Below are 104,389 nucleotides of genomic sequence, written 5' to 3'. Positions count from 1 at the left end.
ACACTGGCCGTATTGCTGCTCGGAGTAATGACATTTGCCTAAGTCATTTTAGAAACATTTTAAAAAGTAGGCGAAGCCAAACATCTTTGGATAGATATTTTACCAAGTGACCTCTATCCAGTGAAAGTGCTGGTGGAAGTGAAGGAAAGAAAGCAAAAAGCAGTAAATAAAAAATTAAAAAAAAATATATATATATATATAAAACAGAAAAGATAAAAAAATTAGTGTTAAGTTATTTTTAAGTTATTGTTACATTATGTTATGTAAGTTAAGTTTTAGTATTATTTCCCTTCTCCCTCTCCTCCACCGTCGTCTATCCTCAAAGGTAAAGTGCAAATAAAACTACATTTTTTTTAATCAATTATTATTCTATTATTGTTATTTATACATTTACAACTACAAAACTAATTTTTCAGTGTTTTCCTTACTATAGTTATTATTTTTTTTTTTTCAATGTACTACTTAACTTTAATTTGAGTGTGTTTTTTGTGTTGTAACGGATTATTTGGTTTTAAATGTAATCATATGGGGAAAAATGATTCCCCTTACAACATTCTCATGATATGATCTCAGTTTCGGAATGGATTAATTTTGTATCCTGAGGTACTAGTGTATGTTTAAATCGCTCTGGAGACTGGACAGAGTAGCATTGTCATGTCTTCTGTTTAAGAGGAAAATTTGAAGAATTTGTTGTTAAGTTCCATCGAGTCGTCGTCGACTCCTGGTGACTTCATGGACAAGTCTTCTCCATCTTGATCTTTTCCTTGTTGTTTCTCGTAGCTCCTCCAGCTTCATTTCTGTGACTTTTTCTATTTCTTCTATCCATCTTATCCGTTGCCTTCCCCTCTTCCTTCTACCTTCCACTTTTCCCAGCATAATAGTCTTCTCTAGGGAAACTTCTTTACGCATCACATGTCCAAAGTAGGTCAATTTTTGTTTTAAGATTCTTGACTCTAAGGAGAAGCTTGGCTTAATTTTTTCTAAAATTGAGATATTTGTTTTCTTTTCTGTCCATGGANTACGTCACTCTTGTTTAAGTTAGACTTGGGAATTTTTTTGTTCAACAATAAATGTGAATTCTTCTTCATGGAAAAATAAGACATCCCCTGAAAATAAGACCTAGGGCATCTTTGAGAGCAAAAATTAATATAAGACACTGTCTTATTTTCAGGGAAACAGGGTAGTTGCAGGCAGGCAATCCACCAGGCTGACAATTATCTATTCATAGGTTCATAAGAATTGACAAGTCTTTAACTGTGGTATACTCCTCACTGTTTAAAACCCTGATGTACAGTTGAACTTGGTTATAACAACATTCAAGGGATCATCTTATTTATGTCATAGTCAGATTTCATTGTATCTGAGGTAAATATGTAAAAATGTAGTAATGATAACTGTATGCATTAATACAATGACACTTTATTACACTACACATTACACATCTATTGCTTTTAATTCTTAAAAAATCAGTAATTTTGAGTCTGGCATTTTCCAATATACAGTAGTACCTCAGGATACGAACGCTCCAGCATACAAAATTTTCAGGATATGACATGAAATTCGAACATATTTTTGCTCCACGATACGAACAAAAACTCATCATACGGCATTACATTAGTTCGCAGTGCCAAATTTTATTCACTTCTGATCATTGGCCTCAGTCTGCGTGCTTGCTTCTTCATGAAGGCTTTCGCTCAATAAAGGAAATCTTGAGATATTATCAGAAAGTGACTGATTTTATTGAAAAGAAACATCCCGAAAAGATTCACATTGGCTGTATTGGTGCTCGGAGTAATGACATTTGCCTAAGTCATTTTAGAAACATTTTAAAAAGTAGGCAAAGCCAAACCTCTTTGGATTGATATTTTACCAAGCGACCTCTATCCAGTGAAAGTGCTGGTGGAAGTGAAGGAAAGAAAGCAAAAAGCAGTGAATAAAAAATTTAAAAATATATATATATATAAAACAGAAAAGATAAAAAAATTAGTGTTAAGTTATTTTTAAGTTATTGTTACATTATGTTATGTAAGTTAAGTTTTAGTATTATTTCCCTTCTCCCTCTCCTCCACCACCAGTTTACACCTCCACTGTCGTCTATCCTCAAAGGTAAAGTGCAAATAAAACTACATTTTTCTTTATCAATTATTATTCTATTATGGTTATTTATACATTTACAACTACAAAACACATTTTTCAGTGTTTTCCTTACTATAGTTATTTTTTTCAATGTACTACTTAGCTTTAATTTGACTGTGTTTTTCATGTTGTAACAGATTATTTGGTTTTACATGTAATTAAATGGAGAAAAATGATTCACCTTACGACATTTTCATGATCGATCTGAGTTTCAGAATGGATTAATTTCATATCCTGAAGTACCACTTTACATGAATCATGTGCAAACTTCTCTTAAAAGTCAAATGGAGAATTGAATGGTGTTAAGATGTAAGAGTTTTTCTTTTTTATCCAGTTACAGTATTTTGTAGTGTAATACAGTATATTTGAATGGTGTACATTAGCAAGTAAAATTTCAGGAAAGAATCAATGAGAAGACCTCCAGAATAGTGAACCAGAAGGGTTTCACGTATTATTTAGTTTAGTCCCATATTTATACTTATTACACCACTGTTTTTGCCAGTGGCGTAGCTAGGATTCTCCGGGTCTGGTGCGGAACCAGATTTGTGGGCCCTTGTAATCAGACTAAAATATTTTTGTGTAGTGGTTTATATAGTGTATAACTAGATTAGAGTCAAGTTGATATTTTCCTGTGTAATAGGGTCCTCAGCAGCTCGAGCAGCCAAATACCAAATTTTGCTTTTTTCTGATTGCCGTGAAAAATTTTTCGATTCTTTTTTCCTGTGATTTTGGGCCCCCATGAGCCTATCGCTTTCCAGAGGCCCAGTGCGATAACAAGAGGGACCTACTGGTACAGTAGCTAGAGGGACCTATTGCACCCCTCTAGCTACACCACTGGTTTTTGCATTATCTGGTGTTATCAGTAGCTTTTGACCTGCTGCCCTGCCAGGAATNTTAAAAAAATATATATATATAAAACAGAAAAGATAAAAAAATTAGTGTTAAGTTATTTTTAAGTTATTGTTACATTATGTTATGTAAGTTAAGTTTTAGTATTATTTCCCTTCTCCCTCTCCTCCACCACCAGTTTACACCTCCACTGTCGTCTATCCTCAAAGGTAAAGTGCAAATAAAACTACATTTTTCTTTATCAATTATTATTCTATTATGGTTATTTATACATTTACAACTACAAAACACATTTTTCAGTGTTTTCCTTACTATAGTTATTTTTTTTCAATGTACTACTTAGCTTTAATTTGAGTGTGTTTTTTGTGTTGTAACGGATTATTTGGTTTTAAATGTAATCATATGGGGAAAAATGATTCACCTTACGACATTTTCATGATACGATCTCAGTTTCGGAATGGATTAATTTTGTATGCTGAGGTACTACTGTATGTTCAAATTGCTCTGGAGACTGGACAGAGTAGCATTGTCATGTCTTCTGTTTGAGAGGAAAATTTGAAGAATGCCACTTCAAAAATATAGACTACAATCTCTTCATTTATGTAGGAACAGGTTTCAAATTTGCAATCTCTGTACAGTTATCATTTCCATTTTCTGTATCATCATGATGACTATCTTTCTCTTGTATTTCTGCTATGATGTCGACATCGGTTTATTGCACTTGTTATATCATCATGATATACACTTGAATATACTGCTGCATCTCTCTTGTATTTGAGATAATTTCAGTATTGATCTTTTACCTTTCAGATTTCTCAGAGTCCAAGCTTGCAGCTGCATCTGAGAATTTTGTGTGACGGAAGCAGTTTCTAATTGACTCAGGCATAACTTGATTCCATGTTATGGCTAAACGTCTTACAGCATCTGGGAGAGAAATTTGTGTTCTGGTTGCTGTTTTCAAAGCTACTGTATTACAACAGTAGAACTGCATTTATCCAGATCTCATTAATCCAGATTTCTTGTTTATCCAGAATAAGATTGAGAGATGTATGGAAAACCTATATACTATATATATGAAAAAAATCAAAGAACTAACTTTAAGTAATACATTCATGCCTGAGTATAATATTGCAACTGTAAGAATACTGTTTTCACTTGACTCAATAACAATTTTGAACATCTGTGACTTTATAACCGAGGATCTGGTAACAAAAATAAATACAGTACAGTGTACCACAATTATTTTAGTTCAAATTAGTCCTTTGGTTTCCCTATAGAATGCAAAGCCTAATTACTGGTTGACCTTGAAAAAGGTCATAAAGAGAAGTTCTACCCCACACAAATGGTAGGAAACTTATGTACTATACATGTACTGTACCAGCTGATAGAAAATAAAAAACTGATACAGTATGTACTATACATATGTCTTTTGCTCTATACTGTTAATATTGTTGTGAAAGTATATATAATGTGCAATAAATAAAATAGATAACATAGTTTAGATGTACATTTTATGTTGTTAATGAATTTTTCAGATTATGCAGATTTTCACTCATCCAAATTGGGCCCGGTCCCATTTGAGCCATATAAACAGGGTTCCACTATAAGTGTATCAATGCCCTTCTGGAATGCAACTTAAAACGTATCCCATACATTGTTCTGTTAAAAGTATTGTATTAATATAAATATAATTTCTCCTGTATAAATATTGCCTGAAAAATGTTACACTGAGAGAGATGTATTCTAAGAAGTTTAATTATTAGTTGAGTATTAAATATCAAAAGATATTCTGTAAGATATGACTGTATATTGGTTGGGATACTGCTTTTCACTACAAATGAAAGATAAATCATACATATCTAAATTTTATTGATAGATCAATATGAATATGTAAAAATAATGTTTATTTTTAAAAGAAATAAACTTAATAAAACATTTTATCTATTTATTTTTATTTTAAGTAATGTATTATTAAAATTGTAAAAATTTTTTCATAAATATAGTATATAAATAAGTATTTTTATGATTAATTGGAAAATGCTTCAGTTAAAAAGAAAAATATTTAAGTTTTTTACTTGTTATAACTTTAAAGTGACAATTACATGTAAAAAATTAATATTTAAAGATTTTCTCATACTTTGCTTTATAGCATATTGCTTATTATCTATGATTTCTGTTCAGATGACATTTTCAGTTATTGCACATTATGTTTATAGTGTAAAGTACTATATTATTTTTCCGACTTTCCAACGATTATCGACACTACTGTGTGCCGGAAATAGCCGTTCCCTAATGGGTACTTTACGCGGATTCGCGTTAATGTGCCAGGCCTGGACTTTAAGCGTGCACCGAATTAAATAATGACAAAGTTTGTCAATAACAAAATCAAATATTTAATTAAACTTCTAGTAATAAACTATATACAGTATTTAGTAAAAATCAAACAATAATTTATTCAATGAAATTCAACAAGAATCAATCCGACAAACTCAAATCAATCTATTTCTAACTTAATTCTATTCCCCTTTGGAATTCGACAAAATCAAAGAATTAACTTATAAACAATAATTCTTATAAATTAAAGATCCTAATCGTCACCTCAATATACTAGGAACCTATTTCCTCAAACTCTCAAGACTTTCTATAATCGTCGATCCATAAATCGAATAACTTCAAAATCGCCTTGGAACTATTTAATCCTATCGGACACCTCTCTCGTTCACTGCTACGAAGCTCACCAAAGCTCGTTGCTATCAGGAATTCACCTCGTCATCTTCACTTGAGACTCGGAATTTATAGTGTGAGGTGACGTCACAATTCTGAATGAGATCACTCTCCTCATTTACATACTTAACGCTAACAATAAACTTTTTTCGTTTCTCTGGCAGCCTATTTACGACAATTACTCGTTAACCTTTTACATTATTCTTTTTCACAATTTTCGGGACGTTTTTATTCTTTAAGGTTTAGCGAGTCCCTAATTCGTGCTTGTGGGGTCTCCCCCCCTTTTCTCGGTGCGGACTTACTTTTTTTTCGCTCGGGAAGCGCAAACGTGCGCGAGTTTTTCTATGGCGCTTTTCTTTCATCGGTGAGTTGGTTTTTCTTCTATTTTTAAGTTACTAAGGTGAATGGTGAGGAAACTTTGTCCTAACAAAACATAAGCCCCAAACAAAAATAGAATAATAAGCAAAATAAAAGTAAATAAAAATAACGTTCGGACTTGGTTCCTTACACCCCTTCCCTTTTAGATTAAAGAGAAATTTATTTCTCTTTTCATTTAAAGCCAAAAATCCTCCAACTCTTATCTCTTCTAAAGGAGTGCGCCTTATATACAATTGCTGCCAGGTTTACAATTAAATACATCCCTTACAGTGATTTGACATAAGTGAGAGTGACTCGTTGCTTAATAAATTTATTTTAACTTAGTTATACAGTTTGGGGAAAATGTTGACATAAAATCACATACGTGTTCCTAGGCTTGTTGTGCTATTTTCACGCTCATGTTTGGCGTGAACAGGGGTGAAGCGTTAACCCCAAAATTTTTTCCTAACGATTTATTATCTTTCTTCACGCTACGGACTGATTGTCGGGTTATAATTTAGCGTTGTTAATTGTTTTAGTGAATGGTTACTCCAGTCCATTATCGTGAGAAAAACTTTTTTTTTTTAGTTAGATGGTGTCCTAACCAGCCATGTACAGCCAAATTGCTTTATATCAAACTGCCAAATTAATAATGTTGCAGCCCAATAAATAATCTGGCAGTTTGTTTGCCATTAGTAATTGAATTGGGTTGATGTATATGTTATTATTTCTTCTCTCTAGGTATGGAGCGAAGCGTACACATTCTATTAGGAGTCACTGGAAGCGTTGCAGCAATTAAAGCCAAACAATTAGTTCAACTATTGCAGGAACCAAAGTCGGAAGATGTCTACGTCGAAGTTAAAGTGGTCGCAACAGAAAATGCTTTACACTTCTTTTCGTTGGAGGAACTGAAAGAGATTGCTCCGGTTTTCAGAGACGAAGACGAATGGAAGACCTCGAAGAAAATTCCGGATCCAGTCCTTCACATCGAACTAAGGAAGTGGGCAGATATCATGGTTGTGGCGCCACTGGATGCGAACTCTTTGGCCAAACTAGCCGGTGGCATCTGTGACAACCTTCTGACCTGCATCGTAAGGGCCTGGGATTCCAAGAAACCTCTGTTTTTCTGTCCGGCAATGAACACGCACATGTGGGACCACCCCGTTACACGAGAACACGTGGAAAAGCTGAAGAGTTTCGGCTATGAGGAGATTCCGTGTATCTCCAAGAAGCTGGCCTGCGGAGACGTGGGATTCGGCGGAATGGCCGAAGTTCCGACGATTGCGGAAGTGGTTCGAGAGCGAATGAATATGAAATAACGAAATGGCACCAAACATGTCTGAACACGTAGGAATACATAAATTTAATGAAGCAAATATTGCACATGATAAAAACTCTTTATAAATGTGCAAATTAAGTGAAATTTTACAGGAATATAAAAAGATGTATATTATTTTTTTTTAAATATCCTTTCATAAACTGAAACAATGTTAATTTCATTTCGGTGTCTTTAAATGTTTTACTATGTTACAAACAACGTTATTGCTGCTAAACAAATAAATACTAGCTCTTGGCAAGAGAAAAATATTTAGCATCTGCAACGTTGGCAAATATTGATATGATAAAGACGTAGGGTACCTTTTGGTTTTGCGATTTCTTTCGAGATGAGGCCTCTGCAAACATCTAGTAATTTAACATGTAATATTGCACATAGTTTAAGGAACGGCGATTATTATTATAGGGGGGAAAAAAATCAAAATATATCTCGTAAACGCTTCTCACATGCAGTGGTTACAACAACACATTAACAATTATTACATAATAATTATATGTACACTATACAAAAATTATGCTGCCTGATAGACACAAAATATAATTGGCAATCTTGTGTATATATATTTTTTTCTTTTAAGTGATTCATAATTCGTTAATTCATATAAAGTTAGGCAAAATATCTTCTTTAGAATAAATCACTAACGTGAATACAAGCTTCTGTTGCCGACTCGGTAACGAAAAATATATGTTAACAGAAGGAGGCGATACATCCCGCTCTCGTTGTCGATAATAGATCCGTCGTCCGTCGGACAAAAGTATTTTAAATAATACACTTGGGCTTTGCTGTCGTCCTTCAACAAATTCTGTACAAACTGATTTTTTAACGTCTCCTCGAAATATATAAAAGAATTACGGAGATGTTAGATCGTTGGAGCTTTTTGAAGCGCCCTTTTTCACAACAGAAAATTGAGGCTTTGAAAGCCGTGCGTGAACAGCTGCGATTCTTCGTAGGCCTTTCGTCCTTCTTCTCCAAATGATAACAGGGCATCTCTCGCCTGCTGTCGAACTCTAAAATTCTTGTCTGCATAGGTTAGGTACACCAGCTGCTCCATGTATTCGGTAGCCTCCAAAACGGAGAGTGCTGCGCAGGAAGACTGACGTATTGCATCGTGTTCTCTTTCTAATCCTTCTAAGAACACTGTTAACATCTCTTCTCTTAGAGATCTTCTGGAAGCATCTTTTAAATATGATTCTGCAAGTCTGGTTATCACTGAATTGTGACCGATCAGCAATTGAGAAATTGAAAATAACACTTCGCTGACAGGTACGCACTTACGGAGTGCAGAGAGTATTTGTTTGATCTGATCTGGATCTCTGGATTGCAGAATTTCCAGAATGTTAACTTCATCGGCGATGTCCTGAATGTGATTTATGATGGATTTTCTTTTTCCAAAGTATTGTTGAATGTGAAAAACTGTGATCACTTTGTCGGAATCAAATTTGCTTGTGTCTAATAAACGGCATATTAGTAACCTGGAAACTTCAGATACAATGTAGTGTGGAGCATTATTTAACGAAGACTGCACGATGTGTTCTAGTGGAAGCAAAACGTGCTCAACTGTTACGCACAGTGACTCGCCACCTCCACTAAACTGTTCCCAAATCTGCCTCATTTCTTCATTCTCTAACACGCTTAATCCACTAATGCTTCTTCCTTCCTCGTTAGCTGCAATTAACTCCAACAACTTTCCAATAATCACCGACTGTTTCTTTAATTTATCCAACGAATAGATTTCACGGCACTTCAGCGGTCCATATGATCCGAGATTCTGCAAGCAATGCAAATTAATTTAATATAGTCCAGTCATGTTGCTGCAAACCAGAGTTAAAATCCACCCACTTCTATTAATCTTTGGCAATATACTAAGTGCGAAATTAGTAATAAATCTAACATGTCTGATCCAGTCGACGGCGGCTGAGGGCTCAGACCAAAACTAGGATTGCTGCTGCATTGGCTGTCGTCCGTTTTCAACTGCCTCGCCAATGATGCGATTCCAGAGTCCGACGTCTTTGCTGTCAGCTCCGGATCCAGTATTTTCTCGTCTTCTGTCCTTCCACTGAAACGTCAATTTTGTAAGATAAATTCAAAACAAGAAGTAATACAGGGTATATGAAGTTTAGGATCTTCAATATACAAACATCTCAGAATTTAACAATATAATACACAAAAGAGCAACTTAAGAATGAAATTAAAGATTATGAGACATTATGATGCCATTTCTGAGAATATTATGCAAACTTGTGAAATTCACAATGTTATAAAGGACAACAAGGGCACAGAATGAATGATCATCTGTGAGAATTTTCTACCTCTCGTTCTCAAATTCGGCATCTTCACTATCCGTAGCCGAGTTTAGGAAGTCGAAACAACCCAAGGCACTTTGTACTGATATGCTGATGCTTGAACCGAGAGATCCTCTTCTGCTAGTACTCTAATTTAAAAATAAATTGAACTTATTGGTTAATTGTTATCTGATATGATTAGTACTTTACCCAAATACTACACTCACTCTTAGTATCCTCTCCAATTCTTCCATATATTGTTCCAATTGATTCAGCTCTGGATACTGCCCTTGAATATCTTCCAGAGAAGATGAAAGTACATGCACAACTTCCTGTAAGGTCGCGCTTTCTAATTCGGAAGTCCGAGAAGAATTGCCAAAGTCTATGCTGCAACATTCTGAACTATCACCGCTCTTCGTCGTTGGCCACTTCTGCGATGTTTCCTCCACCAACATGTTATGGTTTTCCATAGCTTCCACACTACCATGTATCTTTGGAGAACATCTTAATGCATTTGTCGGCATCACTTCTAAGTCTGGACTTGTTAAAACCGAACTATGAGCAGAGGCACTGGTGGTACTACTGCCGCTACTGAATTCCACCTTTTTCTCACTGTCTGGAGTGTAGAGCAATTTTTTGTTATCCAGAGTTTCCTGAAAAAAGGAAAATTTATGTGTAATTCTGTATATTTATGAGAAAAATTAACTCAAAACATTTTCTTACACTCTTCACCAAAAATTGATTTTCTGAAGGAGAAGGAGGGGATGTTTCTTGGATGGGTGGGTGCATGTTTGTATGCCATCGCATTGAAGGAGAATTGAAAATAGCTAATAGAGGTGGTACTGGTTTTGATGACTGTTCATCTTGATACCAATGTAGGGGACTAAAATTTTAATTTTAATTATGCATGTCACAATGAAATGATACATTGAATCACAAAAGAAATAGAGTTACTCACTTCCAAGTGACGATAAGGTTTAATTTTAACGATCCACTAGGATTAAGGTTAATGGTCATCAACTGTGGATGCGCACTAAAGAGATCTTTGGTTTCGCAGTATTTGTTACCAAGCAAAATGCTTTTTCCTAAAGTTCTCACTTCGACAGCCTGAAAGTTTTAAACTTAAAATACGACAACATTTGTATTACATTTATATTTGAATAAATGTGAATGGTCATTACCTTTATGTACAAAACATCACCAAGAAGAGCCTTAAACATAACTTGATGGTTATCCCATGATTGTTTGCCGTGCTTCTGAATTTTTCCTCTGGTCTTCCATTTCTGTTCCCCATGTTTTATAGTTATTGTAAACACGTCTCCAGCACATAACCTTGCAAATCCTTGTATTCCTGGGAAATTTTAAAAGATGTTAGGTAAGAAATATGAGTAAAATACAATATTTGTGTCTTATGCATTGTACTATAAAAGAATATACAAACGATACCTTTTATTTGAAACAACAATGTCCCTATCATATTTTCCAACTCTGCTTCCAGTCTGCATAATGTGTCGACACATTCTTTGTACCCCGAACGTACGCTGTTTAATGCAGTCTCCCGTTCCTTTCCCGGAGAGAGAACAAATGCCTGTGCCATCGTCCTGACACCTAAAATTTTCCATCAAGATAATAAATTCCTAGCATTTCCATTAAGACGTGATTTTGCAAAGTTGTCATGCATCTTTTTAATTATAAATTAGGATCAAACAGTTATAACAACACATACCATCACTCATTTTCTGTTGTACGTCATACTGTTCTTTTAGCTCTTCAATCTGCAATGTTAAGAACAACAAATTAAAATTTAACCTACAAAATATGGTATATGAATATTGACATTAATAAGTTAAGTATAAGATGATTTATTAATTAGAATGAAGTAGCTACTATCATTACTCCACTGAATTAATCACTGCACATTTAACAGTAGTCAAAGTTTAAAGAACACTAACATTTTTGACTTGGTTAGCAAGCCACCTTTGAGTATGGATAGTGAAAACTGTTGGTAAGGAAGGAAGATGGGATAGAGGAAACACAGAAATGGAGTCTGTATCCCTGGCATTATCAACAAGTTCTTACACAGCGAGGGCAAGAACTTCCTTCCTCCTGCCTGCCTGGTATTAATATCTCCTTAATCTTCCGTATCAACAATTGCCATCTTAGTCCACTTCCTCAGCCCACTTATGTCTTCCCTTACTGACATTGACTTGTTTTCAAACATCTGGTGCTGTTTTGTAACTACACAGATTCATTTAGTCCATACACCTACATGATTTGCCTACAAATTTCACCTGCAAAAGCACAGGTACACAAACTTCAACTTCAGAAGACACTTCTAAATTATGCTACATGTTTGAATCTTACTCTTCTTCCCCTTCTACCTCTATACTGTATTTATTTAGTACCATAAAGTTTTACAAACAACAAAATTTTTTTGTATCTCTTTTTAGGATAGTACCTCCCTTCGTATATTCATATGTTGCATCATCAGTAGATTTCTGTGAACAAGATCCAAGCTATTGACGACAACTGTCATTGCTTGTGATCAGTCTGTCCCCTACATCTCAAACGTTTCTTTCTTCTTGTTTTGTCACTGCAGCTCTTCTGTATTTGCAAACCGTATTTCTTGTGGAGTAGTCTGCTAACAAATCTGGCACCAATAAAAACTGTCTCAGATACCATTTACTCCAACACAATAATGTTCATATGTCAGTAATGAAGTTATTAATGAATATTGTCTATAAAAAGACATATGTTTCTACAAGATACTAAAGAAGTTATCTGGTAATCTGATTCAATGAAATGAATGGCTTGCAAAGTTGAAAATTTACCTTTATTGTACGCATCTGCACTAAATTTATCTCTACAGGTCTACGGAGTGAGTGGAAAATAACTACAAAATTAAGAAATTTTACTATAACTTCTACATTTTTTATGCAATGATAATGAAAATTATTTGACATGTACCTAATTACATGAAAATACAGATGAATATGATAAAATTCAATGTACGCACTGGTACCATCCACCTACATGTTTTCCTCAGACTGTGACATGTATGAATGACCATTTCTCTGCACATCTGCAACCAAAAACCTGGGCTCACTTTAGCTTTGAATGATAATTTTTCATTGTTTCCAGATGAATTGTGGCATGATGTCCCATCACTGTATGTCACCATCCCTGCATGGATTTCCACACTTCATAGACTGCAGCAATTTGCACCCACTCCCAAAGAAATAAGCAGTTGATCATCTTGTTTGTCTTTGTGCAAGCAGCCTCTATTGGTCACCACCCACACCACCAATGCAAGAATTAAAAAATTCCATTGATTGATATAAACGCAGACAAATTTTAGTGTGATTTCTCTATGCCTAATTACTTTCCACTCACCCCATATATAAAGATTTGCCTTGACTTCAATGTATCGTGTAATTAAAATCATTTTTTAGTGTGTTGTATTTAATTAAGAATAACCACAACAATTAAAATATCTCACCTTTGACAAGTGGTATTCCAGCTTCTTTAAATATCTTTCGGCAGCCTTTAATTGCTGTAATGAATCAAACAGTATCTTAGAGAATGTTGTCAATGGAAACATATATATATAATCCAAATAATCTACCGTCATAAGCAGCCATGCTCTTTAAAATATCATGCATTGCATTTAAAATAAATGCCGATAAAAACTCATTAAAAACATTTTTAACAGTCTTTCAAGCAATGCAAATTAAATTACATTAACTTAACAATAGTGGAATTAATGCGCAAAGCAACACATTCGACTTCGAGATGAGCACGAGAATTATTTGCCCAGTTGGCTTTCACGTGTACATTTAGTAGTGCGGCCTGGTTATTTTTTAACATATTCGCAATCATTTAGTGTAAATAGGAATGTAAAATAAGCATTTGAAACAAAAATAAAATTAATAATTTGAAATTTGAATGCAAAAGAATGGAGAAAATGTTGCGTACAGTAAATTTTATCGCCGCAGGTTATAAAAAATTAATTACAAGACATAAATTAAGACCTTAGCAAACGCACAAGGACATTTTACATATTGTTGGAGAGGTAGAAGCATTTGAATCATCGTAGCATACATAAAATTATGCATGAATTATCAAAGTTAAGTGAAAATATTTGTTAAGAAATGGAAGGAATTGAAAATATGATGCAAGTTTTAATTTTGTTCATAGGGTTATTTACAGAAGTTTATTCATTAATATCGTTATTTTACAGTAGAACATGCATATAAAATTTGGTATAAAATAAAAGTGGCATGCAGGATGCTAGGAAAAAGGGATGACAGTTTGACTTACCTTCTCCAAGTCATAGATTCTGCCCTGATACTACCAAGGGATTGGAAGAAAAGTTAAGAGGTGCAGCATGGAAAGGGCAATAAGGTTGACAGAATAATGAAAGATAAAATAATAAAAGTATTTTTTAAACATTTTAATATAAAAACTTTTTTATATATTATACTAGTCACGTTGGATATAGTATATGCAAGATGGCACAGAGCAGCACTCTACATCTTTATGATAAACCAGTGTGGAGATTGGATAAGACGAATAAAACCCCCAAAATGGCCCTACTTATACTGAACAGTGATTACAAAAGATGCAATAAGGGGTGTATCTTGGTGACAGGACTTATGTTGTCAGCTCGCCTACTTAGGTTTGATGTGTCCGTCTCAGAGATGCATCAAAGCTTTAAGGATGCGAACACACCAAGATGTTTTGAAATGTTGCAAGTTTTCATTTAAATGGTAATCCCTACGGCAAAGCATACATACTCAACCGGTTAACCCGACTAATCAGATTTACGTTCGCTTCATATCGACGTCTTAATTCTTTGCTCAACTGTGCCATCTTGTATATGCAATAATGATAAAAATGAAATCATGAGAAACAGCTTAAACTATAAACTTTAGAGAAAATCAAAAAAAAATCTTTACATGTTTATAGCAATGGATAATTCTAAATAAGTAAAACCCAAAAGGAATTTTTGTGTTTTTTAGCCGTTAGAAGCAAAATCATTTTATAACAATTTGATAACTGAAATGAATCAGCTTTAACTAAATTTCCGTTACAATTTACATGTACGGCATATCAAACTATTGTATATATAAATAATAAATAAAAATTTGAAAGAACTGTCTTCTAAATATTGATATGTTGATGATATAAAACAAGAAATTTTATTTAAAACTGAATGTTGTTTGATAGCATCAATTATAAAATTCTAGTATGTTACTTGCATTGTCACTGAAAGGTAAACAACTACATGCCGAATGCCGGAAGAAACAGGATATAAACAAACCTATGGATCACATGTAAAATTACACCCTCAAAGCAATCCAAACTAGAAGAAATGGACTTAAGTGTCAATCTACTCCAGATTAGATTGTGTAAGCAACTTGTCAAAAAGAGACAAGCAATTGGCATGGAGAATGAGGGAAACTCTTATGGCCACTTACATTTTGACACAATTGCCAGAAAAAAGTGAAGCCGGCCAACTGAAGCCTGGCAGAGATAAAAGTGCTAAAGACAGGAAAAGATGGGTGCTAATGAGCAATCCCAAAAAAGAAATTTAAAAATGGACTTTATGGGAATAATTCGAAGACATAAGAATTATTGCAAGCATTGCCCAGACATTCGAATGCCAAGCGTTATTTCACTAATATGAGTATATTTAAAAGACAATTTGATTAGTTTGGCAAATAAATAAGCTTAATTACACAATACCCACAAGGAATCGAACAGTATAAGCTATCAAATTAAATGCTTCAATCTTCACACAAAATGACTGTTTAGGAATAAAAATAAAAAAAAAATACAAATTCAAGATAGAATGTACAGAATTTGCCTTTTTTTTATACATCGGAATGCATCTTATAGTCCATTACATCTCATCATATACAAATCTAGTTTTGTCTCATCAACCAAAGTGAAGTAATGATAACTTGACAGTTCATATAGTTCATATCATATAGCTTGTAATATCCCTTCTGTATCTCTAAAGTACCGAGGATTATGTGGATTATTAGAAATTTAAATTAAGCATTGACAGGTATTTATGCTCAATACCACTGACACTTGCACCTTTCTTTAGTATTCATAAACATGAATAAAAAGTAAGTAAAAATAAGCTAACGATAATCGACAATAACTAAAATCCAGTCAATCCTAGTAAACTGTGCTACATCCATCCAAACAATGCTGGGATCATGAAAATTTCAAGTTCACTTCATCCAGAAATGCTGGAAAATTGATGGCAAAGCTGTACTTGAAAATCTTTTCTAGAATTTCCTTAGGGAAATAAGAAACAAATACCAAAATGATACATTTTTTTCCAATTTGTTTTAAATCAAAACTTGTTATTTGGCTCTTCAATTTGTAAACGCAAGTTTACAAATTGTAATTTGTTATAACAACAACAGATTCAAATGCCATTGTACGTATGCAATTATCAACATTAACTCCAAAAATGGTGAGCACTAAAACCTAGGTTAAATTACAAAAACATTAATGTGAATTCCAATTAAGAGAGGCAAATGTTTTGTTTTCGTTCAGAAATTAAAGGCGCAGTGGTTAAAAGTATAAATTGCCTTACGGAAAAGTTGTACGTGTAAATACATTTACCAGTTTAAAAAACATATACAAACTAATTACTTACATAATTTAAGTTTTTAAATTATTGACACTTCATTTTATGTTTGGCAGAGTAAATTCAATTTTTAATTTATCAAACAAAATATTCAAATGAATAAAAATAATCGTATTTTACCTGAGAAGATCCGGCAGACGATAATTCCTCGACGGAGACTTTGAACTTCTCAATATCTCTGTGTGTGACTTTTATACACTCTCTAGACAAATCAAACAACGTAATTTCATTTAATATTTACGTACAAATTAACTAGAAATGTCAACCATATTTATACTTTTAATAACTCATTATCATTCTTATAATGAAATATGGAAGAGTTTAATGTTAATTAATAAATAATAATTTGAATAAGTTATAAATATACTATAATGTCATAATATAATGTAATTTATGATGTATAATGTTAGTATCTTCCTGTATTGCATTATAACAATAGCAATCTAATATGAAATGTGACGGCTCGTTATTAAACAAATACAGTCAAACCTCTAACCAACATCTACGACAAAAATGTAAAAAATGGCTGCCGTTCAGAGGTTATTTTGTACACATTTCAAAAAGGAATATTCCCAAGAAAAATGGCTGCCATTTAGCAACAGGAATCGCCAAACTCCTCCTCCGTGAACTAACATTTGGCATCAAGTCACCTTTCTGAGATTTGAATTGTGCATCCATAAGCAAAAATAAAATAATAAAACAAAGCCTCTTCTTGAGTGGATCGATGGGCATACTAAGCACGGTGTTTTGTTACCTTTATTTCAGAAAAAATTGGCCGGTCTTTTTCGATAAACCAAAGCAGAAAGAATGACTTACCTAAGGCCTTTACAGACCGCCTGAAAGATTATAGCACTTCTTCCGGGACGTGGAACCTTTGGTGGCTTTCCACTCCACGTGGCACTGATATTTTGCAAGAGCCTGCGCGTCGTGTTTGGGCTGTAATTGGAACCCAAAACGGATCCTGTAACATTTGTTTCGAATCAATCTTAAAATCTATATGCATGGAAGAAGAGAAAAATGTCTATGATGGGTTACCACTGGCACGTGACAAGCTGCTATTGTTACTGCTGCTTCCATCCGAACTGGAATGCACTAGGGAACCGCTTCCGGAGGGAGAGCGATGGTGTGACACCAGGACCCCGCACGACTTACTCCGAGCCAATACCCCGGATCGCAGATCCGGAGAGTGATGTGCCTTAAGCCGTTCATTCAGTGACATAACTTGGTAATCTAAATAAATAAAAAGAAAATGTGTTTAAAACTCATTCGTTAAGGTAATTTGGATGTTGTCATCGTTAAAGCAAACCATTTACTAAACTAAAACAATACAATTTTACACTGTTAATGATTAATTAAGGCATCGAAATTCACTTGAATATAGAAGAAAACTGCAAGCATAATAATAAGAAATTACTGCTGCCTGAAAGAGTATAGGTTAGCCAATTAATTACAAATAACAAATTTCCTAATATAAATTTCGACATCATACTCAAGTCTTTGGATGGATCTTTAATGGCAATACTTAATGCGACCCCGTTGGTCTTACAAATGGCCACAAGTCTATCCAGCAACAGACCATACACAGTGTCCAAAAAGTTATTGCATAGTGAGAAACTTGTAATGACATTAATTAAAGTTGTATATAAGGCATTGCACACAAGGCGCGTCCCAGATTTCCATTTTGCAGTAGATGGCATTACTGTTCACTCGCAGACATTCCAATGTTCGGAACACTTGTTTGGCCAGCTTCGTTTCTGAACTTGTTTGGCCTGTAGCCCTCGCTTTCCTGAATTTTGGGGCCTCCGGAGGACACGTTTGGCATATGTTGTAAGAGAAACTGCAACATTGCAACTTCAATTTTATTACAACTTTTCAACTGCATGGTAATTTTTCAACCACTCTCGCACTATTGGAAATATAAATGAGGCATTACAAAAGCTCAATTTACGGTACATAAAACGACCAAGGAACAAATGAATTAAATATCCAAATCTTTGCTGAAACATTTTAATGCTTTCATTGTATGTATATTTTAAAATAATCCAATTTTTTGCACATTAATAAAATTATATGTATAATTACGTTGAAAGCAGAACAATCTCCCGAACAAGCCCATTATTCATGTCGCGAACTCTTACAGGAAGTTTCTGACACAGAAGAGGGGAGGAGAAAAAAAATGAAGCTTCATACAGGTTATAGACATCCCTTTATTCATTATGAATAACAGAAATCTTTCATAAGTTAAATCACTTAAAATAAATTTCGGTCGACGGAGGTGAACGTAACTCGACAGAAATTTTTCTTTAACCCCTTTCTCTATGAAAGGGGTTAAAGAAAAAAATAACAAGACTGCCGAACTCGTCCCAAATAGTATTTGGGAACAAGGAGAACAAAGTTTGATAATTTTTTTTAAAAAACTTAGGGGAAAGGTTACGAAAGACAAGATCTATATAAAGTTTTTGATGTACGCAAACCTCTATTTAAAGTTTATGCTTCTTCCTCAAAAAAATATGTCAACATACCAAAGCAGAACTGAATTCTTAATAGATTTACTTTAAAATTTTAATATGGATCGTAAATATAACAGTATAAAGCATAATTTAAATGCCATTTTTGAAGTTTCTTCCATTCTTTCAATTTCTGATGGATTTTCAGTTAAGCAAATTTTCGACTGTCCCGCACATTCAGGAAAAAAAACCTTTAACCCATCCTGTAGAATATTGGCAACTGTTAATTGTATTTTTAAAAAAAAATCCAACCCATACAGTCATTAAAAGAGAACCGTCAACGATCGGATCTAACTCTAATAACAGGTCGAAACCTCTTCCTTCTCCCCACTTTCCTTTTACTCTATAAAAAATTTCTTTTATGGCAGATCTAACGTCTTAACAATCAATTTTGTTAATTGAAAACTGCAAACTGTAAAATAAATTTTACATTAGTACATTGAGAGTATTTAATTACCCGCACGTGCCACTTAACGACAGGGATACGTTACAAGAAATACGTCATTAAGTGAGCTTCGTGGCATACATTTAAATGTAGAAAACATACAGGCAGCTACAAACTTTTTGGCCCCATAATATTACAGGACCTCTCTCGTATATGCAATTTGTCATCAAGCAGCATGCACCCGTAGTATATTTTTACCGAAAACTTTTCATTTGAAATGTCTCGAGAGACAATGTCATTGTGTTAAGTATTACGGTAACACGTGTGTGTTTAATTAAGCATAAAGGCATAAATACATGCAAGACTGCACTTAACTAAAAATGCAGCTAACTGAATTAAATTTAATTTCTTTGGCAGTGCTGCCAACTTTTACGTTATCTTGATACCTGGTTTAATAGGTGATTATCTAAGTTCATAAAATAATCACAGGCAACGGCCGAATATTTAGATATTAAGTCACATTCCAATGTCAAAATGTCTATATTTACTGCAATTTAACTCCATTACCAGAAGCCAAATTTAGAACAGACGATAATAAACTAAATCGAGGAAGAACTAATGCTTTATTTACTAGAATAATAGATAGAAATTGTTAATCTACAGCACTATTTTAGATGGTGATAAATTCTTCCTGCACATTAACTATTGAGAGACTAATTAAAAATACTTAATTTAAAATGGCAACTTTCTTTGGCGACGAAGTATGACATAAAAACAAGAAATCAAATTCTCACTCAGTGGAAAAACATTCAGATATCGGAGAAAAAGTTTATTGTAGTGTTGACTGAGTTACAATTAACGATCACAAATGACGATATCATATGGAGTACAATGTGCTATTAATACAACAGAATTCAAGGATCCTAGTTATAAATGTAACAAAACAATACCCTAACGACAATACAAAAAACTTCTATTTACTGTTCATTGTTCGGTGGAAATGGCAACACGTGAGAACCACGAAACGACGAAGCTTATGTTTCATAACACGGCCATACAAGTTATATTTTTAAATAATGAAACAATCTGTGTGAAAGATTTCAAACAAGAAAATATTCTTGTATTAGTTTGCAAGGTTTTGATCAAAAAGCATTACTAAAAACTGGCTTGTAGAAGAAAATCATCTTGGAATTTAATAAATTTTCTGTCATTCCTTCAGATTTTGTGTTATTAAATGCCATTCACAGGCATTTATAGACCATAGGATTCCTCTTGTACAATATTCTCCTGTTCTTAGCTTTCAAAATATATTACCGAGGGGAAGATCGCACTCAATCTGCTCTATAGTCCACTTCACTCGGTAGCATCGCATCAATCTATGGCTGGGACGTTCCAGAAATTGTCAATGAGCATTTGTACGATCCTAGGATGATAACTGAGATGCTTCCCAAGTGTTTTAATGTAGCAGAGCTCTTGCCACCCATCAACAATGTCAGACAGCAGGTGCGTGCTCTTCTAATCCAAGCTTTGAAAGCAAATAACTTGTAGTGTGTTGTGCAAAACCCACAGAATAAATACACAGTGGTATCCATCTATCAAAGTCGAATATTATCGGGCTAGAAACGACTATAATACTAATAATTTGATAGACAGTTTGGCATTAGAGTTAGGCGTTAAGTGCCATCTTTCATGGATAGCTTTAATCGTATCGGGTATGTAAAGACGTTTGATTACACAGTGGTATGAGGGTTTCTGTACAACCCTCGATTTACTAGTTATGATAAAAATATAACAAGAAATTATATTTTCAAACAACTTGGCTAATTAATTTTATTTTTCCGCAATTTTACACAGACATCTTTTATCTGCTTGCGACATCTGTCGAACGTACCACCATTGAAGAGATGAGAAAGCAAGATATGAAAAGGATTGTCAGAGGATTACGCTAATAATTAAGTCTCCGGAAACCTATTTTAATAAGCTATAGAGTAACTGATTGATGAGGAAACTACATAATTGCTCATAATTTATTCATTACGAGTTAGTCCAACCCACAACAGAATCGGACTTGCCTCCACCGCAAGTCGGATTTCTGGCAACTAACCCAAGAAGAAACAATTCTGCAGCCTCATATTTATTTTAGCCACTGTAAAAAATTTTTCGTGCCGATTACACTTACATTAATTTGCATTTTATCAATTCCGATAATCAAATCAGATTTTACAGCTGGTTAGCTCAGTCGATAATAAACAATATCAGAATGGAGTACCGAGGAAAGAGTTGCGGTTCAACGAACGGATAGGTCCTCTCGTTATTGTTTTTATACAGAAAAATAGGCAATTTTTTCAACAGAAATATCTCAGAACTTTTTCAATATCTTCATGTCATCATTGACCACAATTCGCTAACATATATAAAATAAGATCATTCAAGTACGTCTAGGAGGTGACTCCAAGTACTAACTTGAGCAGATACAAGCTTCCTTTATAATAAACAACTCTATGATTCTCATTAATGCCAGGGACACGAGTGAGTGTCATCTATAACAAATAGTCCTCTTCACGTAACAACAGATACTAATTAGTGAAGCGATACTTTGTTACATTGCAATGATAGTCCTGTCTTGAGCACGTAGCATACTAATGTTAAAATACTAAATTTTCACCCCAAAAAAGCAGAAAATACAAACATTTTTCCATCATTACAACCTGCTTCATCAAAATAAACTAGTGGAATTTAATTCTTATTAAAATACAAATAGTTTTAAAGTAAAAAATACATAATTAACCACTTTAAAGTTACATAAATCACAAGTTATGTATTTAATAATGTCTTTGTTTACTGTTACATTCACTTAACATGATTAATTGGCAGCAAAGAAAACTTTTTATGCATTTGTGGCATAATTGTCTATTATTTTATCATTTAATTGTGCGTTTAAATTCCAATTATTAAGACCGAATTTAAAATTTATTTTTGTTTATCCTACAAATTTTTGTATTACATATTAAATTGTCTAATCACCTTGTTCATTAGACAAATTTCTAATTATAATGACTAAACGTACTTTGGTGAGACAAATAATTGTTTTGAATACAAAATTTTACAAGAGTTATTGTCTCGTCTTTATGGATTCGACAATCAGCTAACCGTAAGAGTCTCAAAACTTAGTCTTCCAGATGTTAGTCTAGGAAAATTACACCTGTCTTTAGTGCCCACCAATGGCACAGTGGATAAAACCACCACATTCTGGTAGTCGGTCTTAGGTTTGCACCAGACCAATAAACCGGCCATGTGGAATTTTGAGTTTTCGTCATGTGCCTAACACTTAAATACGGGCAGTTTTTCATAGAAAGTTCTCTCAGAGACACTTCCCCTTGGTAGTACGCTTACATGCTGCATCGTCACATCCTATCTATTCAAGCCCTCTCCACCAGCTCCTAAAATCAGCAACTCCTTTGACACCTTTAACACTAGCTCTCGTATTTTACTATTCTTTACTAGTCCTATCTTATGTGAATATCGATACTTTCATTCTTCCAGCATCTACTCACATCTCACGGATGTAGAATAAAAAGAGCCGATTGAAATTTAAAACATCGGACTGAAAAACTAAATTCATTAGCACGACCACATTCCATGCTCGGCAGGTTTATCACAAATAAGTTTACGTAAAATTTAACAAAGAAACTATTAAGTATCCCCAATATATATGTAATACCTATACAATTCAACTGTAAAGAAAGCAGTAAGAGAAACAACGATGATCATTGTCAACTGAGGTAGTTAATCACGATTAAAAATTACGGCAACTTAATCTGACAATTTAAGATATCAAAAAGCAAATAGAATGATTATCATTCATGTTTAATTACTTTTGGAAGTGAACTCCAAGAAGTTAAAGACCGGTTGGTTCAGTTTTTACTACACTTCAGGCTGTCCTTAGGAACCGAAGTTTTAGCACTAACGAAAGTTGATATTTAAAAAGGAAACTAAGAATTCCACAGAGTTTAATCCGAAAATTAGATTCCACTGCTATAAATAAGCGCAAAACCATACATAAATCTGAGCTGTTACACTCAATGATGTGAAACGCGATAAAGCAATTATCTGATAAAATTATCTATAAGAATTATTCAAATATAAGTTATGCATGAATACAATTAAACAATTGTTAATCCGATTGCAAGAATTACACATAGAAGAGTAGCACTTCTGGGGAGGGTAAACCTCTTGGGAGATTATTACATGCAGAAATACATGTTTGGAAGAGATTACACACAATATCAGATCAAATATTTAATTGTTTACTGAATTATATCCCGTTTAAACTTTAAAAATTAAGTCAAAATATTCTTATATCTTGGCCTAAAACCTTCTCTAAAATATGCTACATTTGATAAAATTATTATGCATTTTTCTCCGTAGTAACATTCACAACTTGTATAAATCCCATACTCAAACTGCTGGGTTCGGTTTATTTGTTTACGGCAACAAACGGGTGGGCAATCTGCCAAAGAAAAGTGCCTCTCGGCAGAACTTTCTAAAGGAAACTGGCCCATTTAGATGTTACAAACACAAAGAAAACCTGGAAAACTCCACATAGCTGGCCTGTCGACCAGGCACGAGGACCTACGACGACCACCGGTGATTTTATCCACTCAGCCACCGACGGGTCTCGGATCGTTAGACTGCATTCAAATAAGTTCTAAATAATTTAAATTACAATTTTTAGGCCATATTCTGTGCAGTCTTCGGATAATGCAGAAACGATTTATTTATAATTTTCGACATTAGCATACTGGTAATTCCTCTATAAACGAACGACAATTTGCCGGAAACTCTCAACATGAACTCAATCAATCAAATAATACCTCGAGGCAAGTACACGAACTGAAAAGCCTACAAAGAAAATAACTGAATGGATAAAAATAGTAACAGACAGAGCAGGGAATTTATTTATTGTACCAGTTAGTTAGCTTCTTCTTCTTAATTTTAATTTAGATCTTTATCTAAATTTATATTTACATGGTAAATTTATGAAACTTTCTAGCAGCTGGTGAATCTTATTGATTAATGTATAAGCATCAATTTTTTACGAGGTATTTGATATTGATTTTCAAATCGAGCAACTATCGATTTCCCCTTCTTTCCTTTAATTTAAACAAGAACGATGTGAACTTTCTCTTCTGATACAATTATCAAATAGATTTACGTTATCTGTTTGTTGATGTTGAACTCTCTCGACTATCCTCCGAACAAGACACTTTCCAGATGCATTTCTGAATATTTTAACTTGAAATTAGGGAATTTTGTCAATAAAATGTTGCATTTTCACTGTTATATAGTTTTTAATTAGGTCGCTGTTCCGTGAGACGGTTCGTATTTGCTTTGCAGCATTACTATTGTAAAATATACATAAATAAACAAATTTTCATTAAGATTTATACTATAAAATATCAAATAACTAATTACAAATGAATACAGCAATTAGGGGCCATCGGTTAATTACACGTACAGTTTAAAGAGAAGTAAAGGTCAGGAAAAAATACATCACCATGCGCAACAGGGAGGAAGAGGATCAAAATCTGTACGCAAAGTTAATGGACGATTCCTTACGATAAAAATTATAATCTAACAGGCATTGTAATAACATGGTATAACTACATTAAAATAAATAAAGTCCCAATACAGATGGAAATTATGCATAAATGTCATCAATTTCACACTAGCCAGTACATAGAACTGAAAAACATAAATAAATCAATCGTTAAAAATAAAGATTTTACTAATTCTGCACACGTCACACAGTGTATAAATCGCACAGTGTATTTTAAACAATAGCTGTTTCTTACTTTAGTTAAAATTCTACACAATGAAAGTTAGGATAATAAACAGAATATTAATATTACCTCCTACAGTTTACTAATGACACAACTCACATTTATAGATACATAAGATAAGTATTAATTTCAAATACACAAATACCTTTCTAGGAACTTCAATGCAGGATATTTGTGTCGGTAAATTTACCGTACGACGATGAAAACACGTATATAATTAAGTACAGTATTGTAGTTTATACTGTATCGATTAAGTAGGGATTTGCATCATCTGTAAATTGCAAGTAATGTCTGAAAAACTAAAGCGGATTATCAGTAATTGCCGATGTGATAAGAGAATTAGATCATAGCTTAACAGGAAAACCACAGTAATTTCTCAAATATTTTGATAAGGATTATCGCAGTACTTTTACCTCAAGACTGCGTATCGTTTTCTCTATAAATGTTGTCCTTTAAGATGAAATGTCTTATGTAAATAACGAAAAAATACTGGATTTTACATAGAAAATCAATGTGGGATTTCGGTAATTACTCCGGAAGTAACCGTACAACAAGAGGAATTAACGACTCAAAAACAAAGCAAAATAGTTAATAATTAAACTTTTAAGTTGCTCAACAACTTCACTTCTAAATCTGGATCTCGCGATCCATATTTCTGTGGTGTTAAACTGTGTATTTGGCCTCTGAGATTGTCCGAGAAGTTTAGACAGTTTGAGATATCCGCCACTCGATTACAGACTACATTTTCTTCTGTTAAAAACCACTATAAAGGAGGAGATTATTTTAGAAGTTGAGATAATTAATTTACATTGAATTCGAAAGGAAGTGCAAGACAATTATCTGAATTTGACATAAAACTCGGTTATTCTACCACAAAAAACTTTATAACGATCTATTAAATTTCATGCTCTCTTGTGATGTGACAGGACAGAAGAATCAGAACTGCAGTCTGAATGTGACACTTTAAAGTACAGTCGAAGTTTATGCTTGATTAATTGAGCTCTAGTTTTATGTTGCGGTTCACCGTAAAAGTTTCTTTGACAATAAAAACTAAGTAGAAAGATTAATTTGTGTATCTTTTGTACAATTTTAAAGAAAGTATGGCATTAAAATCACAATTAGTCAAATTTAGAAGCTTCGAAGCAACAGTCCTCTTCACAGATACTTCAATTCTGGAATCAAATTCATATTAAATTTTAATATTTTTTAATAGAGAATCATTAGGTAAGTCTGTGACTAGAACATTCGGACATACGCACACACCGAGACAGCTCATTGTCTGCGTAATAAGAAGAAAAAACTGTTTCGATTGTCATTTTATTGTAGATTCAAACTTGACCCAGAGCACGAATTCCATTCATTGTGTCAGAAGGAATGCCTCTAGTTAACAATTGTCCGTCGCGGCGACTAATTAACCATAGGATAAAACAGAACCACCCTTTTACAGTTCAGCAATCTAAATACCTTGAGGGATTACATTGCCGGTTATTTTTTAAAGTAAGGAACTTAAACACCACGAGCAATTGTTATCCGTATCCGATCATCCGCTTAATCTACCGGTTAGTGTACCGAAGGCATTCTTACCCTAGAACAATTACTTTCTAGATTAAAAATATACGCAGCGTCCCCGAGTTCTAGGTCAGTAAACAAATAGGATGGTGATTTTTATCATCCAGGCAGAACCAAACAACGAAGGGATGCTCGAAATTAAAGCGGTTAGGAGCTAAAAGGCTTTGTTTAGCATCGTTAAAATATACCAAACTCCACCCGATACTATATAAATGATTAAAAATACGCAGCTGAATCAATAAACTTTGCAATTAAACCAGACTGTTTAGAAAGTAAACAAGCTACTCCTACAAAAATGTAGATTAAGCAATTAAAATTATGATTTTAAGGCAGTCGGAATTTAATTTTCTAGTGTTTTCTGTGAGCAGAAGGCGGGTACATGCCACTGATTTCACCGGCGTAATTATCGCAGTGGCATAATTTAGTATCCAAAGTGGAAGAGGCATCCCTCTCCGGTTTCATGCTCGGAGGGTCAAGGGGAGAAGAAGGAGGAAAAAAAAAAAGGAAAAGCAATTTCTAAGAGGAAATTGCTCTGAGATAAAGACACATCTAGACATCATCAAGGGCTACTGGCATTGAATTAGGAGAACCTGCCTGGAGGGTGTGTTTTTGATAGAGGAATGGGAACAACTATCTGTTTCTTACCTCCTCCCTCCCACCTGGGGCAACTTTTGACTTGTCAAACTTTTAAATTAAAGCAGGGATTTCGCTGTAGACCGTAAATTTCTGTAAACAAAGCAAAAATTCGAGCATATACGCCCGTTTTCGTGACCTAAACTCGCGTGTGCCTGCTTAAATCGACCGAAACTTAAGGAAGAAACGGCATTTAATAGTTCGAGGCTAACGTAAAAAAAAAAAAAAAATCAAGGGCACTCCAGGCGCGACTAACAACGCAACCCTGTTCGATTTTTTTTTTTACGTAAACGTCACCGATTACGTAGGAGGGAACGATTTTAACTGTTCCAAATCCGCGTAAACGTCACCCGAACGTACAGAAGAAGCGCATTACGCGAAAATCGCCGCCTTCCCTCGTCTACAAAGCGAGCAGGGATGCGTAAAACAGAAGAAAAAAAAATCGCCGTCCTTGGCCAGTGCACCCATCAATTCAAGGTCGAGGGGTCACGCGCGCATCCTCGACCCTGCCGCCTGGCTCTCGGCCACCCCGGTGTTAAATTACACAAGAGAAACTAGAAAAAATAACACAGTTCCCTACCTGTTCCCATTACTGCGATCGCGTCGAGCGCGTGCGGTAATCCATAATCGAACAACAGTACACATGGAAAGCGATGACGCAACCCGTCACGTCCCACTCGCGACGAACGAAGGAAGGGACTGTTTCGGGGTGATGTGCAGCCGGTGTGACGTCGCCGTCGTGCGTGCGAGGTGCTCGACAACCTGTACCAGTTCCGGAGAAACCTAGTTACGTATCGCGTTACGTACGCCGACCAAAACAAGTGACGTCGACGTGGGAAAAAGGGAAACGCCAATTATCGAATTATAACAAAGCTGCCCCCTCCGGCACTCTTTGTTCTACATAAAAACAAGGGAAAAAAGGGTGCAGCGAGTGGCAATGAACCTGCAGAACGAGAGCTTAATGACAGCACGACGCTCGGAGGGGGGAGGGGACGTTTCCTTTGTCGATCGGCTAGCGCGCGTGGAAAAGGGGGAATTAAATTCTTACATTTTTCGATGGATTTCGGTAGAAATTCGGCGCCAGAAGTCGCCCGAAATGGGATAAAAGTAGCGAGTAATGGCCAACACGCCCGAACGACTTCAATTAATTAGCGGAATTGCCATGAATCGGCGGAAGTAGGTAAGTGTCACGCATCCTGACGCGTCCGAAAATGCCATCTAAGAAGGTGGATTAATTACGAATTTCCTTACCTTCCCCTTCATAAATTCGTGTGGGATGTGTTGAAACCGAGTTAGATAACGAGATAAGAATGGAACAAATTCCACGCGATAAACACACTCGGTGTTCCAGATACCTGGAAAACGCCATTTTGACGAAAGACTACTCCGAACACGTGCCCAAACCCATCAAATTAAGAAGCGTTGGGTTACGAATGCTCTTTTAACACCAACAAACAAACGTTTAAGCGCTAACAGACGGGACGTACAACCTAAAAAACGTGCAGCTCGAAAGGTAAACCTTTGCAGCAAGCTCCATACACCTGAACTGTAGAAAGAACACTAAAAACAGGTGACCGAAGCGGCCAAATTACGAAGTGTTTGGGTTACAACACGGCTTTTAACACCGGCTAACAGACAGGACGTACAATCAAACCTGTGTAAACCGGTATCGTTTCGAACAGGTTGTTTTTGAAGGTAGAAAGTCGCTCCGTTTAGGCAGGTTCCGCTTTAGACAAGTTTTAGTATATTCGGACGGAAAGACAATCGCTTTCGCCAGCAATCTTATATTTAATTTGTAGGAAAGAACGACTGGTTAACCGAAGGGGGGAGGAAAAAGGAAAGTAGAAGGGAGGAAACGAATTAAAAAATACGCAGCGCGCGGTTAGCAGTTGTATAATTAATGACTTCTATCAATTAGGAAGTAACATCGCTCTCGTCCCATCCATCTTTCCAAGGACTTCAAATATTATTGTGCGAAACTAATTAATTATAATTCAATTAAGCCTTGGCTGTGGATGATTAGCAAAGCTCCGAATACGGCAAAAACCTGTTCAAAACGGGGAGAATTCTTCGTACGCGGCGGCAATTTTATGCGTTTAGAAAACAATACTCGTTCAACGTTCGAGTCCGCTTTAAGCTGGTTTTTCCATACATAAATAGTATATAAAAAAAAAGGAAATTTATTGTTTCGAGCAGTTTCGTTTGTCTATTTGATTAATCAAGAAGAAAATATAATGAAGTGTGATTTATTTCCGTCCGTAGAAGGAAAAAACCGAGCTGAAAATCTCATTTTTAGTTGGAAGAAAGCGGAATTCTATTATGAAATTTCTAAGTTTAATGTCGCAGCATCCGGAGAGGAAGATGAGGCGAGGATGATTAATACGTACGAGGCGGCCACTGACGCATTCGCAAATAAACACGGTTTAAAAACAAAATAATAGAACGAAACGAGTTGCGTAACTTTCCCGGCAAAAACACTTATACGGCACGTGGCCCCCCTCTATCTCCGTACCTCTATCTACGTAGTATTAAATTCGATGGTTAAAGGTCGTGGGGGTGGCCCCACGACCTTTAACCACCGAATTTAATACTACGTATCCTCCTAATACGGTAATATCCACACGAAATTTCAGAAAGATTCGACAAAAAACACGGGAGTTAATAAGCTTCGAAGTGGGTGAACAAAAACGAGCCCCCCACACAACCATACTTAGAGAAAATTCCCCAAATTTTTGGGGTCCTTTTTTGACCCATCGCCATACTTTCCATCTGTTATATATATATATGCGATTCCGCGAAAATAGGATGCAAAAATATCCGTAAAAAACAAGAGGAATCGAGTAGACGATGCAAAAATTTGCATGGGAATCGGGGCAAGCGTTAAGATACACGCCAATTCGAAAGAGCCGAAGCACGTGGGTTTTAACGCAAAACACCTTTCTGGCATGAAAGCGTAAAACAGAAACTGAACTGAAAGCTGATTTCTGATTCAGTTTTCTGCCACACAATTTTACGCATGTGTGTTCCTGGCCTTACTTGTGGACACTGCTTGGTTAACGGCAGAGGGGGGAGGAGTTCGGGAGATTTGGCAAATTGCCACCCCTCTAGGTAGTAGAACAATTACGTTATAAATATTTACTCGCGCATTCTGTACACGTACGGAGGAGAGTAACGACGTTACGTTTCGTAAATATTGCGAAATGCGTTTAGGGATTTCGAATATTTTAATGAAATTTCTGTACATTTGCTTTGGAAGAAATTAAATTCTTTCGGTTCCTAGAATAGAATTTTGCACGTTAAGTCGATTGCAGTAACATCAGCATTTTAATTGTCCTTACATTAATTATCATCATTTAAATAATTTCCTTCCCAGTAATCTATGATAAAAGCATTGTTTTTAACATAAATATAGGACGGTGGTAATTAAACCCTTATTTGAAGCCATTTAGAGGGATATTTGCCAGTCCGAATCTGGCACCGACCGGGGAAAGACCTTGCCGTAAAAACTTTAGTACCCAAACTCGTGGCTGCGACAGATTTGGCACTGCGAGCAACAAGCATTTTATTTGTACAAGATACTTGTACTCTACAATGAGTTAAACTCGGTGGCACTGTTCGACGTGGACCCCATTCTTATGGTTTAAAACTGGAAGGTTGCTGGCTCGACTATTACAATTCTTGTCAAGCATAATGCAATGAACAAAGTGGATACTGCACCCCCATTCTTATGGTATAAAACTGGAATATTAATAGCTCGATTCCTCCGACTCTTGTCGCCTGCAATGTCTTCTATGCAGCCAAATTTGTAACGTGTCTTCGATGGACCACCCTTTTTAAATGTTTCCACGAATGAAACCGCTTTGTCGATGCTTGCGGCACCGTAAATATAAGGAGCATGTTTATAAGTTTATAAAAAGTTCAAGTATTAATGGAGTATGTGTGTATAAATGTAACCAATTAGTGAAAGTTAGTGTTACTAGTGAATAACCAACTAAAAATATGACTACTGAGGCAGCACAACTGCAAATTTAACACTGAATTACTGCATTTTAAATGCAACTAATTGATCCAGTGCAACACACCCACAATAGTGTGGTTAGTGATTCAGTAGGTATTAATGTAATTACCGAGTTAGTAAGCTCACAGTGTGGTTAAGTCGGTGTGTTTACAATACACTAGTACGATCATAATAGCAGTTCCACTTAATGCTTAGCTACGGGGAGATTTAAAAACTCAGTACCTCAAAAATCCGTCCAGTGTCTGCATGTAATTTAATTTTCCTCTTTGGCTTCTGACGTCGTCAATAAAATTTTACATAAGCCATTTCCCATTCCAAGAGTAATTTTCGAATGCACGCTCATTTAAATGCGGCATCTTTTCGAATTTGTATTGACAATTTTGTATGCGTTAACTCTGACAGCAAATCGAGTTCAAAATTAGCATTTAAATGCCACTAATAAATGGCTTCGGTTGCAAATAATGGCATGCAAATTAAATAATAAATTTTCTTTATTATTTAACGTGCGTAAAATTATATTAGCTAGCAATTTAGGTTTTAAAAATAAAAAAATGAGAAACTTAATCACCAAATCAATTAAAAAAAAGCGATTAAATCAACATTAAAGAATTCCAATTTTGAAATTAATGAATCATAAAATTGTATCAGATTAAATTATAAGAGGAATTTTTGAATAAAATATTTTCTAAATCAGTTTACAGTCGTGACTAACGTTGAATCATCCCATATTTCTAGCCAAATAACAGTAAAAACTGCCTTAATTTTATATATTTCTAAATTAAATTTATGATTTACATGAAATGTATAAAAGTAATAACTCAAATGGTGTATTTTCGTATCCAAAAATAACATTTTACAGTATTAAATCCAGTATTTTCTCAAGTTTCGATGTACTTAATAGAGGGAAGTGATGATTAACTCAACTGTCTTGCCTCTGGAAGTGATGTAAGTATAACTAAATCATATAAATCTCATTCCGTGATGACAAACTTCCTTATTTTCTTGCCAAATCTTCATTTGTTCCACCCAATTTAGCAAAAATTACCGACAAAAATGAGTATTCGAAGTGCGAAAGTTCTTAAAATAACCTTTCGTCACTCAACTTATAAACAAATGATTTCGGTTTAGTTTGATTTGTAATTAACGTAAACTTCGCCATAACTTATGAGCTCTAGTAACTATAACTTGAGTAAAGTAACAGCGTTTTCTTATAACTTGCACGTAATTAGCACAGATGTGTACAAAATTGAGGGTGTGCTCTGTCGAATAGCCTGGAACTGTCGCACAGAAATGGCAGTTAGGAATTTAACACAACAGAAAAAATAATAGCAACCATTCGAATGGATACAGTTACAGTTATAATGATGTCGACCTTTAGTAACGCTGTGGTGGCTGAAAAAAAAATGTTTAATTAATTGGCTCGATAAAGTGTTGCAATTTTTTAAAAATATGCTTGCTTATAATGTAATTATGCACGCTTCATTGATCCAGATACTCTGTGTTCATTGAAAAAATGGTCTTCGTTTACTTGAAAAAAATCATCATAAATGTTAAATAAATCAAAGTTAAGCAGCATAAGGTGTGCACTAATGTGGATTTAATGTGCGGCAGTTTACTCCAGTAATGAAATATAATTGTATTTTCTCACTCGATATCATTCAAAATAACACCTCGGTACTCGATCAAATCTTATTTGATCCGCACTCTTCATTACTGTGACACAGAAGTGGTATAAGAAAGATTAAAGGTAAATGCATACTCGAATAGATGACCAACAAAAAAATATACCTGCATTGTACAGTAAGAACATCTGCACATTAGGCAATTGGGTGAATGAATGCAAAGGAAATTTGCCTTGGATTCTCAAAGAGGCAACATTTCTGCCTGCATCAAATGTGTCTGTATGTGTCTGGCTATTGAAACCTCCTGGTACTTCATTCATTAACATAGTCTGTTTTTTGAGGAGGGCGTTCTCTGGTTTATTTGTATACAGCAATGAAACATGTGGGCGATCCTCAAATAAGGATGCTTCTCGGTTGGTCTTTTATGGGAATCTGGCACCTATTTAGATATTAATGTGAAGGAAACCTGGAAAACTCCATGTGGCTAGCCATTTGGCAAGGCACAAACCTGAGTAGTAGTTGATTGTGGGATCAACTACCACTCAGTGGGTTTATCTACGTGACCACCGGTGGGCTAGGACAGTACTATCACCTATGCCCATTTCTTTTACTGTGGAAGATGCAACATTACTTTCTTTCATGAAAAACTACTAATAATTATAAAATATACAGTATCATCATCTAATAACAAGCAGCTCACTTCATAGATGTTACTCATACCGTAAAAATGTCTTGCCTTTCATTACTTTTGCTCTAAATTCTGTTTGATTCATCACTGTAACATCACTAAATGGGTATGTACTAAGGCAATTCCTTTCTCTCTGCTCACAGCATCCACCCTCTCAAGAATGTCTTAAAGAATCACTTGATTCTAAACTGATAGTCTTACAAAACCCAATTCTACATCCAAGGAAAAAGGAAGTGTGTGAAGCCATAGCAGAGAAGGCAATGACAATTGAATATACTACGGTAACACCTTAGAACCTGTTATTGGTACAGTAGTTGCAAAGGTCAAACAGAAATCCTGAAAATACTACATCTACAAGCACTAAAACACTTCTGAAGATGAAACAAATTGAAACAAAGTATCCCAAATGATTTACACTTAATTTAATAATACTTAAAAGAAACTGCTACTGATGTATAAAGTACAGGATTTACCATCATCAATTTATAACTTTAAAGGGTTTAAATAGCCATGTTAATTTCTGTAATGAAGCTAAACCACTACTAATATAGAGTAACTAGCAAACATCGTTCCATACCATACGATAACGCTAAAGAAACTGAGTCAGGACGTATTTTACTTAATTGTAGATATGGCATTTTATAAAGTAAAGTCTTCTCGATTAGTTATGTCACTAGATAAAAATACAAGCAACAAGCAGCGGATTTTAACTGCAAATCTCGGCTGTCGCAGAAAATATAACGCAACTTCATACGTTAATGGAGGTGAATGTACTCATAATATTACGCTTTAACAACAAATCTGTGCATCAATATAACTAAATGTACAAAGCAATTGTATCAATATTTAATAATGTTATTATAAATAATAAATATTTTATCTTTAAAAACACGCATCAGCAAAGCATGGTATTGAATTAATACTCTAATTTAATTACTAATGACTTAAATATTGAAAAAACTCTGGAAATTATTGCACAAATTTTAATATATTGTAATTAAATTATAGATCTTTAATGTTTGAGTAATTAAATAGCAAATAAAATCATTGTAAATTGATATTATGTAACGAAGTGTAATTAAATTTGGCATTATATACACAGATTTTTATTTTTATAACAATGTTAGTGACGTAATTCAAGTTATTTCAGTCACAAAATCATATTTCGTTATCGATATCTGCTGCTGTAAGATAAGTAAATGGCGTTTAATATGGTACGATAGTCTTTTTGTGAAATATAATTAAAATATTCATTCCGTCAATGTTGTATTTTCTTACAGATAATGACAATCGAAACTTATATAAGAGGGAAGAAGCAAAAGGAAAGGAGGATCTAAGAAAAGGGAGAAGCGAGAAGGATCTAAGAAAAAGGAGAAGCAAGAGGAGGATGTCTTACAAAATCAAAAACAGATCAGAGAAATTTGATCTTTACTCCCAAATAAATGTGAACGTTTGATTTTTTTTTTGTTTTGAATTCCATTGGTTTAACATTTCGTCTAGAAATTTAAATACTCAACATTAGGTCATGAGATCCACACACAATAAACCAAAGCAGGAAATTCTTAGTTTTGAACAGTCATCTGCATTTTTAAATTACTTTTCATTCTAAATATCACCGACCAATCTCATTTAATAGGAATTTTCATGCTTAATTAACATTAAAAGAAACTGAATTGTAATAAGTGGCAAATAACATGTTTAAACAATATTTATATAAACAGTACGACTTCAATAAAAAATAAAACATATCTTGGATAGTTTTTTAATTAACTATAATCTGAAAATATTCTTTTTAAATTAACATAAGAAAGTTTAATGAATTTGTGAGCTAATGATCCAGATAAGGAAAAGCTACGACTCCTCGTATCTCGATCGTTAATGACAGGTAACAAGAAAATCGAATGATGCACTTAAACTGGTAAAGAGTAAACTTTCTATTAACATCAAGCCTCAGGAATCCAACTAATCCTGAGTCTCAAATTTCCAATATGAAATTTTGAAATCCTCAAATATTGTTAATACTGAGCCTCAAAATCCTACTAATGCAGAGCCTCAACATTCTACTAATTCTCAAATTCCTTCTAATCGGGCTGCAGTTTGAAAAAAGTTGTAGACCTATAAATTTCCACTGTTGTCCGTCCGTCTTTCCTTAATCTCGAGAACGCAGTTAGACTAATGAAAGTTGAGATAAGATATGGAAATCTTACAGGCAGGAGGTCCTGACTAACTAAAACACGAACTTCCAATGCAAAGTGGAAGTTACGTTATTTCAATTCAAAAATTCCCCCGAAAGCGTTAGATATACGACCAGTATGATGTACAGGGGCAAACCACTACTAATTTGAGATGGAAAGCATATATTTTAGATTAATAAATTAATATGATTAAATTAATTAAAAATATGATTAGAAATTGCAGCCTGGCATTGTGTCTATGTCACAATAAGTAATTGCTCGTATTGACCTTCAAAATCCTACAATTCCTACTAATGTAGAGCTTCAAAATTTCCTATATCCTAAACAATGCCACATCAATACATTTATTATTGATAACATATTATTACATCCAAAAAATATTAATTCTAGTTAATTCAGTTTTGTTCCAAAAACGAAGCAAATACAAAGAAATTAGTTACGCCATTTAACCAGAGAATACCATATTTATGCAACAAACGTGTATCGCGATGACTAAAAAGAAAAATAATTAGGAGTCAACTACTACTCTAATCGGCTTTTATGCACTACAGTAATACCAAAATGCATAACAATTACTATTTTATAACTTTTGTATTGTATATAGATCGGACGACAGATTAACAAACTATTTCCTTATTGAATATAACAAAATACACTCTTTTTATACGCGGATACGCACAAAAGACTGCATACGACAGCTATTATTTTCCATTTTTTGCTATTTAGGTTACGTCAACTGTTTTCGAAACTTGTTTAAGCGCAATAATGTATGTATATTATAGATATTTTACAAAGATTTTACAAAAAATTTGTTATTATGCAAACAACGTGGCACAAAATTTTAATTTTGACCTTATTCACTTCATATTATTGACAATAATTGTTTTGTACTCTGAGCTAATGTAAACAGAAGATTACTAATCAAGACTCAAAACATAAATAAAGATAATTCTTCTTATGTAACATCCCAATTATTTAATGGATTTTAAATTAGTATACGGGCATTTTATTTGCCGTGTATAATATAGTGTTTCCTAATTTGTCATATTACAACTTAAAATATCAATTATTTGATATAATATACGTAAATAAATCATTCGTATTATGTTTCACATTAATATACGGAATGACGCTTGTAAATATACTTGTTTACATTTTTATTTTATGCTCAATTTAGTTATTTTTTTTTGTAGTTACAGGTAAATCCTCTTCAACAATCCCCCATTATAAGTTGACAATGCAAACATTCACAGCCAAAAAAAATAAAAAAACCAAGTCTTTGCAAGATCAGCCAAATGAATAAATCAAGTTTTATGCTTATACAATTGTGTTTTTGATCATTTATATATTTTATAAATTAAAAATAGAGCAGAATAAGTACAGAAATCGGTAATTACATCAGGAACGTCACTTAAATTTCCAGTCTGACACTGGCTTCCTTCTAATAGGAATTGACTGTGTTTTCAATTGTTTGAGTCATTCGGTAAACAAAGAAACTGGTACATTGAACTGAACGAGGGTTTCGATTGCACTCATTAATTAGAGATTCGTGCATTTAGAACAAAAATTACTGCCACATATTCCTCAAAACAACAATACAAAATTTTTATCAATGCTCCATCTGTCTTATTCTTGAGCCTGTTATGGATAAGTTTGGCTAGTGACGGAAGTGGCAAGCAGGTATGAGAAATGAAGAACGACACCCTGATCTATTATCGATTGTTGCAGTGTAATACGAAGGGCAAGAACACTATGATTTAGAAAATACGTGAAGTGTGTCATAACAACAAATTGTCAGAAAGTCTAAATTTGATGTATAGTATGGGACGTGAGAAGAGCTGAAGAATTTTTCATGGGCTAAGGAAAACTTAGGGGTCCATAGCAGTTCCTACCCTAATATGTTGTTATTTTTACTATCAGGAAATAAAATCCTCAAGATCCCGAAGAGGTGCTGGCTCTATTAAACCTTCGGGCTCCTCCCGAAGGTTTAATAGAGCCAGCACCATTCCAAGCATGACGCAACACTCTAAAACTCTCAATGGCCCCGTTCCCGACGGCAACAGTTTTCCACCTATTACCACTGAGCACTTATTCCGAATGTTAAAGTAAATCTATCAACATCGACCCGAAGACACCAGCAAGGATTCTGGATACAATAAATCACCTAGCATGTATTCTATTCACATTCTAATCACGTCAAATCACTATATGACAGATAGATTTACTTAAACACAAAGCACGACGCTAAGTTTTCAAATCACACACTCTTTCCGCGCAAGTAGCAGCGACGGGCCCTTCGGACAGTCAGAATGCCGACGGGAACCCCCCTTCGCACTCGCGGGTGCCGGTCCGCATGTTTTACGTACCGTTCGAAAAAGTCGCACCCCCCCGCACCGAGAGGTACTCTTTCCGATGCCTGTGGAAGGCGAGCCGCCGGAATTGAGGCTCTTCCGCCGGCACCACCAGAGGGACGGACCGACCGCCACCAACAAATCTGGAGCCGTAAGGCGGCAATATATAAATAAGAGGGCGGCATTTTATTCAGGTTTAAGGACACAAACAAGAGGAAGGTGTATAATGCACGTCCACGGTCTAGCGGCTTGTCAAAGTCGCTGGTAGCGAAACAGACCTTTAAACGGGCCATTTATTCTTATCTAACACCCGTAATTGTATTATAACACTCATAATTGCATTAAAAGTAATGCCGATCCGCAATTAAGTACCGTATTTTCATACATTACTCGATCTGAACGCGTTTTAAACCATTAAACCCGCGAATTTGATCGTAATTTGCCCACTTAATCGGAGTGTAAACATCGCTAAGAACATCTCCCGTCCAGACGATGTCGTCTGGCCATTACGTCGTAGAAACGTCGCGTTAATTGGCGTTAAATAGGAGAAAAAACGACTTACCGTTAATAATTTTAAATACATTTATACTTTTTTTAACGTAAACTTTAACATAAACTTCTTTTAAACATCAAACATAAAACCAAACGACATTTTACTATTTTATTTTGATAACCGCCATTTTGTTTTGGTGGCTCCCCCTCTCGTCGGAAAGTCGAACCCTCGCGCGTGAAGAAAATTAATAAAATAAATTTTATTATTATTATTTTTATTATTTATAAATTGAAATTCTTTCCATGTTATTTTATTTCGTAAATAATTTATTTATGATTTAAATTCGTAAAATGTGTTTCGATAATTTCCTGAAAATCGATCCGTGTATCGTCGTGATTTGATGATCGTTGCGCCGCTTGCTGGAATTAGACGCTCGTTGCGCCGTAGAGGTCGATTTGTTTCCACCTAGCGGTAAATTCTACGTTAGTTGAACTGTTAAGTGGAATGGGCAATCATTTCTCCGCGCAAAATACTCAAAAATAAACAGAATTAATTAAAAATAAATTTACTAAGTTTTAATTAAAAACAGATAAAGGCGCTTATTGCGCCACTTGCTAATAACAGGGTACGAAAGAATTATAATATAGTTCTGTAATGGTGGGACATGCAGAAACATTTACCTAAATCACCTTTGAAAGTAGGCCCTTCAACACCCACTTATCCCATCAATCCTTCCATTGTTGGAAGGGGCTTGTTTTGAAATATTCAGGAGTTCGGCCATCACATTCGATTTGATGTTCTCCATTGTTGAAAAAAGTCATCTTGAAATTAATTTTCAGCATAGAAAATAGCCAAAATTCATTTGGGACGTGATCCAATGGGAACGGCTCACGTATTTGTAAAATCTAAGTGACTCGTACAACATGGAATTCATATAAAACGGAATTATCAACAGTGTTTTAGGGGGGTCGACTGTACTTAAAAAAAATTGAATTATATGTATTGTTTTCACATTAATTTTAACATGAATTCCTTGTTAAATTTATCCAATAATTGAAAAATTATGCTGTAAATTCAGTATTTACCACGTAACATCGTAGTAAACTTATCAGTTAGTAGATGGCGCTGCTCTAACAATGAGGCGACATTTTATTACTGTATATTTCGGTGCCTGTGCACTAGATTTAAGCTAAATGGAACATGGCATCTCTGGCAGCCATTACTAAAAATTAAGCAGAAATCGATAATTTGGCCCAATTACAAGGCGTGTATCACCTCCTTAATTAATTAAACGGGTAGCATAATTAAAGTATCTTCATTAAGAGCATTATTATCAGGTATCACGAATCGGTAGGTGACATCAGCCAAGTATTTGCCAACCTTCTACAAATAGCACAGATCTTCTTGTTACTAAATTTAATATTGGCATATCATTAAATTAAAGCTGTAACACTAGTTAAGTGTAAATTAAGGAGGTTAATCTAACAAAAAATATGTTATAGGGCCCAATATGTATTTTGTTCCAGGCACCGTTACCCTCCGGGTAGTCCTGAGTATGGTTTTTGACTGCTATGTGCTACATGCAAACATAATATACATACAAGTACATATGTAAAGTGAACCGGATAGAGTGAATGATTTATTTTATTCCTTTGAGAGTTCAATATATCGAGAGGCCACTGTTTATGTACAGTGCAAAAATTCCGCTTACGTATGTTCTTTCTTTATCTAGAAGATATTACACGTTTTGTATGAACGGTTTTCAACGGAAACCATGGATCATTTCAGGAAACTTCAGAGAAAATGTAAAGATTGGGTAGCCACTGGAACTGCGTGTGTTATGTGTGTAGTATTTGTGTGTGGTATTTGCGTGTGGTATGTATGCCAGGAGGTAACAAGGGTGGTGTATCCATGTACGTAAATGAAAACTGGAAAACATATGACAAACGGCCACTGATGGAAACGTTAACATCTAAATAGGAGCCAGAATCCTGTAGAAAATTCTCTCCGGTGGCATCTCTCTTCTTAACAGAAGGACCAAGTGTTGCACGCTCTTATTCCCATAACATATAAGAGTTTCTTACTCCATCAAATAATGGCATATAAAAAATATGATGTTGTTTATAGCTGCAATTTGTTTATCCTACGCGTGGCCCTGCCCATCGTCCTCCTCATTGTAGGCAAGACCGAATCCATAATGAGTAAAGAAAAAGGCCCTTTTGGTGCCCATAGGAAGAAAGAAATATTTCAGTTCAAATACTTTCCTATCTTGGAAAGCATCTGAACTGAAATAACATGACTTCCTGTTTGCATCAGACATTCCTAAATTGTTAATGGTGGCTTCCTCCCCGTAATACCTGGTGTTGATTTTGTACGAGTCACTTAGATTTTACAAATACGTGAGCCATTCACAGCCTGGCACACGTATTTGTAAAATCTAAGTGACTCGTACAACATGTAATTCATATAAAACGGAATTATCTACAGTGTTATAGGGGGTCTACTGTATATAACTCCCTTCTCGAGATTAAGGAAGGATGGACGAACTGACACAATTTATTATATTATAGAAGTGAAACAATGCGTATAGAATAAGGGGCCTTATAGTGGCCGGGGTGCAGAAAGTTAAATAAGTAAAACGTAGATTGAGGTGATGATATCATTATTTGAAGCACAGCCCAATTGTGGGCCTGGCCGAAACCTTAATGGGCTTGCTAAAAAGAGGCCGTGTTACTGTCCACAGGGTGGAGAGTTTCAAAAAAGACATTAATTTATAATTAACACAAGAAAATCAACACGTGGCTAATGGGGTCAACAGTCTGTCAATACGTAATACGACGTCTGGGATACTTTATGAGTTTCTTACGTGTCAACGATCATCTATACTTCTATATCCACAATTGTTACACAGAAAAAAAAGGGAAAACAAATTGCGGAAGTCTAGAAACATGAAAGTAAAAAAAAAAAAGACAAGGGGAAAGTAAACGAAGATAGAGAAATACCTAAAGAAAAAAGTGAGACAAACGACCATAAGCATCGCTGATTCCGAAAACAAATTAATAATTCCTTTAACATGAATCATAAATAACACCGTAGAATCATTTTTATACGTTTAAATGTCCATTGTATTAGATAATTCTCGTGTCCTCTTGTCCTCAAGTTGTAGATTACGTAACGTGATTCAGCCAGACACTAGACGTTTTGTGTATTGTAAATGCATTGTTTTCGATAATAAAAATATGTATTAATACTTTTTTTTTAAGATGCCAAGCAACAGAAGTCATCACTTATTTATGAGGCCTATTCTTAGATGAGTCATCTACAACAACGACTTTTTTCGGTGTTCCACTTTTATATCACGCTATACTGTTAAATAATCGAAAAAACCGTGATAAATACTGTTAATTTTGTGAAATTCTTAATACTTCCCAGCCGTAATTCGGGTTGAAAAAAGTGAATTTGTATTATTGGTAGTCACGCATGACAGTTCAAAGTTTATTACCGAAAATCCATTAACGGTTTTTCTTTCTTAAATGTAATTAGTTTCGCAAAAGTTTTTCCCGTTCAGACAGACGAACGCACAAAAAAAGTCTGCTTAAAATAGAAATCTAAACTTGGTAAATGAGGAAATGATACGTTAATGTCTCACTCGAAACTGAATTTATTCCATATTTTTCCCCCCATGAAGCGTGTGATGCAGTATTTGTATTGATATCATACAATAGAAAAGAGTGTATTGTTTTATATTATCCTATATAATAGCTTATTTTTGTATTGTAATAAACTCTGTTCATTCCTATGAGTGTTTAATAAACATTATGGATTCCATTATGAAAAGTTTGCATCGAGTAAACACGTTTAGAGTAACATTAGGCCTACTACAGATAATACAGAACACTACATCAAGTATTAGTAGCTCAACACTTGAATTATTAGATTTTAGTGTATAAGCCAATTGTTTTACTACACACTGCGATGTTTAGTGTGTGTATTTTAAGGTGTGGTATTCTCTATAGTGTACAGTACAATACAGTCGATCCCCCTATAACACTGTTGATTATTCCGTTTTGTATGAATTCCATGTTGTACGAGTCACTTAGATTTTACAAATACGAGTGCACGGCTATGAATGGCTCACATATTTGTAAAATCTAAATGACTCGTACAACATGGAATTCATATAAAACGGAATAATCAACAGTGTTATAGGTGTACATTATTTAGTATGTTGCAGTATCTGTAGAAGTGTGCTTCTAGTGTTTAACATATTAGCATAAATACACGTGCTTCTAGTTGTTAGGTATTAATAATAAAAGTGCACTTCTAGTGTTTAAGATATTAACATAAGTAAATACGCTTCTAGTGTATTAAAAGTGTTACTTTGATTATATTTTATGCACACTTTATAACATTAGATTTAACATTTAAGCATGCTAACCCATCAGAGAGGACAATATAATAATATATTACTCTAGAGTTAACAATAAACTATTGTGTAGTAATATTATCAACACTATTAGCAAATGTTCTATAATAATAATAATAATAATAGATTAAACACTGCTTTCAGCATGGCGAATTTCACACACGATGAACACAACGAACACAATAACAGTAAACAGTAAGATAAATGTTATCAGAATGTGTTATTTTGTTTACAAATTAGACAAGTTTTTGCAGGGGAAGAAATGACATTCCTCCTTTATTAACAGGACAAGCACATCACTTCAATCATGTGTGACGTTTATTTTCTGTGGGACATAATAAGAAGACATTTTTGCACCGTAATTCACATTGTAATCCGTTGTATTATACGCGCGGGGTCGTTAACCCCTTATAGAATTAAGGTGCTACTGTTTTAGAATAAGGCATTCACCCATTGTGTACCAAGCTCTGGTCTCTCTGTATGCGGTGGCCATTTTGTAAAATATAATAAAACATATTCGTATCACCCGTCCAATTGATATATTAACGTGTTAAAGAGGTTATCGAATAGTTAATGCTCTTGTTTTTCGATTGTAAAATACTTTGTGACTGAGTTAAGTGCCGGTGTAGGCGGGGGAATGATTATATTGTTTTCTCCACCTGATACCGACGATGACGTGTGATGATTGTGGAGAGTATATATATACATTAGGACAAGAAGGGTCTACATAACATCGCGAAGCATCAACATGGTAAGTGATAACATGTTTTTGAGTGTGTTAGGTGTTTTGTAATAGGCTTGCTTTCATTTACAGAGATTTGCTGTGTTTTTCGTGTCGTTGCTGATCGTCTACCTGGTCATTCCTTTGACGGTATCTGGATGGCACGGTAAAGGTGGTGGAGGTCATGGAGGAGGTTACGGAGGTCACGGAGGTGGAGGTGGCAAGGGTGGTGGAGGCGGACATGGAGGAGGTTACGGAGGTCACGGAGGCGGTGGGGGTGGAAAAGGAGGTTACGGTGGCCACGGAGGCGGTGGGGGTGGAAAAGGAGGTTACGGTGGCCACGGAGGCGGTGGGGGTGGAAAAGGAGGTTACGGTGGCCACGGAGGCGGTGGGGGTGGAAAAGGAGGTTACGGTGGCCACGGAGGCGGTGGTGGTGGTAAAGGAGGCGGAGGAGGTTATGGCGGCCACGGAGGCGGCTATGGCAAAGGAGGTGGAGGAGGTTATGGCGGCCACGGAGGTCACGGAGGCGGAGGAGGTGGTAAAGGAGGCGGAGGAGGTTACGGTGGCCACGGAGGCGGTGGCAAAGGAGGCGGAGGAGGTTATGGTGGCCACGGAGGAGGATACGGCGGTCACGGAGGCGGTGGTAAAGGAGGCGGAGGAGGTTATGGTGGCCACGGAGGAGGATACGGAGGTCACGGAGGTGGTGGTAAAGGAGGCGGAGGAGGTTATGGTGGCCACGGAGGAGGATACGGAGGTCACGGAGGCGGTGGCAAAGGAGGCGGAGGAGGTTACGGCGGACACGGAGGTTATGGTGGTCACCACTGATTCACCTAGTAACTCCAAACTAGCGCGTGTATATTGGCAGAAGCCTGGTTTTTGTAGAGATATTGTACAGTTTCTCGAGTAGATGTTTTTGAAATAAAAATTATTTAATTTGTCTTAAATCTCTATATATATTTTTCGATTCTTTCCCACGCACGCAACATGAAACAGTTCATTAAATTTTCAATTTGGCCCGTAAGGTAGGACCATAATAATAAATTTTACACTCACCCTTCTACTTATAACAATTCACACATTTAATGATTTTCAAAGCGTAAGTGTACTGATTACCCAACAACTGAAAGACCCCATTGTACCATAAGTAACAATGCCCCTTTGACTCAAGGAAGCATCGTTTCTTATGGCATAATGGGCTAATTATAACAAGAACCGTTTATAAACAAAAACAATTACATTATTATGATTTGAATCTGCACAGAATGGTTGAATTATTTTATGTGAACCATAATGACAATGGGTAACATTTTATAAGAAAATGTATAAAATTTCCTAAGTGAATCTCAAAATATACAGTGGAACCTCTAATAACCTCTAAACAGCAGCCATTTTTTATTTTCCCTTCACTGGCACGTTGTTCACAGGTTTGACAGAGTAATTCCAATTATTATTGGGAATATAATTTTAGGATTTATATCCTTAAAAGGACGTTGACAAAACACGTGGAGGACATCACAAGATGGATTAATTACCATCAAGTTAAGAGAATTTCGGGATTCTTGTATTTAAAAGTGTATAAACCAGTTAAAAATGGTTTAATTAACCATAAATTGTATTTAAAATGATGAAACTCGTGAAGGACTTCAAACAAATAATCACCAACATCAAAAAGTATGTATTTAAAATGTGGAATTTAACGAAAGGAAACTTTGCAACACGATAAATCAATAATAAAAACACAAAAACAGGGAAACAAACTGCTGAATCACTTGGGAAACTTTCGACAAAGTATTGCAATCTTATCATCAAACAGATAAGTATTTTTACTAGGTTAATAGCTGATTAGATTGTAACGGTTACTTAAATCTTTAAATGGATGCCACGGTTCAATACCATTAAATCTATTTAACCGTGTTGTTTATGGTTTTTTTTACACGGTGAAAAACCAGTATTTTTTAATGTAAATAATAGAAAATTAACATATAAATGTCCTATTCTCCATTAACCCAATTCTTTACGATGTCAATTCCTAAATTATACATCTTTCATACTCATCTTAAATAATTGAGCGCAGAGATGAGGGTATTAATTGAATAATGGTGGAAATTAGGTGGGTGCAATATTAATTTTTAGTATATTTCAGTTCTTCTGTGGTATGTGGATTATTTCCGTACACTCTATTCAAGAATAAAATCAGGAAATGTCAAGTCTGAAGATCTTCATGGCAGTAGGAATGAGGTCTCCGAAGAACTCTGATAATCACTTTTCTCTGGTGATATGGCATGTTGAACAGTTCCGCCAAAAGCTGTAGCATCTTTTTGGGTCCAGGAAAAACTGGAAACTGCCTCCTCTACTTGGCACACACAACATACAACATACTTGTAGCCAAACTATAAATCCAACAGCCACACTTTCTTCTTGTAGGAGACTTAAGCAATACTATAGCCTACTCTCACCGTGATACTAATACAAATTGTTTTTGTTACTGACAAACAAAACTGCTTCCACCCGTTTACTCGTGATAATTTTTCAAAGTTTGAGCTTGGGAACTTTACATACGCTCTGTATATTTCAATAGGACGCTTTAATGATCAAAGAAACGAGTCATTTTTAAGTGTTTTAAGACTATTTTATTGCCTAATACGTGTCATTAAGAATACAAAACAGTCTCCCTAAACAAAATACATTTGTTTTTGCATCCCAAGTAAGACCGTGTTCGTCAAGAAAACAAAACTTATCGTTCGAATTTGTTCTCGTCGATTCTGTCTACCGAGCCTTCGTTCCGTAATTCGGTCGACCTCTTCTCCGTTTAACCTGAAACGAAGCATGTCAAATATATAAATTACACAGTTAAAGATTATCTCACTTGTAGCCCACACGTGTAATTGTATCTAGAAACTATGAACTAGAAGAAATTAACATTTTGTACACTAATATAAGCTCAATTTTGTTTGTAATGGGCTCTAGAAGTTAATAATCTGTGGTCTTTTAACATGGACACCAATGCACGGGCAATATATAATAATAAAATTATTATATTGTTGGTATTACTGCTAGTATGTATATACAGTATGTACAATGACTTAGAATGTCTAAGAAATAAAGTAATCATTGCAGTAATTCTCCGAACACATTCCAGAATTCGCTGCAACGATCGCTTCATTCCGATATCACCGAGATATCAATGGCTCACTTACGTACGCAACTGGTACAAATTACTCTATCTGAAAGCAAAGAATTTAATTTACAGCAAATTAAAGGGCATGGAAACGAAGACAACAGGAAGTGTATTAAAAATAAAAATATACAGAGAAAATACTTTGAGTAAATTACTTTCATCCTTTATCGTCGTCTGCACGTAACTAGACTTGGGCAAAACGCTTTCCAAACTCCTCATATTAAAAGTATTATATCGCTTCTTAACCTTCTTCCTTCTCATGATAAGACCATCTTCCTTGAAAGAATCGTTTTCTAATAAAATAAAGGTATTGTTTTAGTGATGTTACATTACTTAAATGAGGCATTATCGAGTTATGTAGTGAAAGAAAATATAATAAACAAATAAATAATTCTCACACAGGATCAAGAATTAAGACCAGTCTATAGTCTAACAGTAGCATGGAGTTTCGATGTTAATAGTATATTGCTGCAGTTGACAAAAACACCATTCTGTTTACATTCAAACTTTCGCCAGTGGCTAATATTGTAATTGTGTCACTAGACAAGAAGTGTGTAACTACAGATCAACATTCAGCAGAGCTGAGCGTAACAGATGTAATGAAACTCCACCGTTGCAGTACCATGCTGTTGTCGGACTATAAACTGACTTTTAGACTTAGAAATTAACCAATTACAATTCACTTTACTTTCAGTAAGTCAATGATCAGTTAACTTTGCCTTGTGGACATTAAGAAATGCCCTTCCTGCATTTGGCCAGGCCTGCAATGGGCGATAGGTGATCTATGTTAATATTTCAGAGATATTATCAGGAATATGTAACTGCTTGATTTTATTAAGCAGTATTTATGATTCACAAGAGAAATCTTTAGTAATACAAGTCGACCCCCGTATAACACTGTTGATTTTTCCGTTTTATATGAATTCCATGATGTACGAGTCACTTAGATTTTACAAATACATGAGCAGTTCACAGCCCAGCACACGTATTTGTAAAATCTAAGTGACTCGTACAACATGGAATTCATATAAAACGGAAAAATCAACAGTGTTATAGGGGGGTCGACTTGTACGTACATTTATAATGGTACACTAAATAACAGAGGATGACATTGGATGTAAGAATGTGAAGAATTTATTCTTGTTCCTTGTTTCCCCTTTCATCTTTTATTTATATGGAGATTTTGATCTCTGGAAGTACCCTCCAAATAGTACATTATGACTAATTTTGAAAGTGTACCTCCAGAGGATCATATATTAATGTCATTTGCATCTAAATTGGACTGTAGAGTGTTGCTAAAAAAACTATGAATCTAAATTGCACGAAGAGTCTGTGGATAAGATAGAAATAAGCTGTCATCTCGTTTCTTCTAAAAGTATCAATAATTCTTGTTCCTTATATTTTAAATATGCCTCCTCAATAGGAGACACTGTACAAAATATATTCTAACAATAAATAAGCTGTGTGCTCAAAAAATTAAGTGTTTTTCTTCCCAAAATATATGTAGTTAAAAAAACCAGCAAACATATAACGAAAAATTATTACTTACCGTCAGATTCATCACTGTTTTCATCAAAATCCGGTAATTTCTGATTTAATATGTCATCCATAATGTTGACATTACTAAATAAAGTTGAAGAAGGGCTTGATTTCGGAGTCTGCAAATAAAATATCAAGAGATTATCGTCTCGTGATCAGTAATATTTTATTACAGTACAATTTAAAATATTTAAAGTGCTTTTGGACTGTAAGCCCATCATCACAAGTCAAGAAGAAACAAGTACGAGTTTTCTAAGCCGCTCCGTTTTGCAATACAGACAATACCCGCACTATTTTTCATTTACAGATCCGACTTTTGGGTTTTGTGACTTGTGCATTCGCATAGGACCCCACTCACAGAGTTCAGAAGCACCTCGTGTCTCCAAACAATGAAGCTATTCCGGCGTCAGCGATGAGTGATGGCAGCAAATGTTTAGTGGCGGATATAAAATTTTATGCTACATTTATGGCTATGAATAGAAGCCAATTGGATAGATACACTGTCATATTTTCAAGCATGGAATAGATTGTATTGCTCTGATATCAGAAATATACTAACACTGTATTGGCTATTAAAAGTGGCAAATTTTAGCATCAATGACAAATATTCTACATGCCAAAATTCTGCTCGATGGCATGGTAAGCCATTAGAGATGTCACGTGGGATTGTTTCCATAGTAACAACTGCCATCACTCGCCACTGCCACCGGCTTAACTGAAAAATGTCATTAAATAGATCAAATTTGAACTCACATCTTTTGTGGGAGATATGGCAAGAGAACTTCTTACTGCATGGCAATCTGGCTAACAAATATAATTTGAAACACCATTATTTTTCATTATTTTGTATGAGACAGGCAGAACAAGATACAATTGCAGATGCGAATGACAGTGTTTGGACCTTAACAGAGCTGTAGAGAATGCCTACAGGAGCAATATCTCTATATGTGATCTTTCATAAGATATACCCTCCAAAAATCAGAAGTAACAATGCAAGCCTCATTAACTATTCAGCCTAAGTGACTATGCCAGCTTTCAGTAGCCCATTTACTGTAGAGTACTCGACAGTCTATCATTTTAGGGAATGTGGCGGCTTGCCTAATGCAGGCACTACACACAGAGTGTCGGTTGAGGAAAGCTGTCACTAACCTCAACCGATGTGGAGATCGATTCGGGGTAAAAGCTATTTTTGGTCAGTAGAATTTAATACATTTACTATTTGATATAGGCACCAATTACCACACCTAGCAAGCACGATACAAACCAGAACTGCCACCATTGGATTTCCACATCTAGAGGAAAATATCTCACAAAAGGTTGCACATTGGACTCTTCTTTATGGATAATTATTATTAAAATGTCCAACCACTATGTCGGACTGCCTGTTAAACACATAACAGACTTAGCGGACCATGCGGCATGACTCCCTAGTGCCGGAAAGCAGGCCACAGGCTGATTTTGCGGGCTATACCTTACAAAGGATCACATATGTAGGTACGGTTTCTTTATTTATTTGCTCTACATCTCTGTTAAAGACACAACAGTGTCATCCACATCTACAATCTTACCCAAAACAACACAATTATTGTGTTGTCGTTCACCTCCTGAAGCAAGTAAGATGAAATTCCTACTTGTAATGGGTGTTTAACTAAAGCTTCAAATTAAGGAAATTAAGCTTCAAATGAAAAAAAAAAGTCCTATTCAAGAACAGTAAGCATTTCATCTTTTATCAAAACACCGTAAAACCACGTGGTTTAATAAAGTGCCAAAACTAACACCGGTGGCGCAACAAGCATCAAAGATGGCGGCGCCGAGAACAACAACCTGTCATTTATATAAATACCTTTGTCTCTTTATTATCTTCGATGGCAACGTAAACCTTCTTGATGCCGTCTTTAGCCGTTTCGACCGGGCTTTCCATTTCTAATTTCACGTATTTAAAAAAAAAATTCAAAATACAAACGCGATTACGCGAAACGCGACGGACCCGTAAACAAAGCTTCTGTGTTTACACACGCGAAAGAATTTGTTTAAGTGTTGCCAGCTGTGTCAAACGATACACCTGGCAACACTAAAATTGTTTCGCGTAAATTTTTTTCAATTAGAAAAAATATATGTTTTTAATATCGGTAACGAATAATAATAATTTTATTTAAATTTTAAAAATATATGAATCAAATATTATATAGTTAACGCTAATTTTAACGGCTAGGCGATTAAGGTGACAGCCCACCGCTCCGATATCGAAAACACCCAGGAATTTTTCGGGGGTGATCGTCTAGGTATGTCGGGGCACGCCCCTCACCACTCGTTAAGAACTTGCTTAGATGGTTTGTTTGATTTACGGCAACGCAATACTTGGAGAACTGCCTAGGAGGATGTCTTCAGGAGGGAAACTGGCTCTTATTTGTGTGNATTTACGTCGGCGCTTGTCTGAACAATCTTCGAAACTATAAATCATTGTCTTCTCTCATTATAAAATCAATGGCTGTGTATCATTTTGTCAACTGTTGCTTGAGAACTGTAAAGAAATAATGTAAAAGAAAAACACGCCCGCTATGCTCCTGGCAAATTCAGGCCCTTAGTTTACATTAATCTGGCCCACAAATGATAGAAATGGTTTTACTTTTAGTATATAAGGAATATGCAAAATATTTGTAACCTTCTTGGAGATTGTAGAATTAATGTGATAAAGCAATGTAATATGGGAATTCTGCAAGATGAGGTGTTTTCTGAGTGGACTTTCTATAGGGAAACCGGGCCTTGTTTAGGTGTTAGTAAGTGAAGAAAACATGTAAACCTTCACTGGCCACCCGACTGGTGAGGCGCAGACCTACAGCTACTTATCAGTGTTGGATCAATTGAAAAGACGAGGTCCCTGTTAGATCTGGCTTGGGGATGTTTAGCCACAGTTTACAATTTGTCGCAAGTACCAAAATCAACCATCTTTGAACGTGGTCTAAATAAACTTCTGAGAAACTTTAGCTATTGTTTTTATCGCTGTTACTCCCAGATTTTAGGTGTCCACGAACTAATCGGATGAATCATTTTGTTACGCCAAATGACCACCAGATTACATCAGTCTACTTTTTTGCAATTATATTTAATTAATTACTAAGTAATTTGTCACTACAGGGAAGCATTAGATTAATTTCCATTCCCAAAACAAGGCCAAAGAGAAAGCTATAGTCAAAACCTGCTGCTATCAGGGTGTAAAAACCAATTTCTTATCATTGTCTGAACTAAGACTAACAAGAAATGTTATTCCTGCAATGTTCCTTTCATAAGGAGTTTTAAATTGTGGTTAAGATCTGGAATCCATCATCTCTACAATCTCTACAATATGAACATGAACCCAAAAGCCCAATTTATTGTTTAAAGCCAAAATTATCGGCAATAATGTTTAGCATGAGACGGTACACTGCCTATTTCTATACAAATTATTTATTATTTAATTAATTACATAGCCATATTTTAGTCTGATAACTTGGTAGTTTGTCTTACTTTAATGATAATTGTCCTCGTATAGTAGTCCCTTACAACGCGGGGATTCGTTACACGTTATAGAAAATCACGTTATCGAAACCTGCATTATCGCATGATTTATGAAAGTTTAAACCTTGGCCCGTATATTTCTAATCAACAAAATTTGAGGGCATCGCTTGCTTTATCTGCGTGTTGTACGGGACTCTACTGTAATTGAGGTTAATAGAAGAATGTTTACGACTTTGGCAGCATCTTTAGAACCATTAATATCATATACTTCCTTTTAATCACGGATGGCTTCATATAAAATATCAGTTCCTTAGTGTCTAAAACTTCATGTAGAGAATATAAGATAAAGAATACTTTATACAAGACACTGTTGTCTATTTCTTATTTTGATTTATATATATTAATTCAAAAAATTTACAATTTCAGAGATTAATGCAGTGGTGAAAAGGAAACAGGAATTAAAAGAGAGAGCCAAGAGGAGACAAATGCCCGTAGTTGGAGATATGAAACCCTTAGAAGACGCTCTTCCGACTTTAGAGCTTCTGTTGAAACAGAATAATGAGTACGTATAAATAAAACGGATCCTAAAGTGATAAGTTTACCGAAAAATACAGGATTTCTTCCAGTGTTTAAAGTAAAAACAAATGAAAAAAAAACCTATATCCTGCAGAAACTAAGCCCCTTTTTTCATTGTACCCATATGTTTGGCTAGGTAAGGGACAGGACTCGGCATATTCAGTATAAACTTACAAATATAATCTAGTTAATGTTTGTGGGTTAGGAATGTAATGATTCTTCTTTGTAGATTCATTTGTCACAGCTTATTTGAGGGTGCTTTAAAACCATTAAACAAAGACTTTGCAAATACGATTATTGTTGGCCAGTTCCATAACCAGAAATAAATCATTGGGGAGCGTACAAGGGCAAGATGAAAAATTCTGACTGGTTTTTTTCTCTTTTCCAACAGGCACTAGACCTATTAGCTACAGTCCAAGTGTAAGAAATGTAACAATAGCCTAAGTTTATGTTGAAAGTGAAAGAATATATTATAATATGTGTATAATATGCTTTCAGTTTCATCATATATATATACATATGTAATATAATAATTGAGGGAACTCAGTTCTCATAGCTTCCTGTAGCTACAACTCAACTGTTGACCATCAGTATGAGAAATCAAATAGGCAAAGTGTGGTCCACTAGTGTATTATCTGTTATATCTGAGGACACCATAGTCAACTATAAAATGCATTTCACATTAGTTGTGATGTGATGAACAAAGAGAACTTATATTATGAAATGACTTCATTTATATACTTAACTTTAACACAGTAACTTCAAGCAGAAATATAAACAATGACTGAACCAATTTATTGTGAATAACACCATAAATAACACTTGCTACCTGATGTCTCCACATAATATATTTCCATTGTGAGTAATTTTGTCATTTATACATTATGCAAAACCATCAGTCAATGTCTTTGTTCCAACAGAAGAAACTTGAGACTAAGCCAGAACCTTAGATCTAGATTTGGTGCTCAGTGGCGTAGCAAACATAACTGGCACCCAGAGCACAACACTATTGACGCCCCTCCAGAAACAAATCTTGTTTGTCTTGGAGATCATTTGGCGCCCCTCTGCGACAGGTGCCCCGGGCATGATATACCCCCTTGCCTCCCTCGCTACGCTAGTGTTGGTGCTATTTTCAAAATCTACTATGCGGGCTGTAAAATCAAACGAAAAGTATTAGAACTGCTGGCATGATGAAACTCTTGACTTCTAACTTAGAAGAAATCTGTAATTTAAAATAACATGGATGAAATCTAATAATGTTTGGTTACTTGACTGAGTAGCAGTGTAAAGATGTCAATAAAACTCAGGTTTCTGATGACTAATGGGCTAGCCACTCAGAATTTTCTTCAAGTGTAACTTCTAAATAGGGGCCAAGTTTCTAATAAGAAAGTCCTCCCGGAAGGCAACCCTCTTGGCAAATCACTAACGCGTTGTGTTGCCTTGAGTTAAGTAGTTTGTTTATATTTGTATGTGTTATGTATTTATAAATGATTTTATATGTATGTATGTGAAAGTTTTGTTTTTGTTCCTCTGCAGGAAAACAGAAGAAAAGAAGTCAACTAAACCTTTGGCTTGCAGATCAACTTATGCGAGGCAAAAAGCCATGTAAGTTTATATCGAGTAGAAGCAGGATTTATTACACAACACACAAACTTAGCATCTCCAAATTAAGTCCCTCTACAGCAATGTAACTCTTTCAATCTATGTGAAAACAATACTACTTGCCTCATTGTTTGCAACAGTAGCAGTCCCCCCTAGGACTGGGGTTATCTTCAATCTGACTCTTTTTCAAACTCTTAAACATGGCTTTGACATTGCTTACCATACTCTACACAGAATGTGTCAAAAGTTTCTGTGAAGGCTTCACAGAGTTACACACAAAATTTGATTTTGCTTGCTGTTCCATACATTATTTTGTACCTGCCAACTTCCTCTGACACTGTCATAAAAATTCAGTCCTTTCTTGCTGCTCACAATGGAGATAAATAACATCAATTATGCTTGAACATAAGCATATACTTAAAGAAACTGATATACACTAAGAATCTTATACAAGTCGACCCCCCTATAACACTGTTGATTATTCCGTTTTATATGAATTCCATGTTGTACGAGTCACTTAGATTTTACAAATACTTGTGCCGGGCAGCGAATGGCTCACGTATTTCTAAAATCTAAGTGACTCGTACAACATGGAATTCATATAAAACGGAATAATCAACAGTGTTATAGGGAGGTCGACTTGTATAAGATTCTTAGTGTATATCAGTTTCTTTAAGTATATGCTTATGTTCAAGCATAATTGATGTTATTTATCTCCATTATGAGCAGCAAGAAAGGACTGAATTTTTATGACAGTGTCAGAGGAAGTTGGCAGGTACAAAATAATGTATGGAACAGCAAGCAAAATCAAATTTTGTGTGTAACTCTGTGAAGCCTTCACAGAAACTTTTGACACATTCTGTGTAGAGTATGGTAAGCAATGTCAAAGCCATGTTTAAGAGTTTGAAAAAGAGTCAGATTGAAGATAACCCCAGTCCTAGGGGGGACTGCTACTGTTGCAAACAATGAGGCAAGTAGTATTGTTTTCACATAGATTGAAAGAGTTACATTGCTGTAGAGGGACTTAATTTGGAGATGCTAAGTTTGTGTGTTGTGTAATAAATCCTGCTTCTACTCGATATAAACTTACATGGCTTTTTGCCTCGCATAAGTTGATCTGCAAGCCAAAGGTTTAGTTGACTTCTTTTCTTCTGTTTTCCTGCAGAGGAACAAAAACAAAACTTTCACATACATACATATAAAATCATTTATAAATACATAACACATACAAATATAAACAAACTACTTAACTCAAGGCAACACAACGCGTTAGTGATTTGCCAAGAGGGTTGCCTTCCGGGAGGACTTTCTTATTAGAAACTTGGCCCCTATTTAGAAGTTACACTTGAAGAAAATTCTGAGTGGCTAGCCCATTAGTCATCAGAAACCTGAGTTTTATTGACATCTTTACACTGCTACTCAGTCAAGTAACCAAACATTATTAGATTTCATCCATGTTATTTTAAATTACAGATTTCTTCTAAGTTAGAAGTCAAGAGTTTCATCATGCCAGCAGTTCTAATACTTTTCGTTTGATTTTACAGCCCGCATAGTAGATTTTGAAAATAGCATCAACACTAGCGTAGCGAGGGAGGCAAGGGGGTATATCATGCCCGGGGCACCTGTCGCAGAGGGGCGCCAAATGATCTCCAAGACAAACAAGATTTGTTTCTGGAGGGGCGTCAATAGTGTTGTGCTCTGGGTGCCAGTTATGTTTGCTACGCCACTGAGCACCAAATCTAGATCTAAGGTTCTGGCTTAGTCTCAAGTTTCTTCTGTTGGAACAAAGACATTGACTGATGGTTTTGCATAATGTATAAATGACAAAATTACTCACAATGGAAATATATTATGTGGAGACATCAGGTAGCAAGTGTTATTTATGGTGTTATTCACAATAAATTGGTTCAGTCATTGTTTATATTTCTGCTTGAAGTTACTGTGTTAAAGTTAAGTATATAAATGAAGTCATTTCATAATATAAGTTCTCTTTGTTCATCACATCACAACTAATGTGAAATGCATTTTATAGTTGACTATGGTGTCCTCAGATATAACAGATAATACACTAGTGGACCACACTTTGCCTATTTGATTTCTCATACTGATGGTCAACAGTTGAGTTGTAGCTACAGGAAGCTATGAGAACTGAGTTCCCTCAATTATTATATTACATATGTATATATATATGATGAAACTGAAAGCATATTATACACATATTATAATATATTCTTTCACTTTCAACATAAACTTAGGCTATTGTTACATTTCTTACACTTGGACTGTAGCTAATAGGTCTAGTGCCTGTTGGAAAAGAGAAAAAAACCAGTCAGAATTTTTCATCTTGCCCTTGTACGCTCCCCAATGATTTATTTCTGGTTATGGAACTGGCCAACAATAATCGTATTTGCAAAGTCTTTGTTTAATGGTTTTAAAGCACCCTCAAATAAGCTGTGACAAATGAATCTACAAAGAAGAATCATTACATTCCTAACCCACAAACATTAACTAGATTATATTTGTAAGTTTATACTGAATATGCCGAGTCCTGTCCCTTACCTAGCCAAACATATGGGTACAATGAAAAAAGGGGCTTAGTTTCTGCAGGATATAGGTTTTTTTTTCATTTGTTTTTACTTTAAACACTGGAAGAAATCCTGTATTTTTCGGTAAACTTATCACTTTAGGATCCGTTTTATTTATACGTACTCATTATTCTGTTTCAACAGAAGCTCTAAAGTCGGAAGAGCGTCTTCTAAGGGTTTCATATCTCCAACTACGGGCATTTGTCTCCTCTTGGCTCTCTCTTTTAATTCCTGTTTCCTTTTCACCACTGCATTAATCTCTGAAATTGTAAATTTTTTGAATTAATATATATAAATCAAAATAAGAAATAGACAACAGTGTCTTGTATAAAGTATTCTTTATCTTATATTCTCTACATGAAGTTTTAGACACTAAGGAACTGATATTTTATATGAAGCCATCCGTGATTAAAAGGAAGTATATGATATTAATGGTTCTAAAGATGCTGCCAAAGTCGTAAACATTCTTCTATTAACCTCAATTACAGTAGAGTCCCGTACAACGCGCAGATAAAGCAAGTGATGCCCTCAAATTTTGTTGATTAGAAATATACGGGCCAAGGTTTAAACTTTCATAAATCGTGCGATAATGCAGGTTTCGATAACGTGATTTTCTATAACGTGTAACGAATCCCCGCGTTGTAAGGGACTACTATACGAGGACAATTATCATTAAAGTAAGACAAACTACCAAGTTATCAGACTAAAATATGGCTATGTAATTAATTAAATAATAAATAATTTGTATAGAAATAGGCAGTGTACCGTCTCATGCTAAACATTATTGCCGATAATTTTGGCTTTAAACAATAAATTGGGCTTTTGGGTTCATGTTCATATTGTAGAGATTGTAGAGATGATGGATTCCAGATCTTAACCACAATTTAAAACTCCTTATGAAAGGAACATTGCAGGAATAACATTTCTTGTTAGTCTTAGTTCAGACAATGATAAGAAATTGGTTTTTACACCCTGATAGCAGCAGGTTTTGACTATAGCTTTCTCTTTGGCCTTGTTTTGGGAATGGAAATTAATCTAATGCTTCCCTGTAGTGACAAATTACTTAGTAATTAATTAAATANCAGTAAGCATTTCATCTTTTATCAAAACACCGTAAAACCACGTGGTTTAATAAAGTGCCAAAACTAACACCGGTGGCGCAACAAGCATCAAAGATGGCGGCGCCGAGAACAACAACCTGTCATTTATATAAATACCTTTGTCTCTTTATTATCTTCGATGGCAACGTAAACCTTCTTGATGCCGTCTTTAGCCGTTTCGACCGGGCTTTCCATTTCTAATTTCACGTATTTAAAAAAAAAATTCAAAATACAAACGCGATTACGCGAAACGCGACGGACCCGTAAACAAAGCTTCTGTGTTTACACACGCGAAAGAATTTGTTTAAGTGTTGCCAGCTGTGTCAAACGATACACCTGGCAACACTAAAATTGTTTCGCGTAAATTTTTTTCAATTAGAAAAAATATATGTTTTTAATATCGGTAACGAATAATAATAATTTTATTTAAATTTTAAAAATATATGAATCAAATATTATATAGTTAACGCTAATTTTAACGGCTAGGCGATTAAGGTGACAGCCCACCGCTCCGATATCGAAAACACCCAGGAATTTTTCGGGGGTGATCGTCTAGGTATGTCGGGGCACGCCCCTCACCACTCGTTAAGAACTTGCTTAGATGGTTTGTTTGATTTACGGCAACGCAATACTTGGAGAACTGCCTAGGAGGATGTCTTCAGGAGGGAAACTGGCTCTTATTTGTGTGTTACAGATGCGGAGAAAACCCGGAAAACTACACATGGACAGCCTGTCGGAGCGAGGAGTAAACCCATGACCAAACTGTGTTCAGGGTACGAAGACCGCTTGGCCACTGGCTGGCGCTTGCTTAGAAAAATTGCCCTCTTAGCACCTGTGAAGAGGAGAGTTAAAAAGCCTTTCGCCTTAATTACAGGTTCTTTTAACTTTAACATTTTCTTTCCTGCCCACACTAAAGAGAATATTTTAAATTTTTATTGCAGGTTCAGTCATCCCAATATGAAGAAAGCCATGGGGCGAGAAAAGACTCGACATATCCAATTCAACACAATAATAATTTCCGAGCCAACTTGAACTGGAATCCAGGCACTCCAGTGTGACGATATAGTGTTTAGTTATAGGTATATTGTAAAATTCTATTCATTGATAAAAACTGCGAAACTGGCATACAGCTGTGTTTCAGAAAGGATGATATAAGGGTTACAGTTATGGTCCGATTGGTACCAGGTAATTCCACTGGAATGTATTAAAATTGCTACTGCAGCAGTGGTGCCCGAAGACTATATACTGTATTTAAAAAGGGCACCGTACATTATGCAAGAAGCTTCAAACACTAAGATTTAATGTCGGAGCAGTGCTCTTACAAGATGGGACTGGTTGCTCTGAGGCAAACTTGGCCTTGAAAACAAGGAATATGGTTTTGGTCAACATACAAATAAATAATTACATAAAAATAGTTGCATTGGATAATGGCAAAATGCCATTTATTAGTTTCTATTTGAATAATAAATTATAGTGTCATAAATTTTCTCCTGTTTGTAAATAATAAAATTTGGGGCTCTCTTGGGAATTAGGAAAAGGACAATTCAGACTAAAAACAAGGGGCACACGTTAAAAGGTACGGCCATCCCCATACCCCAGTATACTATTAAAACAAATCTCACAGTTCAGTATTTTCACTGTATTGTTTGGAGGCCTTTCCAGCAAGATAATTCATTTCGTGTTTGTTGTGTGAGCGGTAAGAGGGACTTTTAATCATATCCTGCAAGTCTCCAAAAGTATTGCTATTAATCATGCCAGCACCTTCTGGTATTATTGATTAATCTGATGCTTGAAGATGGCTTTTTCTCCCATGTAAAGTATGCGTTTCTCCATGTCCACAGAAGAACAGCTAGATGAGGAAGAACAGAGCCTGACATATATCCAGATAAAACTATTCACAAGAATTTCTAATGATACGAGTAGGACACAAAAGCTTTTTGGAGCAGCAGGCTACGTCTTTTTTCGTTTCATCCAGCCATCGAGCAGTTTTAAAACATTTTGTAGACCTATCAGTCGCTTAATCCAAAGAATTGTCAGAGAATTCTCAAAACAAGTGACACTGTTTTCACATAGAATAAATGAATATTTAATATAAACTAATTTACAATTTCAATAATACAAAATAACATTTTCTTTTAATGAAAATTATGTTTCCACGTTGTTGGATTGTAACTTGTTTTGGAGATGAGTTTTGATGGTACTTGCCGGATCCTGTTTGAAGGAAGGATGATTTAACACTTGTTGAAATATGGCTATATCTTCCAACCTACAAAATATATTAATTTAATAATTAGAAATACTCTCGTTTAACCAAATATTAATGAATATGCATATTTAAGTGTAAAAATGTGAATTTAAGTTGTCAAAAATAACCATTTACCAATGTTTAGCATGAGCATATCTCAACTAGTAAGTGATACAAGGGGTGAAAAGTTATTGTGCAGTGAGAAATACGCAATGTTATGTTATCGTTACGGCATTGCAAACTAAACCCGTAAGTTGTATGTCTGGCATTTCCACTTTGCAGTAGATGGTGTTACTATTCGCTGGTAATCTTACTGTTAACTATCAAGTGGGAGCAGCAAACAAGCATGCTCTGATATACAGTAATACCTCAACTTATGCGATTTTCACATCTCGTTGATTCGTCTTTTGTTTGAGCGCCAAGCAACTCTCGATTACTCAATCCCCCACACTATTGTTCGGCTTACATGTTCAGATGTGTTGTGCGGAATCTACACATAGCCACAATTTATTTTGTGTTATTTATTTCTGTCTTTGTTATATCTACGGACACTTGAGAAACTCTATGTGGTGATTTCTTCTAACCGTAAACGAATCAAAAGACGAGATATGATTAACGAGAGCAATTATTAGCTTACGTACATCCAAGTTGGGTTTTACACAAATTGCGATATTATACCCCGACTTATGCGGTTATCACTCGGTCCCACCTATCGCGTAAGTTCGGGATATCACTGTACATATATACATGAGGTAGGGTAAAAACTGGAATAAACTTTCTCACAATTGCATATAACACTGTTTGACAAGGGTTCTATTTCTGATATTAAAATGTTTGATTCTAAACCAATTTATCATGGGAAATTCAAATCTGGAAACAGAATTTTGTTGTCAGGGATACTTTTTGTGTAACGTGTATATATATATATGTATATATTCACAGTTCATGGCAAACACAGACGTTATAGAGAAATATGTGTATGTTGCTGCATGCAGTAATAATCGAACGTGACAATGATGTTGCTGGCCTAATGAAGGTGCTGAACTTCACCTACAGTTCACAGGAGTGGAGACTTTTCATAGATGCATTGAAAATAAGTCTCAAGGGTGTTTTTCTCCACAATGGAAATAAAATGCCCTCTGTTCCAGTTGCTTATGCCAGCTTGACTAAAGAGAATTACAAATTCTTATGAAGGATGATAAATTCATTACAATACAATGAATACAAATGGAAAATATGTGGAGACTTCAAAGTAATTGCTATGACATTGGGAATGCAACAAGGCTACACGAAGTATGCATGTTTTCTTTGCGAGTGGGATAGTCATGACAGAAATTCTAACTAAATGTAAAAAAAANAGTATTAGAACTGCTGGCATGATGAAACTCTTGACTTCTAACTTAGAAGAAATCTGTAATTTAAAATAACATGGATGAAATCTAATAATGTTTGGTTACTTGACTGAGTAGCAGTGTAAAGATGTCAATAAAACTCAGGTTTCTGATGACTAATGGGCTAGCCACTCAGAATTTTCTTCAAGTGTAACTTCTAAATAGGGGCCAAGTTTCTAATAAGAAAGTCCTCCCGGAAGGCAACCCTCTTGGCAAATCACTAACGCGTTGTGTTGCCTTGAGTTAAGTAGTTTGTTTATATTTGTATGTGTTATGTATTTATAAATGATTTTATATGTATGTATGTGAAAGTTTTGTTTTTGTTCCTCTGCAGGAAAACAGAAGAAAAGAAGTCAACTAAACCTTTGGCTTGCAGATCAACTTATGCGAGGCAAAAAGCCATGTAAGTTTATATCGAGTAGAAGCAGGATTTATTACACAACACACAAACTTAGCATCTCCAAATTAAGTCCCTCTACAGCAATGTAACTCTTTCAATCTATGTGAAAACAATACTACTTGCCTCATTGTTTGCAACAGTAGCAGTCCCCCCTAGGACTGGGGTTATCTTCAATCTGACTCTTTTTCAAACTCTTAAACATGGCTTTGACATTGCTTACCATACTCTACACAGAATGTGTCAAAAGTTTCTGTGAAGGCTTCACAGAGTTACACACAAAATTTGATTTTGCTTGCTGTTCCATACATTATTTTGTACCTGCCAACTTCCTCTGACACTGTCATAAAAATTCAGTCCTTTCTTGCTGCTCATAATGGAGATAAATAACATCAATTATGCTTGAACATAAGCATATACTTAAAGAAACTGATATACACTAAGAATCTTATACAAGTCGACCTCCCTATAACACTGTTGATTATTCCGTTTTATATGAATTCCATGTTGTACGAGTCACTTAGATTTTACAAATACTTGTGCCGGGCAGCGAATGGCTCACGTATTTCTAAAATCTAAGTGACTCGTACAACATGGAATTCATATAAAACGGAATAATCAACAGTGTTATAGGGAGGTCGACTTGTATAAGATTCTTAGTGTATATCAGTTTCTTTAAGTATATGCTTATGTTCAAGCATAATTGATGTTATTTATCTCCATTGTGAGCAGCAAGAAAGGACTGAATTTTTATGACAGTGTCAGAGGAAGTTGGCAGGTACAAAATAATGTATGGAACAGCAAGCAAAATCAAATTTTGTGTGTAACTCTGTGAAGCCTTCACAGAAACTTTTGACACATTCTGTGTAGAGTATGGTAAGCAATGTCAAAGCCATGTTTAAGAGTTTGAAAAAGAGTCAGATTGAAGATAACCCCAGTCCTAGGGGGGACTGCTACTGTTGCAAACAATGAGGCAAGTAGTATTGTTTTCACATAGATTGAAAGAGTTACATTGCTGTAGAGGGACTTAATTTGGAGATGCTAAGTTTGTGTGTTGTGTAATAAATCCTGCTTCTACTCGATATAAACTTACATGGCTTTTTGCCTCGCATAAGTTGATCTGCAAGCCAAAGGTTTAGTTGACTTCTTTTCTTCTGTTTTCCTGCAGAGGAACAAAAACAAAACTTTCACATACATACATATAAAATCATTTATAAATACATAACACATACAAATATAAACAAACTACTTAACTCAAGGCAACACAACGCGTTAGTGATTTGCCAAGAGGGTTGCCTTCCGGGAGGACTTTCTTATTAGAAACTTGGCCCCTATTTAGAAGTTACACTTGAAGAAAATTCTGAGTGGCTAGCCCATTAGTCATCAGAAACCTGAGTTTTATTGACATCTTTACACTGCTACTCAGTCAAGTAACCAAACATTATTAGATTTCATCCATGTTATTTTAAATTACAGATTTCTTCTAAGTTAGAAGTCAAGAGTTTCATCATGCCAGCAGTTCTAATACTTTTCGTTTGATTTTACAGCCCGCATAGTAGATTTTGAAAATAGCACCAACACTAGCGTAGCGAGGGAGGCAAGGGGGTATATCATGCCCGGGGCACCTGTCGCAGAGGGGCGCCAAATGATCTCCAAGACAAACAAGATTTGTTTCTGGAGGGGCGTCAATAGTGTTGTGCTCTGGGTGCCAGTTATGTTTGCTACGCCACTGAGCACCAAATCTAGATCTAAGGTTCTGGCTTAGTCTCAAGTTTCTTCTGTTGGAACAAAGACATTGACTGATGGTTTTGCATAATGTATAAATGACAAAATTACTCACAATGGAAATATATTATGTGGAGACATCAGGTAGCAAGTGTTATTTATGGTGTTATTCACAATAAATTGGTTCAGTCATTGTTTATATTTCTGCTTGAAGTTACTGTGTTAAAGTTAAGTATATAAATGAAGTCATTTCATAATATAAGTTCTCTTTGTTCATCACATCACAACTAATGTGAAATGCATTTTATAGTTGACTATGGTGTCCTCAGATATAACAGATAATACACTAGTGGACCACACTTTGCCTATTTGATTTCTCATACTGATGGTCAACAGTTGAGTTGTAGCTACAGGAAGCTATGAGAACTGAGTTCCCTCAATTATTATATTACATATGTATATATATATGATGAAACTGAAAGCATATTATACACATATTATAATATATTCTTTCACTTTCAACATAAACTTAGGCTATTGTTACATTTCTTACACTTGGACTGTAGCTAATAGGTCTAGTGCCTGTTGGAAAAGAGAAAAAAACCAGTCAGAATTTTTCATCTTGCCCTTGTACGCTCCCCAATGATTTATTTCTGGTTATGGAACTGGCCAACAATAATCGTATTTGCAAAGTCTTTGTTTAATGGTTTTAAAGCACCCTCAAATAAGCTGTGACAAATGAATCTACAAAGAAGAATCATTACATTCCTAACCCACAAACATTAACTAGATTATATTTGTAAGTTTATACTGAATATGCCGAGTCCTGTCCCTTACCTAGCCAAACATATGGGTACAATGAAAAAAGGGGCTTAGTTTCTGCAGGATATAGGTTTTTTTTTCATTTGTTTTTACTTTAAACACTGGAAGAAATCCTGTATTTTTCGGTAAACTTATCACTTTAGGATCCGTTTTATTTATACGTACTCATTATTCTGTTTCAACAGAAGCTCTAAAGTCGGAAGAGCGTCTTCTAAGGGTTTCATATCTCCAACTACGGGCATTTGTCTCCTCTTGGCTCTCTCTTTTAATTCCTGTTTCCTTTTCACCACTGCATTAATCTCTGAAATTGTAAATTTTTTGAATTAATATATATAAATCAAAATAAGAAATAGACAACAGTGTCTTGTATAAAGTATTCTTTATCTTATATTCTCTACATGAAGTTTTAGACACTAAGGAACTGATATTTTATATGAAGCCATCCGTGATTAAAAGGAAGTATATGATATTAATGGTTCTAAAGATGCTGCCAAAGTCGTAAACATTCTTCTATTAACCTCAATTACAGTAGAGTCCCGTACAACACGCAGATAAAGCAAGCGATGCCCTCAAATTTTGTTGATTAGAAATATACGGGCCAAGGTTTAAACTTTCATAAATCATGCGATAATGCAGGTTTCGATAACGTGATTTTCTATAACGTGTAACGAATCCCCGCGTTGTAAGGGACTACTATACGAGGACAATTATCATTAAAGTAAGACAAACTACCAAGTTATCAGACTAAAATATGGCTATGTAATTAATTAAATAATAAATAATTTGTATAGAAATAGGCAGTGTACCGTCTCATGCTAAACATTATTGCCGATAATTTTGGCTTTAAACAATAAATTGGGCTTTTGGGTTCATGTTCATATTGTAGAGATTGTAGAGATGATGGATTCCAGATCTTAACCACAATTTAAAACTCCTTATGAAAGGAACATTGCAGGAATAACATTTCTTGTTAGTCTTAGTTCAGACAATGATAAGAAATTGGTTTTTACACCCTGATAGCAGCAGGTTTTGACTATAGCTTTCTCTTTGGCCTTGTTTTGGGAATGGAAATTAATCTAATGCTTCCCTGTAGTGACAAATTACTTAGTAATTAATTAAATATAATTGCAAAAAAGTAGACTGATGTAATCTGGTGGTCATTTGGCGTAACAAAATGATTCATCCGATTAGTTCGTGGACACCTAAAATCTGGGAGTAACAGCGATAAAAACAATAGCTAAAGTTTCTCAGAAGTTTATTTAGACCACGTTCAAAGATGGTTGATTTTGGTACTTGCGACAAATTGTAAACTGTGGCTAAACATCCCCAAGCCAGATCTAACAGGGACCTCGTCTTTTCAATTGATCCAACACTGATAAGTAGCTGTAGGTCTGCGCCTCACCAGTCGGGTGGCCAGTGAAGGTTTACATGTTTTCTTCACTTACTAACACCTAAACAAGGCCCGGTTTCCCTATAGAAAGTCCACTCAGAAAACACCTCATCTTGCAGAATTCCCATATTACATTGCTTTATCACATTAATTCTACAATCTCCAAGAAGGTTACAAATATTTTGCATATTCCTTATATACTAAAAGTAAAACCATTTCTATCATTTGTGGGCCAGATTAATGTAAACTAAGGGCCTGAATTTGCCAGGAGCATAGCGGGCGTGTTTTTCTTTTACATTATTTCTTTACAGTTCTCAAGCAACAGTTGACAAAATGATACACAGCCATTGATTTTATAATGAGAGAAGACAATGATTTATAGTTTCGAAGATTGTTCAGACAAGCGCCGACGTAAATGTTGTAAATAAATGTCTTAAGCATCTCCGAAGATTGATTACGGTAACCCAAAAGCATTTGGAAGTACAAACCGAGCAAGTAAATAACGTAAATCTTGCCAAAACAATAAAATACGCATTCCATTTAAAAGTAGAGTTAAGTTTGAAATTAAATATTTTAAAGTTTAATAAATCATTTATATAAAGGATAAAGAATACACAACGGTACTTTGTATAAATAACTGGTGCCTTAACCGCCTTTTATCTTTCTTTGACATCTGCATTCCGTTGGACGCGAAACTTTTGACGCTCATCTGGTCAAACTCCGGTAGTTTTTGCTTCAGCATATCTTCGGTAATGTTGACGCTACTGAATAAACTGGAAGCCAGATTTGATATTTGGAGCTGTAAAAAAAAAATTTCTGAAGTTATATTTTCTACAGTGTAATTCATGGAATTTGTGGATTACAACACAAGTAGAGTTTGTGATGAAATGAAGCCGAAAAAGCACAAAGAAATAGTTTATAAAAATTAAAATATAGCAGACTTATCTGTACATCATAGCATTTATGGCTGTATGCATAAATATGCCATAACATGGGTTATCTTATAAACAAAATACACACCTGCTAGGTCATCGGAATGAAAGATCCCATAATTATTTGGCATTTAGTATGATGCATTAACCCACTACTGATTAACCATAAATATAAAGAAGATGGAATAGAAGTCTTTTATATTATTTTTAACTCTCTCTGCCCTGTGGATACTAAGAGATCCTTTCAAAATGTGAATGTGATAAGTGGAAAAACCATGAGTTCAGTTGCTCTATGATATTGGCACCCCCCTAATAATGGTTGTACAGACAGTGTTCATTACCAAGTATTACACCAACCATTATTAGTTTGTGACATCCTCCACGACACTCATTTGGCTATTGCTTCACCCCACTATAGCGTATAAATACAAGTATAATAACAAAATGTTGAGATATAGACTAGAAAAAGGACATCCATGTTGTAGTTCCTGGGAGCCAGAGAAATATACAAGCGTTCAGTTTGTCTTTAATAAAGAGTTATCTGTGTTATCTGGTCAGTCGAGTCATTTATAATATATGGTGGCAGCGTAGAGGATAATGTATCAGATCCCAGCGCCAGAAGTGTTTAATTTTCGTCCCAAAGATTGGAGAACATTGATAGGGCGTTTTGAACGATGCCTGGACTCCATAATAAAGAAGCTGACCAGATAAATTCTTTAATATACTTAATGGTACAGAAAGCTGAGGAAATTTTGGTGTCATTTAGTTTCCCAGAAGAGGATAGAAATGACTATTCAAAATTTAAGGGGGCATTCAAAAAATACCTTGTCCCAACTAAGAATGTTATATGCAAAAGATATAAATTCTATTCTGAGTTTTAACAAAAAGGAGACAGAGGAGAATTTCATTACCTTGTTATATAGTCTTGTTAAAACATGTGATTTGTCTGCTTCATTTCAAGACGAAATTATTAGAGACAGAATAGTTTGCAGCGTTAGAGACAAAAAGTCTGAACGTTTGCAGCTGGAAACAGAACTAACTATGGAAAAAACAGTAAACACTGCGAGACAGGCTGAAATGGTGAAAAAACAGCAGAAAACTTTTAAGAACAATTCCAGAAATAAGATACGAATTAGGCAAAACTGCACGTAGAACGAATGTATTTTCAAAGCTGGAAGCTACTGATGATTCATTTACCAGAAACAAAACTTCAAATTCCTGTTATTGGCTTGGAAAAGCTGTGAAATATACTAAATTACCCTGCATGTAAAGTGGTGTGTAATAAATGCAAAATAGTAGGTCATTACACAAAGGTCTGTGAAGCTAAAGTGGGTATAAATGAAATAAAAGAATCTAATCAAAATTCATTTTTGGCACATGTATAAGGGTCGAGTAATAGAAACAGTCTAATTAGTGGAGAGCAAACATTTTCACGGGAGACATTCCTTTAAACTTCAAGATTGACACAGGGACAGATGTCACAGTTATACTACACAACACATACAACAGAGTGCTATTTTGTGTTAAATTACAAGAAACAAATAGATGGCCCTGGAAAGAAAACACTAGATGTTGTGGGAATGTTTACAGAGAAGCTAAGAAATGAGAGATTTTGCATCCAAGAAGACATATGTTATCAATAAACTATATCATTCCTTGTTAAGTTGTAAAGCAAGCAAACAGTTAAATATTATTAAAAGAATACATACACTAAACTCTGCTTTCAATCCGTTTAAAGAACTTTCCAATCTATTTCAAGGGAGTGAGAAAGAACAGAAACCTTATCACATTAAACTTAAACCTGAAGCGAAGTCTTATGTCCAAGCAGTTCCTCTAAGGTACCACAGCTCTCCCAAGAGCAATTGTACCTTTTGGACAAGCTCAAAAAAACTTTGAATGATATGGTAAATAAGGGAATAATTGAGGCATTAGATGAATCTGCAGAATGGTGTACTCCAATGGTTTTGGTTCCAAAGAAATCAGGCGAAATAAGAACTTGCGTTGTTCTATCTAATTTAAACGAGAATATTGAAAGAGAATACTTTCCAATGGCGTCAATCCACTATATACTCAACCAATTACATAATGCAAAAGTCTTTAGTATTATTGATGCTAATGCAGGGTTTTGGCAGTTTGCATTGGACTCAGAATCATCTTACTTGACAACATTTATAACACCCTTTGGGAAGTTTAGATTTAAACAGTTACCATTTGGAATTAAATCAGCGCCCGAAATATTTCAGAAAAGAATACATGAAACAATGCCAGAAAGTTCTCGAATTGTTCCATTCTCCAAATTGGTGTTGGAACTCTACTCGATACATTCAAGAAAAGATTGGCGATAAGTCTCTTTGTATTTCGTTTTTTTCAGGTTAAACACCTCATATATTTAGTTAAATTATAATCTACCATAATGTTATTATAACTTAATTATAAATAAAAGGTATTCATCTGAGCGGTAAGCACAAGTTAAAGATTGTGTCCACTCCGGAACAATTATTTCTTACAGAATATTCTAAAGTTAATTTCTTTATTTATAATTATTACATTTAACAAGAGATGACAGCCTGCATCTTGCCACAGTGATTCTTAATTACTTTTCCTTAAGAGCCTGATAAAGGAATCTGGTTGTCTGTTTGATATTGAAGTTATCACTAGCATCCTACTGTGTAAAATTAACATTATTTTTACTAACAGAATATAAAATCTTTAAGACTGCTTTTTATTAATAAAGGGATATTCTACATATTTTATTTGTTCAAAAAATATAGCTAAAGGGGACCACGAAGTGATAAAAGGGCTCACTCTATTTCCATGCCCCATTTCAGCTCTCAACAATCCTGTCAAACAGTTGATTGATAGCTTTAAAAAACAGAACTAATTTTTTAATAAGGCTATTTGAATAGGCGCATAAAGAAAACTTAAAATAATATCTGATTAAAAGTTATTTACAGACTCATTCTTTTTGTTCGTGCAGTTCTAATCCTAGCAAGATGCAGACAATGTCCGACAGAAATAAAATCTTGGTCAGTGCTTAATAATAGTATTAGCATACATCCGTATTTAGTATGGACAGTCCGTACATTAAAGGCTCTGTCCACGTCCGTACCGTATTTTGAAAAAAATAAACAAAATGTCCATACTTTTTAAATGATTGTATAGTTAATAGTTAAATCATGACAACTTAAATTTAAATCTGACAAAAGGTGCTAAATTTTTGGTAATTATTATTGTATTTGTTGGCTAGGTGGCAAATTGCATAAGCAAATGTTGCTTAAAACACATGCACACAAACATTCATTATACAGGTTTTCAATTCGATAGTAATTGTTATCTAAGTGGTAAAATAGTTTTCTTATACTTAAAATTGCATTTTGTGCCCCAAAGGAAAGTGTAAATGGAAACTTTATATTATATATGTCAATGTCTACATTTACTAGACTGAAAAATATGAATAAATTCCTTTCATTTTGCCTTGCTATCCGAGTGCTTTTAATGCTAATCTGTCTGTATTTTGACTTCAACTATTACGATAACCCTATTAATAAACAAAAGTTTACAAATATATTAATTGTTAAAGAAAAAATTCAGGGTATATTGCCTGTCTAAATTGATTTACACAAGGAAACTTATATAAGAAAAGAAAGACACACTAATTTTTGTAAGAAATGCTTACCAGCTTCATTTATTGCACACAGTATGACATATATTTATGCTTCTGAATGATTCGTGTCTTAACAAATTTTATCTTACTCTTAATAAAAAACGATTACATGAAAATTCTAATGAACATGGGAATCACACTGGACAAAATAATAGGAAGGAGACAAATAAATGATCTGCTCGTAATTATGAAGAGTGATTTATATTATCTTAACATACACTGTATTACAATAGTAACGTAGGGTCTTCCAAAATGTATGCAATCATTTTAAATTACTGTAATTATGTTAATTATTATTCAGGAAGTATGTGACACACAAACTGTAGTGTGACTGTCAGAATTTCACATTATATCCTCATTCAAATGTCTCATCTACTACCTCTAGAAAGTGTTGTAAATAAAAATGACAACTCCACAAAAGAGAAGGCGTTTTGTGTTCTACAGTTTGCAAAGTCAGAATCACTCATCATTGCGCAACACAAGTAATCTGCAGGAGGTGCGACGTCGGATATGACGTAGCGAGTACAGCGGAACCCAGTTTATCTGAATTATAAAACACAATCCCTATCTCAGAAAGATAGACATATGGACAAACCTATAAATGCAAAAAATCAAAGAACTCCAAATTACATTCTTTCCCAATTGTAACAAGAAATGACTCGTTTCCTAAAAATCAGCATACGATTTTCATTGTTACGCATTTCAAGGGAGCGTTCTTTGAATTTACTTAATATCTTGTTGAACCTTTTCTATTCTTTTAAGATTTTAAAATTTTTACTTTCTTGTTCAATAAAAATGCTGTTCTTCTCATGGCAGTCAATGTGTTTTAATAAGTCTATTATTTGTAACCTTGTTAGTTATTATTCACTCAATACTCTAAAGCCTCTATTGTTTCCCCGCGTTTCACTCATCTTCAAACACTCGCGAAATGAAGTAAACACAGTAAAAATGATGTCTAAAGGAAAGAATGTGGTTGTTACATCGAAGAAAAAACTATAAATATAAAATTAAAAGTCTATAAACTGTGTTATTTACGTCGTCTACGATTTTTCTGATTATCTAAATTTTTGGTTATTCGAATAGACCATCCCATCAGTGCTGGCCCGAGGCAAGTTTTAGGATGGAGCGAGATCCCATTATGGCACCCCCCTTGGTTGCCCCTAATTTATACCCTTTAATATTCTCTACCACTGAGGCACCCCATAGGACTTAGCGCCTGGAGCGGCTGCTCCGTTTGCCCTACGGTAGGGCTGGCTTTGCGTCCCATACAAGCCGGTTAAATGGTTGTTCCACTGTATAGGAAGGATTTAAGTATTGGTTGGACGACACAAAGTGCATACATTGAGAAATTCTAACAGGCAAATGTGGAAATTTGAGTTTTCCAATGTTTTAATGTACATTAAGATGTTCTCAGTTAATAATTAATATTAATTACAATAATTTCAAATGGTAGCATACTTTTTTAAGACCCTGTATTAAATTAGTCACTACATTAAAGGGGCGTAAATGCTTATTTTCCATGATTTCTATGTGCTGTAATCTAACACTGCACCAGAATATTACAGCTTATATTTCTTCCAATGGTATGATCATTACCTGGCGCAACGAGCATCAGAAATCCACAAATTGTAGGCGCAACGAGTGTCAAAAGCTCTATTAATTAATTAATGAAAAGCATTTCATTAATTGCATTTATGCTAATTGCATGCAAGCTTAAAATATAAAATTTATTTCTCTTTACGTAGACATATTATGCCACAATTAATTAGTATTATACCAAACCTTCATCTCTGTATCGACGTTTGTTGGAGTTTCTTGCACTTTTTTATCCTGATTTTTCTTAGTCGTATAATGAAACGTTCTTTCCTTCCTAATTTTCCCCATTTAGAAAATTCTCACCAAAGTCAACTATTCAAACAACGTAGAAAACGAAACCACGTGGTAATGTGTTGCAAGATGGTCACATGGTGTTTTAAAAGTGTTGCCATTTACTATTTAAATAATTATTTTGTCATTGTTCTGTATTATAGATATTTATTAATATCTACAGAATGATCGTAAGAAATAATTACTTATAAAAATAATTTATTTCTTTTAAATTTGATTTTAAAAATTATTTAATTCATGACCTGCGGCCGCTTCAGTATGGGACTGACGAACGCTATAAGTGTGAGAAAAGGCCCAGTTACTGTCTATAGGGCGGTAAAGGTTGAGGAAATGATTAAAAAAATTTAATAAACTGGTTAGCAAAGCCACTCCACATTTTGCGGTGTCCAGTGGAAAATACAAGTACAAACCCTTTTTAAGACAGGACATAAAGAAATAATAAGGGCGCAATATACCGTTCCGGAAATCCTAGATTCCCAAAAAGATCCACATTCCGGCTTCTTTCTGAAATATCTTTCAACCCCGTAGGCGCTAAGAGAGTGTTTTTTTAGCAAGGAGATTATGAGTTCGACCAGACCCACAATGGGGCGATTGTTCACACTGTGGTCAAGCCCATAATGGGTGCAGGGGCGTAGACGACATAATCGGAAGAATTCGGGTTGCTCGCACGGATTCGATTTTGGATCCACCAGAGTGTTAGACCGACACTGCAGTTTGAAATCTGTGGACACCAAAAGAGCCTCCTTGTTTTTAGCAAAGTCATTATGATTTCGGCCAAACCCTCAAGGAGGCAGCTGGGAAGTGAAGAGTGGATCTCATAAATTCCGGATGAACCATTTCCAGAAAAAATTCTGGGGTTTACCAACTCGTCGAATTCGATTCCCGGTCCCCCTGAACGATAGGCTATCATCTTAACTGCTCGGCTATCTTGCCGTCCTTCTAAATTATAAATTTACAGTCGACCCCCCTATAACACTGTTGATGATTCCGTTTTATATGAATTCCATGTTGTACGAGTCACTTGGATTTTACAAATTCGTGAGCCATTTACAGCCCGGCACACATATTTGTAAAATCTAAGTGACTCGTACAACATGGAATTCATATAACATGGAATTATCAACAGTGTTATAGGGGGTCGACTGTATTAAAAACAGTAAGTTTTATTCTATTTTTGTGCTTTTATACACCGACTCTCTTTAATAAAAGCCAGTTTATAAATATCACAATTGAATAAGCTCTCCATGCGCATAATTTACCACTTTGTCTTAATTAACACATATCATTAACATATTTACAAAACTTACAGAATGCTGATTTGTATTCATAAAAGTTTATTTTACCAAAGCTCTATTCTTTAATGGCACTTCACAGTTACTACAGCTTGTATACTACTGTATATACAAGCTACTTAATTAACTTATCTCATTAGATTTCAATAACTTCCACTTGAAACTAATTTACAGCCTTATCCTGTTTACTTAATAGTCGCTACTACTACTTATATTATTGGCATAAAATGAGAAATAATACCTCCGAATCGTACTATGTAGAGTTTTTTCCTGTGGGCACAGGAGGGCCTTATACCATACCCATGGCGAGCCCAACAGTGGCCGAATGGATGAAACCACTAAACACTGGATCGTTGATTCGCGACAGGCCAATGGGCTGGCCAGATAGAATCTTTTGGGCCTTCTTAACGTGTCTAACATTTATAGAAAGGAGTTTTCTCGTAGAAAATCCTCCTAGGAGACATTCTCTTCGGCAGATGCCCAGGTTATTTTATTTTGTCAAACATAACCATCGTGAGTTCGATTAGACTCATAACGAGGAGAGTGGGTGATAAAGGATGAAGCCTAACAAATCGGAGACAGACAACTCCTAAAGATTTCTGGGGCTGTACTCCAAAATTCGATCCTGGGACTCCCAAAATAGTAGATTGACATCTAACCTTTCAGCCATTCTGCTGTCAAAATTAAATGTATCTGTTCAGTACTTTTACGTTGATATAAATATATAGTTTATTCATATTTAGTTGTTTTCTACACAAGTTCAAGAAGGACTATGTATAGTTTAATTAATATTGCAAAACTCAAACACAATTTATCATGTATAAATTTACTAAAATATCAAAGTGCTTATATACATTAATTGCCTGTTTTCTTCGTGAGAATAATGTAAAAACGAATATATAAAATTCATTATGCTTATAAGTATGTACATAAAAATAAAATAAATGAACGTAGAAAAACTGTACAAGAAGATCGGCGGTGGTCCCGATTATATGCGGTCGTCAATGATATACGTAATTATATATACAAGAATCACACGATACAAATATTGGTGCCACATTCGTATGGATCCGAATTTCTTCCAGAATATTTAGAATCTTCTTGGTCTTCTAAAAATTCCGTTGTTAATGAGATAGAAAGAGGAACCGTTGGCTTTCTGATTCCAGCAAAATGAACCTCAGAAAGGTTATAATATGGAAGACAGGAATTTAAAGATATGGTAGATAGCATATCTTCTTCAGGATAGTCAATTTTATCACGCATTCTGAATTTTGTATGAGGTTTCACGTTTTCATATATGGCATCGTTATTTCTATTTCCTTTGTCGTGGGCATTCTTCCTATCGTAGGATGTTGTGTACGTATTTGAAGGTGGGAGTTTTGGCTGCCTGAAATGTAAACGTGTCAAGTTGATGGCGCATAAAACTCAATGGATTACATAAGGATGAAAACTTTACCTTTGCAAGGACTGATATCGCGAATCTTCTTTAATGGTAGATAGGAAAAACACTCTCTCATTTGTAGATGTAACGCACCAAGAACCTCTTCTGTCAGGAGAAGCCATCGTACACGATATTCCTGAAAGATCTCTTTGCCATACTACTAACGAAACAAATTACATCAATATGGAATAATGTAAAACTGTCAAAACGTGATGCAAAATTCTTACCTTGTTCAGTTTTTTGCAGGTGTTCTTCATGATTTCTCTCCAATCCAAAGAGATCAGTGGAATACGTAATTAGAAGATCGATGACTCGTGTTTGATGTATGGTATCCATCAGACACGAGATGGAATTTGTATCGTTTCTGTTGATAGAAGGAATATTAATTAATTCTAACAAAAACAGGCGATATCGCATGAAAATGTACCATACCTAGTTCTCATGAGCGTTGGTCCAAAGACAATACCAAGATTGCTAGATGGCATGTTGTTGAATTCGGATAATTTGGCAACCCTTAAAGTTATGAAAAATTTAAAAGGATTAACCGATGAAATACATTTCTTATGAAATTTTTATAAGTTATATTATTACCTTTTTAAATGATTGATTAAAAATGCCAAAGTGACATAATGAATGGGAGGTAATCGTTGAATTAAATTCTGTAATTTATCTAGAATAACTTCTTCGTTTGCTTCTTCTTTCTTCGGTGGATTTTCCTGAAATTGTTTTGTTTATTATAAATTTAAATATAAAATTTATCACTAGAATTATGCATATCACACAGATAAACCTACCTTTGCGATTTTTATAAACTCTGAATATAAATTATAGGTTAGCAAGGGTTCGGGTAACTGTATGTAAGAAAAATTAATTGAAAAAAATGTATAAAAACATGATGCTCGCGAATTATGACAGTTAATTGACAATATAAGTACTTGTATAAATAACAATACAGTTTATATAAAGGATGTAATAAGAGGAAAGGCAAATACTTTGACAGATTATACCTCACATGAGAAAAACTCCACGAGGGTCCACCTCATGGGATTTTTCTGTTGCTGTGAGGAATCATCTGCATCTCCCAATGGAAATGAATGATTTCTGAGAAAAAGACACAAATACCAGTAGAGGTATCAAAATTCTTTTCACACCTCCAACTGCATAAGCCTACTGAGTGTACTGAGAAAAGGTACCCTCCCGTGATTAACTTATTGTCCCGATAAAAAAAAGGCTGTCACAGTTATCAGAGGATAGGGACTGACTTCGAAGAAGTACACACAGTTTACTACGTTGTGCCCAAAAATAGGGTGGCCACTTTTAGAAACCCTCTGATATCATCATTCCTTCCTGTCATGGATATCGGAAGCAACATTAATACTTGTGTCAAATACCTCTGTATTTTTCTTAATATTAGTAAACAACATATTCGCATAGAACTTTTTTCATGTACTACTCCCATACATTCACCTCCTGTAGTTACCTTTCCTCCCGATACAACCTGTACACATGATCATAAGAACTACGAAACTTTGTATTTCTTATATCTTCCCATAGATTAACGAACAGAAGATAAATTTCAAATGAAGTATGTGTTTTATGATTTCACATAGTAACGATTAATTTGAAAATCAATACACCAACGACTCTCATAATACATTTCAGATGGTGTTTAATTCTGATCGAAGAAATTATATACAATATAACCTTTGAAATTTTCATCTTCTCCCCTCTTAAATTTTATCAATTTTTATGGTAATATGATGCAAAAATTGTTCAACATACCTGTCGAAAGTAGTGTTTAAGAACACTAGTAATAACATTTATAGGAACTTCAGTTAAATCGACTAAGTCAGGGCCATTCTCGAACATTTGGCAGAGAGACTCTACATCCGATTTAACTCCGGAGACTCTATAGAGGCCCTACAAATATCAAAGAAGAATGAAAATCGTGTAAAATATAATTATAATCGAGCTTTTAATCAAAGTAGTATACCTTACTGAAATAGCCTCTTCGTTCAATTTCGGAGATACACTTTTTTACAAGAAGTGGTATAGGTTCACCCGTCTCTTCGGCCTGTTGAGTCAAATCGACTCCAAATGTCGTCATTTTGGGACGTAGCCGTTTATGACCACACTGAATGACTAGAAATTCCAAACACTTTTTGTGACAGGATAATGCACACTGAAAAGAGTTAAGCAATCTTCAAACCGCATTGAAGCAGTGTTTAGCATTAAAACTGAGTGTGGACATACCTCACTGCATTCTACGCCCTGAAAGTACACATAATTTTCACAACGACGACATTTTGAAGGGGTTCTTAATTTTCTGAACGTATGCGTTTCGGCAGCTTTCGAGTAACGATTGCGATTAGTTTCGTCTTCGGCTTCACTTAAAGATCTCCTCAGTTTAAACGTGTGACCATGTGATTCCCAGTTACCCGAATCGTTTTGAGAATCACTACAACTGAATAGAGAAATTATATTTTATAATAAGCAACCGTTTAAATCCTTAAATATGTATATCTTAACGTACTTTTCCTCGGGTATATAAGGCTCGAAAACAAACTGATTCGTCCGTAATGTTCCCTCATCAGGCACAGGTAATTTTTTTATGTATTCTGCATATTGCATACCAAGTTCATAATCTTTGCTTCTTACGCAGAAAGACTTAATCTGCAAGAAAAAATTCAATATTGACGATCTGTGATTCTTCTGTTTATAAATAATAAAAAAACATACCTGCTCGGGTAAAGTAGAATACGTATTGAACTGCAATTCGAAGTAGTTACAGGTGAGAGTCCTCATTATGTTATCGCATTGATAAACCAATTCTCTTACTTGATGTAGAAGATTCCTCTGAAGAGATTATACTTAATACGTATTGAAACTATCAAAAATGCGCGTGTAAATGTCTGGTTTTACTCACTTTCACTTGGTTCAAGGCTTTTTGCCTTTCGTTAGCTTCAACTACACACGCTTTGTAAGTTGTTTCTGCCTCCATGGCTTTCTGCAAAGCATCATCTTCTACTCTTCTCTTCTTCTCGACTTTGCCATTGAGTTGGCCATTTTCCACTTTCTGTGCCAACAACTTAGCTCTAGAATATTCTTGATTTCTCTGGATATACATAGCTTTCGATCTAGTTAAATTATTTATTGCTTCGTGCTAGAATGAAAAATCGACATCTAGGAATACAAATGACTCCGAGTGTGACTTAAAGTGTGGAAAATCATACTTACAGTTTTCTTCAACTCTCTATGCCAGACATCTTTTAAGTGCTTTCTAACCTTTTCGACTTCGCTAACTTGTGCTGCAAGAGGCTATTGAATACATTTATAAACAAAATAACATATCTACATTAAAATATAATTAATTATCAATGTTCATACCTCAATAAAAATCTGGCCTTGCAGTTGTCCAGCAGACTGCAAGCGTATAGCGGCGTGTTCGATATCTTGATGAACTGCTGAAGAATATATAGAATGGAACGGGAGGAAAATCTGTAAAAATATTATAATCTATAATAAAAATTATTAATAAAGTATAATTAGTTATGGCATGAGACCGCTTACGTGTTCTTTGAGTGCCAATTTTGCCGACTGCGCCAACTTTTCCAGCTGTTGAGCATACTCCACTTCTATATGACGTTAAACCATACAAATTAATTAAAATATCTCACAAATTTTTAATTAATTAATTTTACTAAATCATTTCAAGGACCAATCAAAAGAATTTTTAGTTTAAGAGTTTTTTCAAGCCTAATCCCGTATCATTTAGGTCAATGAATTAATTAACAGTGAATTTAAATAAAGTAAATAAATATAACGTTTTGATATTAAAAATAAATAAATATTCTTGATTAATATTTATTTAAATAAATAAATTTCGAAACATAATTATGTCGTCACACTTTTCTATTTTTTTTCCTCCACTAGAGGGTGTTAAATAAAATCCAAAGGATTCAAGAAATATAAAAATGCGCTCTCTAGTGGAAATAAAATTTCTACGAATGTGACGTCAGAATTATATTTAAATTTTAATAAATATTTAAACGTATGAATCAAAACTCGTTTTATTCTTATCGACGTTTGAATTATAAGCATAAAACTAAGAATAAATATTAAAAAAATGATTTTTCTTACCGAATTGGGTCCTTCTTTCAATGTAACTGATGATGTCTTTAGCGTACTTTGACCAGAGTTTTAAGTGGTGAAGGGCAAAGTCTACACCTTCTTTAAGCTTCATCAAATTGATATCCTTATCGTCTGGGCTGTCTAAAAGGGTTAAAACATATCCTGTATTTTATATAAACATTTAAACACGTCTTCTTTTAACTTTAAACTTTGTTTATACGACTGTAATCTAATAAATCACTCGGTCACACCGCCCAGGTATAAAACACGGCGCTGTGAAAACCGAATTTAACTAAATTTTCGCCTCCTAATTCATTATTTAGGTCATAAACTCCCGAAATTTTTATTATTTTCTATGAAGTTCCGGGTCTTTATTAGCAATTTTCTCTGCTCTTATTATCTAACAACGTGTCGGGATCTATCGAGGGAGTTTCTCACGATTTTTGGATAGGTGTAAGGCCCATACAAAAATTAAAACCCAATATCTTAGGGAAGTAAAGGTATTCTTACCGCCATCGTCCAGGTCAAATGCAGACTCTTCGTTCATCAGTGCAAAGTTTTCGCAAGACTGAAATAAGAAACACATACTCCTGACACAAGAGTCTCCATGATAATGGATGTTGAAGAAAATTTCATACCTGTGACTTAACCAGGGTGGGACGTGAAGTTGACTCTTCAGTAAAATATTTAGATACCCTGAAAAAAAAAAAAAACAAGACGTTCGATTATCCTGTTCTATACTTTCTATGTCATTATACAAGTTCATTCGATGCAATTTTACACATCATTAGACACACAAAAAAAATTTCTCTTCGCTACAATATCCTGAAGTCAGGAAAAAAAACCTGTATTTTAAAGGATTTTTCACTGTCATTCCTTTAAGAAAATAACCTTTATTTGCTTTTTTATAAGGCAAAACTTATTGTGAAAACAGAGATTTGAAAGTGACATTTTGTAAAGGTTTCTTGTACAGTCGACCCCCTATAACACTGTTGATTATTCCGTTTTATATGAATTCCATGTTGTACGAGTCACTTAGATATTACAAATAAGTGTGCCGGGCTGTGAACGGCTCACATATTTGTAAAATCTAAGTGACTCGTACAACATGGAATTCGTATAAAACAGAATAATCAACAGTGTGTGTGGAGTAGTTTTTTTTTAACTAATTGTGTGTGTTTTTACAAGAGGAAAGGCCCTAAAACTCGAAAAATTAGCGATTGAAAAAGACGTGCCCGAAGCCACATTATTTAAGGCTAATTAGGGCCCTGTATACGCGAGAGCATAAGTAAGAATTTAAGCAGAAAAAAGAGCCTCGGAGAAAGTCACACCTTCCAATAAAATATTTAAAAAAAGACTTGGTAAATGGCTCATTTCATTAAAAAGAGATATTCATTAACGAGGGGTGAAGTTAAAAATAAACACAATAAAAGCTCCTTTATCCAATTTAACGATTGTTTAGTGCGGGTTAATGTTTGTTTACAGGTTGAGGGCGAACAAAAGGAAACGGATCGCTGTTTTTGTTCCCATGTGGGTCGTTAAGGTGGAGGATTTTTCGGCCGGGACACGTGATCCAAGGGGTGTGTTTTTTTTTTTGGACCGAGTTTCGCTATTGTCGAGCGAATTAACCGGGTCTGTTTTGAATGAAACGGAAAAGCTTGACTAACCAACTCGAATTTTCTTCCTCGATACGTTATATTTTCGAGATAATAAGCTCGTAAAAATCGATAACAGGAAGTTACAGAGTATAGTCACTGACGGTGACGTACGAAGAGCCATCACGTGACGCCTCCCTTCCCCCCGGAGTTACGGCCTTAACAGCAGGCGTGCCTCAGTTTTGTTAGCTTGTGTAAGGCATCATCAAGGATGTTTGACTAATGGCGGAGGTCACAGTTCGAAATTTGCAGCTTAAATTTGTTCTGTCAAATTAAAATTCGACAGAACAATTGAAAAACTGATACTTTTGTCTCGAATTACTGTTACGTATCTAAGGACATAACCAGATAAGATCGACCTGTGACGTTACTTTAAACGTGACTCACAGAGTTGTTCAGTCACGTAACTCTTGCTTATAATTCGATTTAAATTTCACGAAATTCGTGACTCGTAAGAATGGCGGCGAGTCACATGACGTTTCTAAAGATGGCGAGGAACATTTCTCTAAAATCTCAAAACTTATGGTAGGGAAATTAGGGATTTTTTATGAAATATTCTAGACTTACCTGTTGTTAAATTCTAGGGAGAAACGTTCCAGAGCAGCTAACCATTGTCTCGAGTCTGGTTGTCTGGTACCGTTACCTGTTACGTCACGAATGAGTTTTAAACATAACCATTCCAGTTAAGGTGTTACGGGAGATTTAAAAGTGACTTACCCTTTGACAGTTCGGCTAAGGTCTCTGTGGCAATGAGTAAGTTGTGTGACTGGAAGGGTGGCCACTTTTCTGTGATTCTGCGTAGGATTTGTATCACTTCGGCAACACCAAGGAAAGCATTGGACTGCAACATCTCGTGTCCTGTAAATACAATAAAAAACACGGGTCACACACAACGTGTACAGTTTGCTTGTCGAAAACAATGTTATTACCAGGATTTTTCGGCGTAACGCTTTTTGCTTTAACGGTCCGCTGCGATTTCACGTGGTATAATATACGTGACACGTTACTACTTACTTACGTTTTGTGATCGGGTGTGACGCTCTGTTTCATTAACAGTATTGGCTCACCTTCACGTATATCGTATGCAGCACTTTATTTATTAATAACAGGCTTATTTCGGACACGTGTCGTGTTGTAGTTTAGTATGTACAGGCACCTGTCAAGTTTACTAAAGTGACAGGCTAAGTTTTGTCACGTGTTACGCCGTGTGTTAATAATAACAGGAAAAGTTCGATCACGTGTCACGTTTTGATTAGTATATTTGATACTGTCACGTTCTATAGGGGCTAGTTTATATAGTGTCACGTTATATACGGGCCGGTTTTAGATACTGTCACATAACAAGTGTGTTAAAACGTAGGGTTTCGTTCATAGTCACATTAAACTGATTTATTCCGTTCCAAATTAAAATTGTTATTGACAATATCTGATTACGTAATTGCCCTTTTTTACGTCACTTTTGACCATAGACAAGCCTAATCAGTCACGTGTTTGCTTTAATTGTCGCGAGACGAAGAGCGGAAAATCGATTCACGCGATTCAACGTCACGTCACATCCGTCGGACTCGCGTAACTAACTGTAACTAACGGTATCGATTCAGTAATTAAATGTATCAATTACGTAACATCCGGGCTACGTCACGAACAGTGTAAAAAAAACACAATCAGTTTCCAGTTCATTCGAATAACACGATTTGTACGTATTTTGTATTGTAACGAGAATGATGTAAATCACGTGACCGAGAGCTCTCGATCTCCGTTTAGTGTTACGTCAATTTAACGTCACATCCGCATTTCCCCACGATATAAAATGCTCAAAAGAACCCTTTTATATCGACATTGTGTATTCGGCACACACTGAACAAAACGGTCACGTGATCGATTTATCAAATCCTCCTCTTCAGTAACTGTGTGTGTAATTACTACCCCCCGCGGTGATTTGTTACCTTGTCGAACGACGTTCGATAAATAGTGCATTGTACAGTAGAAACGGAGGGTGTACAAAGGTTATTGTACTGGTCGCGAGCGCGCAACCCATTTTGACAGCGAGGTGAATGGAATCAATAGTAAAACAAAGTGCTAACGTCACAGCTTCGTTGACGTCACTTCTCACTACAGTTTGTTCCTTTCGAACACTGGGATAATCGACAACCCAGTGTTCGATACCTACGCGATTTTTTAGGAGCGTGGATCTAGTTAAACCTCACGCGATTGTCGTACGTCACGAATTTTGTCACTTTCACGAAAATCACGATACGATCATGTGACTTATAAGGAACTAGGGAACTAGTTTAGGGTCACATGACTTTAGACTAACGATGGGTGTATAGTCACGTACTCCATTGAAACACGACGAACGTGACGTCTCGAAGTCTGGCGGGGTGGCAATCCCTGTAAACGTTATCTAAAGTGACGACACACGGAGTTACAATACTCGCGCACTCTATGACATTCCGTAATTTGTCACGTAGCCACTTCAGAAAATAGTGACCAATTAACGTCACTTACAGGCGACACCGAGTCTAGCCGTTCCGTCACGTTAACGGATGTGACGGGCAGCAACCACGTGACTTAAACTAATAACTGAGTAACTGCCTCTCATCCCCGTTACGCGATCACTTACGATAAACACGAGGCTCAAGTGTTACCTGCGTTACAACTTACCATTTCTCTGATATTGACTTATCAGCCGTCCCAAACTGCACTTTAAGTGGGTCACGTCTGCCAAAATGTCCTCCTTTTCGTGCGTCATGTCGCTCTTTACCAAATCGATGTCACCCTCGCTGGTCACAAAGCTTGAATTGCTGTATCTAGACAGCGTGTGATAATGGTAATGGCAACAATTGCTGTCGTAATCATCGTTTCCCCTTCCGAGCTGTGGGAAAGGGAAGTACGAAATTAGTCACGTGCATCAACTTTCTCAACAGGTGTTACGAATAAAACGGTTACGGATGTCAAGCACCCGATATACCGAGTCTAGCAATCACGCGGTAAACACTAAAATACCTTTTAATAAAACTATCTACGTCATACGTAGCTGGAGGGTAGAGATCAAAAACCTTGTCTAGAGCATACACCTTTCGATCTACACACCTGTGAGGTCAGGCAAATGACAGTGTGTCTATAAACAGAACACGTAAATAATACACGGTGTGACTTAGCAGAAGAAAGAAACAACAACGACACAGCTTCGTGTTTCTTTTCACACGAGTTAAAACAAAGGAATTTATGTTTACCGTAAGAAAGATCATTTGTTTCGTGTGTTTTGCAGTCAACAGTTTCATGCTACACGCGACATACAGCACCAAAGTAATTTTTTTTTAAAGAAAAGGCCTGAAACTTCAAACTAAAACACTAAAATATAGCAACTAAGGAACAAAAATTTTGAAGTAAACAAAGATTTAAGCCACAGTGACCAATTGTAAGTGAAGAAAAGGAGAATTTAGTATTGAAATATAACTGAGTGCAAAGTAGGAAAAGTTGCAGAATATCAACAATTAGGAGTGTTTCCTTCTTTAAAATAGTTGCATAAAACGTAGTAAATATAATAATAATAGCAGAAATCCAGTTGGAAAAGTATAAGAACGTTGACTCTTGTGTTTATGTTCTTGTGTTTTGAAATATGCAAATCGCAGCTGTTTATAGTATTTCGCTGTCAAAGAACTAGTTCTTTGACTTCTGTTTGCAAAATTCTACAATAAAGAAACACTTTATTTTGTGGACTTTGATTCGTACATTTGTACAAACGATAGAGGGTGATTAGTAGTTAAAGCACCCTTATAGAGGAGTATTTACCAGACCCAAATGCACGCCATATCTGGAATGTGCGGAAGACAGTTCCTTAAAAATTAAAGTTATCGAGAAAATTCACCGCTGGGGCCATTTTGGCGCTGCAGACAACTCGAGTTATCTTTGTACAACCGTTGTTTCCATAAAACAGTAGAAAATTAAGAATGACATTACACTAATTGCGACTACTGTTATATACACAACGTGGCTGCAATTCGTATTCTTACGCTAAAGAATCTGCATTTTCGTTGCTCGCAGCGCCGAAAGTCCCCTAGTGACGAGTTTTGGCACCAATTGTATTTCTAGAAATTCATATTTTATGCTTTTAAATTACGTATTTTTAAACGATTTTGCTGTCTTTTATTCAAAATATTACAACAGACTTGTATTACGTCTGTTGTAAATTATAAGAGACAGTATTATTGAATAGAAGCATGCAATATTCATCAGAATGTTTGTAAATAAGAAAGGATCGTTGATTAGGGCGAGGGAGGGAAGAGTATTTTTATCTGTCTGTTCTCAGATAGAATTACTCCTCCACTTCTAGCAACTGTTGGGTCGACGTCCAGGAAATTCTTCTTTTTTTCTTTCTCTACGCTCACTTTTTTCTCTTCTCCTTCTCCCCCTTTCCCTATTTCGTATTAATCGCCATTCTTCCGCTTTTAGTGCAGTCACACCGTGCGTTAAAACCGAGTCGTCACACCTAAAAATGGCTCTCTATTAGTCACGTGTTAGAAGTAACCCCCCTCCTGTGCGTAACTAAATAAATATTTTGTTTTAGTTGACGTTCGATCGCTTATTTTATGTTTTTTTCTGTTAACGAATGCGTTACAACGGGGTGTGTCTTCGACCGTCTGTTAGCCATTAAACCACTTTTCGAGGTCAAATTCGTAAAAAGTGCGCGCGAATATCTGATAGCATCGGCAGTAAATGACTGTAAAAACGTATTATCCAGGGTAATTATTATTATTACGCACGTATACCTCGTCTCGTGGTTATACGTGCATAACACTTAATTACCATAGCTTCAGTTTTCGAACTAGCGCTATGGTAATTAACGCTAAGGACAGACTTTATACTTATGGTATAATAGAATTTAAACGTTTATATTGCATATTTTGTCCTTATGTTGCATATTCTTTTGCTATGGTAAAACCTTAGGCACTATACTGAATAAAATGTCGAGGAATCCCATAAAGTATAACTGTATTACCATGTAAGTTACTATAATAATTACTACTATAAACCATGCTTTTATAAATAGCTACCGGTTTATGGTAGCAATATAAACCTTAACCCCATTATAAGTTATAATGTAAGATATAGTAATATAGAGTGGTGAATAGAATTTAATTATAGTCGCTATATAGCTAACATAGATTATAATTATGGTTAAATACAAGAACATACTCATCATTAGTCTTATTTACCTTTATAAATTTCAGTTGGAAACTGTTATAAGCATAACTTAGTATGGTTAAGGCGAGTATTTGAAGTTCTGCAAGTAAATTAGCATATATTTATGGTAATAATATATGGCTCTAGAAGCATATTTATGATCATGCACCCCAGATTATTATGTATAATTCCCACGAACCGATATAATTCTCATTGAAAATCGTTACACTGTTACGCATTGTATTTTTAAGTAATTAACACAGATGTGGCTGGAAAATTTAAAACAGTTTAGAAATGTGATACCAATTAAGTTACGTCCAGTAACACGTGTTACTATGGGAGATAGTATTTACTTATAAGCGTTATGTTCCAGTATTTCAGATTCTTTTATTTTCGTATTTTTTTCTATGTGCTTATATATTGTTTCGTAGGAGAGCCGTATTAGAAAGAGTATCTCATTCACTACTGTACTTGTAGGAGAGCTGCAAGTATCTAGAAAGAGTAGCTCATTCACCATTGTAAAAGAGCTGCAAGTATATAGAAAGAGTAGGGTCAAATGCAGACTCTTCGTTCATCAGTGCAAAGTTTTCGCAAGACTGAAATAAGAAACACATACTCCTGACACAAGAGTCTCCATGATAATAGATGTTGAAGAAAATTTCATACCTGTGACTTAACCAGGGTGGGACGTGAAGTTGACTCTTCAGTAAAATATTTAGATACCCTGAAAAAAAAAAAANAAAAAATGTCAATGAGATGCAGTATCTAGGAATTTATCTTGACAAGGCCCTTACCTGGAAAATTCACTTAAATAAAATCCATTAAAAATGCTTCAAATAATAAATAAACATTTGCAAATATCTCGTAATGTTTGTTACAAATCCAGAAAGTTAATATATAAAGCGGCAATCGAACTGAAATTACACATTACAGAAATAAAAGGAGCTGCAAGTATCTAGAAAGAGTAGCTCATTCACTACTGTACTTGTTAGGGAGCTGCAAGTATCTAGAAAGAGTAGATCATTCACTATTGTAAGGGAGGTGCAAGTATTTAAAAAGGGTAGCTCGGTCACGTGATACTAATAGACCCGACACAGAATAGGGTGGGGTGGAAGCTGACATTTTTTTCCTCTTCTCGCATGGCTTCTGCATTCGTAAATGGTGACGAATGCCAGTCCAGGGAGTGAAGCAACCCCCACAGGACACGAAAAACATTCCCCGGATAGAATAACACCAGAAATCGGGTGCGGGACATTAATGGGAGGTCTCGTTGGCATGTGCACGCACAACCGTGCAGTAGGCGGATGTCAGCCATTTTTTTTTTGTCCCTGTTACGAACACGATATCTGTGGCCATATGGTTAGTTCAAGGAAAATTCTTGACTCGGGCCATTGTGCTAACCAAACTGCAGCGATCTAATTACAACGCTATACGTCATACGGGGTGTTAACCGTTACAAGATAAACTTCTTCCAACAGAGTCATTACTGTGACGTCACCGGCACTCGTTGTTGTTACTCGGATGGCGAGGATCTTCGTGTGACACGCAGAATTATGCAAATTACTGTACGTTATGCAAAGATTTAAACGGTGGTCACGTGACCGGGTGTCGTTATCGCAAAGACGCCGAATGTTAAAGCGTAACACGCGATGACACAGTTATGACACACAAAAAAAATCGTTTTTGAGTGTGACGACATCTAAGGATGAAATTTTAACATTAAGTCATGCTAATTTACAATAAATAATCGTTAATTGTTGACATTTATGAGGTCCTTTTACTTATCTACAGTATAATAAATAGAAGGCCTTTCTAGTTCGTTATGCAGACTTATCTTGCCTTTCCACCTTCTTACACATACAAAATAAGGCCTCTATAACTGTAATTAAAGGATAAACAAGCCCTTCCAAGTCATTTACAGAGTGGTATGGTTTAGCCTTTGTAACTTCTTGTATACAACAAACAGACCGTTTTACTATTCTAACCCCCTGTTAATGCCTTTCTATTTCTATATAGAAACTAAGCAGCGATGAATATGGGTGAGAACATTGGAAAACGGAGAAGAAGCTTAATTGTTGGTAATTTATTTATACACAAAGTTAATTGTTAATTGTTAACGAAGAATAAATAAATCGTACCCACCTGCTCGAAGAATTCTCTCCATTCCGATTTGCATTTCTTGACCCTGCATACAAAGCAGAGCGATTTAGCTACATCAAACATGTTGCCTTCGATAGGAGCATTCACTATCCATCACCATACATCTGGACACCCAAAATTCCCAGTAACGCAATGCCAAAAAATGACGAAGTACAATCCCTGCCCCCCAAAAGAGGTCTGCCAGTTTGTCAAAGTGGTTAGTGTTGCTTCCCTAGTCGAGTGACAAGGTTTCTCTAGAAACACCCCACGCCATTGGTCGCCGTTCTAGTGAAAAACTACTGCTTCACACCACTCACACGAGGCTGAGTCAACCTCGTGGAAGGACCAGTCTTCGTCTAGTTTAATTTTACATCACGAAAAGGGGGGTATTACTTATCCTCGTAATTAATTATAATTAACGGTGGTAAATTACACAACGTTGTTTATAAGTTTATAGACTTGGATTAATTAACTGGAGCCAATTTGTTGTTAAAAGTGAAATTTTTCGATGATGAACAGCGTTGTTTTCTTGTTTCTGATAGGGAACAGATGTTTACGTTACAAGATAAATATGCATCATCAAGGGGAAAAAATTCCCTGTTTGATATTTCGCAGGTGGTGTTACGCTTGGAAAGTGATGCATAAAATCTGAAAGACGTAATGTTTTTTACTGTTTTTATTATCTTAAAATATAATAAAATTGAGCTTAATGAAAATTTTATAATAACGGAAGTGTTTCTGAAGGATGAGGTTAGTCACAATTACATTCGTATTGCTTTACAGAGGTTCTGGTGTAGCACTTGTTCGAGAAATTCCGTTATAACATGAGTATTATTCGATATATTTACGTTGTTTGCTTTTGTTTAAGTAATTTAGTATAACTACAAAGAATTACTACAAAGAAATTTGCTGTTGTATCCATTTTATTAACGTCCACAACCATAACGTCCATTTTATTAACGTCCACAACCATAATGTCCATTTTATTAACGTCCACAACCATAACGTCTGGCTTTCTATTTACGTGATTCACAACAAAAAAAAAAAGGTGAAGTGTCATTGTGAAGTGCCACAGCACGCTAATAAATTTAACATTTCCATAACAATTAATGCTGTGATTGTTTTATTAAGGTAAATATAGGCCTACAACCAGAAAGGTACATTTCTATTTAGACATAAATTAATTTTAACTCTGGATAAAACCGTAAAAAAAACTCTTCGAAAACAGTAAAATATGGTTGTAAATTTTCTTCAAATTGCTAATAAAAATTGTTAACTACTGATAAAATGACAATAGAAAAAGTTAAGCAACATGGAAATTGCCATTAAATGAATAATAAGTAATAGCATTTAGTGTCTATTTTAAACCACAGAAGTTATTCTTACAAAAGTTTTCCGTCATTTATGGATTATTTTAGGCAGTATTTATCATTAAAACTCATAATAAAATAGAATAATAATGAATAGTAAAATAGTCAGTTAGTATATATAAGGGTAGTTAGCAGCAAAATGGTAAAAATGAAAGGGTAGTAGCAGCAAAATGGTCAAAATAAAAGGGTAGCAGCAGCAAAATGGTAAAAATTAAAGGGTAATTAGCAGTAAAACGGTAAAAATAAAAGGGTAGTAGCAGTAAAATGGTAAAACTAAAAGGGTATTAGCAGTAAAATGGTCAAAATAAAAGGGTAACAGCAGCAAAATGGTAAAAATTAAAGGGTAATTAGCAGTAAAACGGTAAAAATAAAAGGGCAGTAGCAATAAAATGGTGTGTATGAAAAGACAGTAACAGTAAAATTATATAAATTAAAGGGTATGTGAAAGAGTAGCACCAGTAAATAATAAATGCTAATAAATAAATGACACAAACAATGTAGAAAGGAGGATAAAAATAAACTACGGTTACACTTCGTATGTGCATTAAAAAAACAAATACAAAAGTACGATCGATAGTAAAAAAATAATGCAAGAGAATAAGGAAAAGACCGGAAAACGATACAATGGAATTAAGTATAAGACCAATAAACTATACAAAATAAGTGGTACAAAGGAGCAATAAATGGCCGAAAACAAGGCCAGTGTAATTAAGTAAGACAAAGTGATAATAAATGCCGTAAGAAATTATTAAATGCATGCATCTTTTTTCGTGTAATGTGTGTTACCGAAACGTCATTATCAAAGGTTTTAAATGTGTAAATGCCACGCGATGCGAGCTATTGTATTCAGATTAGAAGCGACGAGACGTACAGAGGCAAGGCAAATCTCTAATTTTATAGATAATAATTTCCGATTCCGGTGTTGAATGGCTGCCAAAAATGTAATAGTTTCTTTCACACGAATATGAAATGTTGCCGGGTGCCAAAATTAATCCATTACTCGGTTGCGGTGACGTCATTATTCGGTTACGCTTTAGTTCAAAGTGAGTGTAATGCCGATTGCTACGGCTTCTGTGTTACGAGAGAGTAAGAATGTTAGCAGTGGTGCGTTATCCTGTGGGCAAAAAGGGCAATTGCCTGTTTGGTGGGGGCCCCAAACCAATCTTTTATAAGAAAGTATACTGTACACGGGTCCCCTAATTTTTAAATTCGCTACAACACGTTACTGAAGGCCAGAGAGAGCGGTGTAAACGTCACAGAAAGGGCGAATTAACACGCCACGAGGAGGGGGTAAAAGACTTAAACGAGCGAGATTAGGTAAAGGAGACGATGTAAAGGAACAGGAAAGACAAAAGAGAGGGTAAATGACATAAATGACAAGCAATTGACAGGGGTTGTAGGTCAACTGCATAAGTAAGAATGACAAAAAGACAGAAGGAAGTATTAAATTTAATAAAACAGGGAACTAAACGGGCAAGTTATACTTTATTGAGAAAAATTGTAATTTATTGAAATTATATTAATTGTTATCGATTTTATGTGTTACACAGCTGCGCGAATAAAGATCATGTTACAGATTTCTTATATATTTACTATCGTGTATGATATTAAAAAAGGTGAGAATTTCGAATAAGGCAATGTAACACTTGATGTTCCAAAGGGGTACCACCTGGAAGGAGTTTTCGCAGCCTATTTACGCGAGGAATGGTTTTATGGTGTCTCTAACTATTTTCTTTTATTCTTATTTTTCTTTTTGACAAGAATAAGTCCAGTGGGCCGTCAAGGTGGACTTTCTTATAAAGAGATGTTTTTAAATCCATATGATTGCATCTATAGTAACCACGAATAGATAGATCTTTTCATGGAACCATCGTGGATCTCTCGTGAGAAGGGTAGATGCTGTAAGTTTTCATCAATACATTTTGAAAAATTTACCAAATGTTCCCAATTTTATTCATATTTGTAAAGTTTTATCAACTCCAAGGGGTCAATACCAACCCCATTGCGAAGCCCCTCTTTAAAGCCATGTGATAGATTTAATATTTAAGCTTATCGGTATATGGAGTATTAGCGTATACAGTATTTACAACTGGACCATGAGTTACAAAGAAAATTCTGACGTATGGATAAGGCATGGAAGTGTATACAAACTATTTTTAGAGGAAATTGGGAAGTATGAAGGTTTGGTTTGGAAGTGATTGCAACTCAAAAAAACAATGAAAAAGTATACATCCCTTCTATCTCGCCACCCCTTGGACTTTCAACCGTCAAAATTTAATAGCATATAAAACTGAAACTTCCCAGAAAGTTTTAGAACTTTACGACGAAAGACAGAAGAGTTAAGCTTCAAAGTGAGTGAAGAAAATTGTGCCTCCCACACACTAATATCCATACATACAGAAAAAAACCCGTAAAAATCTTGGGGGGCTTATTTTCTGATTTCTCTCCATACTTTCCCTGTGTTGTTTACCAATCACCCTTAAAAGTAAGTCAAATCTTATCAGAGTTTCGAGTCTTTAAATTGCAATTATTACGTCACACATAATTTTATCACGCTTTGATTTATAATTTCTGAGTGATTAAAGGTGCCATTGCATCTCACGACTTTCCAGATCTTATCGATCTAACGAATTACATACGAACCATTCATGATAACAGATGTTTGCAATTCACATTATGAGCGATTTCCCCTAAGATCCATACACAAAACTCCGGTTATCGTATACCATGAGTGTCAGTAGTGTGTATGTATATATATATATATATATATATATATATAACCGTATATCACAAACACAAACATCTACACATACAGAAGACCTGATAAATCATTGAGCATTATAAATCACTAGAGTGGTGAAGCAGATTGAAAACCATTTAAATCATACTGCGCCATCTGTTGGTACCATTCGAAATTATTGAAGTAATAAGGTTTTAAATTAATCACACAGTACATACTTAAAGCAGGTCTCTTATAATAGGTAATACAGTAGAGCGTCGTTTATCCGAAGGTCGATTATCCGACACGTCGGTTATCCGAAGGAATTCCAGTCGACAAATTTAAATTTTCGCCAGTGCTGTGGCGCTGTAATCTTTGGCTATGTCTTGGGCTACTCAAATATTTTACGTTTTTGATACTAAATTAACATCTGATGTATAATTTTTATTGTTTTTATATTTTTCAATATATTTATTTTCTGTGTACAAAATAAAAAAATAATTTTTAACGATACAATAGTCTTCGTTAGGCTTAACATCGACGAAAATTCAACGGGAAGCGACACGCAACGGAGAAAAATTTCAACACGGGATGAATTAATATATTTTTTCGTACATAATTGGTTATCCGAAAAATAAGTTATCCGAACAACCCCAGTCCCCAATTGATTCGGATAAACGACGCTCTACTGTATTAAAATGTCCTACAAATTTACTGCTATTGTTTATTGGGCTAAAATTTGAAAAAAAAAAATTGTAGACCTATAAATCCCCATTGTGCTTTGTCTGTCTTTATTACGTAAATTCATAATAAAATAAATCAGCAAAGAGTTGCTCATCTTTTCCGGCAACATTTACAATTTTGGTGATCCTACTGGACATACACACGACCCTTATTATCTCTCCACCCCCTCAACCTGTAACCACCAAAATTAAATATCATCAATCCCCCTAATAAAGAAATTTCCCTGCAAAATACCAGAAATTTTCGACAAAAAGCAAAGAAATGTGTGAAATGTTCTTCTATATGAAAGTAAACTTAATGTTCACTTATGTGTACACGAGAAATGAGACAAAATGTCCGATATCACAAAAGACAAAGACAGTAGTTATAATGCAAACAAATTATGGGGAGTAAACCGAACAGTAACTACATACAACTCTCAAATGAGAAATTCACTACCACCAGAATATACCAAGACCCACAAATTTATGTAATAAATGTCTATCTTTCGGAAGACAGAAAAGGAAGGAAAATTTCAGATAGGATGGATGAAAACAGGATGACCTCAGCAAATACGAACACAGCTCCCACTTTCTACACTGCAACTGCAAAGGGTTGGGGCAACGTCTAGTTACTGAAGAACTAGACCACTGAATAGAGAATTGTGAGACTTTACTTATACCTTCAGGAAGCCATCACAGGTATCTTATCACGGAAATAAACAATTTTTACAATAGGCGAATATACCAATGGGAGAAGAATATGCAGACTGACTAACTGGGATTTATTTAGTGAGGAGTTTGCTAGGAAATGAAAAGTATGACTTCCGAAAACTTACTACAAACTCGAACATTGATTATTATGTAACACATATAACTGAAGCAATGCCATCTGGAAAGTAACCAAAATAAAAAATACCAGTCGAAAGAAAACACCTTGGTGGACAAGCGAACTAGAGAGGCAGAAAAAAGCAGATTCAGAAAGTTAGAAGGTAAATGACCAGAAGCACCGTCGAAGAAAGAAAATGACTAAAAGAAGACTAGAAGCAGGCACTTAAAAAATTCAAAAGAAAAGTAAATCTGAATGTCCTGCCAATATTCAAGCGATTCTAAAAAACTACTTACGCAACAGGACGGCAGGACAACATTACAATTGAAATAAAGGTCACCAGCGGCTGCCCACAAGGCTCGAGGAGAAGGCCAGGTCTCTGGAACCTGGGCTTTGACAGCCTACTACAAAAATTCAATGAAAGGGAAGATACAAAAATACAGGGTTTTGCCGATGATGTCATATTGATGATTTCGGATAAAAACTGCGATAAACTAACAGAAAAAGGCAATAAAGCAACAGGGAAAATAGCTGAATGGAGCCAAAAACATGAACTTCGGATTAATTAACGATAAGAAATGTGAGATACTGGTGAGTAAAAAGATAGGGAAAGGTTAATTAAAGAGACAAGTCAGAATATACATAAACGGGAATAAGATAAAAAATGTCAATGAGATGCAGTATCTAGGAATTTATCTTGACAAGGCCCTTACCTGGAAAATTCACTTAAATAAAATCCATTAAAAATGCTTCAAATAATAAATAAACATTTGCAAATATCTCGTAATGTTTGTTACAAATCCAGAAAGTTAATATATAAAGCGGCAATCGAACTGAAATTACACATTACAGAAATAAAGAAGAAACTACGAATGATACAAAGAAAATTTATGATAAATAGCTGTAAAGCTACAGAACGGGTCCGACTGATGGCCTGTTAGTATTGGCAAACATCCCACCGATTGACCTTAAAGCAAAATAACTTAACTGGGAATAGACATTAATAAAAGAAGACATCAGCTGCCTTAATGCTAAGAATGCGAAAACAAAATTAAGAATGGGTTACCACCCCGAATAGCAATAACATCATACAAGAAATAAAAGACAATCAAATTGAAAGGGTAGGGAACAACGGTGACATGGATAAAGACCCGGCACAAGATATCAATTACGAAACAAACATGGACGAAGAATGTCTACAGAGAAGACCGCTGGAGAGTATTTATGAATGATTCGAGGAGAGAAGAAGTTGATTGTGAAATCTTAATCTTTGATCCAAAGAACATTAAGACTTATCAAGCTAGTCTTAAAATGACGAATTATTGCACAATCACCCGAGCTTTGGGGTATTTACAGAGCATAAAACATCGACAAAAAATTCAAATGGTACATGGTACCTAGAATAATATACACCGACAGCAGGGTAGTTATTCACACCCTCAAAAACCAAAATAGAAGAATTTTACTTGCTTACAAAATAATAGAATTGGCGGCAACAAAATACTCAAATTTCATTTGATTCCGACCATAAAGGCTACGAGGAAAACGAGGAAAAAGGCCGACAGGCTAGCATCTCCGATGCTAGCCTGTTGGCTTTTTCTCTGATGTACTCTACCTTGCTATTACGCGAAGCTGTTCCATCGATACACGAAACGTTCTAAAGCCTCTACGTGCTGGCGAGGAGGAGGTCGGTATTCGCCCAGAAAAGTGAAGTGAGAGTTCGGACAACAGTGAAATCTATAGACAATGTGCGATCTAAGTCCTGACGGGCCTCCTTATACGTCAGGCATTCTAGTCAAAAATGACGGAATGTTTCCCGATCACTACAGTAGGGCAGTTGGACGATGAGCGCAAACGTCTTGAGTGCAGAAACCCGTTTAGTGGGGCCGTGTCGGTGCAGAGACGGGCCAGCAGCGTTTCGGCGTATCGTGACGAGAGTTGGGAATATGGCCAGGGAGCAAATGGCCGGAGGTGATCTCTCCATTTTTGCCTAAAACTAGTGCTGCAGGAATCAGTATAGGTGTCAATGATCGATGCCCGGATGGCCCGGATTAAGTCTCGAGCCATGAGGGGTCTCCTCCAGAAGCCGGATGGATTGCCTTTTTTCGTCGCCTTGTCTGCTGCCTCATTGATTTGTATGCAGACATGACCCAGGATGTACCCGATCTCGATTGGCTTAGGATGCAAACCGAACTAAGTCGATTATTATCGCCAAATCAGATCAACGGTCTGGTCCGTTCGATTAAAAAAACAATGTTCATGCCTGAGGGAGCAACATTTAAAAGAACATCGAACCGCACAATCACATTCTTAATGCATACATTAAAAATGTGGCTGGATGGCCGCGTATTCAAGGTGGGACCCAATCGCTCTGGGAACCCGGAAACGAATCCGTGCAATTTTTCAGGTGGTGTTTGGTCCTAATTTGTAAAGTCCAGTGTCTCACCTATTGTGGACGTTGCCGAATTCAGAATGCGCTTGGTGAAAGAGGCATTTTAGTGCCCACAAAGCGGAAACAGTTTAAAGAGCAATGTAAGAAAAACTGACGGACGTAACTGTATCCCTTAACATGAATGTTTATTATGCCTACGTCACTTTCCCTTAAAAATTCAATTGATTTTTCTATTTTCGAATAAAATGTTAAGTACTTTAAACCCTTCTCAGAGCTGAGATATTTTAGAACATGATTATATAGTAGAGCGTCGATTTTCCGAAAGTCAATCATCCGAATCGTCAATCATCCGAAAGAATTCTAATCGGCAAATTTAAATTTTCGCCAGTGCTGTGGCGCTTCAATCTTTGGCTATGTCTTGGGCTATTCAAATATTTTACGTTTTTGATACTAAATTAACTTCTAAAGTATAATTTTATATTATTTTTATATTTTTCAACATATTTATTTTGTTTGTACAAAACAAAAAAATAATATTTAACGATACAATAGTGTTCGTTAGGTTTAACATCGAAGAAAATTCAACGCGAAGCAACACGCAACAGAAAAAAATTTCGACATCGGATACGTTAAACTATTTTTTCGTACATAAATCAGTTATCCGAAATATCAGTTATACGAACAACCCCAGTCTCCAATTGATTCGAAAAATCGACGCTTTACTGTATTTTGAATTTTTCGAATCAATAGCAGAAAAGTAAATATAAAATAGGCGTTTTTGTCAAACTCTTTAAAAAATTTGAAACAAAAAGAATTACAAAAATAAAAATATATTCTCAATTTGTTGTCCATCATTACGAATAAGGTGGATTTCATATATTTAAATTACCGACCATTATATAATATTAAATAAATGGTGAATTCAATCGGAATTTATTATATACGCTAGTTTTAGTTTATATAACGATTATTTATTGAAATTTATAGAAAGTAGAATATACCTTATATGAATTTCTGGTATATGATTACATACATATCAATTACAGTAGAGCGTCGTTTATCCGAAAGCCGGTTATCCGAAACGTCGGTTAACGGAAAGCATTCCAGTCGGCAAATTTAAAATTTCGCTAGTGCTGTGGCGCTGCAATCTTTGGCTAATCCAATAATTTTTAACGATACAACAGCCACGATTATTATTTTAAAAATTTTACGTTATGCTTAACATCGACGAAATTCAACTCGAAGCGACACGCAACGGAAAAAAAATTTCAACATGAGATAGGTTAATATATTTTTTGGTATATAATCGATTATCCGAAAAATAAGTTATCCGAACAATTCCAGTCTCCAATTGATTCGGATAAACGACGCTCTACTGTATTTACGGACAGAAAATTGATCCATTCTTTTCTTTAACATTGCATATCTATTTCGAAGAATTTTCTATTAATTCACAGAAAAATATTTTTAATAACTACCCGACGTAGAAAGGTAAACTTTGCATTATAAAAGCGTTCATTTAAATGTTAAAATCAGTGGCGTAGCGAGGGGGTGCAAGGGGGTGTATTATGCACCGGGCGCCACTCGCAGAGGGGCGCCCAAATGGTCTCCAAGAAAAAATATACGTGTTTCTGAAGGGAAAGGGGGCCCTACGCTACTGGCTAAAATTTTATGATAGGTAAATGGACACGTAAGCCAATATTACATTTACATTTATGATAGCCTCTATTCTCAGAGAAAGCACGATATGATTGTAAAGGATGTTAAGTTAAATATATATAGGAAATTAAATAAGCAGTATAAATGGTTAATTAGTGAGGCAAAGATTAAAAGTTGGAAAAATTATGTTTCTACTGAGGCTAATCGGAATGTATGGGGATTGCCCTATAAATTAATGCGTGATAAGATAAAGGTAAAAGATATGGTTAATGTTATTAAAAATACAGATGGGTTTTTAATAAATTGGAATTCCTCAGTGAGATTCTTATTGATTTCGTTATTCGTGTCATATAATGCTTTATTAGATATGCCAAACCAGATTTGTGTTATGAGAGATAATGACGCGTATAGAACTGAAAAGGCTCTTGGTTTATTTACGAAACAGGAATTTATTAAGGTATTGAGGGATTCTAGAGGACGTAAAGCGCTGGGAATAGATGGCTTAACATATAAAATACTTAATCATGCTATACCAGTAGTGGGCAGGCATTTACTACAGCTATTTAATTTATGTTTAATATATAGAATTTTTCCAAATAGATGGAAGGTATCGTGAGTAATAATATTTTTAAAGGATAAAAACGAAGATAGATCTATATCGAAATCATATAGGCCTATTTGCTTATTGTCGATTATAGGAAAGATGTTTGAACGTGCTCTATCCGCATGTGGAATACATTGCAGATAGAACATTTACTCAATTCTGTAGTTTACAGAGCCTGGCGGGCCTGTGGTGGGGGCAGCGGCTTCCCGCACTCAAAACCCTATATAAATCTTTGTATATATCGACAATAGTTTATGCTGCTGGTGTGTGAGGCGACGAGCTTCGGCTCCCTTAACGTGAGAAGTTATTGTCATCCCAACGTAAGGTGCTGATTATGGTGACTAGGGCATACCGCACTATTTTATTGCCTGCCGTTCAAATGATTGCAGGAGAGATGCCTATTGATTTAGTAGTTACATTTGATTATTATAAATATCTAGTTAGAACAGGTAAATCTATTACTTATGGTTATATTGAATACCGGCCAGAGAAGTCCGAGTGTGCTGGTCCAATAATAATTCAACAGGTGAAAAATAAATTAATAGAGGAACGGGAAGATAGATGGCAGAAAGAAACTAGAGGGCGGATGACCTATTTATTCCTTCCCACTGTTCAGGAGAGGCTTGGGGCATATTGGATTAAACCAGATTATTTCATAACTCAGATATTGTCGGGGCATGGAGATTATAAAGAAAAGTTGTTTTGTTTCCGGTTGGTTGACTCTCCACTTTGTGAGTGTAGTCAAATAGATACGTTACGTCATTTTATGATAGATTGTCCGTTATATGTGAATTTTAAAAATGATGATGTTTTTAATAACAGTATTTTGAAAAATTCATTTACATCTCTAGTTTGTAATCCAATAATATATAATAGAATTTTTAGAGTTTTTACGCAAATGTTGAAAACAAGGCATGATAGTCGCATTTTACAATGATTTTATATTTTACTGCTTATCTTATACAGGATTTAGCATTTATTAGTGAATTTATTATTATACTAGCTGCAAGAACCCACTTCGCTGGATTTTTAAAAAGTAACGATAGTGAAGATTAAGATAATTACATTATAGCCAATCTTACCCGTTTTCACAGAATGCAAGAATTAGGCCCCCCCGTTTTCAGAGTAATTAGAGACCTGGTCCCGATTCTATTTCTGAACGTCTCCTGTTCACGTCCAGTCAAACGAACTATTTTCAACGTTTCTGGAACGTTTACAATCGTTTTATAATNATATCGTATATTTTAAAAAATAGGAATCCATTTATTTTAATTGTCCGAAATATTTTATAGAAATTCTATAGAAAACAATTAGTTTAATTTAAAATTATAGAATTAATAAAATTAGGTATTGATCGCCGGTAAGTCAAATAGACAGGAACAGCGTATATTAGGACGATGGGGGACAGCCTCTATTCTCAGTCATAGCAGAACATTCCGTGTGCTTTACTGCAATTATTTCGAAAAGTAGACCAGGATAAATGCCATTAAATTTATTTTTTAGGTTTAATGATTGCAAATTTAATGGCTATTTATTCTAGTTTACTTTCCAAACTAATTGCAGAGAAGCACACGGAATGTTCTGCTATGACTGAGAATAGAGGCTACCATAATAAAAGTAAATGTGATATTGGCTTACGTGTACACGATGAATGTAAACAATAATAAAATGCATTAATAATTTATAATGGAACCTTCAAAATGTGTTTTGTTCCATTCTTTGGTGACCAGACGATTACTGTTCGATGCCAGTATTCATTTCCACACTGTGTTTTATAATACTCGAAATAGATGTTCCTTCTCCACTGGAACATCTTTGTAGGTACTGTATTAAAATTGTTTTTTACTATAATAGATTAAGAATATTGCATAATATATTACATTTATAACTGTCAGATAATGCTTTATTAGATACGCCATACCAGATTGGTTTTAGGAGAGATAATGACGCGTATAGAACTGAAAAGACTGGATTTATTTACGAAACAGGAATTTCTTAAGGTATTGAGGGATTCTAGAGGACGTGAAGCGCTGGGAATAGATGGCTTAACATATAAAATACTTAATCATGCTATACTAGTAGTGGGCAGGCATTTACTACAGCTATTTAATTTATGTTTANCGATTACTGTTCGATGCCAGTATTCATTTCCACACTGTGTTTTATAATACTCGAAATAGATGTTCCTTCTCCACTGGAACATCTTTGTAGGTACTGTATTAAAATTGTTTTTTACTATAATATATTAAGAATATTGCATAATATATTACATTTATAACATGTATTTTATTTGTAGAATGAAGATTATTATAATATATATTTATAAAACATTCACTACGCGATTATACATGTATTCTGTTTTCTGTTAATTTTTTTATTACTATAATAGAAATACGATTGGGCATTTAATTATTTCGGACATTTTTCGCAAAAATTTATTGTTTCTATACAGTGATACCTTGGTTTTTGTAGATTGTTTTCGGACGAAAACAATCGTCGAAATCCGAAACCGACGAAAACCGAGGCAATCATTTCTATTTGAATCAATTCTAATCCAATTAATTCGTTCTAGACAATCCAAAATACATACCGAAAACATTTTATGAAGAATAGATATAGTGTTTAATATTAAAAACAATAAGAAATTAATATAAAATGAAGATAAATCACTAATGCGATGGCCTCCGAAACAGAATCGCCATCTAACTGTTTTTGATTGATCCAAATTAATAATAACTGTTCCGCATCTTTAATTGTTTGCCATTTCTGTTTCGTAAAACATTCACGNATAAATGACTAATTCGATGGCCTCCGAAACAGAATCGCCATCTAACTGTTTTTGATTGATCCAAATTAATAATAACTGTTTCGCATCTTTAATTGTTTGCCATTTCTGTTTCGTAAAACATTCACGCCTTTTGCTACATTAGCCCGCTTTATTACTTTTTTCCGCCACAATGGAACTTATCATAGATAGCGACTATAGATGGCGACTATAAATGGCGTACATGCGGCTGATGTCAGCAATCTTAAGGGTGCGACTATGCAGACGCGAGAGAAGAGTCGAGAAGCGATAAATATCAAAACCTGTCAGATATGTGCGAGAACCAGAAATTCGCTCTCGNTTATCATAGATAGCGACTATAGATGGCGACTATAAATGGCGTACATGCGGCTGATGTCAGCAATCTTAAGGGTGCGACTATGCAGACGCGAGAGAAGAGTCGAGAAGCGATAAATATCAAAACCTGTCAGATATGTGCGAGAACCAGAAATTCGCTCTCGCCAGCGTTATTTCTCGCTTCGCGTTTGTGCATGGTTTTCCTTTGCGAAAACTAAATTGTTCGCAACCTGTCGCTCGCTCTAAATTCGCGTCTGCATAGTCGCACCCTAATTCCGCTTTCGTATTATTCAATGATTTCCTTCAACTGTTTTAAGCCTACTTCTTCGAAGGGCTGCTGGCTCTGGAAACTTTTTTGGTCGCATGATAAAACTAAAAAACAAAAAGAAAGCAATGGAATAGTTTGGCTAGACGCGTAAGGTAATGCTCATACAACGAGAAACAACATCACCCTGAGCAAAAAACGTGAGTTGTCCCTTGTTTTCGCGAATTAGCAGCGAGGACACTTACGCACGTCGACGAAAACCGAGACAAATTTTTCGGAAAAAATCGACGATAACCAAAGTTAACGAAAACCGAGGTATTGCTGTAATTTTAAAGTCTATTAAATACACGTGTGTATTCACGATAAAATGCGTACTTATAGCTTCAGCTGTTAACAAAAATTAGAATATTCACTTAACTGAAACTTTAGTGTACTGTACATTTTCTCATGAACAACACAAAGTACGAAAATTATTTTCGACACTACATAAACAATGTCTATGTATATTTATTATATCCATTAATCAGAGAAATTAATTAAGCGTTTTTTTTGTTACAAATGGAAATAAAATGACAAAAAGATAATAGCTAAATGTGGGTTAAATATAGGAAATATAACAAAATAATCTTAATATTTTGTGGCGTTGCCGTTTGCCGTAATCACTGCTTGCAATCTGTCGAACACGGTCTGTCGATTAATGCTTCACATTCTCTTTTAGTGATGCAGTTCCGAAATGTGTCGAAGGCACGTTTCGTTTAAAAGTTGGGCACCGTTCATTAAGTTGTTGTTTCATGACTCCTCACAAATTTTCAATGGGGTTTAAGTCTGGGGAATTTCTTGGCCAATGCAGGATTGCAATCTATCGTTCTTGTAACCAACGTATTATTGACTTCGCGGTATGAGAGGATTCCCCTTCTTGTTGATATAGAAACGTTTCTTCAACTAAATCCTCTGTTGATGGTATCATAAATGATATTTCTGTGCATTGAAACGTTCTCGAAGAATGCACAGTTGTCCTACACCGTTACACTCATGCTTATCCAGATTATTACAGACGATGCAAACTTCAAGGATTTTTTCACATAGTCTTTTTCAAAGGTCTCTTTGGTTGTTTTCCATATACGTGAGCCTTGATCACTACAGGAGAGACAAAACAGGAATTCATCATTGAAGAGAACGTTGTTCCAGTCGTCTTCTCCTCATACGAGCCTTCTCTTCACCATTTGACACGCGCTTTTCGTTGCTTTTTCGTTAGAGACGGCTTCGTCTTGAGAACACGGCAGTTGAAGTGCAACTCGTGCAACCTTCGGCATGTGGTTCGGCTACTAAATTCACACTAGTTGTTCTACATTGCGCATGCAAGTGTTTAACGTATTTAAAGCAGTTTTACACTACAATCCTTCTCAAGTTTCTCTCATCCCTCGCAATCGTGCGAGGTGCACGATTGCGAGCAATCTAGCTCGTGTACGTCCACTTTTCTGGCGTGTGTTATTTAAAACTTGAACAGGGCTTTGTTGTTTCAGTAGTCTAGAGACTGTTCGCGGCGAGCAGTTTAAAGACAAAATTCGCAATTTTTTTTTATGTTCTTTCGTCTTTGTGCAAGGCTATGATAGTATTATTAGTTCTGTCACTGATGTCGCGCTTATGCCCCATGTCGTATTGTTATACTGCGCTGTTTAGCAATATGCAAATTTGCATCACGATTTAGTTACAGTCGACCCCCATAACACTGTTGATTTTTCTGTTTTATATGAATTCCATGTTGTACGAGTCACTTAGATTTTACAAATACGTGAGCCGTACACAGCCCGGCACATGTATTTGTAAAATCTAAGAGACTCGTACGACATGGAATTAATATAAAACAGAAAAATCAACAGTGTTATAGAGGGGTCGACTGTACTATACGATTCTAAAAGTACTGCCCATAGTTTGATACTTGTATTACTAAAACCAATGAGATTTTTGCATTTCAAATGTTACTCTGAAACGAAAAGTATTAAGCTCCGTTTTAGTACTTCCTCGACATCGTTTAATACCTACGATAAATCGCAACAAAACATTTTGAATAGTCTGCACGATGGACATTGCACTCATATAATCTACAACGTACAAACCTTTTTCATGCACTTGAAAATCTGAAGCGATTAACTAAAAGACTAACGATCTGTTCTTTGCAATGAAAGTTGTGTCATTCACTGCGAGTGTCAACATCCATGAATTTCAAGCGCTGTCACATATTTACACAAAATTGCATGATACTTAACTTCTTAATCCCCGAGCAATTTTTGATATTAATGTAATTAAACATAAAAAATACTTAAAACTGAAAAAACGAAAGAAATGCGTTAATTTTGAAGAAAAAGCTTGAAATTTTATTTTCCTTTCTCTCGCGTTTCTGTGAAATTTGACACCGATGAGTCATTGTTTACACAGCTGGATGACCTTGAGAACAGCTGGAGTCAGATTTCCCGAGACATTCTCATAGACGTCTCGAAGCATTTGGAAAAAATGTCTTTTTTCTGAGAGT

At 35.2% G+C, this 104,389-nt stretch overlaps 5 protein-coding genes and 1 pseudogene across 12 annotated transcripts; 2 read left to right on the top strand and 4 right to left on the bottom strand.

Annotated features, from left to right (window-relative positions):
- The window catches only part of LOC111634574, a 16,953-nt pseudogene extending 9,330 nt beyond the window's left edge, over positions 1–7,623 (top strand).
- Positions 7,624–8,294: 671 nt separating this feature from the next.
- LOC111634558 (rho family-interacting cell polarization regulator 1-like) lies at positions 8,295–29,253 on the bottom strand. Its single transcript, XM_023379359.1, has 15 exons — positions 28,543–29,253; positions 17,390–17,584; positions 17,171–17,315; positions 16,475–16,556; positions 14,005–14,034; positions 13,184–13,237; positions 11,411–11,459; positions 11,131–11,292; positions 10,866–11,035; positions 10,643–10,791; positions 10,408–10,567; positions 9,912–10,337; positions 9,712–9,833; positions 9,242–9,458; positions 8,295–9,170 (listed from the first exon to the last, which is right to left on the bottom strand). The coding sequence occupies exons 1-15, from the start codon at positions 28,658–28,660 to the stop codon at positions 8,295–8,297; spliced, it is 2,955 nt and encodes a 984-aa protein (XP_023235127.1). The 5' UTR covers positions 28,661–29,253.
- A 7,687-nt stretch (positions 29,254–36,940) lies between these two features.
- LOC111634557 (glycine-rich cell wall structural protein 1.8-like) lies at positions 36,941–44,630 on the top strand. Its single transcript, XM_023379358.1, has 3 exons — positions 36,941–36,949; positions 37,008–37,013; positions 43,899–44,630. The coding sequence occupies exons 1-3, from the start codon at positions 36,941–36,943 to the stop codon at positions 44,628–44,630; spliced, it is 747 nt and encodes a 248-aa protein (XP_023235126.1).
- Positions 44,631–46,408: 1,778 nt separating this feature from the next.
- LOC111634569 lies at positions 46,409–50,551 on the bottom strand. Of its 2 annotated transcripts, XM_023379372.1 has the most exons (5): positions 50,366–50,551; positions 49,276–49,326; positions 48,533–48,641; positions 47,139–47,276; positions 46,409–46,619 (listed from the first exon to the last, which is right to left on the bottom strand). In XM_023379372.1, the coding sequence occupies exons 1-5, from the start codon at positions 50,441–50,443 to the stop codon at positions 46,615–46,617; spliced, it is 381 nt and encodes a 126-aa protein (XP_023235140.1). In that variant the 5' UTR covers positions 50,444–50,551; the 3' UTR covers positions 46,409–46,614. The 2 variants fall into 2 exon arrangements, with proteins under 2 accessions (XP_023235140.1, XP_023235141.1); XM_023379373.1 differs by lacking the exon at positions 49,276–49,326.
- A 9,437-nt stretch (positions 50,552–59,988) lies between these two features.
- LOC111634566 (protein FAM207A-like) lies at positions 59,989–72,410 on the bottom strand. Of its 2 annotated transcripts, XM_023379368.1 has the most exons (5): positions 72,229–72,410; positions 66,475–66,649; positions 64,626–64,761; positions 63,007–63,075; positions 59,989–60,146 (listed from the first exon to the last, which is right to left on the bottom strand). In XM_023379368.1, the coding sequence occupies exons 1-5, from the start codon at positions 72,328–72,330 to the stop codon at positions 60,026–60,028; spliced, it is 603 nt and encodes a 200-aa protein (XP_023235136.1). In that variant the 5' UTR covers positions 72,331–72,410; the 3' UTR covers positions 59,989–60,025. The 2 variants fall into 2 exon arrangements, with proteins under 2 accessions (XP_023235136.1, XP_023235137.1); XM_023379369.1 differs by lacking the exon at positions 63,007–63,075 and having other exon boundaries at positions 59,991–60,146.
- Positions 72,411–74,473: 2,063 nt separating this feature from the next.
- On the bottom strand, positions 74,474–99,606 carry LOC111634579 (rho GTPase-activating protein 29-like). 6 transcript variants are annotated; one of them, XM_023379386.1, is made up of 22 exons: positions 99,556–99,606; positions 83,517–83,727; positions 81,570–81,710; positions 81,420–81,495; positions 79,836–79,893; positions 79,708–79,765; positions 79,207–79,338; positions 78,637–78,701; positions 78,454–78,564; positions 78,304–78,384; positions 77,993–78,229; positions 77,806–77,922; positions 77,600–77,739; positions 77,320–77,530; positions 77,060–77,248; positions 76,849–76,986; positions 75,861–75,917; positions 75,658–75,782; positions 75,499–75,579; positions 75,294–75,430; positions 75,082–75,226; positions 74,474–75,012 (listed from the first exon to the last, which is right to left on the bottom strand). In XM_023379386.1, the coding sequence occupies exons 2-22, from the start codon at positions 83,602–83,604 to the stop codon at positions 74,658–74,660; spliced, it is 2,742 nt and encodes a 913-aa protein (XP_023235154.1). In that variant the 5' UTR covers positions 83,605–83,727; positions 99,556–99,606; the 3' UTR covers positions 74,474–74,657. The 6 variants fall into 6 exon arrangements, with proteins under 6 accessions (XP_023235154.1, XP_023235150.1, XP_023235151.1 ...); XM_023379382.1 differs by lacking the exon at positions 99,556–99,606 and adding an exon at positions 88,182–88,461; XM_023379383.1 differs by lacking the exon at positions 99,556–99,606 and adding an exon at positions 88,182–88,461 and having other exon boundaries at positions 75,082–75,223.
- Between the last annotated feature and the right edge of the window lie 4,783 nt (positions 99,607–104,389).

The sequence above is a fragment of the Centruroides sculpturatus genome, unplaced genomic scaffold (assembly GCF_000671375.1).
Source record: "Centruroides sculpturatus isolate CEXI.00-Female unplaced genomic scaffold, Cexi_2.0 scaffold706, whole genome shotgun sequence".
NCBI lineage: Eukaryota > Metazoa > Arthropoda > Arachnida > Scorpiones > Buthidae > Centruroides > Centruroides sculpturatus.
The sequence above is the reverse complement of the archived record's forward strand: the minus strand, read 5'-3'. Positions and strand labels throughout refer to the sequence as shown.

Coding starts and splice junctions, on each gene's coding strand:
- LOC111634569 (XM_023379372.1), bottom strand. CDS start 50,443: ATGGAAAGCCCGGTCGAAACGGCTAAAGACGGCATCAAGAAGGTTTAC. Junction 48,642..49,275: donor CCATATCTCCCACAAAAGAT/GTGAGTTCAAAT, acceptor TTTTATTTGCAG/ACTCCGAAATCAAGCCCTTC. Junction 47,277..48,532: donor AAACAGTGATGAATCTGACG/GTAAGTAATAAT, acceptor TTATTTTATTAG/AAAACGATTCTTTCAAGGAA.
- LOC111634579 (XM_023379382.1), bottom strand. CDS start 88,262: ATGTTTGATGTAGCTAAATCGCTCTGCTTTGTATGCAGGGTCAAGAAA. Junction 77,740..77,805: donor ATTCTACTTTACCCGAGCAG/GTATGTTTTTTT, acceptor TTTTTCTTGCAG/ATTAAGTCTTTCTGCGTAAG. Junction 75,783..75,860: donor AGTTTATAAAAATCGCAAAG/GTAGGTTTATCT, acceptor AAACAATTTCAG/GAAAATCCACCGAAGAAAGA.
- LOC111634558 (XM_023379359.1), bottom strand. CDS start 28,660: ATGGCGTTTTCCAGGTATCTGGAACACCGAGTGTGTTTATCGCGTGGA. Junction 17,316..17,389: donor CAGCTTGTCACGTGCCAGTG/GTAACCCATCAT, acceptor CAAATGTTACAG/GATCCGTTTTGGGTTCCAAT. Junction 11,293..11,410: donor ACAACAGAAAATGAGTGATG/GTATGTGTTGTT, acceptor GGAAAATTTTAG/GTGTCAGGACGATGGCACAG.
- LOC111634566 (XM_023379368.1), bottom strand. CDS start 72,330: ATGGGGAAAATTAGGAAGGAAAGAACGTTTCATTATACGACTAAGAAA. Junction 64,762..66,474: donor GCACCAGTTATTTATACAAA/GTACCGTTGTGT, acceptor TTACAATTTCAG/AGATTAATGCAGTGGTGAAA. Junction 63,076..64,625: donor CTGTTGAAACAGAATAATGA/GTACGTATAAAT, acceptor GTTCCTCTGCAG/GAAAACAGAAGAAAAGAAGT.